This window comes from Gymnoscopelus braueri (assembly GCF_963280865.1).
Source record: "Gymnoscopelus braueri genome assembly, chromosome: 11".
Lineage (NCBI taxonomy): Eukaryota > Metazoa > Chordata > Actinopteri > Myctophiformes > Myctophidae > Gymnoscopelus > Gymnoscopelus braueri.
The window spans coordinates 9,541,814-9,685,992 of record NC_137613.1 but is presented as its reverse complement, the minus strand read 5'-3'; the positions used below and the strand labels follow the sequence as shown (position 1 = coordinate 9,685,992).

General features: G+C 41.7%; 3 protein-coding genes across 4 annotated transcripts; all 3 read right to left on the bottom strand.

Annotated features, from left to right (window-relative positions):
* Positions 1 to 1,403: 1,403 nt before the first annotated feature.
* LOC308094690 (uncharacterized protein) lies at positions 1,404 to 53,567 on the bottom strand. Of its 2 annotated transcripts, none has more exons than XM_080441462.1 (45): positions 53,355 to 53,567; positions 52,623 to 52,691; positions 51,441 to 51,465; positions 50,174 to 50,191; positions 37,231 to 37,284; positions 35,937 to 36,067; positions 35,719 to 35,844; positions 34,975 to 35,032; positions 34,189 to 34,236; positions 33,934 to 34,002; positions 33,124 to 33,263; positions 32,047 to 32,169; positions 29,885 to 29,945; positions 29,682 to 29,762; positions 27,222 to 27,395; positions 25,718 to 25,804; positions 25,441 to 25,478; positions 25,266 to 25,334; positions 24,236 to 24,263; positions 23,483 to 23,509; positions 23,246 to 23,311; positions 22,745 to 22,884; positions 21,501 to 21,620; positions 20,469 to 20,586; positions 19,676 to 19,732; positions 18,952 to 19,085; positions 18,324 to 18,431; positions 17,260 to 17,305; positions 16,238 to 16,318; positions 15,154 to 15,897; positions 14,216 to 14,373; positions 13,296 to 13,418; positions 12,434 to 13,070; positions 11,374 to 11,498; positions 10,782 to 10,880; positions 10,273 to 10,333; positions 9,639 to 9,902; positions 8,886 to 8,986; positions 7,813 to 7,932; positions 7,293 to 7,344; positions 6,471 to 6,548; positions 6,233 to 6,370; positions 5,521 to 5,583; positions 2,644 to 4,231; positions 1,404 to 2,547 (listed from the first exon to the last, which is right to left on the bottom strand). In XM_080441462.1, exons 1-44 carry the CDS (start codon positions 53,379 to 53,381, stop codon positions 2,646 to 2,648), a joined length of 6,672 nt encoding a protein of 2,223 aa, XP_080297588.1. In that variant the 5' UTR covers positions 53,382 to 53,567; the 3' UTR covers positions 1,404 to 2,547; positions 2,644 to 2,645. The 2 variants fall into 2 exon arrangements, with proteins under 2 accessions (XP_080297588.1, XP_080297589.1); XM_080441463.1 differs by having other exon boundaries at positions 23,483 to 23,506.
* A 3,006-nt stretch (positions 53,568 to 56,573) lies between these two features.
* LOC308094909 (uncharacterized protein) lies at positions 56,574 to 79,599 on the bottom strand. Its single transcript, XM_080441732.1, has 16 exons — positions 79,505 to 79,599; positions 77,402 to 77,470; positions 72,662 to 72,707; positions 72,071 to 72,091; positions 71,069 to 71,116; positions 70,106 to 70,245; positions 69,892 to 70,014; positions 68,807 to 68,864; positions 68,340 to 68,387; positions 66,483 to 66,551; positions 65,367 to 65,506; positions 62,589 to 62,771; positions 62,040 to 62,097; positions 59,935 to 60,015; positions 59,223 to 59,285; positions 56,574 to 58,944 (listed from the first exon to the last, which is right to left on the bottom strand). Exons 1-16 carry the CDS (start codon positions 79,529 to 79,531, stop codon positions 57,254 to 57,256), a joined length of 2,865 nt encoding a protein of 954 aa, XP_080297858.1. The 5' UTR covers positions 79,532 to 79,599; the 3' UTR covers positions 56,574 to 57,253.
* A 2,964-nt stretch (positions 79,600 to 82,563) lies between these two features.
* LOC308094908 (uncharacterized protein) lies at positions 82,564 to 140,918 on the bottom strand (the record flags this gene model as incomplete). The annotated part of the gene is made up of 43 exons (XM_080441731.1): positions 82,564 to 84,251; positions 84,587 to 84,649; positions 85,056 to 85,208; positions 86,165 to 86,242; positions 86,390 to 86,447; positions 87,616 to 87,750; positions 90,132 to 90,283; positions 90,437 to 93,286; positions 93,987 to 94,773; positions 96,001 to 96,132; positions 96,991 to 97,133; positions 98,093 to 98,476; positions 99,262 to 99,369; positions 100,234 to 101,415; positions 102,353 to 102,433; positions 103,345 to 103,390; positions 103,561 to 103,668; positions 104,723 to 104,856; positions 105,039 to 105,095; positions 105,244 to 105,291; positions 105,407 to 105,461; positions 105,577 to 105,696; positions 106,393 to 106,538; positions 106,714 to 106,785; positions 109,343 to 109,555; positions 111,151 to 111,234; positions 115,094 to 115,190; positions 115,335 to 115,543; positions 117,882 to 117,942; positions 118,038 to 118,120; positions 119,607 to 119,741; positions 124,858 to 124,938; positions 125,448 to 125,505; positions 125,981 to 126,109; positions 127,008 to 127,147; positions 128,769 to 128,837; positions 129,389 to 129,436; positions 129,701 to 129,758; positions 131,823 to 131,945; positions 132,037 to 132,167; positions 137,151 to 137,175; positions 139,571 to 139,639; positions 140,892 to 140,918. 43 exons carry the CDS (start codon positions 140,916 to 140,918, stop codon positions 82,564 to 82,566), a joined length of 10,620 nt encoding a protein of 3,539 aa, XP_080297857.1.
* Between the last annotated feature and the right edge of the window lie 3,261 nt (positions 140,919 to 144,179).

Sequence of the window (144,179 nt, the reverse complement as noted above, 5' to 3'; positions counted from 1 at the left end):
CTGGAGATTTCAAATTTTCAATATTTTTTTACTTCTACTCCACTACATCTCAGAGGCAAATAATGTACTTTAAAACTTTAGTGATTAGTTACTGTATAGATTTTGATTAGTATTACAAAACTTACTACTACTTACTAAGTAAAAAGTAGCCTAAATGGCCGTTTCTTGAGCTTGTAGATCTGATATTTCTGAATTTGAATCCTTAAGTATCAGGTATGGACACATGGGTTTTCCATCTGACTGACAGCAACATAATGCATTGCATTAGAAAGGTTTCAGATCTCTGTTGGTTTGTGAGATGCTGCCACCCCATGGACATAATGAGTAATAGCAGACACACATTGCCTTTCATACAGTGAATAACTATATCACTTAGGTTCAATGATCCAAAACTATTTGTGTGTGTAATGCTTATTATAACCTAATGCTTCATCACTGAGGAAGACGACATATACGTTTGAATATAGAGCTATTTAACACGTATTTTAACCAAAAGTTTCTGCCCGACAGCGACAATATATTTAGAGACAGTTCTCATTTCTGCAGCTGCAGTTACAGAAACAGTTAACTTTCCAAAAATAAAATACCCAGTCACGCGGCACGCCTTCACAATGCCACTGTGTGAGAGCCGAGTTCATTCTTAAATGTTTTAACCACAGAATGAACTGCAGCTGTCATGGTGTGTTATGGCAGGAGTGCCCATACCTGGCACTAATTAATACCTGAAAAACAACAACCACACACCCAGTTCCAATAAAGAGGTGGCCGCACCAGTTGTTAACTGGTTGGGTTGGTCTAATACAGGAGTCTTCAAAGTTTTCAGGCCAAGGACCCCCTAGCTGAGAGAGAGATGAAGCAGGGACCCCCTCTATAGGCCTATTGTATAAAATTGTGTTTCAGATAAACCTTTGCTGCTCCTTTTTTCCCTCTACACCTATAACTCTTTGCCAAAAATAGCCGATCTACAAGCTCTGCGAGGCGTTGTGAGCTTGTAGATCTGCTATTTTTGGCTAAAGTTCTCCTCAGAAAAGGGATGCTAGCGTTCTGCTATTAGATTAGCTAATAGATCTGCTATTTTTGAATAGCCCAAAGATAAAATAATGGTTATAGCTAAAAAATCTAAAATGACGCAGTAGTAGGCCATGCGTTCCCAGATTGAATGGGTTAATGCCCTACTTGATCATACTACAGTGCTTGTCGATCTGCAGTTTTTTTATGCTTTTGAATTTGAATCCTAGAAAGTAACAATTTTGGACACAATTAATAACAGGAGCAGAGAGGTTTGACCACAGTGGTTCAGGTACAGTAAAGAGTCCTATCAGTAAAATGCCCCAAAATACAGTTGCCAGGGTTGAAGTGGTTAAATAAGAGGACACCAAATATAACACATACTACTGTACATGACCCATTCTTTATTGAAAAAGTGTGAAAATACAAAGAAATTACATTTTGCTTCATATTAAACCGAACACATCCAAATATCCATTTAAGGTTGATTATTAAAAAATAAAACATACTTTTTCATCTTGACAATACTTTCTGTCTGATTGATTGATTGATTGAATACTTTATTAGCAGTTTGCACCAAAAAAAAGCACAGGAAAGTACAGTTCTATACAAGGTCTGCTAGGAGGATTTTAAACCCAAGAAAGCCTATGGCTTGTTTCCATTGGGGTCCTTTGTACTCAATTCATCGAAACATTTAATGACAGACAAATATACACTACTATGCAAAACATCATCTAAACAGTTTGATAACAAAAACACAGATATGTACAGTAACCAGTTCGAGAGGGGATACTTTTAATTAAAGGTAGGGTAAGTGATTTTCTTTGGTTAAAATAAGTGTTAAATAGCTCTATGTTCTGATAGTACTCATTGCTATAGAGTATTTGTTCAGTAACATGTCTCTCCAACTCTTTATGAAACAGAAAATACATTTTCAGGTCAGGATACCAATTGTATCCACTCAGGATGGAGAACTCAGTCAGGATACAGATTAAACAAGTGAAATTGGAAGTGATGACACAAAGACACGAGCAGACAAAATTGGACCTGGAACACTATACAAAATGAAGCTGATAAATGGCTGAAATGTTGTCACCTACCTGGGCATGTATTTTCTGTTTCCAAAAGAGCCATAGAGACATGGAGACTCCTGTTACTGAACAGACACTCTATAGCAATGATTACTATCAGAATATAGTGCAGAGAAGTACCAGTGTGAGACAAAAGGAGAGCAAAGTCGACTGTACAAGGTAACTATACAGTAGGGCATACGGCTGAATTAAACTGTTGAACTGGTGAACAGTATAAATGCCAACGCTGAAGATGACGTTACCCGGAACACAGGGCAGCAGTAGCGGAGGAGGTAGTGTCGAAGTGTCCTTGAGCAAGACACAGAACCCCCGAATGCTTCCGATGAGCAGGTCGGTGCCTTGCATGGTTTCCTTCGCCGTCGGTGTGGGAATGTATGCGTGAATGGGGCAAAACGACCGGGCCAGATGTATGGAGAATCGGGATGACTGGAGACGATGGAGGGCTCGTCTGAGGACGACGTGGAGAGAGAGAGAAAGATGGGTGAATGAAATGCACATTGTAAATCTCTTTGGATGAAAGGCGCTATATAAATGCACACTTTACCATTATTGCGGCTGCTGTTGTCTTTGCATTTCAAGCCAGGCTTCTGCAGTTAGATTTGTGGTATAGGCGCCTCCAGACATCACATCCTGTCCTGTCCCCTGCTGAGGGGGAGTCTGGATTGGGTACAATAGTCCTCCAGTAGGGCCAACACCGTAGTTTACATACTGTGAGAACACAGAGTGCTGATCTGGAGCTCGGGAAATACCCGCAGGCTCTCTTCCGTGCAGATACCCACGTGTGAAGTAAGAGTTCTGGGCCCCAGTTCCGTACGGATATCCATGTAGGAAATACGGGTTCGGGGTGAGTTGACTGTAAGGATATACTGGGGTGCCATAGCCTGCAGCTGGCAGGGAGCCACTGGGGCTTACTGATGCTGAGGTGGGCTGGTTGATTCTGTAATCACAATCGTTAAACTGCTGGCTAGTGGGGTTTGGGTTCACCACGGTGACGGGACTGCCCATGTATGGACCGAGCCCGATATTAAAAGGATAGACCATGGTGTTATACATACTAGCCTGCAGTGCTTGAGCAGTGTTTGGATCAATGACTGTGGCTGTGGTGGCGCTGGGTTCATCCACGCTGATGAACTGAGTGGCCTGGTCTCCCCGGGGCTGTAGCTCAGTGGAGCTGACGGCCCTGGCTGCAGGTGGGTTGGAGGTAACAGGACTGTCTTCACCTGCTGGGTTGGCTGCTCTGTGGTGGCTTTCCAGAGACTGGTCATCATCACCGATGACGTCGGTAGCTCTTCTTCCTGGCGTGAACTGCCGGTTCTCGTAGTTCCAGATGTCATCGTCTGCAGGCTTCGGGGCTGCAAGTTGCAACTTCAACGCGTCGACACTTTGGTTTGGTTTGATACTAAGTGTCGGGATTCGACAGTTTGAGTCCAATTGCATCCTGGGCTTCACGCGACCTACAAAGGTTTGGGTGGATGTCGATGTCATGGTCACAATATCAGCAGCACTTTCGGGGCTTGCTCGGCTGTGAGAGACATCCTTCCCTGATTGTTTGGCTCGCATCAAAGATGCTAATTGTCTAAAGTTCATGTCAAAGATGGATGTTATTGGTTCACTAGAGGGGACATCTTTGTTAGCTGGAGGAGTCAGAGGGACAGCGGTCACAGAGGTCAACTTCGGCAGTGGTGGCGAGGCTTGTTTAACCTTGGAGAGGGTGGAGTGAAGTTCAGGCTCTGGCTCGCGTTTAGCCGGTGAAGAATCTATGAACCAAGGGGTGGTTGACGGCTCAGTAGATGCAGCTGAGACCGGCTTCGTTGGAGAGCATTCAAGGTTAAAGTCAGAGGAAACTAAGGTTCTAAGTGAGTTCAAGATCTGATCTAATTTAGGCCGAGGCCGCATTTGTGAAGGTTCACCCTGCGTTGGTACTGATGTGGTTTCTACTTTCACTTTGCCCACTTCGTTTTTGGGAGAAGAACACTGGCTGGCAGGTGACGAGATGTCTGAATAAGGACCTGAAGGGCTGTCACGTGTGCTGCCGCCATCGGGAGACATTGAAATTCTTCTCCGTTTGACCGTGTCTCCATCTTCATTCGATGAGACATCATCCAAAACACGTTTCACAGTTTGTCCCATTTCTGGGGAAGTAAAAAAAGACAAATATGTTAGGATACATGGCAGACTGTCACCCACCCGGAGACAGATTCATTACACAAGCATGTCAAACATTAACATTACTTCCATACAGTTATAGTTGGTATCAGCCTAGAACGCGGGCATCTATCCCCGTTTCAATGTGCCAGACCCCTTGGAAATTGTTTGCTTAGGTGGAGCTCAACACTGCTGCACAACCTAACTCACCTACCCAAGCCGTGCCACTCATCCGCTGAGTTGGCGGTGCCCATGATCGAACCCAGAACTAACCCACATCAGTACCTACGCAGGGTGATCCTTAGCGAATGCAGCCTGGGCGAACCACAGGCGAGAGCTCTATCGACTGAGCTACCCAGACACACAGCTGTGAGTGGGGGGATTGCAGCTTTATCAGTGTGACCTTGTGTTTATCTAACTGAACACAGATGGCCTGCAGGCTCATTCATCTTTTGAGTCTGAGTCTGTGAGGTGAACAGAACATCTTCAAAGGAGTTCCAGATAAGGGGTCAATCTAATGTATGTCTTTGAGTTGACAGGGGGAAAAAGAAGGAAACAAATTGACCCACAAGGGTTAAATAAATTAAGACTGGGTTTTGGTGTGTAGCATCAGCATTGTATTCTTTCTTTCATCCTACATGTTGTATCATCTCCTCCACTCATTATTATATCCTCTGCTCTCGGGCAGAAACCAACTATATCATTTCCAAAATATTAACTTTTCAGGAAATGAAAAAAAAAGGTAGGGTGACTTTATACACTGTCAGATACTTGAACGTGTCCTTATATTATCATCACTTTACCCAAATAGGAGGTTTTTGACCAGTGATAGTTGTTATGTCCATCATTGATTAGAATGATGAAGTCAGACGGGGGAAAACAAACTGAGTTGGAGTTAGGAGGTTTGACTGACAGTTTGAGGATCCAATGGAGTTAGGAGGTTTAGTCAGAAGCACTTTTTAAATACTTTTCATTGGTTCAATATTTGTAAAAATATTTGTTCAAAAGGTGTAAAATAAAAAAGTTGAAATACAGAGATAGTTGGTTTCTGCCCGACAGCAATGATATAAACAACTGCACTGGGTCAGAGGACATTCCCTCTCTCCCACGTGTGCACGTGACACATGCACATGCAAATGTGGCCATGCTTTATCTGAGTGTTTTATTTTTTAGGATACAACCTCATGAAACACATTTGAATGACTTTATCAAATGAAATATTCAGCATAAAATATCCTCTTTAAAAAGTTGTGTTCCAGTAAGCGTCGGTATTTACCAGTATGTCCAGAGAAACAGGGGTGGGTGTGGTCTTCCTGTTTCACCTCCTGTTTAATGGTGACTGGAAACAGCAGAGAGACAATTAGACCAATTAGACATGGTTTTATATTCAACATTCTGTGTGTTGGGAGTAATGATTGATTTTGACAGCACATTTTTATTCAGTTTTAGTATAGTCTTTTGAATCAAAATTTGATTCCATTTAGTTTTAGTCATATTTTAGTCATCTGAAATGTTTTAGTGTTATTCTAGTTTTAGTCGACTAAACATCATAAGATTATAGTCGACTAAATCTGCAGTTGATTTAGTCGACTAAAATGTATTTTGGCGGTGCCTTGATGGTGTCGTAATGGCTGATTTTAAACTTGGTTGCATGCTGAAAATAGCCGATCTACAAGTTCACAACGCGACACATTGTGAGCTTGTAGATCGGCTATTTTCAGAGGGCAACATCTGTGCAACCAAGCATAAAGTGACATGTCTTTGTTCTACTGGATCTATTCTCCACCTCCTCCTTCCCTAACATTTTAGTCTAGTTTTTATTTATTGACAAAATTGTCAATATATTTAGTCTTAGTTTCAGTCATCGTAGCTTAGTTTTTGTTTAGTTTTTGTTTAGTTTTCGTCAGTGAAAAAAGGTAGCCGACGAACATTGTTCGTCATAGTTTTAGTCGACGAAATCAACACTGAGTAATGTTGACCTCACACACCTGCTATGTTTGAGTCGTGAGTGTTCAGGGTTGAGAGAGGCTCTGGGACCGGCTCAGTCTTCACTACGGCCACGATGATCGGAGTCGTCTCAGTCAGACTCTTCGTCAAGCGTACGCTTTCTTTGTCGTCCGTCGCTTCTGAATTGGGAGAAACGATAATAAGATTATGAACTTCAACAGTGGTCACTATAGCTGGGACATAACATAGAGCTTGTCTGTAGATGGGAGAGGTTCTCACCTGGTGGTTGTTGGTCAGCAGGTGGACAGGAGGAGGTCAGATTCTGTTGTCTCCCGATGTCCTCCAGTATGTAGATGCCTACAGACAACAATCACACATCCAATGACTATAGCTATGAATAGACAATGATTATGTACACTGTAATGACACACACTGATGTGTGTAATGTTCGGTAATCACAAGAGATAGATCACAGTTCTCTTGGGTTTAATGAAAGAATCGATACACAGGAGACGTTCATAAGAATGATTGACATGCAGTGGTGGAAAAAGTACTCACAGTTTTTACTTTTTACTGCAATGTAGAAATAATACATTGTGAACTTGTAGGTCGGCTATTTTCAAATGGCCAACATGTATGTATATAGGGCTGAACTGGTTAATGTATGTATTGTAATCATAATCCAAATCTACAAAGTAACTAGTAACTAAAGTTCTCAAATAATTGTAGTGGAGTAAAAGTACATTTGCCTCTGAGATGTAGTGGAGCATAAGTAAGTACTGTACTGAAAATGAGAAATACTCCAGTAAAGTAAGAAATACCTCAAAAGTGTACTTAAGTACAGTATTTAAGTACATGTACTCAGTTACTTTGTTTGTTACTGGTCTTGAGTATGTGATGTGGTGGTTCTTGAGCATGGTGCCCATGCAAGAACCCTATGTAGGCTGCACTTAGGCTGCACTGCACTGCCATCTATTGACCACAGATATATTAGCGGGTCTATTCTAATGCAGTATGTGAACTGGATTCACATCAGTAGACATTACAATGTGGTTCATAAAACATTGTTTAAGGTTAAAAAGAGAGAGAGAGAGAAGAAACCTTCATTGAATGAAACTGCTTGGACGCCATCACATGAGTTCTTGTTGTTATCCTTGAAGTTGACAAAAGAAAGAAAGAGGATAAATAAAAACATTGTTAAAGGTAGGGGATGTGATATTCCTTTCTTTTGCAAATCTTTGAATATGTTTTTTAAACAAACTTCTAAATCCTAACAGTTAAAAAAACCTATGTTGCTATAATATCAGTGGTTCTAAAACTTTTTTCATATCACAGACCACCCAAAATGATATGTATTCCCCCCCCCCCCCCCCTAAAAATATTTTGTTCCAGGGACCCCCAGAAGCAATGATTTGCGTAAAAAATGTATGTACATTCAAAGATTTGCACACATTTTCACACAATGTTTTCCTCCAAAAATAGCAGATCTACAAGGTGCCGTGCTATGAGCTAGTATATCTGCTATTTTTGAATAGCCAAAGAAATCTAAAGTGACACAGATGCGTTCCAGGTCTTAATGCGTTAAATACTTCATGATGCAGCAACAATCCAACATGGTTACCTCAAACCGTTCCCGTTCGGCGACTACGTTGACGGCGAGCTCAAAGCCGTTCATCTTCTGTTCCTCACTCATGTCCTCCAGACTCCAGATTCCAGCCATTATACTGGGGTGTTTCTCCCACTAACAAAACAAACACACAGAACACATTTCAAACCGTAGCTCAACAAAACACAGCCACTGTTCTACTGTCATATTTATCAGCGTTTAGATCAGCACAAAATGCTCTTTTTTATTTCTTTTTTTGTAGATATATATCCTATATTAAAGTTGCCTAGAGCAAGGGTTCCCAAACGTTTTAGGCCTCGACCCCCCAAAATAATCATATTTGAACTGGGGGCCCCCACCCTGACAAGCACTTGGAATTGTAGGCATTACATTTAGTTTGACTCAGTTCCACAGATAAATATCGTGAAAATAGCCAAAATACAAGCTCACAACGCACAATGTTTGCCTCTTTGTTACGTAGTATTTGACAATTTGGCCAATTTGGTACTAAAAGTAATTCAATTGTAACTTTATAAATGTGCAGATACCCTGTATACACTTACTGTATGTTGGTGTGTTTACTGTTGAGTGAGAAAACAATATTGCACATTAAGCTAATCATCTGGGGTCAAACTTTTTCATGTCAAGGACCCCCAAAATGATATGAATATGGCCGCAGACCCCCATAGCAAAATGTTTTGTTCCAGGGACCGCCCAGAAGCAAAGATTTGATTTAATCTTTGCTTAAAAAAATATATACATTCAAAGATTTGCACAAAATGTTCAAGATTTTTCAAAAATAGCAGATCTACAAGCTCATAGCGCGGCACTCTGTGCCGTGCTATGAGCTTGTATATCTGCTATTTTTGAATAGCCAAAGTATAAAATAATGGTTTAAGTGGTTCCACACAATAGATGTATTCCCTGTTTTAATGGGTTAACTGCATAATGATGTTGGCTAACCGGTTGCAAAAGGATGTAGTTGATTAAATTCACTCAGAGATTAGAGCATGACAGAATTGTAAGAGTTCCTCAGTTTAGTTAGTAAAACTAAATCTATGTGATAAGTACTAAAAGAGGCCACTGACCATATACTTGAACTGGTGTTCGAAGCTGGTTCTGAACGATGGGAAGACTGTCTCCCTCTGAGATGTCTCTACACACTGACTCTCCAGCATCGAGCTCAGACCTGGGGGGCGCACGCACACGCGCACGCACACGCGCACACACACACACACACACACACACACACACACACACACACACACACACACACACACACACACACACACACACACACACACACACACACACACACACACACACACACACACACACACACACACACACACACACACACACACACACACACTTCTTCAGTAGCCTACACAACCAAACATTGAGGTCAGGACTTGAGTCAGGTGACTAAAGCCGTTAATCCTCTGGAAATGTTTCATATTGGTATAATGTGGGAAGAGGAATCGGTGTCTCATTCGGCTTTATTTAAACTTTTATAGGATTTGACCTTGCCTTTGCCTCAATAACCTTTTTTAAATTGTAATTTATGTTTATTTGACAGGGACAATACAAAAAACAATGTGTCAAGTTATACAAAAACATGAAACCATTGCATTGTATGTGTACAAAAGCAATAACATTCCCAACTTTTCCAACTCCCAACTTGGGACTTAATTAAGACTTATGATGTAATACTTACTTTATACTTATCTAAAATACTTTTTTTTACATTTGCAAATCCTTGTTGACACCCTTGCAACCAAATCTCAACATCAAAGATTTTTCATTTGTGCATAAGGTCGGGCAAACAGTCACTCACTCACCTACGACTCGCTTTCTATCGGCTTCTGACATGGCCTTCAGGTAACAGGACAGACGGCTGTCAGTCGTTATCCCCGGGAGTGATAGACTTGACGTGACATCTTGAGGTCCATTCTGACTTGTACCGGAGTACTGGGGAGGCCAGAGTCGTGCGCCAGAACACCGAGCAGCTTCTTGCCTTGGACCAGGGTCCTGAGGAACCTGCCGCCATTCCCTGGAATCCTGGGAAATCTGCTGTCTCAGGATGGCTTGTATTTTAATTAGGACTAAAGGAGAAAAGACACAATCACATCCAATTAAATCAAAATCCACGGCTCTGTGCTAAACCTAAATGTAATGAATATTTCAAAACTATAATAACTCTGTCGTTGACAAATGCTATTCCACGCAGGGTAAAAACATAGCTGTTTCAAAAGCTTAAAGGACAACTTCACCCATTTTCAACCTATCTTCATATAATTGGTCCTCACTAATGCTCATGATAAAAAAAAATATTGTCTACTCGGTCTGTGTCTCATAGGAGGGCTGTGGACACTTCAGAAACCCTGAAGTCGCCTACCAGTGACATTTTTTTTCCCTAAGATTTCAAATGTTTTATTTTTATTAACGCGAGAACAAAAGTTCTAAGAGTTTTACCTTCTGGTACTTCTGCTTTAGTCAGCTCTTCGTACTCTCTTTCACTATTCATTGGCATAGCCTATGCAAAGAAAAGAGACAATCATATTCAAAACAAAACAAAACAAAACATGGCAATCTGATCATCAACATGTCCATCCATTCTGAATAGAGTTGTGTCCTCTGGATGCCTAGGACATAATCATGTGAAATTGGGGGGTCCAATTTGGGGGTCCAATGACCTAATGAAAATGTAGCTCTAAGCGTAGTTCAAGAAGGAAGATCTCTCACACTTTCATCTTTATTGCTGGGGATGCTTCACAAACATCCTTTCATTCACAGCTTGAAGTGTGAGCACTTCATACTTAGGGGTTCTCCCTGTTAAAAGCTAATCTTATACGTTAAATGTACGTCAAAATATGTTATATTTTTTTTATTCAATACAACTTTTCGTTTGCAACAACTTGATCTCTCCTTATATTGAAATCTATTTGGGGGACATGAAAAAGAAAACTCCTGGTGTGACTTACCTGCGTCCTGCCACCCGTGTCTTCCTTAGCCAACTCAGTGGCAATCTTCAGGAGCTCCGTGTCCGATAGATCCGAGGTCAACTCTGGGCACTTCAACCTCTAAATGCATCATTTAGAACATACAGTTAACACGTAGAAAACCAACCTGTTTCTGAAACTGTGCTGCATAATAGACGTTTTAACCCATTAAGACCTGGAACGCATCTGTGTCACTTCTTGATTTGAGCTAAAAAGCATTCTTTTACACTTTGGCTATTCAAAAATAGCAGATCTACAAGCTAGAGTGGCACAGAGTGCCGCGCTACGAGCTTGTAGATCTGAAAAATCGTGAAAATGTGTGCAAATCTTTGAATATACAGTATATTCTTTCAAAGCAAACATTAACTCAAATCTTTGCTTCTGGGGGGTCCCTGGAACAAAATATTTTGAGATGGGGGTCCGCGGCCAAATTCATATCATTGCGGGGGTCCTTGACATGAAAAAGTTTGAGAGCCACTGATATAGAAACGTACGTTTTTCAGAAAACCGTTTAGGATTTAGAAGACATTTTGCAGAATCGGAACCTCAGGCCTCAATGGATTGAATCACTCACCACGTAGTTTGATCGGTGTTGGGTGCTGAACCTGTGCAGGTAGCTCGTCGGTCTGGTCTTGCACAGTAGACAGAACAACGCACACCTTTTCTCGTCGTGAGTGACCGCTACCATGTAGTTCAAACCTGGAAGGGTTTAACAAGCAAGCGCATGCAAAAAAAAAAACATACATTAACCACTTCAGCCCTATATACATTTCGCCTATTTGAAAATAGCCGATCTGCAAGCTCACAATGCGACGCATTGTGAACTTGTAGATCTGCTATTTTCTAAAAGATTTATTTTGTATACATTTGAAAACTTGTGAAATGGGACATTCTGCATAATGAGTGCTTTCTACTTTCGGTACTGCAAGTACATTTTGATACCAATACTTTTGTACTTTTACTACAAGTACATTTTGAATTCCGGACTCAGGATCAGAGTATTTCTACATTGCAGTATTGATACTTTTACTTAAAGGAGAATTTTGGACTAAGGTTTTCTTACCTTTTCTATGACGTTATGATATCTTAGGATGAATGGTACAGTAGAAAAATGTCATAGCTCCATCCCGGGTCCGCCACAGCTTATAACGTGTGCGGATAGGCCTTGCGTTAGATCGCATATTTTAATAGCTTTTTTTTATTTTTTATCTGACGTTCATAGTGACAGAACACTGTCCCAAAAAAAAACAAAAAAAACAGAAGTCTCGCTAGACGAGATTGAAATCTCGAGATTTCAATCTCGTCTAGCGAGACTTGGGGATTTTTATTTTTTATTTTTTTGGTTGCATAGTGTTCTGTCACTATGAACGTCAGATCTAAAAAAAGAAAAAAAAAAGAAAAACGCAAGGCCCCGGGATGGAGTTATGACATTTTTCTACTGTACCATTCATCCTAAGATATCATAACATCATAGAATAGGTCAGAAAACCTTAGTCCAAAATTCTCCTTTAAGTAGAAAATGTGTGTACTTTTAGCTTGTGGAATATTTTTTAGAGAATTCCCCTATAACGACATGACCAAAATAGGGACACCAGTGTTAAAGTGGTTTAAAAAAAAGGTATTGCAATGCTGACCCACTGCAGGTCCATATATGCTGGATTCCGATCTCCTGGTTTCTGATGGGCTGCTCCCACTAGTAGATGCGGGAGGAGACACAGCCGTGAGAAGAGAGAGAAGCAACTGCGTGTCTCTCTTCTGTGTCGTATCCTCACTATTTGACCTCACATAGGTCTGCATACGGCCGGTCTTGGAGGCATCTTCAGTAGTTTGACAGGTAGTTGAGGAGGTGGTATGGGTTTTGGTTCCAGTCACAGACGTCTCTGTAACTTGTTGGTTGGTTGCCGTTTTCAAAGTGGTTTCGGACGTTTTGGAGGCGACTTTGTTTTTGGGGGCAGCAGCAGTGTCACATGTCCGTGCGACAGTTGGACTGAAGGTGGTGGCAGCACCTGAAGTGCTCGTAGCTTTAGATGCAGCTCCTGTAGATGTAGTAGGTTGGGAGACGGTTGCTACTGATCTGGATGATTTGGCGATGGCTGGAGTTGTATTTGAGAAGGTTGCAGTAGGCTTGGGCATGACTGTAGCGGAATGGCAGACTGTTGTACTTGGTTTAGAGGTGGTCGTAGATCTCATCTTGCGTGTGCCGTCTCCTTTCAAGGGGGATTTGGCAGCAGCTTTCAGGGATTGGCTTGTGGGTGGCCTCATCAACTTCACCTTTAAAATAGCACAGAATATTTATGTAATAATACTGCTTATCGTCTTTCAAATGATGTGCTGAGCCTCCTCTGCACATCAAAAGCACCTCAGTAGCTGAGGTATTGTTGAAAAATGCCAAACTTTTTAATACCAAAAAGTCCCTAATAGTACAATCTTAATTACTTCTTGACAAACAACAAATAGTGGTTAATCCAAGATTTATCAAAAGTTCAGGAGAATTACCCTAAACTTTCCATATCCCTCGTCTCTCTCCACCTGTTGGGCCAGGTCTCGCAGCTCTCTAGGACGGCCATTAGGATGCTCGCTGCTTGGCCAATCATGGACCATACGAGGACGCAACTTTTTCTGCAAAAAACAAACATGTATCATAAGTCACAGTTCTGTTTGAATCAGTCATAACCAGTGGAGAGAGTGTCTCTCTTGTTATTCATTCAAACACACGTGTGCACAAACCAGTCTCTAGCTGAACATTTTCTGTTGTGCGTTACCAGTTTAGGCAGAAAGGATAAAATGCAGTGACACAGTACAGTTAAGTACGTGGTAACATCATAAAACTTGTCGGGTGAAGTCCAGCCAAATTGTATTCTACTTACTGTTACAAGTAGAATGAAATGGGCAAATTCCACCCTGTCTCTATACGAATAACATGTGTAAAAGAGAGTACGTTATATACTGTACATACAGGTATATGAGTGTAAGTAAGATTATCAATAACTATATGATAAACCTCAACCTTCCACAGGCTGTTTTGGGGTTTCACTGCCCAATTGCAGCACAGAAATGTTTGTGGGTAGCAATTAATTGGTATCAGTGGTGGAAAGTAACTAAGTACATTTACTCAAGTACTGTACTTAAGTACGATTTTTAGGTATTTTTTTGCTCTACTCGAGTATTCCCAATTTTCAATACTTTTATTTCTACTCCACTACATCTCAGAGGCAAATATTGTACTTTCACTCCACTACAATTACTTGAAAACTTGAATTACTAGTTACTTTGCAGTAATTATTACATTATAAAACATACATTAACCACATTTTGATATCAATACTTTTGAACTTTTACTGAAGTAAAACACTTGAGTACTTTTTCCACCACTGATTGGTATAACCTTTTCCTCCACCATAGGCTCACATACTCACTATGTAGTTGTAGCGGTGATCTGCAGATATGAGGTGGTTAATGACCGGAAAACAACCGTATTGGACGGCGACCATGTCTATCGTACAGCAGTGACAACGGAAATAGTTGCGGGCGCTGTGCTCCGTAGGCCACTGGTACTCTGTCATCATGCTCACACCTGGAACCACAGTGTCACAGAACAGTCACAATAGTGAACACAACGGAACGTAGAAGATGATAGTGAATGCTCATCATCACACGTTATCTGAACCCATACAAGACAGGGTCTTATAATGTTGTGGCTTCTCTGTTTACAAAGTAGTCATGTTAACCCATTAAAGCCAGGAACGTATCTGTGTAATCACTTAGCTACGAGCTTGTAGATCTGCTATTTTTTTTAAATCTTGAACATTTTGTGCAAATCTTTGAATACATATATATTTTTGAAACAACATTTTTAACTCAAATCTTAGCTTCTGGGCGTTCCTGGATCAACATATTTTGATGGGGATCGCGGCCAAAAACATATAATTTTAGGGGTCCTCGACATGTCATGACACAATAGTTTTTCAGAAAAATTAAGACATATGTTGAGACATTTGACAGTTACAAATGTTCGCTTTGAAAATATATATATTCAAGGATGTACACAAAAATAGCAGAGCAACAAGCTCATAGTGAGGCACTCGGTGCCGCGCTATGAGTTTGTACATCTGCTATTTCTGAATAGCCCAAAGTATAAAATAACGTTTATAGCTAAAAATCTAAAATGACACAGTAGGCTATGTGTTCCCGGATTGAATGGGCTGACAAGCTGCTATAGCACTCGGTGTCACGCTATGAGCTTGTGTATATCTGCTATTTTTGAATTGCCAAAGAAATCTAAAATGACACAGATGTGTTCCTGGATTGAATGAATGGGTTAAGAAAACACAAAAAAATGAGAGAGTATGCTGACCAATGACTGGCTCTGTTCTCTCAGTGTTGTTAAGGTACTGCCACAGGGCTGTGTTTGTAACCGTGGGGTCCACGATGTCCTCTGGAGTGACCTGGGGGCGACACCGGCTGCCGAGTCGTTGTCTTTTACCCCCCGCCTCTGGCCCGGTGCGTTCTCTCCTCTGACTTTTCTTGGGCGTCCCGCTCTCCGATTCAGCGTTGAGGTCTCTACCGACCCTTGCCATTGTGTTGTTTCCACTCGGACCCCTTTTTGTTCCGGCCTCTTCTACCACGTTGTCACGCTTTCTTTTCCAAGCCGTCTCCTGACTCTCAAGACTCTGTCTTCTCCCCGTCAACTTCACAGCCGACCCCGTCGCTTGGTCTTCTTCGGTCTTTTGTTCTTCTGTACTTTGTTTCGTTTGAGTCTCTCTGTCCACACCGGTGCCTGTATCTGCTCTACGTTCCACAGAGGTGTTCTGAGTGGGACACTTCTTCTTCTCATCAGGTTTATGGACACGGGAATCTTCCACAGACGCTGCTTCCTTTTTCACTGGAATGGGCCGTGGAGTGCGATCGTTCACATCTGGACGCCGTGGCTTGCGACGGATGACACCTGGACGCTGCGGAGTGCAAACCTTCACATCTGGATGCTGTGGGATGCGATTATTCACATCTGGACGTCCTTTGTCAGCAGGCATCTTGGTTACTTCAGGACTAGTGTCACTCCCAAAGCCGTTGTCAACCTTCTTCAGAGGTTCTGTAGGGACTGAGAAACAACACGAGGTAATACAGGCATCTGACAAAAAAAGCAAAAACATCAGTAAACCAGGGTTCATCACATTAGCTTCACATCCTGTTTTTGTCTATAGGGACCAATACAAAGTTTGTGTAAAATCAGGCATTCATACAACAAGGGACAAGTGAGGAACCAAAACAGAAATTCAGATCCTGCATTCCTTGACTGTGGTGGGTCCGTTCAAACTCTAATAATGGTCAAAAACTAAAAAAGATATACTTGAAGCTGCATGGTGAATATGAGCACTAAAAGACAAGAGCATTTCAATCAATATGTGCCTGTGGATCAATTAACATTTGACTTGGCTTACCCAATTTCTCTCTCACTCGTAAAGCAGTAATAAGCCCTCCTTTACCCGCCATCTTTTTTCTCCTTTGCAGGATCTTGACAACTGGAACAGACATATGTAGCAAAGACACCAACTCTGGTTCCATCATAAATTACACACTGTACACCATGAGAGGAAGGGGGAGTTCAAAACTGCTACTCTTCTCACAAATATCTAGGGCAAAACCAATTTAACTAATGTACATTTAGTTCGAACTACTGTACCAATATTACAGTAGTAGCCCCACGTCGGAGGGCATGGCTTGTCACAGAAATGCACATAACTAATGATAACAAATGGTTTGTCATCATGGCCCCAGGAAGAACTGATTAACCCTTTAATGCCGGGAAAAGCATCTGTGTCATTTGAAGATTTCTTTGGCAAATCCAAAAATAGCAGATATACAAACTCTTAGCACGGCACCGCGCTATGAGCTTGTAGATCTGCAATTGTTTTTGAAAAATCTTGAAAATGTGTGCACATCTTTAGTTTGAATATATATATATATATTCAAACTAAAGATGTGCACACATTTTCAAGATTTTTTAATACATATATATATATATATATATATATATATATATATATATATATATATATATATATATATATGTATTTGTCCGTGGACCCCATCTCAAAATATGTAACCCCCCCAAAGCAAAGATTTGCACAAATATTCCACAATTTTAAAAAGAAAATTGGAGATCTGAAGCTCATAATGTGGCACTCTGTGCCACGTTATGAGCTTGTATATCTGCTATTTTTTAATAGTCCAAAGAAATCTAAAAATGACACAGATGCTTTCCCGGTTTGAATGGGTTAACTGCATCAGGAAGCTCTATTGGCCAAAAGGAGGCGTGTTGCTAGAAGGTCCGCAACAACACCTTATAGACAAGGTGCCACCATGGCGGAGGTCTGGGCTCTACTGAGAACAGTTTCTAGTTAACCCATGTTTTGAATGCAAACAGCAGAGGGCGATCTGGCATAACCATAGCCACACTCACCCGTTTCATATTTGTTTGGACAGCTAGGGAGGCTCAGTGTCGCAATCTGTAAGACAGAACATAGAGAGATAATGTTGAATGAAATTGAACTGATTGCTGGACCCGCTCCCCAGAGTTATTGTGTCTCCCGTTTCGCAGGTCCATGGACTGTTATTACGAACCCCCACCTGCAGATCAAGAGCCGGGCCTATCCATGGATGGAGCACGACTGTGAATTGCTACTATATTATACAATACCACTATAATGTATATCATCTTAGCATTCTTATACTATACCTTTATATACTATCTAACATTATTGTTATGCTATATTATATTATCATACTATCTTAGTAATTACGCAAGGGATAATTGATGGCATGCCGGTCGTTGTTGAGAAATAAGCCCTGACAGGATGATTAAATCACTGTTTAATCACCGTTTAACGACGACCAATTATCCCACTTATTACACAGCTATAAATTAATTAATTAACAACAAAACAAGTTATTTCCTTGTTTACGGTAATGAAAGTGTTCCATACATTTATGCCAGGTGCGGCCATCCGTCCAGCGCAACACAGTCGCCTCGGAAAACAAGGAAGTGTTGATGAAATAGAATACATTTTCAGTTACTGCATTGTCTATTTCTCGCTTCAAATGTTTTCAAAAACATTCTTGAGAGCTATGTTCAGCTGTGAATTACATTGTGCGTTTGCTTACATGGCTGCCGTGTTGGATACGGCATAAAATCAAGCAGCCCAGCAGGTGCTCTGAGTCTTTGATTAGACGGTCTGTTATTGAGCTCATCGGTCATTATCTAGAAATAACACACCGCTGAATTCAGTGATTGACCAATCAGAATCAAGCATTTAACCAAGCCGTGTAATAAACTATTATATTTATCATTATTGTTATCGCTACAACTTGTATTTGCTTGCATCTCCCTCTGTCTCTCCCTCTCTCCCCCCCCCCCCCAATTGCTTGCTCAGGGTGGAACAATGTCGGGTCTCTGCGCAAGTGTCTTGAGACAACTTTTTGTGATTTGACACTTAAATAAAATGTAACTTGATGTATAGAGTGTACCTGTATAGAACTATTGGGGCGGATTTCTGCTGCCTGCTGTGCCAAGTCCAGCAACACGTCAGGGGTTTCCTTTGCTTCACAATCCAGGGAGCCTGGGTGGGCATAGTTCTGCAACAAACACACGCGCGCATACACACACGCGCACGCATTCACACACACACACACACACTCACACTCACACTCACACACACACACACACACACACACACACACACACACACACACACACACACACACACACACACACACACACGTTGAATAAGTGTCATATTTCAAACCATGACCAATGATCAACTGCAGTTACATACTGTATATACAGTATTGTTTCGTCTCTCTCTATAGTATAGTGGTGATGCAGGATAATGTAACTGGATACCAACTGAATGGTCTCTATAACAAAGCCCGAAGAATAAATGCTTCATGACATGAAGTCAGTTCGCTATGGTCTGGTTTATTAAAGGACATACATGCATCATGTATGCATGCATGCATACATACATACATGCATACATGCATACATGCATACAGTACATGCATACATACATGCATACATGCACACATGCACACATGCATACATACATAGCACCTCTAGCACCATTTGTTACAAAAGCGATGTGTATGTACTCACCAGAAACGCTTTGACGTGTTCAAAACTGAATACGTGGCAGGAGAATTCAACTTCTTTCAGGTTCCTCTCACAGAGTAAACACAAGGATCTCCATGGTTCCATGGCAGATTTAAACCGAAATATAAACTCCAGACCTGGTATAGAAAGAGCACATGTACCACAACAATTAGACAATTAAGTCCTCCAGTCTAGACGATGCCAGGTTTTACCCTGATCGGTCCAGCGGTGTCTGATGGTGTCAAATTGTAATCACCCACTGAGGGGGCTCAAAGTCCAACACAAAGTCAAAGCCAACACAATTCCACCCATAGGCGGTCACACAAATGCAACCATTTGTTTTTGATGCACAATATGTGCTTGTGCATCAAGGGTTTAACAGGGTTTTCATACTCCATACCGTTTACATTCATACAATTGTGGGTGGAGCCTATCATATCATGAACACAGCATCCAATCATCCCCATATTTCAATTGCATGTTGAGGGGTGTCTTTGGAGGAAACCGCCTCCAAAAAAAATGTGTTTACTTCTGGCCATAAGGGGCGCAAATGTGAACAGTTGCACCTTCTGTCGTACAACCTCTACCCACACCTCTCACCACAGTTTCCTCCAGCCTGGCGGAGGAGACCTGCACACTTTTATAGTTAGAATTACTGTATAATGATGGCTATAGTGATAGTGCTCGTTGTCTACAGCCCCATTAGAGTGATTGCAGGGGTACTCACCCAGCTGAGGATATGTGAGGCTGCTTTGCAGCTCATCAAGTGTGACCATCTTTGGAACTATGCGCACACACACACACACACACACACACACACACACACACACACACACACACACACACACACACACACACACACACACACACACACACACACACACACACACACACACACACACACACACACACACACACACACACACACACACACACACAGAACATTTCACAATAGAACAAAAACCATTATTTAGATAATGAACGGGAGGCAAGCGCACAACATTGTTACAGTAAAATCACCAGTGGTGGAAGAAGTACTCAGATATTTTACTTAAGTAAAAGTAGCAATACCACAATATAAAAATACAAGTAAAAGGCCTGTGAAATGTAAAAGTACAAAATATTGGCATTAAAATATACTTAAAGTACCAAAAGTAAAAGTACTAAAATGTTTGAAAATAAGCAGATCTACAAGCTCAAAACGCGTCGCTATGCGACGCATTGTGATCTTGTAGATTGGCTATTTTCAAATAGCCTAGGTATAAAATAGGGCTAAAGTGGTTAATGTATGGTTTATAGTATAATCATTCATATCTGCAAAGTAACTAGTAACTAAAGTTTTCAAATAATTGTAGTGGAGTAAACGTACAATAATTGCCTCTGAGATGTAGTGGAGTAGAAGTAGAAGTATTGAAAATTGGAAATACTCCAGTAAAGTAAAACATAATCTCAAATTGTACGTAAGTACAGGTACTTGAGTAAATGTTCTTAGTTACTTTACACCACCGAAAATCACTAACCTTCAGACGCCCAGTCAAAGCTGAAGTGCTCATCAAGCTTCTTGCAAACTGTCAGAAAACCGTGAGAACCATTGCGTCTGAGCAGCTGCAAGATCATCCAGCTTGGGAGATCAATTATCTGAATGAACGAATGAACGAATGAATGAATGAATGAATGAATGAATGAACGAATGAACGAATGAACGAATGAACGAATGAACGAATGAACGAATGAACAAACAAACAAACTAGAGAAGTGTGCTGGTCTCTGCCCCGCCCGGGTTGCCTTCCCATGGCCCACAAACTTTGGAAGTCAGTCGCAGTGTTGAGACGCAGTGTTGACTAAAACTATGACGAAAAATATTCGTCGACTACCTTTTTTCACTGACGAAAACTAAATGAAAACTAAATGAAAACTAAGCTATGATGACTAAAACTAAGCCTAAATATATTGACAATTTCGTCAACAAATAAAAACTAGACTAAAATGTTAGGGAGTCTCTAGTGGAGAAGAGATCCAGTAGAACTAAAAGACAAGTGTTTTATGTTTGGTTGCGCTCGGGTGTTGTGCTCTGAAAATAGCTGATCTACGGGCTCACAACGCGTCGCGCTGCATTACGACGCCATCAAGGCACCGCCAAAATACATTTTAGTCGACTAAATCAACTGTAGATTTAGTCGACTATAATCTTATGATTTTTAGTCGACTAAAACTAGACTAACAGTAAAACATTTCAGATGACTAAAATATAATGAATGATTTTATTCAAAAGACTTAAAACTAAATCAAAATCAACACTAGTCGAAGCCAATCGGAATGGAATCCCAAAAATCTCACTGATACATCTTTTATTTTATTGCACAACCTACAGTTGAAAAGTTACGCGCCAAAGTGTCCCGCCGTCATAATGCCACCATGAGGCCAAGAAAGTTTCACTCCAAATCGGTCCAACGGTGCCGGAGATTAGCTTGCTCATGGAAGGACACATGAGCAAAATCACACATGTTTGAAATCTTCAAAGCATGTGGAATCCAAAAATCGATGGCATTTACCTTGAGTATCATGTGATCAGGTCCCTGAGCGTTCTCCTCTTCCCAGGCCAATGATGTTAGGTCCTCCTCACACTCTTTTGCCTTCCAGGCAAATCGTATTAGTGCAGGATTTTGGTGCAACTATAGAGCACAAATTCAATCAAAGAGAGAACATTAAAAAAGCCCCATGGTGTCATTTCCCCACTATGACAGCGTATGAAATAGCCATCCGTGCTCAGTTTGTGGTACAGAGAAAGTCCCAGTGACTTTTTTGGGGGTTATCCTTTCAGCCCAAGTGTTTTATTGTACCTCTGTACTGTTTAAATGTTTTATTAATAAAGTGTTCAATCCATCAATAGAAGAGAAACACTGGCCAGTTGAATGAGACCATCATATCGTATGACCTTGTCCCCGACTCAAGTTTCCAATTAAAAGTACTGAAAAATGGGCTGCTTAGTGTCGCGGGTTCGACTCCCAATCCCGACGACCTTTGCTGCGTTTCACTCCCCATCTCTCTCTGCCCATTTCCTGTCTACAGTCCTACCTATAATAACAGGCAAAATAAATAATAAATATGTGCTATATATGCTCAGCCTACTTATTTAGAGAAAAGCTGTTTTCATCAATATCTTATATGGAAAGGAAGGAAGTTACATTTTTAAACAAAAAATACACAAACAAGCAATACACATTTGCTTGCCAAGAACTGTCCAACCCCTTTTCTCAGACCAGGTGAGTGGTAAATTAATAAAAAGGACTATGCCAACTCCAAACAGCCCCAAAGACACAATGCCAGACTGGTATATCTTTTCCTTTGTATACTGCATTACTATGTAATTAATGTGTTTTGTATTTGATGTGTTTGTTTTTAGCGCGCAGTACACGAGAAACAGAGCGTTATACACCTTTAATAAGTGGGCTGAACATATTGCGGGGGGGGGGGGGGGGACTCATAACTCCTTATAGGATCCGCCCCCTTCCCATATAGGATCCGCCTCCTTGCTCGCTCCTGCGGCGGCCCGGACATTTCTCGGCAGTGGACAGATTTTGGCATAGCTGGCCGGCTGGATGTCTGAATGCCTAACTTGGCGCATGATAAGGAAGGGACATTTTTTACTATTTCTGTACTATTTACTCAAAGAAGTGATGTTACACATGAGGTCCCTTTGATGCTTGCTAGTATCTCAAATCACAATTGTACTCAACTCAATGGATCAAAACGTACTGTACATGAAACCAAAATTGTTCAGGACCAAATGACTCACCAGAGTCTGTTTGATGTGTAGTGGATGATTCAGATGGGCTCTGAAGCTGGAGTCAGGGAAAAGATACCGGCAGACCAGGCATATGTAAAGAGGCTTGCAATAATGTCGGGTGCTGACGCACATCACAATATGAAGAAGACCTTGCCAAAAGAAAATGTTCCATTCATTATTATTCAAGGAAAATTGTCCATTGTGTTCGCAACTGTGCCAATGTAGTCAAGTCAATTTTATTTATAAAGCACATTTAAAAACAACCAAAGGCCGACCAAAGTGCTGTACATCAAGGTTAAAAACCACACAAAAAGCATCAAATACATACACATACAACTGCAAGCAAAAATACACAAAACAAAAACAAAACAAGAAGATCAACAATATATACAAAAAAAGCAATAATACAAAACCCATAGCAAAATGTAGTGGTAATGTAGCAAAACAAAATACCATATGTAGCTCTTGAATGGCATCACATATTATTCCATATAATGCAGCCCAACTCACCGATGACTGGTTTAGCCCGCGCTCTTCTGATGTACTGGAATTCGTTCGAGATTGAACTGTTGAACACTATGATGAAAGAAAGCATTAATTAAGCTTTACAGTTTACAGTGAAGGACAAAAGAATGACATCTGATTGAGAAAGCAGCATCTTTCAGAGCTCAGTTTGAAACACTCTCCACAGCATCTCTGATAACCCAACATAAAACTAGTTTAATAATAATAATAATAAAATCATACCTGTTTTCGAGGTTAGAGGTTCATCTGCTGTGATTGTAGAACAGAAGGTTAATATATATATATACATATATACAGTACATGTGGTTAACAACAGACCATGAGATCTGTATATAAATACCTCGAAAAAGTTAGTGACACCCACAGCCACGAAACTAGAGGGAGCGTAAACAACAATCTGGTACCACCCACCCATAAAACAAACATGGGCAAATTCTCCTTCTATAGCACAGCCACCAAGGAATGGAATAGTCTAACCCCATCCCTCAAAAAATGCAGTTCGCTGGGCTCATTCAAAACAGCCCTAAAAACTCATCTTTCTGGAGGCCGAAAGAGGAGGTAGTACCAGTTTCCCTGTAGACAGACGACCCCCCCCCCCCCTCCTATTTTTTGTACATATTTTGTATTTCCTCATGCATTTTTTGTATATAATCGTTATTTTTCCATGCTTCACCCCCCCCTTTTTTTTGTACATTTTTTTTTATTTTTTTTATTTTTTTCATGCTCCTTTTTTTGGTACATAGTTGTATTTTTTCTGTATTATCTGTATTTTCATGTTGATTTTTGAACTGTTTGGTTGCTACTATATATGTCTATGAAATTAATTCAAGGACCCCAACGGAAACAAGTCCGCAAGGACTTTTTTGGCCGGACCTTTTAGTCAAAAGCATTATAAATGTAACTGTGTTGTTTTACATTCTTTTGCCTAATAAAAATTTCAATCAATCAATCAAAAAAGATAACAGGGTATAGTACCTTGTCTCACAAAGATTGTCTTCATTTTCTGTGGACAGACAGACAGACAGACAGACAGACAGACAGACAGACAGACAGACAGACAGACAGACAGACAGACAGGTTTTTATTGTTGGGACACATTTCAGAAAGTTCTTGGCTAGTCACTTAACTCATTGGTTCTCAAAGTGTGGTCCGGGGACCCCCAGGGGTCCTTGGGGGGATACCAGGGGGTCAGCAAAATGTGTTAATAAACCGTCACAATCATTTTAACCCCATTATCCATATTTCATACTTATTCAAAAATAGCAGATATACAAGCTCATAGCGTGGCACCGAGTGTCGCATATGAGCTTGTAGATCTGCGATTCTTTTTTAAAGGCGAACATTTTTAACACAAATCTTTGCTTCTGGGGGTCCCTGGCACAAAATATTTTCAGGTGGGGGTCCGCGGCCACATACATATCAATTTGGGGGTCCTTGGCACGAAAAGGTTTGAGAACCACTGACTTAATTAACATTAATATTTGTGGCGGGAGAGAGCAGCAACATACTGTTTTTGCATGAATGCTATGTCTTCACAACTGCCTTTTATGTATTTTGTAAGTGAGACTAGGTGTCCTACTACTGTACTGTATATGCTAGACCAGGGGTCTTCAACGTTTTCAGGCCAAGGACCCCTTAGCTGAGAGATATGAAGCAGGGACCCCCTCTATATTGTGTACATTGCGTTTCAAATGTATAATTTTTTTTTACCTGGTCTGCTCTTTTTTCCCCTCTATATCTACACCTTTTTGCCAAAAATAGCAGATCTACAAGCTCACAACGCCTCGCGATGCTAGGGTTCAAGTGGTTAATGTAAAAAAAAAAAAATCATATCACACAAAGATTTGGCGGACCCCCTGTAGTAACTCTGAGGACCCCCTAGGGGTCCCGGACCCCCTGTTGAAGACCCCTGAGCTAGACTGTCTGGTACCTGTCTCACAGCTCTAGGTTCAAAACAGGGACCTGTTATTGTGACTGAAACATACTGTATTAAAATGTGTCTCACCTGCACGTGTTGCCATCCTTTCACGTGAGCAAAATATTGCTTTGCGGCCTCAAATTTAACATTGCAGACCTGATCGAGAGTCACAATAAATTCATATCAGCATCATCTTCAGCCCATTGAATTATTTGTCATTGTATGTCCAGATTATGGTGGTGAGAATAGAATTCATATTCACCTGGCAGCTCAGCATGCAAAACATGACTGGATGATTTGCTGTGCAACACAAAATAAGAAAGAAATATGAGTGTGCAGATGATAAAGCGCACACACACACACACACACACACACACACACACACACACACACACACACACACACACACACACACACACACACACACACACACACACACACACACACACACACACACACACACACACACACACACACACACACACACACACACACACACACACACACACACACACACACACACACACACACACACACACCTTCTTCCAGCTTGGCGACTGTAGTTGGAGGCTCTGTATTGGTGGGATGTTGTGCTGTCATTTCACCACCAGGGGGCTCAGCAGTAGCTTTAAAATGAGAAAAGCAAAACAAATCATGTTTTTAATTTAAACCCTTTAGACCTGATGCCGATTCTAAAAACGCCTTCTAAATCTTGACCTAAGTTTTCTGAAAAACTAAATGTTTTATTGAAATAAATTTAAAAAAATAGCGTTGCTATATACTGTAGCCTACAGCAACTACACCAAAAGGGGTTCCCGGATTGAAAGGTATAATAACGTATTGGTGTTCCAGGTCTAAATGGGTTAAATAATAATAGCTTATTATTCATCTACGTTATAGAAAGCTTCCAAAGAGCAGTCAGACAAAAAAATAAGCTGTCAGTTCAAAAACACTACTTCATTTCTACAGTGATTATAGGGTCCACGCACGCCAGACACTGACAGAGAGGTTTGCTGTGTGTTCCAATGAAGATAAGTTCACTGAAAGACAGAGCTGGCCCTAATGGTTAGACAGGCGAGCCAGTCGAAGGTTTGTCAGGTCAAATCCCAGGTGAGAAAATCTAGATTGTAAGAAGTGAAGCACCAAATGCTTCCCTCCTTACTTCCACAGCTGCCATCAAAGTGCTATCTGGGGATTTTAATATGACGGTGATATAGCTTAACCACACAAACCCGAGCGTCCCTATTCTGAGGTGAACATTCGGCAAAAATAGCAGATCTACAAGCTCACAGCATGTTGCGCTGCGAGGCGTTGTGAGCTTGTAGATCAGCTACTTTTGGCTAACAGATTTGGTGTAGGGGGGAAAGCTCCGGGAGCCCAGCCCAGGGGGACCCATGACAACTAAGAACTGTAGGGTTTAAGTGAAATGATCAACAAATGCATCTCTACCAGTTTGGTCATCATATCCACATTACCAATAACCAGTTCTCTGTTTTTTTGTTTGTTTGTTTTGTTATTCTCATTTGCTTGTCTGTTTGTTTGTGGTTGTTTGTTTTGCTGTATTACCTATGATAGTTATTCAAAGGTTAAAAGGGAAGGCACAATAAGCTAAGGCTTCAGCCTACACATTTTTGGTCTATGTTTTCAATGATAACAAATGAAGGCTTTGAATTTGCTTTTAATTACCAAAATAAAACTACTACTACTATAGTCTTCGCCAAAATATACAAAATATTGCGATATTTGATTTTGTCACTATCGCCCAGCCCCAGTCACAGCATGACTTGGAAATCTATAGGGCATTAACAGGTTCATTATGGAAGCTTAAGACCATTTAGGGGTAAACGGTATTAAAATGTATCAGTAGATACCACAGAGTGTCCACACAGTATTCTCCACCACCTGATCAAAACCAGGTGTATTTTAACTTCTGAACCGTACGGAGAAACACTGACCATTATATGCAACCATTTTATTTATTTACAGGTTGCACCAATTTTGGAACATAAAGCACTTTTTGTGAGATCATTGGATGGAACTTACATGTAGGTCCTGGACCTCCACTTCCTTGGGCTGGAGGGGCCGAGGTGGGACAATTCTTTACTTCACCTCCTTGGGCTGGAGGGGTCGAGGTGGGACAATTCTTTACTTCACCTCCTTGGGCTGGAGGGGTCGAGGTGGGACAATTCTTTACTTCACCTCCTTGGGCTGGAGTGGCTGAGGATGATTCATTCATAAAATAATAATTTATATCTGCAAAGTAACTAAAGTTTTCAAATAATTGTAATGGAGTAAAAGTACAATATTTGCCTCTGAGATGTAGTGGAGTAGAAGTAAAAGGACACACATACACACACACAGGGTGCACTCGAGTGGCATTTTTTTGTAACCAGTTTTTTTTTGTGGACTCTTATAGTGTCTTCTTCTTGTTGCCAAGGTCAACTTTGCCCCCACCCTCTACAATGGAAAATGATGCACCATCACCCAATTCTACTTTTCCTCTTGAACAAGTTGTTTGTCTCTCTCCCCCTCCCTCTTGACTCTCTCTTCTCTCTCCCCCTCTCCCCCTCTCTCTCTCTGATTTAAGCATTTCAAAATGACAATGTGTTGATTATTGACAATTACATTAACAATTAGTATGTACAAGCTTATTGTTCGAGGCTACTAAATCATCACACATGAAGGTGTTTGTTTCCAACTTTTCGTACTGTAAATGACCCTATATGCCTGTCCTTGCACCATGTACCCACAACTGTATCACTTCTTCAAATCTCCTACAGTTGGTACTTCCTCTATTGCCTAAACGAAGGGGGGTACAAGAACACTTACATCCTGTGTCACAGGATGTGTCACAGGATGTAAGTGTCACAAGATGTAAGTGCTCTGATCAGAACACACTTTGCCTTTTGCCGCGGCTCTGTTCATGAACAGACCTTTTCTTTAATAAACTTGTTTTGTACTTTGAGACTGTGTGCGTATTTTTCTTGTCAGGTTGTAGAATAATTGTTGTCAATGTCGTATCTGAGAACACATACTGTACATACAACATAGTCACACAGATAAGTACACATACACTCACACAAGGCCCCTCACACACACACACACCCCCCCCCCCCCACACCCACCCACACACACACACACACACACACACACACACACACACACACACACACACACACACACACACACACACACACACACACACACACACACACACACACACACACACACACACACACACACACACACACACACACACACACACACACACAGATCATTATTGCGGCTGCTGTTGTCTTTGCAAGTCAAGCCATGCTTCTGGAGGCTGCTGTTGGGGGGCCTAGTAACTCAGTCCCACTTACACCCCCCCTGTGACGCCCCTGCACACACACACACACACACACACACACACATATGTATACATTCCCCGACAGATTTACCATCACTCCCTAAACACACACACACACACACACACACACACACACACACACACACACACACACACACACACACACACACACACACACACACACACACACACACACACACACACACACACACACACACACACACACACACACACACACACACACACACACACACAGTATCTTATATAAGTTAGGACACACACATACATACACCCATTAAGAAGACAGATGGGACCTGGCAACATATGGCTTACATTAGTATACATACATGCACGACACATGCACGCACATACAGTCTTACTTCAGTGCCTTATAAGGATAAGTATCGCTATCCTCATCCATGTACTCCTGTCTAATACACACAAACTCACTCACTCATGGACGCGCCCCTCTACCACGCACGGACATCTGACCCCACACATATGTGGACAGTGGGAGCGCCTACATACACATACATGTATACCCGGGATATAAGTAGCTCAGATGAGACAATAGCCCCAGAGCCTTACCACGAGAACCTTCCTACGATGTACTAGAGAGAGAAACAGCCCGTCAGACTGACCATGTAAACTTATCTTCAATAAACCCTATCTTTAATGTTACAGTACCTACTTTTGCCTGACTGCCCGACTCATTTTACAGACACTATTCTTCTCCAAGGCCATACTTAAAGACACCACATCAACATGGACTTCCACCACACTGCCAATTGTACTGAAACAACATGTTTTTAGAAGACATTTGTAGAATACCAAAGATTTGAGTTAAACATTTTCGCTTTAAAAAACGAATATATTCAAAGATTTGCACAAATTTTCACGATAAAAATAAAACTAGCAGATCTACAAGCTCATAGCGCGGCGCTATGTTTTTCCCGGAAATTAACGCCCTACTTGATCATACTACAGCGTCACACGAAAGCATCAAAAGTAGCAGATCCACAAGCTCGAAACTTGATACTTTTGAATTTGCATCCTGAAAAGTAACAGTTTTGGACATAATGAGGTTGGTTTTGGACATACTGATATGTCATGTTTTCCCCCGACACTTTTCATTCCTTCAGTCTAATACTTACCCAGCTTGACTCCTGGTGTGATGCTAGTTATCACGCTGCTCTCCTTGTGTATGTTCCTCAAGTATTCCAGCATCTCCAGGGCTAAAAGTTGTTGGTGGATAAAAGTAGAGACATAACGGTTTTATAATTTAAAAAAATGGTCAAAGCAGGAATAATAATGGGAATACCGTTTCTGACTCTGGAACAAAAAAATGAAAACTTACCCTTTACATAGGAAGCCCCTTCCAATGATGAGAACAGCAAAGCAGGCAGCAGGACCACTTGCTATAAAAGAAGGCCTTAAAATTATGACAAGTCAAGCCCCGGTCAGACAACAGCACCAGACACATCAGAAGTGTTGGCTTTCCCGCTCACTTCCATTCTATGAGAAGAACGGGGTGAAGCGTCGAGCTCGTTGCGTCGCGTTGTAGGGCGTGAAATGTCGGGTTCAACGTTGATGAACCTTGACCGCGCGCCAACCAATGGGACAGGCGTTGACCGCACTTGGCAGCCATTCCGCTTGTAGTTCTCTTTCAGCAAGTCAAACAAACTACGCACCACGACTATGCGTGCACCTCATGGTACCACAACACCACAAAGGCCTTAAAAACAAGGCTCCAGACATCCCAAAACAAACTGGTAAGGCTACTTCTTGGCCTTAAATCTACGACTCATCTAACCCATCAACAGGGTTGAGGACGGAGTACAGCAACTTGCAATGGGCCTGGTCTACAAGATACACTACACCACAAAGACACCCATGTACCTGTCAAAGTACAAAACGTAAATGAAGTTCACAATCACAAGGTAGCTCCACTGATCACGTTCAACCCAGATTTTAACAAGGGTTTGAATTTGTTCTCCTGCTATGCCACAAAAATGTGGAATAACCTACCAAGAGCCATGAAGGAATCTAAAACCCTACTCTCCTTCAAAACCGCTCCAAAAGAGTTCCTACAGGTGGCTGCAATTCGAAACTGGCCCCTGTAAATGTGAAAGCCTAGCCCCCCCCCTCGAACTGTTTACTGTACATTGTGGAAAGCCGGGGCCCGGACCCAGCTACTGGCATGATCCCTCGCACCTTGTCCACCTACCAAGACCCAAGCTTTGTGATGAAATATGCTGATGTTGTGCCTGCTAAAATGATATTTTATCAACTTATATCCATGTGCTGCTAAATGATATTTTATCAAAGTATATCCATGTGATGCAGAATGTAGTTTCCCTGAAAGAATATTACCATGAATGCTTGTGTTAAGCATAGTCTCGTCAAGGGTGACAGAGAGTTCACCCAGTCTGGTAAACTCTTTCACTCTGTTACAGTTCCCTAAAAACACTTAAGGAACTGATTCAGGCCCTACATGTGTCTTCCCTTTCTGTACATCCAAGTATGGTAAAGAGTACATGTTGTCTCCTAAAGGAGGGTACCATTGTTGTACACAGATATGACACGACGGACTATAGTATATATGCATTCTCCCGAGATAGTTTGGGGCTCTCTTGCAATTTTTGCTGAAGACCTGTATTGTGTTTTGACAACTTTCTGAACTTGAAGTTCTATCTGTCTCTACTCAGTATTTGACTTTATCTTTCTTTGAGACTCAGGTCTCTATCTTTGCTTGTAACCTCATTTCCTAATAAATACCTCTTTTTGTTATAACTTTTATAACTTCGTCAGTACCTGCATTTTAGCATTTTTTTTCTGTTTTCAAATTGTTTTTATGATGTTCTGCATAGTAGTGTATATCTGTCTGTCATTAAATGTCTCTATGAATTGAGTACAAAGGACCCCAATGGAAACAAACCATAGGCTTTCTTGGGTTTTAAATCCTCTTAGCTGACCTTGTATTGAACTGTACTGTCCTGTGCTTTTTTTTGGGCAAACTGCTAATAAAGTATTCAATCAATCAATAAATCAATCAATCAAAAAGCAGAAAACCAGCACCATAGCCGCGGGAAGTAGGGGTGCCTAGGGGGCTGCAGCACCTCCTGAAAATAATTATGAAAAAAATAATATTTTAAAACATAATAATATTTTTTTTTGCATAATGTACCTGTTATTGTTGGTCGTTATTTGGGGGGGATTTAGTGCAATATGTGTTCTGGAACCGAATGAACCGAATTAAAGTAACACAAAACCCCCCAAAAAAGTAACAAACCCCCCAAAAAAAAACGCAAATGTTCGCGCGCGACCCTTAACCTAAAACGTCTTCCCGTGGCCCTGACCAGCCCCGGCAAGGTTACATGGGAAACGGATACGTTTGTTGGATAGGCTTGCATTTCAGACGAGTTGACTACGACACGTCTGACACAGTTGTCTGACCGTATACTGTTGCTTCACAAGCACAAACACAGCCTCTCTCATGGATAATGATTACTTGATCACCTTCATATCGGTGATGGTCGTTCCATGGATTTCTTCCATCTGTTTGGCTAAATCCTGCATCATGTGGTGAAACGTGGAAGTGTAATAGTAGCGGCCGGGCAGAGTAGAGGGATGCCATGCATTCTGGAAAACACAAAACAACACGGAAGTGACCTTTAGTAGCCACTTAATCAACAGTCGTCCATGGCCTTAATCCATTACGACCGGGAACGCATCTGTGTAATTTTTTTTATTTCTTTGGCTATTCAAATATAGCAGATATACAAGCTCATTGCGCGGCACCGAGTGCCACGCTACGAGCTTGTAGATCTGCTATGTTTTTGAAAAATATATATATTCAAATATTTGCACAAATGTTAAAGATTTTTCAAAAATAGCAGATCTACAAGTTCATAGCGTGGCACTCGGTTAAAAACTACAGCAGAAGCAACATATCTGCAAGCTAAGCAAATTAATAGCTGCAATGTTTAACCTGAACTGAAAACCAAACTACTAAATCAGCGTTGGGTTTCATCCCCCTTTAACCACTAATATAGCCCTGTATATTTCATTGTACAATTAAGAGCCAATTAATCTACAAGCTCGCAACGCATCGATGCAGCATGAGTACCGACTCGCTTTCTTTCCATTAGTCATCATGATGACTTTGCGTACAGCCCTTAGTGACAGACTTTAGGTACAATTTCACACAATTCATTTCAGGATGCCCTATACCTATTAGCTATTCCTGGGTTATCTTAACCAACACTATTGTTTAGGTTCACCTCTCTTATTATTTATCAAGCAATCCAAAAACGTTGGCACACTACTCCTGCCACAGTTCTGGCCGCAACCACGACTTTCCTTCAAGGCAACCACACCGTTCTAGTTCCTTTATCTTACTTTACCCTAACCTTCCATAATAAAACCATGTAACTGATATACTAATTCATTGTAACATGTGAGTTGAGCAACAGTTGACACGCTTCCCCTTTTTGAGATTCTCACTTGCCCTTTTTGTGGTATTTCTCTATCTTAAGCAAGGAAGCTTAACGGAGTGTTTCCATTTTTATGCAGCAGTGTGTCATAGCAAATTACAATGTAGCAGCGGATGTGATCAAAGCCGAGGAGATGGTTGATGATCTTGTGGTCGGTTAGAGTGAGTTTGCAGACGGTGCAGAGATATAACCGTCTGCCAGTCTGCTCCTCACTGCTGCATTCCACCAGGTGCTCAAGACCTGCAGGGATGAAAAAGGTGCAACAGATATATAATAACAAGCAGCAAGTGGTTCAACTCTGGTTCTTGGGACACAATTTTAAATTCTACTAGTTAGTTACAGTAGCTGCATTCACTTAAAGGGGTAGTTCACCCCCAAAATAACTTTTTTTCTATTGATTACTCACCCCATGGAGCCTTGAATTCATGGATATTTTTTTGTTTTTGTCGCATTCCTTCCTTTATTATTTGATTATAATAAATGTGTCCCCATTGATTCCAGTAGGAGACAAAAATGCATTTGTGTCTCCTACCGGAATCAATGGGGACAAATTTATTAAAATCAAATTATTGGCTTAGGAATGTGACAAAAACTAAAAAATATCTATGAATTCAAGGCTCCAGGTGGTGAGGAATCAATAGAAAAAAAGTTATTTTGGGGGTGAACTACCCCTTTAAGTGAATGCAGCTACTAAAAGTCCCTCATAGATGGATCAACAGAGAAGAGTGTGTGTGTGTGTGTGTGTGTGTGTGTGTGTGTGTGTGTGTGTGTGTGTGTGTGTGTGTGTGTGTGTGTGTGTGTGTGTGTGTGTGTGTGTGTGTGCGCGCGCGCATTTATTCATAAAAGAACAAACTACTTATGTACACGTTTCCTGCATCATGAGGTATTATTCTGAGATGCAACCACTGACCTAGAAGAGGATGCTTCCTGTTGGCGGTTTCCAGGTATGTCTGTATAGTCATCTGTTTTGGTCTCGCAGCTGTGGGGATAGATGGATCACATACATATACTGTGTACAGTATATACTGTACATATATGTGGATAGATGGATCACAAATATTGGAACACAAGGCCGTTGTTTTGATGACACAATGTATGAAGAAGGATCTCTTACTGAAGGGTTTCAATCAAACTGCATAAATAATGAGGAAGCTCATCAACTGACCTGTGGTCTGCTTCAGAAGGTTGTCATTTTCACCCAGAGTGGCCATTGCTGTCAAAAGAGTGAGGAGAATCATGACTTCATTTGTACTGCTCAAGAGTTCAAGTGATAGTCTTTAAACCATTCAATCAGGGAACGCATACTGTGTCATTTTAGATTTCTTTGGCGATTCAAAAATAGCAGACATACAAGCTCGTAGCCCGGCACCGAGTGCCGCGCTACGAGCTTGTAGATCTGCTATTTTTGAAAAATCGTGAAAACGTGCCCAAACCTTTGAATATATATATATTTTGAAAGCGAACATTTGTAACTCAAATCTTTGCTTCTGGGGGGATTCTACAAATCCTAAATCCGTTTTCTGAAAAACGCACGTATGATGCTTTTTAATATCAGTGGTTCTCAAACTTTTTCATGTCAAGGACCACCCAAAATGATGTGTATTTGGCCGCCGACCTCAAAATATTTTTTCCAGGAACCCCCCAGAACCAAAGATTTGAGTTACAAATGTTGCTATTTTTGAATAGCCCAAAGTATAAAATATGGTTAAAGTGGTCACACAGATGTGTTCCCGGTTTAAATAGGTTAATATTGAAATATAAAAAGAAAAATCATATTTGACTATTTGTCTCGCCTGCATTGTGGTAGAAATTCATAATTATGTTCTTCTTAGCCAGTGGATAACTGGAGTGGAAATCTATGATCTGCGTTCCATAAACAACTTAAGGTGTTGTCAATCTAACAGGCGATCTTCAGGATTAACATTAACATTCTAAATAAACGTTATCGTACCTTTGACATAACTGTTGCCTCTCACTGTTTCAAACAAATCTGGAGGCAAGTCCAGAACCTGCACACAGAAAAGATGGAATAAAACAAGCTCATGTTGAAACTTGAAAGCATCAACCATCCTGTTCCTTCTTGTTACAACATATTGATTTCCCAGACAAAAATGTAAAAGTGGTCATTTATCACGATCGCAATTCTGATCAAATTCAAGCGCTCCGCGCATGCCAGCCAGTGGTGGGAAAAGTACTCAAATGTTTTACTTAAGTAAAAGTATTAGTACCGCAATGTAGAAATACTCTGTTACAAGTAAAAGGCCTGTGTTCAAAATGTTACTTGAGTAAAAGTACAAAAGTATTGGCATCAAAATATACTTAAAGTACCAAAAAGTACTAAGATGTTTGAAAATAGCAGATCTACAAGCTCACAAAGCGTCGCGATGCAACGCGTTGTGAGCTTGTAGATCGGCTATTTTCAAATAGCCTAGGTATAAAATAGGGCTGAAGTGGTTAATGTATGTTTTACAATATAATAATTTATATCTGCAAAGTAACTAGAACTAAAGTTTTAAGTTTTCAAATAATTGTAGTGGAGTAAAAGTACAATATTTTCCTCTGAGATGTAGTGGAGTAAAAGTAACATTTTTGAAAATTGGAAATACTCCAGTAAAGTAAAAGTACCTCAAAATTGTACTTAAGTAGTACTTGAGTAAATGTACTCAGTTACTTTACACCACTGATGCCAACCGACCTGCAGCTTCCCAGTGTGTTGTTCCCAGTTCTTCTTGACGTTGCTGTGGGCCACAGGATCCACCATGGTGTGGATCTTTGAGCTGGGAATCCACGAGAATCTCAGCACGTCTGGGTTGGTGTAGTTCTGGGAAAATAGGAAAGATTAAATCTCAATTACAAAGAGCATTTATGCAAGCTGATGTGTATCTCTGTGTAAACCAGGTGGTCAACACTTACGTAGTAATTGCGAAGGTGCTCAGGGGAGTCGAGATGTTCACTTATGTCCGAGACTGGTTCCTCGCAGGCGTGACACAGGTAAAACAGCGAGCCATCCTCTGAACCAAAGCACAGTGTCACCAGAGACAAGCCTAGGAGGGAAGCAAATGCAGGAACAAAAAAACACATGCATGTGTATTAAAGGGATAGGTCACCCCCCTAAATGATCGATTAGTCACCCCATGGAGACTTGAATTCATGGATATTTTTTTGTTTTTGTCGCATTCCTAAGCCAATAATTTGATGACCGGCAGCAGTTCCATTATAGAGTCTCCTTGTGTCTCCTACCGAAACGGCTGCCTACCGGTCCGCTGGTCATCAAATACGCATGCTTCAGTTGAGTGAATCCGTACAGTCTGTGGTCTGTGGCTACCACCGCCCATTCTGGTCTAGATACAGTGAACTACTGTTGCATACCACTACTTTTCGCACATTGTGAACAACAGGCAACAGTTATGGTTTGATAATCAGCTTATTTTTCCCCAAACTCCTGTGCACAACTATACTGATCAACAACAAAATAACAGGATAAGATGTTTCAAAGCTTTAGCATCTCATCAGAATATTCCAAGTTCCTTAACCCGCTTTCTATCATAGCCAGGACAAGAACCTAACAGGGATATAACAAATGAGATGTTATCTACCAGAGTATAAAACAATAAATGACTATCCCAAATATGAAGGTGCAAGTTGGATGCTATAACATGCATACAGCACACACTTTAATAACCTAATAATGGATATTATAACACACATACACACTTCAATAACATAATAATGGATATTTCTATTACACACATACACACTTAACTAACCTAACAATGAATATTTCTATAACACACATACACACTTTACTAACCTAATTATGAACATTTCTATAACACACATACACACTTTACTAACCTAATAATCAATATTTCTATAACACACATACACACTTTACTAACCTAATTATGAATATTTCTATAACACACATACACACTTTACTAACCTAATAATGAATATTTCTATAACACACATACACACTTTACTAACCTAATAATGGATATTTCTATAACACACATACACACTTTACTAACCTAATTATGAATATTTCTATAACACACATACACACTTTACTAACCTAATAATGAATATTTCTATAGCACACATACACACTTTACTAACCTAATAATGAATATTTCTATAACACACATACACACTTTACTAACCTAATTATGAATATTTCTATAACACACATACACACTTTACTAACCTAATAATGGATATTTCGGGCGGTCTCCCAGAATGTCAATGTGATCCAAATAAACTAGAAGAGAGAGTCAGACATGGAGAAACATCAGCAATACACAATACTGTCCTTTAACAAGTTTGAATTCTACCAGTGATGTGGACATTGCGGTCGAACCTGACACACGCTGATAATCTGCCCCTTAACCCTTTAAGACCGGGAACGCATCTGTGTAATCTTTTGATTTCTTTGGCTATTCAAAAATAGCAGATCTACAAGCTCATAGCGCGGAACTCTGTCAAATATTTGAATATATATATACAGTTATATGCAGAATGTCCCATTTCACAAATGTTAAAAAAAAATCACACTGGGTGTGATTTTTTTTCAAAGTGGTCATCATGGATCATCAAAGTGGTCATCATGGATTTTTGGAAGTGCATAATCCTATTTATAGGTTATTAATGTCATCATGCGTCTCGCTAGCCAATCACAGTGCTGAATAGAGTCAGCCAATAGAGTCAGCCAATCACAGTACAGCTAGGGGTCTACTAATGGGCCAATCACAGTGCAGGAAACTAATACTAACGACTAAGTGTCCCAACCCCACTTATAGGGGTGGCTACACCGCCCAAAAAATCAGTGTTGATTTTGACTGCAAATTTTGATTCAGTTTTAGTCATAGTCTTTTGAATCAAATTCCATTTAGTTTTAGTCCTATTTTAGTCATCTGAACACTTTTGAGTTTTTGTCTAGTTTTAGTCGACTAAATATCATAAGATTATAGTCGACTAAATCTACAGTTGATTTAGTCGACTATAATGTATTTTAGCTGTGCCTTGATGGCGTCGTAATGGCTGATTTTACACTTGGCTGCATGCTGAAAATAGCTGATCTACAAGCTCACAACGCGTCGCAGCGTGACGCGTTGTGAGCTTGTAGATCAGCTATTTTCAGAGCACAGCACGCGGGCACAACCAAACACTGACTGACTTATTTGTTGACAAAATAGTCAATATATTTAGTCTTAGTTTTAGTCATCATAGCTTAGTTTTTATTTTGTTTGTATCTAGTTTTTGCCAGTGAAAAAAGGTAGTCGACGATCATTTTTCGTCATCGTTTCAGTCGACGAAATCAACACTGCTGCCGTCATGGTGATGTTATATTGATGACTTGCTTGGCATGCATGGCAACCGATTGTGTTGTGAGTGAGGTCAGACCAGAGCTCTGCTCAGCATATATGAGGTGTGAAGTTACTTTAGACTTCCACTTCATTCCACTGAGACCAGAAGAGGGTCTCTCCACATGTAGTGTTGTGAGAGAAAGGGATTCAGACAAAGAATACAGGGAGATTAAGAGAGAGGACACATTTTCCAGCTTCAGCAGAGCCTATACAACCCCGTCCCCATCACAGTCCATGTACAGCAGCAGCTTCGTCCGTGAACCGCCACTCCTGGGAGGAGTGTGGTCCCAATCCTCCCAGACTAACCTCTCCTGTTCCGAGTGTACCTTCACGTCTCAGCCGAGCCACGACGACCTCAACCTCCAAACACTGAGGAACGGACATATCTGCTCAGAGGCGGCCTGTCAGCAAATAGCCAGCTCTGTAACGAGCCGTAAACGAGGAGACACAGACCCACCGAAATCTCAAAGACATCAACGGTATACAGAGATGTTAAATCAACCAGGAGATGTAAAGAAACATCAGGTGATTTACACAGGAGAGAAGAAAATTCACATCTGTAAACAGTGTGACACAAGTTTCAGTAAGTTAAGTCACCTGAAGAGACACCAGCGAATCCACACTGGAGAAAAGCCTTTCCAGTGTAAACAGTGTGACAAGAGTTTCAATGATTCAGGTAATCTGATCAAACACCAGCGTGTCCACACTGGAGAATTACCTTTCCACTGTAAACAGTGTGGCAAGAGTTTCAGTCAGTTGGGGAATTTAAAGAGTCACCTGCGTATCCACACCGGAGACAAACCTTATTTCCAGTGTAAACAGTGTGACAGGAGTTTCAGTGAGTCAGGTAGTCTGAACAAACACCAGCGTGTCCACACTGGAGAAAAACCTTTCTACTGTAAACAGTGTAACAAGAGTTTCAGTAGGTTAGACACTCTGAGCAAACACCAGCGAATCCACACTGGAGAAAAACCTTTCCACTGTAATCATTGTGAAAAGAGTTTCAGTCAGTCAGTCGATCTGAAGAGACACCACCATCGTATCCACACTGGAGAAAAACCTTTCCACTGTAATCATTCATCATTGTGAAAAGAGTTTCAGTCAGTCAGTCGATCTGAAGAGACACCACCAGCGTATCCACACTGGAGAAAAACCTTTCCACTGTAATCATTGTGAAAAGAGTTTCAGTCAGTCAGTCGATCTGAAGAGACACCACCATCGTATCCACACTGGAGAAAAACCTTTCCACTGTAATCATTGTGAAAAGAGTTTCAGTCAGTCAGTCGATCTGAAGAGACACCACCAGCGTATCCACACTGGAGAAAAACCTTTCCACTGTAATCATTGTGAAAAGAGTTTCAGTCAGTCAGTCGATCTGAAGAGACACCACCATCGTATCCACACTGGAGAAAAACCCATTCTACTGCAAACAGTGTCACAAGAGTTTCAGTAGGTTAGATTGTCTTAAGACACACTAACTAGCATTTGTGAAACATGTATGATCCATAATGATCTCGCAGAGCTTTCCAATCCAAGCTGTAGGCTACTATCACCAAATCAGGCTTGTGAGGTAACCATACTGCTTAATTTATGCTGCACGCTGAAAACAGATATACAATAGGGGTGTGCCGATATATCGTCCCGCGATATATTGCCATATCAAAACGTATGTATCGTCGTGACGTCATACTGTATCGCAATATATATATATATATATATATATATATATATATATATATATATATATATATATATTAGTATAACCACTAGTATAACCACTAGTCGACTCTGTTGTTTGTTTTTTTTGTAGTTTGTTTTAATGCCATAGTAATGGCCCATCTTACTATTATTATTATTATCCTCCTGACTTAATTTTTTATCAAAAGGGGGTCAAAAGTATGCCCAATAAAAGCCTATTATTGGGCAATGGGGATCCTTGGAGACGCTGCTGTGGTGCTGTGCTGCTGTGCCAGAAGAGCTTCCCTTAAAACGCCATAAAAATAAGGGCAGGAGGATAATAATAATAGAGTAGTAGAATGGCATTAAAACAATGCCCCCCCTAAAAAATAAATTAAAAAAAAAACATTAAAAAAAGAATAATAATAATGTAAATTTCGACTAGTCGACTACTACTACTACTACTTCAAATGAGTCGACTAGTAAAAATCATTAGTTGTGAATGCCCTAATATATATATATATATATATATATATATATATATATATATATATATATATATATATATATATATATATATATATACATCTTTTTTTTTAAACATTTTTTTGGGGGTGCTAGTGAAAGGTAGAGGAGTTCTTACTTTATGGTGTGTATAATATGAAATGTGAGTTTACCATAATCACAGTACTTAATCATATTCCATCATATTCAAGGGCTTTTGGAGAGAAATGAGACTCCAGTCACTTTCAGTTTAGAGCACTGCAGAGGGCAGGTGTGTGTCTGTGTCCAGCCGATGCTCGTTGACACTCGTTAATGTTACATGCATCAAGGCAAATATGTTTCTGCACTGTCAAATAGGCCCACATCGAATCTATTCGGTCGTTCAGACGTGACGTTGCGCCCCGTGTTAAGAATAGTTTAAAATAGTTGTATTTTTTACCCAGAATCAGAATCACTGAAACACATTAAACAGGAGTAAATACAGTCATTTAAGTTCATAGGGAAAAATGCCAAGTCACACAGGAGTACATGGGTGCTTAGTAAAGTGCTTAGTGCTTAGTGCTTAGTAAAGGATAAAGGGTCAGAGTTAATGATTAATGATATCAGAGGCAAGGAGATCAAGCACCTGTGTCCGCACCTGTCAGCAAAACAAATTATGGGTGCCCCTAAGGCAATGTATGTGCGCACTTAACGGTAATATGAGTGCATAACAATAAATTGACCTTGTATCAATGACATACGTGTCCCCAGTGGGTGAACAGAGAAAGTTGCCAAAACCCCCTAAGAAAGCATCGAGCCACGACCGAGAGTATTTTCACATAATCATGTTAGATAACAATCAGTAGATATAGCGAAATTAAGGTGTTTTTCAGCAAAAGACCAAAGGAGGACTGTCAACTCCCACGTGCATCGATCAAACACACCCACCCTGGAAGAAGTGGCGTCTGGAGATCAACTGAGGACACTGTCATGCGTCGCTAGACCTGAAAGACACCTCCCATTCATCTATGCACAAACTATTGTTCAAAAACTGTATATAAAGCTCTGTAGGTTAGCACTTCAGTATGTGAGACTTCATGCCCTCCTTGCTGTATTTGTAAAGAGGTCATAGTTTTTTCATCCAGAGCGCTCTGCTGTCGATTGCTGTTTTCATTGTACTTGCTGTACTTAAGGTTGTATCATTTGATTCTTACATTCATTCTGTATTGTATTAGCATAGATTCATCTTATACTGGACTTTACTTAAATTGAATATTAATAAATAATTGGCTATTATAATTGTTACTAAACTGCCTGGACATTGATTTCCTTTGGTTTCCTCCTTTAACAATATCTGAACTCGTTGGGTTTTTCTCTTGAACACATAGCTTAATAAAATTATTTTCGTTGGTGTAAAGGCACAGGAAAACCCTAACACCCGCTAGAATAACTTCCGGGTCCCAGTGTGTATTTTCCCAATATGCGCAGTGCTGTGTCCCTCAGATCTGAGACTAAAATAACGACTAAAGTGTCATTCTACCGCTTTCCTGGCAACGACAAAAAGAAGAGGAAATCATTTTTTTTATTTACATCTATATATAAATATATATATATAAATAAATATAAAAATATATATTATAATGTTAATAATAATAATTAATAAATACAAATATAAATATATATATTAGCCTACTTTTTACTGTCTATGATATTAGCATTAAGACCCTTATTAACCCTCAATGGTTCATTTCCGAAAAAGGAGGTTATTGTAAATAGATTTATGGGTTCCAACATGTTTGTTTACAATGAAGAGTGGACCCGGACGTGACGTCGGACTACAAAATGACGTCAGACTTAAGAACCGAATAGCATCAAAGTCATAGATCTTTTACAAGTGACCCTCTCTGGCGTCTCTCTCACATCTAGAGTCCACCTCACATCCACCTCACAGCTACGTTGCACCAGTGATCCAACTGATATGGCCCTATATGGAGATCTCTATCTGCCATTCCTTGTCCGTTTTATGGGCATATATGGAGATCTCTGTCTCTGTCAGTCGTTGTCCCATATATGCTGACTGATCTTTTAGGGCCTGATGCCACAATGACACATTGAGGTTAGAGAACACAGTCCATATTTGGCTGTAGCTGCATTGGAAAGTCGTTATATGGTTATGGCTGATCATGGTGACATGAGCTTGACGATGTGGTTCGTCTGCTTGCCCATCCTTCCCTTAAGGTTTTTTTTTTTCACCACGTCACTTCCATAGGGAATGAATTGAAATGGCTTCACCCCCCCCCCCCCCCGGGAGGCATGCGTAAAGCATGTGTCGCGTGTTTTAACTGTGTGTACGAGGCCTAAAAGAAATGGTGGGCAGTGTTGTCAGGGGTCCACTGTTCCGATTACCTAAGCCAGCCACCTATTGCAATGGTGAAATGGCAGTATAAATGATGTGTGGGGGGCGCCTGCTAAAAGATCAGCCGGCCAGGGTGACCATGGACGTGCAGAAGGATTTGGAGAGGCAGGAGCTGGAATTTCAAAAGGGCACCTATTTTTTTACAAACAGGTACCATACTTTTAGGCCCGAAAACCCGAAAAATCAAAAAAAAAAGTATCATAACTTGCTTAATGTCCTCAAAGTCACGCACCCAACAAGCTTGGAACTGAGCAGATTGGACCTTCCGTTCCAGAGATAATGGCCAAAACATCTTGAAAACGGCCACTTTTGCCGATTTTCGATCGCCGATTTTCGATTGAGTTTTGGCCATTGTCGCCCGTTTTTCTTTAATAACACAGGCTAGGAAGGTCGGACGGCGACGAACTAGATACCTGAGGAAAGTTTACTTTGAGCTGCATCCAACACATCCACTGCCATCTCTGTCAGCCTTACCGTTAGGCCGCTAGGGGCAGTTGAAATGTCTTTTTTGGTTTAAAAGAAGAAAGAAAAATCAGTCTGGAGAGGGCACTTTTTTACCAATGGGTAAAAGGGCAGGGGCTCAAGCCCCCTTTCATGTCTATGTGTGCACGTGCATGAGGGTGACGGCTTGTGTTGGTAACGCACGCACGCACGCACGCACGCACGCACGCACACACACACACACACACACACACACACACACACACACACACACACACACACACACACACACACACACACACACACACACACACGCACACGCACACGCACACGCACACACACACACAGAGCAAGACTCTTAACCCCAATTGCTCACAGGTTCTCATTGGAAACAAGACCGCAAGGACTTTCATGAACGACCTGTTAAAAGGAATTATCCTTATCCTTATCCTTATACACACACACACACACACACACACACCCTCCCCCAACAGCCAAGCAGGTGCCAGGGCTATCTGCAGTGGGGGAGTAGCCAGATAAATGGCCCTGGGAATGGGAGTTAAGGTATGATGACCTTCATCTACTGTAAGCAATCAATGGAGCCTTTCACTGCCAAGACCAGGCAGGACTACACAGGATGTCTGACTCATTAATAATAACCCTTGTGAACCAGAAGAATATCCTATTGTATCTCTCTGGCTAATCATTCCTCACCACAACACTTTCTATCCTTGAAGTGGCCCGCACCTTCGACTCTAGCCTAGAGGAAGCTTTTATAACAGAAGTCATTAAATAACACCCGCTCCTTCATACCATCACAGAGCGAGGTTATAGCTGAAACCTACTTGTGTTTACCATTTAGCAGATGCTCTTATCCAGAGTGACTTCCAATAAGCAATGTAAACACATGCATTTGGTGTATGGGGAAAAAGGAGCGGACCAAGTATAGAGCCCTGGGAGACACTGGTTGGTGAAGGATATAGGATAACAGAATGCACGCTGTTTGTTTTTGTCAGGGTATTTGTCCAGGATTTGCTGACTACTAGACTAAAGTAAAATAACCTGTTTTGCAATGCAAGTAGCACATTGAAAAATAAAAACACATAAATATGAAGATACAAGTTTCCTGCCTGACAGCAAAGCTATCTTCTGCATGTGTCTCTAACCACACAACATCCGCAGACTGGTGAGGTTTATCTCGCTTAGCATCTTTGAGCGGAAGTGAGAGTTGATATCACTCCTACGCCTATAATGGAACATTCTACACCCGTACAAAGGTCAAAACATCTGTCTTGTGTGTGTCACCAGATGACAAACAGTAGAAAGCCATTTGCTCTTTCATGGAAACACAACACCTCGACTGCAGAGAAATGCAAAAATATTGACCGCACGTAGTGCATATTTGCTCTTTCTATAGTAATGTATCTGTATACACAGAAAAATAAAGGTGCCACCACATGGCAACCAAAAGTGGCTATTCAGAGTGATGCCTGAATAACCAGTTTCGGCGAATGTTCACCGAAACTGGGAGACCGTCTTTTGTTTTTTCGGCGAACGTTCGCCTATAAAAACACACCCCAAAGTGGAATCCTAGCGTTTAAATAGTGAAAGGTGCCTCAAAGAACCATTATGGTTTAACCATGAGGAAGAATTGTGTTAGAAGTATATACCTTATATTGTTATTATGTTGTTCACCTTTTGCCTTTTGATTTTGTTCTGACCATTTGAATAATAGAGTCAAGAGGAAATGGCAAAGTTTTGTTTTGGCACAGCTTGGTCCGGGGACACAAGCAAGTGACACAAGCAAGTTCCCCTCTTATCTTTGTGTACAACTAGGCTCTCTCCCTACTTTCCCCTGAGAACTATCGTACCACCACCCTGAATATTTAACCCATTGAGACTGGGAAAGCATCTGTGTAATTTTAGATTTCTTTGGCTATTAAAAAAATAGCAGATCAACAAGCTCATAGCACGGCTATGAACTTGTAGTTCTACTATTTTTTTTTAATCGTGAAAATCTTTGAATATATATATAATTTTTTTTAAAGCGAACATTTGTAACTCAAATCTTTGCTTCTGGGGATTCTACAAATGTCTTCTAAATCAGTTTATTTTGAAAAAAAACGTATGTTGCCATAATATCAGTGGTTCTCAAACTTTTTCATGTCAAGGACCACCCAAAATGACCCCCCCCCCCCCCCCCCCAGAAGTAAAGATTTGAGTTAAAGATGTTAGCTTGAAAAAATATGTATATTCGAAGATTTGCAAAACAATGCAAGATTTTTCAAAAAGTAGCAGATCTACAAGCTCATAGTGCGGCACAGAGTGAAACGCTATGAGCTTGTAGATCTGCTATTTTTGAATAGCCAAAACTATAAAATAATGGTTATAGCTAAAATCTAACATGACACAGATGCGTTCCCGGATTGAATGGGTTAATGTACTTCTCCCATGAGCTCATGTACTAAAACCATATAATGTGAAGTGTCTCCGAGTCTGCTTGCATCATTCAACAATTACTAATTGATACAGAATTCCACAAAAGTCATCTCTCTTGGCCTGGGCCGTAGCGTGACGGTCCAGGCACCCTAGGCTGCAATGCCAGCGTGTCGCGGGTTCGACTCCCGTTCCCGACGACCTTTGCTGCGTGTCAACCCCCCCATCTCTCTCCCCATTTCCTGTCAGTCTACTTTCCCTATCCCTCTCTAAACAAAGGCATAAAAAAACCCCAAAAGAATAATAATAAAACTAGAGAAAGTGCTCCTCGGAGCACAGGTCTCCGCCAGGTCAAGTACGTTATTGTGGCCTCCTGGTGGCGCTATAATAGGCCAATGTGAAAAGGGTGCCATTTATTCTTAGGTCGTTCACGGCAATCGGACACTGCATTCATGATTTGAGGCATTTTGTTCCAAAAATGTGTTAAATTAGACCTGCTGGTGGCGCTATAACAGGCCAATGTGAAAAAGGGTGGCATTTCTTCCTTGGCCTAGTGGGAATGTGTTTGTGAAATTTCAAGGAAATCGCAAGCTGCGTTCATGATTTGAGGCATTTTGTTCAAAACGGACCAATCCTGCAAATTTTGGAAGCGAACCTTAGCCAATGAGGATGGAATATGGGATATCGGACAGGTCTGTGTTGATCACATGACTATAGAGATACTGTGTACCGATTTGCATGACGTTTGCATAAAATCTGTAGGAGTAATGTAAAACCGCGCGACAGGACGTGCAATAACCCCAACTTTGCAACTACTTTCGCCTGCGCCCTTCACCGGGTATGGTCTAGTGACTTTAATCACAAGATCTCCTCTGCTTGAAACAACTAAACAAACACATGACTGTTTAATGACTAATGCAGGCCTTAGGCTACCTGTGTGTGTGTGTGTGTGTGTGTGTGTGTGTGTGTGTGTGTGTGTGTGTGTGTGTGTGTGTGTGTGTGTGTGTGTGTGTGTGTGTGTGTGTGTGTGTGTGTGTGTGTGCGTGCGTGCGTGCGTGCGTGCGTGCGTGCGTGCGTGCGTGTGTCATTGCTTCAGTAAAGCAGACAGTCAGCCCCTCCCCCTGGATGTATGTGAGGAGTCATGTTTCATTCATGCTTTGTTGTAAAACAGTGCCGCTCCCAAAAAATAACAGATCTACAAGATAACCACGTGTCACAATGTTACATGCTGATAGCTTGTAGATTTGTTCCCTTTCCTCAGATACACATACATTGTTCCATAGCTCCTCCCCCCTTTTGGCAGCGTAAGGTTTGAACGTTGGATGACAAACAAGCAATATGTTTAACTATCTCAGAACAAACAACACAGAGGTGTAAATGGAACCAAATGGACCCTTACAGGTCTGTAACTCTGAGAGTGTACAAATGGAACCAAATGGACCCTTACAGGTCTGTAACTCTGAGAGTGTACAAATGGAACCAAATGGACCCTTACAGATCTGTAACTCTGAGAGTGTACACATGTAACCAAATGGACCCTTACAGGTCTGTAACTCTGAGAGTGTACAAATGGAACCAAATGGACCCTTACAGGTCTGTAACTCTGAGAGTGTACATATGGAACCAAATGGACCCTTACAGGTCTGTAACTCTGAGAGTGTACACATGGAACCAAATGGACCCTTACAGGTCTGTAACTCTGAGAGTGTACAAATGGAACCAAATGGACCCTTACAGGTCTGTAACTCTGAGAGTGTACATATGGAACCAAATGGACCCTTACAGGTCTGTAACTCTGAGAGTGTACAAATGGAACCAAATGGACCCTTACAGGTCTGTAACTCTGAGAGTTTACAAATAGAACCAAATGGACCCTTACAGGTCTGTAACTCTGAGAGTGTACAAATGGAACCAAATGGACCCTTACAGGTCTGTAACTCTGAGAGTTTACAAATAGAACCAAATGGACCCTTACAGGTCTCTAACTCTGAGAGTGTACAAATGGAACCAAATGGACCCTTACAGGTCTGTAACTCTGAGAGTGTACACATGGAACCAAATGGACCCTTACAGGTCTGTAACTCTGAGAGTGTACACATGGAACCAAATGGACCCTTACAGGTCTGTAACTCTGAGAGTTTACAAATAGAACCAAATGGACCCTTACAGGTCTCTAACTCTGAGAGTGTACAAATGGAACCAAATGGACCCTTACAGGTCTGTAACTCTGAGAGTGTACACATGGAACCAAATGGACCCTTACAGGTCTGTAACTCTGAGAGTGTACACATGGAACCAAATGGACCGGATTGGACCCCTTCAGGGCCCATACTCGGCCTCAGGTCCACCCGTTCGATACCCTATCCACAAGTTCCCTAGGGCAGTGTTTCCCAACCTTTTTGGTGCCAAGGCACACCTGGCGTGTGGCAGGCTATAATTTTATTGCTGCTACAAAATATTTACTCTCATGTACACAAAATGTAATGAAGAAACCTTGAACATTACAAAATGTCTTTGGCCTACAATAAACTTGGGTCAGCTGAGGAGTCTGATTTCACCTTACCAGAGTAAAACGTCTTTGTACTAAACCCAATATACTTCTAAAAACATCCAAACATTTATGACAGCACTCACTCAACAAATAACTTTAAAAATAAAAAAAAGATTTTTTAGAAAAATATTTGTAAAAAGAAGAAAAACACAGATCTCCGCCAGGTCAAGTAAGTTATTGTGGCCTCCTGGTGGCGCTATAATAGGCCAATGTGAAAAGGGTGGCATTTCTTCCTCGGCCTAGTGGGAATGTGCGTGCAAATTTTCACGGAAATCGCACGCCGCGTTCATGATTTCAGACATTTTGTTCAAAACGGACCAATCCTGCAAACTTTGGAAGTCAACCTTAGCCAATCAGGATGGAATATGAAATATCGGACAGAATCGTCTTGATCACATGACTATAGAGATACTGTGTACCGATTTGCGTGATGTTTGGATAAAATCTGAAGGATTAATATCCAAAAATGTATTTGACATAAGTATCTTGACATTTGACATTTGACATTTTCACATCTGCTTTTTACAGCGCCACCAGGAGGCCCCTGGTGGCGCTGTAAAAAGCAGATGTGAAAAATGCAGTGCAGATGTTTTTCCTTGGCCTCTAGGGAGTAGGCGTGCAAAGTTTCACGCAGATCGGTGCAGTTATAGTTAAAAATGCAAATCGGCCTGTTATAGCGCCACCATGAGGCTGATGTGAAAAGTTTTAAGTGCCATTTCTTCCTCGGCCTAGTGGGAATGTGCGTGTGCAATTTTATGGAAACAGCAAGCTGCGTTCATGATTTGAGGCAGTTTGTTCAAAACGGACCAATCCTGCAAACTTTGGATGGTAACCTTAGCCAATGAGGATGGAATATGGGAAATCGGACAGATCAGGGTTGATCACAAGACTATAGAGATACTGTGTACCGATTTGCATGAATGGGAAAAAATGGGTTTTGCACAAATCGGCCTCCTGGTGGCGCAATAACAGGCCCATGTGAAAAATTTGAGGCAGAGGTTCTGAATTGGCATCCAGGGAGTGTGTGTGCACAGTTTCGCAGCGACCGGGCCAACGGTGCCGGAGATTTGGTGCTAACACACAGACAGGACACACGGACGTACACACACACGGACGGACGGACGGACGGACGGACAGGGGCGAAAACATACTCTCTCGCCATGCCTTTCGGCCTGGCGGAGACAAAAAAGTAATCTCTCTCATCTCCCTCTATGTCAATGGTTATCAAAATGTGGGTCAGGATCCCTAGGGGGGTCTTCTCACTCAGCAGTAAACAAACCAACATACAGTTTAAGTGTATACAAGGTATCTGCCCACTGCTAAAGTGACTTTTTAATACCTCTAAAATGAAAGAAATAATGAAATAAAATAAGAACATTACTGCGTCATAAGTAATCAACAAAAAAAATTGTCAAACATTGGCCACATTGTGAAATATTACATTACCGATCTGCATGCTCACTACATGCTTTGAGCGAAACAAAAATGTAGTGCCTCAACTCCTACAATTCCAAGTGCTTGTCATGCTGGGGTGGGGGGTCCCCAGTTCAAATATGATTATTTTGGGGGGTCGCTAGCCTGGTAAAGCCCCTCCCTCCAGCAAATCTCATTTCCATTTGATTTCAGGAAGGAGTCTGGCATGAGAACCTGTGTGTGTTTTTGACTGTGGGCTGGAGTTGGGCGGGAGTAATACCGTTGACTGACAACCTATCTATATACTCCCTCTTCCACATGTCACTGTCAAAAGAAAAGGAAAACCGCAGAAAACATGGAAGCTTACCTTGTCCTTGGAACACCTCTGAAAACCAGGAGGAAAAGAGCATCCAGAAAGAAAGCAAAACAGAACAGAGGTCAATTCAACTACATCTTGTGGTCAGTACAGTAGAGCTTAATGTAAACATGAACTATTTTGTGCTGAAAATGCATGCAAGGCAGATACTGACATGTAGCTGTAGAGGAAGTCGTGTAATGCAATGTCATTTAGTCCCTTTGGTGTCACAGATTTAAATAAAAGTAATGCACTTTTTAAAATAATCAGATTCAAGTGAAAAGTGATTATCCATCTAGCTGTATTTAACATTTATCACGTACCCATGCTTTATTTGCTCTGGGTGAGGGGAGTGATAAAAGCACAGAGAGTGTGATCAGCCCTAGGGCTGATATGACAGTAGCTGACCAATCAGCACATTGAACTGACACCATGAGTGACCTCTGACCTGCACAAGGAACTGTCAGACATGGTCACTGAGTTCGTCAAAAGTTATGTTCTCTTCTTTATGACTGAATAGAGCTATGGATAGATAAACATAATGTTATGTTCTCTTCTTTATGACTGAATGGAACTATGGATAGATAAACATAATGTTGTATTCTCTTCTTTATGACTGAATGGAACTATGGATAGATAAACATAATGTTGTGTTCTCTTCTTTATGACTGAATAGAACCATGGATCTTCTTTATACAAGAAAGGTAGCATAAAGGTAGCTTAAAGTGGCCTACAATGACACCCTGAGGATACTACTTAAGGTCCTTAGATGGCATAGTGCTAGTCACTTGTTTGTAACATGTGGAATCCACACATGTGAGGCTCTATTAAGGCACTCTATGGATTCATGCCTCGCCTGGATGAGTCCCGGAACAGTATTATTGAGGATATAGTAAATCCTGGGAAGAGCTGTCTCTGGTACTCGTCCAGGCTACGTAAACACTGGAGAGTCAGACTCTATTTTATTTTATGTTTTTTTTATTTTTCATTTATTGTTCAATTGTGTGATGTTGATGATTTTTCTGTACTCTATGGACCCCCTGTGTGTCTGGAATAAAGTTTGAATTGAATTGGATTTATGACATAATGTTATGTTCTCTTCTTTATGACTGAATAGAACTATGGATAGATAAACATCATCTCCTATATGGCTAGGACTGAAACGCCATCCCCGGGCTGGATAACCTTGGGCAATGATGAACGCCTTGTCTAAATGCACTATTATTTAAACATTAAAATTACTGCATCTTGGAAGGACAGTAAACAAGAGATGACCTACCTTTCTGAAACAGTTCTGCCTTTTCCTGTGGGTAAAGAACAAGAGACGGGTTTAGATTTAGAAATGGTTAATTCATACGCCGTTGTACGGCAAAGTATAAATCAGGCTTGTGCCGTTTCACAACATTACTTTCTGGGTATTTCTGAATCTCAAAAATACCAAAACAAGAGAAGGGAGTAAAGGAGAGCTCAAACGCCCCTTCTCTGGGGCCCAAGGTTGACAGCATGAACTACAAAGCAGGCTTAATAGTAAATCTAAAACACATTACCCCCACAGGAAACCACAGGTCAGTTTGACAGTAGTCATCATTATTTTTGAGCCGACTTTATTTTAGTGCCCTGTACACATGCAGGCTAATCCCACTGAAGGACTACAAAGTACCAACACAAGCAGATGATAATTAATGGACAGATAGTCGGAGGTTGATGTAAATCATACATGGCCAAAGTCTGGCCCGGGGGCCAATCGTGGCACGAGGTCAGATTTTATATGGCCTGCAACATCCTTCAACATCCACTACAGCCCTATATACATTTAGTTCATTTGAAAATAGCCGATTTACAAGCTCACAATGCGTCGCGATGAGACGCCTTGTGAGCTTGTAGATCGGCTATTTTCAAAGGATTTTTATACAATTGGAAACTTGTGAAATGGGACATTCTGCATGAAAAATGTGAGTACTTTTTCCACCACCGTCTGAAAGTTGGTGAAAGTTAAATACAGAGTTTCGAGAGGATGCATTTTGTCTATCAGTCTCTCCTTCCCCTGGTATAAACACCATGCAGTTGCACCTTGTTTACATTCTCTGCTAGGACTCTCCATTCAGACGCAGTCATAACAATGTGTAGCCTATTTATAAGCTAATGAACTGATTCAGAATAGCCTACAGTGCTATACCTAGATACAAGTAATATACAAAGTCTACCTCAACATAGTACAGTAGGCCTACTTGAGTAATGTACTTAGTTACTTTACACCACTGCTTTCAGATCACTGTCACACTTCCTGACATTTTCATTTCATTTCAACATTCGTTGCCCGGCTAAAGTGTCAAAAAGTTTGGGTCTCCCAGAATAATAATAATAATAATAATAATAATAATAATAATAATAATAATAATAATAATAATAATAATAATAATGATAATAAACAAATATGATATTAATATTATCCTATACATACCTGTCGATGTTCCTGGGATCTCAGATGTTTCTTGTAATTACCGATAGAGGGACAGTCCACAAGACACACCTGACAATGCATTATAAAATAATAAATTATAAAGTAATAAATGACCATTTTCAATTTATTAGGCATTGATTTAGCAGACGCTCTTAATCCAGAGCGATTTACAGTAAGCAGGTAATTACGAGGTAATAAAACATCAAATGCATAGAAATAGTCATCTAGGATCAGTGGTGGAAAAAGTACTCAAATGTTTTACTTAAGTAAAAGTATCAAAACTGCAATGTGGAAATACTCTGTTAATTGCAATCTGTTAGTTACAAGCTCACAACCACGTCTTGATGCAATGCTTTGTGAGCTTGTAGATCTGCCATTTTCAAAATATTTATTTATACATTTTATACATAACTTGTGAAATAGGACCTTCTGCATAATGAGTACTTTTACTTTTGGTACTTTAAGAATATTTTGAATACTTTTTTACTTTCACTCAAGTACATTTTGTTTTAGACTTTTACTTCTGCATTGCTAATGAGTACTTTTACTTTTGGTACTTTAAGTATATTTTGAATACTTTTTTACTTTCACTCAAGTACATTTTGTTTTAGACTTTTACTTCTGCATTGCAGTATTGATACTTTTACTTAGAAGTAAAAAGTTTGAGTACTTTTAGTTTTTCCACCACTGCAGAAAAAAAATCGACAAGCCTAAAAATGTAGTGCAGCCTACCTGACAGAACAGTCCTGGAGGAGCCATGCTGAATACAACCAAACTGACCCGAAAAAAATCACTTTCTAAACGGATCCGACATGGAAGCTGGTCGGAGGAAACTCCCTAGATAGAAAAGCCATCAGTGATCAACATAAATTCCTGGTCGCTCCCTTTGCTTTGCAGCTCTCTCTCTCTCTCTCTCTCTCTCACACACTGGCCTTGAGGACCAGACCAGACAGTTAAACGGAGAACAACAGCCTCCTGTGGCGGTTCATTCGTTTAATGATGGGAAATACAAGGGGGAGTGTCAGTGTATATGAGGCGGTGCCAGCTAGCTGCTGGTCTAGCCCTGAAACATGACTGTCGTATCATTACAGTCATGGCGCTACTTGTTGCTGGTTTTTGACATAATTACAACCCGTACATCTACATAAACGTTCACATTTCATATATAAAGTGCTGACCCCACGGCCACGGAGGTAACGTGTTAAAACGCCTGGGTCTAAGTACCCGTATCTTCCGTATTGTTCAATAAAAAGCATTTTACTCCTATCGGCGGCCACCAATCGGATTAAAATGCTTTTTATTGAACAATACGGAAGATACGGGTACTTAAACCCAAGCGTTTAAACTGGTTACATCCATGGCCGTGGGGTCAGCACTTTATATTGTAAATGTAGAAATTTCAAAAACCAGGAACAAGTAGCGCCATGACACTGGTGACAGACGAGCGTCATGTGAACCATGTCTACAGCTGGACCAGAGCGTTTTAGTCAGCCAGGCGCGCTGCTCTGCTCATAGACAAGAACATTACACTGCCTTGCGAGGTCTCCAACTTTAGTAAAAAAAACTATTTCGCTACTTACCGAAACAAAGGCAGTTTTGTGTTGTTGAAAGTCTATTCTCCAGGGTGGGAAGCATAGGTGGGAAGCCTCTCAGGACCCCACCTTCTCTGTATAATACACTTTTTGGGCAGAAAATAAAATATGTCCGCCAGACGGAAATTATTTTATTTACTCCACTGCGCCCTCTACAGATCTGGTGAATATAAATGACCATTGACCAGATCTGTGGAGGGCACAGTGGAGTAAATACGTAAATAAAATAAAGTGGAGTAAAGGGGGAAAGTTGGTCAGTCAAATTTGTACTTGAGGCCTACTGGAGTATTTGCTTTAAAAGTACTTATATGCAAAAGTAGGCCCTACATTTAAAAATACTTCAAAAAGTAGGCTGCAAATCACATTTTCTTTTTAATATCAATGCATTGCTGTATTAAAATGTAGCCATTTATTGACATTTATTCCTATATTTACCACCACATAAATGTCCAAATAAATCAATATTAGTGAAAGCTTAGCAGATCTAAGCTGTGAGCATCATTGATGCTGCTGAGCAAGAGCAGAGTGCAGGACTCATGTTCATGAATATATTTCTTCCATGATTGGTTCATTGGCATCAATTTAAAAGCAAACAGTGCACCTTAAAAGCCTCAACATGGATCAAGTTACAAAAACGCCACGGAAATGCAATTTATATTCCTTTAAGGCTATTGATTTATCGATTATTGATTATACATTTAGTATTCATCTTACTTCAGTTATAATATATGACTATGCTGATGTGTCTGAATGTAATGTCCCAATGGAAGTAAATTAGTCTGATAATGTCTTATGAGTTTAGTACACCCTCAGTGTACTTAAGCAGCAGGCTCATACAGCAAGGTCAAGGACAGCAAGACGACGAGTTATAAGGTTTTATGAACGCAAGGAGAATGTTTCTCGTAATCAGGCGTCGGTATTCTGGCTAGGGCAGTGACTATGGCCTCGGCATTGTTAAGAATAGTTTAAAATAGTTGTATTTTTTTACCCAAAATCAGAATCACATTAAACAGGAGTATACAGTCATTTAAGTTCATGGAAAAATGCCAAGTCACACAGGAGTACATGGAAAGCACCCAGACATGCTTAAGTAAAGGATAAAGGGTCAGAGTTAATGATTAATGACATCAGAGGCAAGGAGATCAAGCACCTGTGTCCGCACGCACCTGTCAGCAAAACAAATTATGGGTGCCCCGAAGGCAACATATGTGCGCGCTTAACGGTAATATGAGTGCATAACAATAAATTAACCTTGTATCAATGACATAGCCTACGTGTCCCCAGTGGGTGAACAGAGAAAGTTGCCAAAACCCCCTAAGCCCTGTAAGAAAGCATCGAGCCACGACCGAGAGTATTTTCACATAATCATGTTAGATAACAATCAGTAGACATAGAGAAATTAAGGTGTTTTTCAGCAAAAGACCAAAGGAGGACTGACAGCTCCCACGTGCATCGATCAAACACACCCACCCTGGAAGAAGTGGCGTCTGGAGATCAACTGAGGACACTGTCATGCGTCGCTAGACCTGAAAGACACCTCCCATTCATCTATGCACAAACTATTGTTCAAAAACTGTATATAAAGCTCTGTAGGTTAGCACTTCAGCATGTGAGACTTCATGCCCTCCTTGCTGTATTTGTAAAGAGGTCATAGTTTTTTCATCCAGAGCGCTCTGCTGTCGATTGCTGTTTTCATTGTACTTGCTGTACTTCAGGTTGTACCATTTGATTCTTACATTCATTCTGTATTGTATTAGCATAGATTCATCTTATACTGGACTTTACTTAAATTGAATATTAATAAATAATTGGCTATTATAATTGTTACTAAACTGCCTGGACATTGATTTCCTTTGGTTTCCTCCTTTAACAATATCTGAACTCGTTGGGTTTTTCACTTGAACACATAGCTTAATAAAAATATTTTCGTAGGTGTAAAGGCACAGGAAAACCCTAACATCCCCCCCACACACACACACTTTCAGAAATTAAAAACATTTTTCATAAAGACACTAAAAGAAATTCCCTTAAAAAAATTAAAACATTAAGAAGTAGTGAAATAGTCGATCTCCAAGCTACAAGATCTACAAGCTCGTTTTGAGCTTGTAGATCGGCTATTTTCCTCTAGATTGGGTCACAGGGAGACATCATGTTTCTCTTTTGGGTCTGGCGATAAATGGTTTGAGAACCACTATGATCCCAGCTGTGAAAGGCTCAGGGTTTCACAAGGTGTAAGAAACAATTAAAAACATTTCATCAAGATTCAAGATTTTATATTGTTACATCTAAGGGGGCTACATGCTACAAAGATATATTACAATATGTTTATTGTAATGTAATCTATTTTTGCACACAATAGGGAAGCCTGGGTTAAGCAATGTGTAAAGAACTCAATAATCTGCACAACATAAGAGACATCTAACATTCAGTAGTCTGTATGTCCCATTTATATCAAGAAAAAAAAGGTATGAAAGTACCAACAATTTCACTTTGGTTCATATTAAACACAATTCAAATATCCATTTAATCGATTGATAATAAAACATATAAAAAATAACATTATTTTGAAAACGTTTCGACAATACCTTCTGGATCAGTAACATAAAACAAAGTATATATGGCTCATTTTAAAACCTGCCTAGAAAACCAAACAAAATATTCATTCAGGGCACCTGTATTTGCTTAAAGGGTCATACTGTACATAAATCATACATTGGAAAAGTAATTCATTTTATAAATCCATCAACCTCTCAGGCATAAACAAAATCTTTCTTAAACAAAATAAAGCTTATTTTTTTCTTTATGGCTGACCTTCATTAACCTGAGTGGACTTCCCTAACCCTTCCCAAAGTCCAGCAGCTCTTCTTTCATCAACACCTGTGATGCTTCAGTCCCTCCATACCATTTTAAATGCATCCAAATCCATTTGCAATTTGGATGCAGTGCGCCACACACACACAGACACAGACACAGACACAGACACAGACACACACACACACACACACACACACACACACACACACAAAGTTACCCGGATCATTATTGCGGCTGCTGTTGTCTTTGCAAGTCAAGCCATGCTTCTGGAGTGTGCATCGGGTACAATCCTCCAGCAGAGCCATCACTGTAGTTTACATACTGAGAGAACACAGGGTGCTGCTCTGGAGCTCGGGACTCGCCGGCATGCCCAGTTCCGTACGGATATCCATGTGGGAAATAAAAATTCTGGGTGACTTGACCGTAAGGATAAACCGGGGTGCCATAGCCTGCAGCTGGCAGGGAGCCACTGGAGCTTACCGTTGTTAAGGTGGGCTGGTTGATGCTGTAATCAGAACCGGTAAATTGCTGTCTAGTGGGGTTTGGGTTCACCGCGGTGACAGGACTGCCCATGTATGGACCGACCCCGATGTTAAAAGGCGGATATGCACTGGCCTGCATCACTTGAGCAGTGTTGTTTGGATTAACGACTGTGGCTGGGGTCGTGCCCAGATTGCAGCTGAACTGAATAGCCTGGTCTCCCCAGGGCTGTAGCTCAGTCGAGCTGACGGCCCTGGCTGCAGGTGGGTTGGAGGAAACACGACCGTCTTCACCTGCTGGGTTGGCTGCTCTGTAGTAGTTTTCCATAGACTGGTCATCAACATCGTTGACGTTGGTAGCTCTGCTTTCTGGGGTGAACTGCCGGTTCTCGTAGTCCCAGATGTCATCGTCTGCAGGCTTTGGCTGCGCAAGTTTCCTCTTCAACACATTGGCACTTTGGTTTGGTTTGGTGATCTGGATTCGACACTTTGAGTCCAATTGCATCCTGGGCTTCACGCGACCTACAGAGGTTTGGGTGGATGTCGATGTCATGGTCACAATCTCAATGGCATTTTCGGGGCTTGCTCGGCTGGGAGAGACGTCCTTCCCTGATTGCTCGGCTCGCACCAAAGATGTAAAATGTCTTAAGTCGTTCATGTCGACGATGGATGTTATCGGTTCACTAGAGGGCAGATCTTTGTTGGCTGCAGGGGACAGGGGGACAGCGGCCACAGCGGTCAACTTCGGCAGTGGTGGCGAGGCTTGTTTAACCTTGGAGAGGGTGGAGTGAAGTTCAAGCTCTGGCTCGCGATTAGCCAGTGAAGAATCTATGAACCAAGGGGTGGTTGACGGCTCAGTAGATGCACCTGAGACTGGCTTTGTTGGAGAGCATTCAAGGTTAAAGTTAGAGGAAGCCAATATTTTAAGTGAGTTCAAGATCTGCTCTAATTTAGGTCGAGGCCGCATTTGTGAAGGTTCACAGAGCGGCACTTGAGACACTAGAGCTGTAGGTGCTGATGTGCTTTCTACTTTCACTCCGACATCTTGGTGTTGGGGAGAGGGACACCCGGACTGTGGCTCACGTTTAATCAGTGAGGAATCTATGAACCAAGGTGTGGTTGATGGCTGTGTAGATGCTGGATTTGTTGGCGGGCATTCAAGGTTCAGCTCTAAAACGTTCTCACGCTGCATTTGTGAAGACTCACAGTGCGGCACTTGAGAAAGCAAAGTTGTAGGTACTGATGTGGTTTCTACTTTCACTCTGGCCACTTGGCGTTGGGGAGAGGGACACTGGCTGGCAGGCGACGAGACGTTTGAAGGGCCGTCACACGTGCCGCCACCATCGGGTGAATGTGAAATTCTTCTCTGTTTGACCGTCTCTCCATCTTCATTCAGTGACACGTAATCCAAACCATGTTTCAATGCTTTCCTCATTTCTGGGGGGGGGGGAGAAAAAAATGACAAATATGTTGGGATACATACCAGACTTTCACACACCCAGAGACATATTCATTACACAAGCCTGTTAAACATTACTTCCATACAGTTAATAGTGTGAGGATTGCATTCCTCTGTTTGACTCTGTGAGGTGAACAGAACATCTCCAAAGGAGTTCCCACAACGCCTGGCAATAACTATAATAGTACAGTTGATCAAAACAGCAGCGTTTCAGGACAACAAAACAAGTTGTGTTCCAGTCAGCGTCAGTATTTACCAGTATGTCCAGAGAAACAGCTGTGGGTGTGGTCTTCCTGTATAACCTCCTGTTTAATGGTGACTGGAAACAGCAGAGAAACAAGACCAATTAGACATGGTTTTATATTCAACATTATTTTTCCCCCCCTACATTTTTCATCCCACGATTATTGTAACCCATTTTTTCACCCAGTGCCAATTGGCTAAGCTGTAATCATGGGCGCTACTCTCCCTCTGCCAGCCTGGGGAGAGCGCCGAACTGAGCTCATGCTTCCTTCAATGCATGAGGAGTGAGCAAATCACTTGACAGGGGAGAGTTTCCCCGGTTGGACGTAGCGCGTGGAAGGAACACGTTATTCCAACCAGTTCCTTTCCCCTCCATCAGGCGCCCCGGCTGACCAGGGGGAGGCAGTATATAGACTGCAGGATTACTGCATGTTTTTTGTGAGGGTACCTAGCCTAGGAGACACGGGGAGAACATGCAAACTCCACACAAAAAGGCCAACCCCACCTAGGGGTATGGGCATCAAACCCAGGACCTTCTAGCTGTGAGGCGACAGCGCTACCTACTGCGCCACCTGTCTAACATCACAAACCAATATCAGATCTACAACCTCCCATCAGTAAAGTGGGATGTGTCTTAATCAGAACCTGAGAGAGATCCTAGACAGTTTTTAAGAGACAAACCCTTACAGAAGCATTATGTCATATTCCTTCAGTCTAATACTTACCCAGCTTGTCCCCTGGTGTGATGCTAGTTATCAAGCTGCTCTCCTTGCGTAATTTCCTCCAGTGCTCCAGCTTTGCCAAGGCTAAAAAATAAAAATGGTCAGTGAATCAACAAATATAAAACGAAACATTTATCTCTGATCTGGACATCTAGATACTTACTGTATTGTAGGCTTTGTAATAGTAATCACTTTATGTAATTTTGCCTGCACTGTAATTCTAGTCCCTTACCCGTTTTATTTTAATATCACTTATTTGTAACTGCATTTAAATGTCCATTTATAATGAGTTTCAGCGATTTAATGTGCTGTACTGCTTAATATTTTGCACTTGTTTTGTGAATGTCCTTGTTGTTGAAATGTTCTATGCAAATAAACCTGCCTTGCTGTACATCTGGTGTTAAAAGGATCCCTGGCTAATAAACCTTATACGCCGTCATACATTATCATTTATAATATACAAAAAATACTAAAATTAAAAACACCCTAAATTTTGTTTTTATTTTAGAAATAGTTAATATTTTACTCAAGCGGGTTGATGATGTCATTTGTCCGTGTGTGGTCCAGCCCTATGGAATTTATGGAATGCATGTGCAAATAAAAAACGACTTAATACAGTACTTCCTATGGTTAATATGTATTAATAATAGCAGTGTGGACTGACATGGAAACAGCTGGAAAAGAAGGCCCAGGATAGAGGACTCTGGCGGACTGTAGTCAACGGCCTATGCTCCATGAAAAGGAGCGATAGGCAAAATTAATGGTTGATATGAGCATCAAATCAATATTTTAAATTTGTTTTATCTTTTATTGTTTTATGTCCGTGCAACAAGCAGATTGTTTGGACTTGTCACTTGTTTGCATTATGATATTTACTTCCTTTAGAAAGATGGCCACTCTTACGCTCTTGCATCCTGTGGCTATCCAAAAAACGTACTATTTTTTAGCATCACCCACTGGTTTTGGGTCCAGGCGGCAGTCGCATGTGTGCAGTTCCAAGTTGAATCCGTGATCAAATATGTATTTACTCATGAATGCATTTGAGGCACATTATATTTACCGTATATTTACTTTATTAAAGACTCACTCACCCCCTCAAAAATCATGATTCTTTTGCTACCACCTACAGAGGTTACCAGATCTTCAGAGCATTTTTATGCTTTTAAGCTGTATTACAAACATTTTTTTTTTTTTTTTTTTTTTTTATCCCACGATTTTGTAACCCATATTTTTTCACCCAGTGCCAATTGCCTATGTAATCCTGGGCGCTACTCTCCCTCTGCCAGCCTAGGGAGAGCCCAAGCTGAAGCTCATGCCTCCTTCAATGCATGAGGAGCAAGCAGGCCGCTTCTTATCACCCGACAGGGGGGAGGTTCCCTGGTTAGACGTAGCGCGTGGAAGGAACACGTTATTCCAACCAGTTCCTTTCCCCTCCATCAGGCGCCCTGGCTGACCAGGGGGAGGCAGTATAGTGACCAGGATTACTGCATGTTTTTGTGAGGGTATTAACTACCCTAGGAGACACAGGGAGAACATGCAAACTCCACACAGAGTAGGCCCTTTTGCCAATCCCACCTAGGGTATGGGCACTGATGACGCGGAGGAGAGAACACGCCCCCAGCGCCCACAGCGTCCCCGGCGGGAATCGAACCCAGGACCTTCTAGCTGTGAGGCGACAGCGCTACCGACTGCGCCACCGTGACCCTATTACAAACATTGTTGACAAAAATATATTTTGGCAGGCCTTAATGGCATCGTCATGACAGATTTTACACTTGGTTGCATGCTGAAAATAGCCAATCTACAAGCTCACAACACGTCACAGCGCGTCATGCGTTGTGAGCTTGTAGATCTGCCATTTTAAGAGCACAACACCCGAGCGCAACCAGACATAAAATGACTTGTCTTTTAGTTCTACTGGATCTCTTCTCCACTCGTCCCTCACTAACATTTCCGTCTAGTTTTAATTTTTTGACGAAATTGTCAATATATTTAGTCTTAGTTTTAGTCATCATAGCTTAGCTTTTATTTCGTTTTCGTCTGTGAAAAAAGGTAGTCGACAAACATTTTTCGTCATAGTTTTAGTCAAAGAAATGAACACTGCTTACCATCTACGTAGGAGGTCCCTTCCACTGCTGAGAACAAAACAGGCCGCAGGAGCACTTGCTACAACAGAAGGTCTTACACTTATTAAAACTATAACACCAGAGCATTTCTAATGGCCATTTACTTCTTTTTTCTTTTATAATTTTTGTAACCCATTTTCTTATCACCTGACAGGGGGGAGTTTCCCCGGTTGGACGTAGCGTGTGGAAGGAACACGTTATTCCAACCAGTTCCTTTCCCCTCCATCAGGCGTCCCGGCTGCCCAGGGGGAGGCAGTATAGAGACCAGGATTACTGCATGTTTTTTCGTGAGGGTACCTACCGTAGGGGACGCGGTGAGAACATGCAAACTCCACACAGAAAGGCCCTTTCGCCAACCCCACCTAGGGTATCGGCACTGATAACGCGGAGGAGAGAACACGCCCCCAGCGCCCACAGCGTCCCCGGCGGCAATCGAACCCAGGACCTTCTAGCTCTGAGGCGACAGCGCTACCGACTGCGCCACCTTGCCCCTCTGGCCATTTACTTCTATTGTGTACTGTACTTGATTACCTTCATATCAGTGATGGTGGTTCCATGGATTTCTTCCATCTGTTTAGCAAAATCCTGCATCATGTCCTGAAACATGTTGTCGTATCGACTGTACATCATCATGTCGTATCCATAGCGACTGTACATCATCATGTCGTATCCATAGCAGCTGTACATCATCAGAGTAGAGGGATGCCATGCATTCTAGAAACACAAACAAAAGTGAGGTTAATTTAGTAGCAAACAGTCATCCAAAGGCCTTAATATCCCCCAGTTTGCTCATTTGAAAGTCTGGCCTGTGATGACACAAGAGGAAAAGGCTAATCAAAATCATTAGCCTTATTACTCTTGGGACCATGAATGTGCGCATCAAATTCCAGGGCAATCAGGCATTCATTTTCATGGTTGAATCCCCAGGGTGGGTTTGTAGTCCATTTTCTAGTTCAGCAGAAGGGGCGATGAGGCCTTGTCTGTTTTGAGGTCACATGTTAAACATGTTGCACAAAATCATAACTTGCATCTATACACATACAGATGCAAGCTTTTGCAGCTTTTGTCGGACGTAATAAGGGCAGGCTTCAAGGGAAAAGGGTTAAGAAGGAACCACTGTACTGTATTAGGTCAGTCGTATGTAGCCTGCCATGTTTTTACCCAGCTATAATTTTTAACCTGAGCCAGCGTTGACTCAACACACAGCAACTAAATGAGCACATTTGCACTAGTACCCGAGTCCCCCACATACTTCCCCTTTCTGTAGTATTTCTCAATCTTTGACTTCCCAATTATTGGCCCTTTGTTTTTGAGTTCCACAGTAAACAACATCTACCAGTTATTTTTAGGTCACACAAGGTTTTAGTACATACATGTAATAAAATCACACCCTGTGTGAAGTGGGCGGTGTCTTGCTAGCTAATCACAATACTGAATGGAGTCGATCAATCATGTACAAAGGATAAATACATTTATTGAAACACTCTTTATGATGGACAAAACCATAACTTGAAAAAAACAAATATTTGTTTTTTTTCAAGTTATGGTTGCTTATATAGGGCTATGCACATGTGTCATGTGACACTGGCCAATCACAGTCCTGAATAGGCTGTGATTGGCCAATCACAGCGCAGGATAATTCTACAAATTTCCTGGGCCCAGATCACAGCGCAGGAAAATGTACATTTTTCCAAATCTCACTTATAGGGGCGGTTTCACCGCCCAATAATCACAACCTCAAAACGCTTATATAACACCCTGGTCACGCCGGTTCTAGTATATACGGCTGAGTGCTGGCTAGGGGTGTGCCGATAGACTAATTTCACGATACAGTACGATACACGATATTGGGCTCACGATATCGATACAATACGATATGGCACTTTTTTATTATGAAAATATATGGGGGGTGGGGGGGGGGAGCAAATGAAAACAAATACTAGTATATATTTAAAGGAAAAAAAAAAGTATTATTATTTTATTTTTCAAAAACGCTATATCGGCACACCCCTAGTACTGGCAAATAACCAAGTGCAACATGAGCAAAGTAAGCTCTTTCCACAATGGCTGCCTGAGGAAGATCAGCCGCATATTCTGGCCCAATAAAATATCAAACAAGGAACTCTATATGAAGACTGGCTGCCGAGACGTGATCACAGAAATGAAACATTGTCGTCTAAGATGGCTTGGACACGCACTACGAATGCCCCCAGAGCGAATCCTGAGAATCCTGAATGCGCCCCACCATAAGTCTCGCTTTAGTGAGACTTGCAGGGTCCCACCGGAAGTCTCCCTAAAGCGAGACTTCCGGTGGGACGCGTTCAAGACAATAACGTTGCATAGTGTTCTGTCACTATGAACATCAGATCTCACCAAAAATAAACCCCCAAAAAGCTATCAAAATATGCGATTTAGAGCAAGTCCCATAGGCCTGGGTTTTTAGCTTCGGCAGACCCGGGATGGAAAATGTTTCTGCTGTACCACTCGTCCTAGGATATCAAAACAGGTAAGAAAAGCATCGGGCGAAATTCTCCTTTACCTTAAGACCTGGAGGTGTGGCCAATGCTGTTCGGCCACTCAAAATAGGCAAACAGCATTGGCCACGCCTCCAGGTCTTAAGTTAAGTCATAAGACGTGATACTTAACACATACAGTGCCAAGATCGCGTCAACACGTTCTTTCAAATCCATCGCTTGAGTGCCAGGATTCCAAAGAACGGGTTGACGCGTTGTTTTGAATTTTCATTGTTTAATCTGTGATCGAACGGCTGTGTTTATTTCTCATCAACACTTTCGTTTTCCACTTACGTCACACTCACCCGGAGCCGGATGTAAAAAAAAAATTTCATTTCCGGGTCACGTTGTTTTTCTCCGGTGATTTTCGGCCAGAATAAGGAAAAACACGTTTTTTCACACGGTATAAAAGACAAACGGACAGCTCAACTTCTATTTTCTTTGGTCCGGGTGACTAACAGTCATCGTCGTAGTGTATCACATCGTTTTCAGGCCGATCAGCGGGCCGGGAATTGTCGAAAACGTCACATCCTTTGAATGACCGGATATGACGTGGGCCTGTTTGGGAGGGGGTGAGCGAGGTGATCAATGTTTGGATGTGCTGCTCTCTACTGGTGGAACAATCGTAGGTGCTTGACAACACAATCAGAGAATGTATTTGAATGAAAAATTACAAAACAAAAAAATTAAAAAACACGCAAATTGCTGGCACAGGGGTGAGTACATTATGAATAAACTCTGGCAGTCAATGTGTTAAGACACGGAAAATAGGGCCCACATTGTTGTAGCAAATTACAATGTAGCCGTGGATGTGCCGAAAGCAGAGGAGATGACTGATGATCCTGTGGTCGGTTACAGTGATTTTGCAGATGGTACAGAGATATAAGCGTCTGTCAGTCTGCTCATCACAGCTGCATTCCACCAGGTGCTCCAGACCTGCAGGGATGAGAACATAGACATATAAAGGTAGACGCCTCCTCTGGCTCTGAAGCGTCTATATCGTGGGCGCGCTTCCGCTTCCGGGGGGCAAGCTGGAAACTTCCGCATGCGTCACAGAAGGGGACGTTCGGTAAGCCAATCAGAGGCAGGTGGGGGCGGGACAACTATATTCTGACAAGTCCTGGAAAAGACGTGCTGTGATTGGCCAGTAGTCAACGCGCTGTGATTGACCAGTTCAATTGTGCCCCCTCTAATATGGCGGCCACCATACATACGTTACAGGTCGCTTCAACGAACTGCAGAGGCCAATGAGGTATCTAGGTTTCTCAGAATCAGAATCAGAATCAGAATCAGTTTTATTGTCACATCACAGGTTTACAAGGTAAAAAAGTGGGTGAAATTCTTTTTTGTACATCGTTCCCATCGCAACGTTAGTTTCCATAGAAAGAAGAGGGGGGGGGGAGAAGAAGAAGAGGAAGAGGGTGGGGGGTAAGTGGGAAGGAGATCAAAACAAGAGAGCAACAGAAGGCCAGACAAGTTATCTACATATTTACAAATTACCTGAGATAATAAAAACTAAAAATATATATCTATATCTATATCTATGGATGAGAAGGTGCAGCAGCATAATAATAAGCAGCACATGGTTCAACTCTGGTAGAATTTAAAATTGGGTCCCAAGAACCAGTTAGTTACAGTAGCTGCATTCACCTGATGAGCTAGGTCTTTAAAAGTCCCTCATTAGATGCTCTAATGAAAAATAGTAACGTTAAAGTAATCTACTGCAGTGGATTAGTTTACAGAGCACCATGACATTTGAGAGAAACAGAGTCAAAGTCAGACATCGTTCTCACTTGATGAAGACATTTTTCTCTCAAAGAAAAAAAGAAAGTTCGTTAAAAAAACAAAAACATTTTGGACCAACATTCCTCCAGTAGGCTATGGCTTATTATTCTCAGATGCAAACACTGACCTAGAAGAGGATGCTTCCTGTTCGGGGTTCCCAGGTATGTCTGTATCGTCGTCTTTTTTGGTCTTAAAGCTGTGGATAGATGGATCACACATATTAGAACACAAAGTCATCGTTTTGATGACACAATGGGGAAGGGATTTTTTTTTCTTTCTTTTTTACAGAAGGGTTTAATCAAACTTCATAAATAATGAGGCATAACTTGGGCAACCAGAGGGAGCTGATATCCCCTGTCCAGTGGTGGAAAGTAACAAAGTACATTTACTCAAGTACTGTACTTAAGTACAATTTTGAGGTACTTGTACTTTCCAATTTCCAATACTTTTACTCCACTAAAATATTGTACTTTTACTCCACTACAATTATTTGAAAACTTTAGTTACTAGTTAATTTTCAGATATAAATCATGATATTATGAAAAATACATTAACCACTTTAGCCCTATTTTATACATAGGCTATTTGAAAATAGCAGATCTAAAATAGATCTGCTATTTTCAAACATTTGAGTACTTTTACTTTTGGTACTTTAAGTACATTTTGATGCCAACACTTTTGTACTTTTACTCAGGTAAATGTTGAATTCTGGACTATTACTTGTATTAGTATTTTTTTATTAGTATTTCTATATTGCAGTATTGGTACTTTTACTTAAATTAAGAATTTGAGTACTTTTTCCACCACTGCTGTCCACTGCCTAGCGGCTCAGCACTCACCATCTCTACTCTTGCAAATAGCACCTGGTACCAGGTACTTAGAGGTACAGTACAGTACATCGGTGCCAGGTTCCAAGCAGGCTGAGCGAGACTGAGGCGATGCCAAAGGGTGACTTATAAGAATTCTCAATAGCAAAACACAGACAGACAGAGGACAGCTCACGAGTTCAGTGAGGATGTCTCCTAAAGGCAGCTCTTCACCAAACAGACTACTACAGATTACTACAGACTGGCAGTCGAAATGAAGTTGGGAGTTCAGTCGGTTGGAAGGTGTGAAAAAAAAGTAGCTGAATGCACCTGAGAGCCGACACCGACAGACGGCTACTATGGTGATAAAAAATAGCCTATGGCTTGATGTCTTTTTCAACAACAAGCCTGCTGATATCCGGCGGTCGAAAGCCTTTCGGCGCTTCCCTACAACTTCGCCCATTCAACAGCAGATGTCTGGCAACAGACGCTTTCCGTCGCCGACTGTTCCGCTGTGGTGGAGAGCTACCTTAAAGGTTCTATGACATTCATTTTCACTTTTTTTATTTTTTTATGTTTTTTGGGGGGTTTTATGACCTCAATTACACCCAAAAAAATTGAACTTTGAACATTCAGTGGATTTTCTGTGGTCTGGGGTTTTCTGAATAATTAGGCTGAAAAGTAATCTGAGCTTGGCTCTTGGGCAGTGAAGTCACAGGCCATTAATCCCGTCCACTCTCCTCCTCGCCCCTCCCCTCCCCTATCCTTTCCTTTGGGGGGTGGGGGGCGGAGCAGAGGCGATGATTGACAGGCAAAATCCCTCAACAGCGACACCCGCAGGCAAAGATTTATTTTTTCATTGCAGTTGAAAAGGCTTTAGAAATGTGAGAGAAAAACACCTGCCATGGATCACTGGAGTGGATTTTTTTGTTAAAACTTTTTATACACGTTTGAAGGACGATGACAAAGACTTTTAATGTGTGGTAAAACTGAATGTCATGAAACCTTTAAGTGTAATTGCTAGTGTAGAAATGGGTGAGTTTAAACTGCACTGTACTAAAGAGGATGACCCAGTACAGTCAAGAGTACAGTGGAAACATAGATGAAAAGTGGGTAGAGCAGAGCTGGGTAAAAACGGGCGATGCAAGCTGATACTATTGAAAGTCGTTATAACTGACCTGTGATCTGCTTCAGTAGGTTGTCATTTTGACCCAGAGTGTGCATTACTGTCAAACAGAGAGAAGAATCATGAGTTCATTTGCACCGCTCCAGAATACAAGTGTTAAGGTCCTTACACACCGGCGAATATGCGAATATACGCAAAATTCGGACTTGTTCCGAATAATTAAAAGACGCTTTTTCGCTTCGTTTAAAAAAAAAACATATTTATTCGCATGAAGAATTCGCCCCGGTGTGTAAGGACCTTTAGTCCTTAAAGTGGTGGGTTAATGTTTCTGCACTCAGATAGAGTTTATACACTATAAATAGAGGCAGAAACTGGAGTGGAAATCTGTGATCATGTGTCCTGAACGACTTGACGTGACCACCATTCACCACATGGTGTTGTCAATCTAACAGACAGACGATCTGCAGGATTAACATTTTAAATAAACTATTATAAAACAGAGGGGCAGCAGCACTGTACCTTTGACATAACTGGTATCTTTCACTCTTTCAAACAAATCTGGAGGCAAGTCCAGAGCCTGCACACAGAAAAGATGGAATAAAACAGCTAACTGAAAGAATCAACCATCCTGTTCCTTCTGGTTACAACATCTAAGATATTTTATGAAATAAAGGCTGTATGTTGCCCATGTTGGATGAGCAAAACTGAATACATTACACATTATTATATAGTATATACCATATATTATATTATTTTTGGATTATAATTAAATATAATATAAATATAAAGTATTTATTATTATTACTGCAGTACTGTAATTTCATTTTAGATTTCTTTGGCTATTCAAAAATAGCAGATATTATACAAGCTCATAGCGCAGCACCGAGTGCCGCGCTATGAGCTTGTAGATCTGCTATTTTTGAAAAATTGTGAAAATTCACGCAAATCTTTGAATAAGTATAATAAAGCAAACATTTGTAACTCAAATCTTTGCTTATGGGGGTCCCTGGAACAAAACATTTATATATATATATATATATATATATATATATATATATATATATATACACACATATGTATATGTGTATGTATATATTAGGGGTGGGACGATATATATATATATATATATATAATTATTTTTTCAAAACACTTTTTAGAATTGGCCTCAGGTCTTAATGGGTTAATGTATACTACGTTAGTAACATTGAGGATTTTGAAGTGGGCTCTGATCCAACAAAGGTTGAGAGCCACTGCTGTAAGTGAATACAGTGTGTGGGGTTATTTGATGTCTTCTTATGTGTTGGCCGTCCACTCCCGTCCACTTCTAGGCACCGTCCTATCAAGTAGGTGTCTTTTACTATGTCACTAATGCTCACATAGTGAGGCAATTTAGGCAAAGTGATGAGCTTTCTGACTGGCAAGCTGACCTTTCTCTCTCTTGACTGATTAAGGTCCAGCTACCAAAATATTCTAACTTTACAGTCCTCGTCAGTCTGCTCTGGAATTTGGCGATGGATTTAATTTAATTCCCAGGAAGAAAAAAAAGATCATGGTCATTATAACAATCACACTCTGCACAAAGTGTTCTGCACATGCCAACCAACCTGCAACTTCCCACTGAGTTCACAGTTCTTCTTGACGTTGCTGTGGGCCAGAGTATCCACAGTAGTGTGAATGTTTGGGCTGGGAATCCAGGAGAATCTCAGCACGTCTGGGTCGGTGTAGTTCTGGGAAATATGAAAGATTAAATCTCAAGTGCAAAGTACATTTATCCAAGCTGATGTGTATCTCTGTGTAAACGAGGTGGTCAACACTTACGTAGTAATTGCTACAGTGCACAGTAGAGTTGAGATGGACACGCATCTCCAAGTGATGCCTAAGTGATGCCTCACACACGTGACACAGGTAGAACAGGGAGCCATTCTCTGAATCCAAGCACAGTGTCACCAGAGACAAGCCTAGGAGGGAAGCAAATGCAGAAAACAAACCACATGCACGTGTGTTAAATGAGGAATAAGAGGATATTGCTATGGGTAATTAAATTAACATTTTACAACCAGGAATAACTGACACACACACACACACACACACACACACACACACACACACACACACACACACACACACACACACACACACACACACACACACACACACACACACACACACACACACACACACACACACCATTTCCCTTTTTATTGTTCAATGTCAATTTACACACAAGATATCTCATATTTGGTGGCTCCATTGCCTTTCCAGTAGTGCCACCTTTTGAGAATATCTAACGTAATTTACTTTCTGTTCAATAAACATGGAATAAGCATGCTCCAAGTGATTGAATCTATTGTACATTCAATCTGTGGTCATTGCTACTGTGCATTCTGGTCAACTCTAGATACAGTGAAATACTGTCCTGTATACAAACCTTTTTGCACATTGTGAACAGGCAATAGTTAGAAAGAATCTATGGTTAGAAGTTTGATAACCTACAGTACTTATTTTTCACCAAACTCCTGTCCACAACTGTACGGATTAACCGTAAATAACAGGATAAGATGTTTACAAGCTTCAGCGTCCCAGACAGTACAAGAATATTCCAAGTTCCTTAACCGGTTTTCTCATAGCCAGGACAAACACTGGGGGATATTACAAATGAGATGCCATTTACCTGGACCAGAGTATAAAACACAATACATTATTAATTATACCAAATATGAAGGTGTGAGCTGAATGCTATAACACACACAAATACACAGTTACACACTTGACTTTACTAACCTAATATGGCGTCTGTCTTATTATAAATGTTGGGAAAATAAGCTGGAACTGGAAGAGAGAGTCAGACATGGAGAAACATCAGCAATGCACATTCAAAACAATTGTCCAGTAATGACAAGTTTGACATTAATTTAAGCCCTATTTAAAAAAAAATAATTAACAAACACAAGGAAACTTGAGTAAAAGTACAAAAGTATTGGCATCAAAATGTACTTTAAGTACCAAAAGTAAAAGTACTAAAATGTTTGAAAATAGCAGATCTACAAGCTCACGCGTTGTAGGTAGATTGGCTATTTTCAAATGGCCTAGGTATAAAATAGGGCTAAAGTGGTTAATGTATGTTTCATAACATCATAATTTATATCTGAAAGGTAAAAAGTAACTAAAGTTTTCAAACAATTGTAGTGGAGTAAAAGTATAATATTTGTTAAAAATATATCATCAAAATATGATGTTGATATCTTCTCATTTCTGGGAACTTACGGTACAAACCCTGACTTGTACAGCTTCTAGAACTTTCCACTGCCTTCCCAGACGCTCTGAGTGCTGCTGACTTAAGTAGAAACATCTGTATAACAGTGGTGTAAAGTAACTAATGCCATTACTATTATTATTATCCTCCTGCCTTTATTTTTATCAAGAGGGGGTCAAAAGTATGCAATAACCCCCTTTTGAGGATCCTTGGAGACGCTGCTGTGCTGCTGTGCTGCTGTGCTGCTGTGCCAGAAGCGCTTCCCTTAAAACGGCATAAAAATAAAGGCAGGAGGATAATAATAATGGCATTTCTTTCCTTTTTTTTTTTAATAGGTAATTTCGACTATGGTCGACTACCACTGGGGCAAATTAGTCGACCAGAAAAAAACTCTACTCGTGAAATCCCTAGTGTGCCAGGCTGCTGGGTGCATTTATTATTAAAACCACAGGTTGCTGACCCTCTACTTACTCACTGTCACTGTCAAAATAAGGCAGGAACAAAAAGATCTTAAAGAGGAGGAAGCTCACCTCGCGGGCTCCTGGGTATCTCTGAAGTCCAACACCAAGAAAGAAAGAAAACAAACAGAATAGAAGTGATGTAACACAATGCCTTTTTGTGACTCATCTCATCAAAAGTAATTAAATGTTTTAAATAATCAAATTCAAGTGAAACATGACGATTCGTTTAGCTACAAGCTTGTAGATCTGCTATTTTCAAATGGGCGAAATATATGGTTAATGTATGTATATTGTATATTCAAAATCTACAAAGTAAACTAAGGTTTACAAATAATTGTAGTGGTAAAAGTACAATATTTCCCTCTGAGATCTAGTGGAGTAGAAGTAAAAGTACTGAAAACTGGAAATACTCCAGTAAAGTAAAAAATACCTCATGTACAGTACTTAAGTTAATCTACTTAGTTACTTTCCACCACTGGTCACTGGGTGGATCAAATGTTATGTTCTCTTCTTTATGACTGAATAGAACTATGGATAGAAAAAATAATCATTCATCTCCTATATGTCTAGGGCTGATACGCTACGTATACGTTGGTTGGAAAACCTTGGGAATGCCCTCAATTAAACATGTTGAAAGGAAATAATTATCTTGGAACCTACTTTGCTGAATCAGTTCTGCCTTTTTCTGAAACAGTTCTGCCTTTTTCTGTGTGCAGAGAACAAGAGACAGGTTTAGTAATGGTTCATTTATACACTGTTGTACAACAGTAAAACTCAGGATTGTGCCATTTCACAACATTACTATCTGGGTCAACAAACGACTCCCCCAACACCACACACAACAATCCTCTTTAGGACCCCCAAAATGATATGTATTTGGCCGCGGACCCCCATCTCAAAATATTTTGTTCCCGGAACTCCCAGAAGCAAACATTTGAGTTACTAATGTTTTATTTAAAAATATACGTATTCAAAGATTTGCACACATTTTCAAAAATAACAGATCTACAAGCTCATAGCGCGGCAATGAGCTTGTATATCTGCGATTTTTGAATAGCCAAAGTATAAAATATGGATAAAGGGGTTCAAATTATTGCGATGCTATATTAACTAATTTAGCTGGGGACCCCCTGGTACCCCCCCCCCCCATGAACAGTGATTCCTGGAACTTAAGACCTAACCTCAAGATGCATCAAACCGAGGCTCTGAGATTATACCAAAGGTCAAAGGTCACACACTAAGACCCAGGTTCTCATACAACCCAAAACACTGGACCCCCTCTGAACATCTGTAACACATCAAAATATGAGCCACAACAACTTTCAAAACACATTCCACTGAAACAGTGTAGATGTTTTAGCTGGGTACTCCCTAGACCTGTGACTATAGGCCACCAACATAGGTTTTACATGGAGATGGACATTGGAGAGGAGTTTAAGTTCTATTCCTCCGAAGTGAGTAGAAGAGGCAAACTTAAAAGAGTCCAAGTGGACCCTGGCTCTGGAAGCCACAACGGGTTTGGCAGCCGTTCTTTTTTCCAACTGAACAGTGCGCCTTGGACTGTTTTTAAGTTGGCCTCTTCTACTATCCTACCTGCTCATAGGCGATTTTTGCCTCTGCCAGCAGGGGGGGCAAAGAAAATATATGAACATAATGTTTTTATTTATGCAACATATGTTTATCATATACAGTCATATACTGTATGTGATATATACGAAATTGATCCATATATGTGGCATATATGTGGACATAGAAGAGACATATATTTCCTGTATATATCCACATATATGCGCATATATGAACCTGAATATGGCCTATATGCAGCATATGATATATTCTGCATATACTTGGCATATATTGGCAAAAAAAATATATATATATATAAATAAATAAAAAGTTAAACAAATTATAATAATCGGCCGGCCACCAGGGGGAGCAATTGCCCCCCCAGGGCCCCCATAAAATTGCTTATGTACATGCCTTCCACACTAAGGAGGAAAAGTGTGTGTGCGCGTGTGCGTAGGCCTAATAGCTATTGTTTTGGTACAGCCTATCTTGTTATAGTGAGGATGGGTAAGACCCGATTTTTGAAAAATGTGGACACGGCTCACAAAAGCGCCAATTTTTTTCTACATGCTCTCCATCACCATAGGTTTCATTTTGGAAGGGTAGCCACGTCATCAAGATGGCAGAAGGCGGCCATCTTGGATTGCAAAGATGGCCACCATGTAATATCTATAAGTGCCAATATCTCGGCTTCCAAGCCACTTAGAATGTCAATCTTGGTGTCTAAATATACATTTTATGGGACAAGGAATGCAATAAAACTATAGGGAATATCAATACGTGACTAATTCTGCCATTATTAGATCATTTGGTTGATTCTGGCCATATAGATGGGTTTCCGCGCGACGTCATCACAGAGCAGAGTGTGCAATCTGCGCATGCGGGAGGTAGAACGACCCGGAAGTGCCATTCACTCTATTGTTATTTTCGGGATTTAGATAGGCATAATGCTGCTATTATAGGCATAATAGGCATAATGCTGCTATTATATACAGACAGATCCAACTTCCGACAAATCATTTTTATTGGGTAAAGAAGATATTACAAACTGCATCATTTAATCTACTTTCATTAAACCCGGTGAAGACCATTTATTTTATCAATGTACAATGGCCAGAGCTGCTGCGGGTAATAGCGCCCTCTACAGGCTCTTCCCTCCACTGCGCGCGCATCATCCTCTCATGTTTACAAACGGGAAACCCATCTATATGTACACAATTGTATTAAAATGTATGTGTCGGCTAGATTATGCACAACATATTGGTATGAATTTTTATCAAACTTTGACAGATCTGACTCTTGAGCAGGAGTATGTTTTTAGAAAAAGGAAATAAACAACACCACCATGAAGAAGGAATGGCTACACAAAGGACGTTCAAAGAGCAAACACTAGCACTTGTGCACACCATCAGTGGGATGGGCAATCCGTTCCTAGATGATAGCCACGAGCTTCTAATGTTGGACACACGAAATGTGATTGACGAGTCAGTGGTTAACACAGTCCGCACTGTGGAATCAGTGGGCAGAGAACAGTACGACAAGTACCATAAGACAGTGATCATGGACCGCACACACTCCATTCATGAGCCCATCAAAAAGAACTCACTGCCTCTCTTCAGATGCCCAACACTCAAGATCAAGACCAAGCAGGCAGGGCAGATCTCAATGTTGAAGGATGATGTGGCACTCTTCTCCCGGTTATATATAGCCACGCAACACAGAGAGGGGAACATGAGCACCTTCTTTAAACATGAAAACCATCCATACCCTCCCTCTCTATCTGACAGAGGGAAACTACGGCTGGGAAAGAAGTCAGATCTGCTTAATATTCTGACACAGAAGACACAAGAAGAACCTCCAGCTACGTTTGATGTCAAAGTACTCGATGGAGCTGCTGTGGTGCACTTCCTGTCCACTACCAACATTACCACATTTGACGAATATGCCAGTTGTGTCTTTGTTCCCCACATCATGAAACACCTGGAGATCTCCAAAAGAGTTGATGTGGTCTGGGATACGTACATCACCAGCAGCATAAAAGAGTCAACAAGGGAGAAGCGAGGCAAAGGGATACGACGGAAGGTGGCTGGTCAGAACAAGCTGCCGGGGAATTGGTCAGATTTCCTGCGTGATCCTACAAACAAGCAGGAACTCTTTGCCTTTCTCTCTGGGAAGATTGCATCCACTGCCTGGCCAGAGGGCAAGCTGGTCTTCATCACATATGGCATCACAGTGGTCGGCACAGACACCAGCCACTCGATGCTGCCATGTAACCATGAAGAGGCCGACACCAGGATAGTGATTCACCTGCTTGATGCCCTGGAACATGGCTGTTCTACCTGCTTGATACGCACTGTGGATACGGATGTTGTCGTTATCCTCATCGGCAAGTTCCATGCCCTGCTCGCCAAGTATCCAGCTGCAGACATCTGGGTTGCTTTTGGCACTGGCAAGAACTACACCTATGTTCATATAAACACGATCTGCCATGCTCTGGGCAAAGACAAGTCCACAGCACTTCCCGTCTTCCACTGTTACACAGGCTGTGACACAACATCAGCATTCAGCGGGAAAGGGAAGAAGTCAGCATGGGTGGCGTGGAAGTCCTACCCTGAGGTCACCCAGGCCTTCAACTACATGGCAGAAAATCCATACACTTCTGTGACCATAGATGCCCAACACTTTCAGCTTCTTGAGCGTTTCACAGTCATCATGTATGATAAGACAAGTGATATGGAATCTGTCAATGAAGCACGACGAGAGTTGTTCTGCCAGAAGAACAAAACGATGGAACACATTCCACCAACGCAAGATTCACTGCTGCAGCACGTGAAGCGAGTTGCCTACCAGTCTGGGATCTGGGCCACATCTGAACTGGCCCAGCAGCCGACACCCAGTCCAGAAGGATGGGGATGGACATTGGATGACAACAACCAGGTCTGGCTTCCTGTGTGGAGCATTCTACCGATGGCGTCAAAAGCTTGCAATGAACTGGTCAAGTGCGGTTGTAAAAGACCTTGTGGTGCAAGGTGCTCATGCAAGAAGGCACACTGGAATTGCACAGATCTTTGCAGTTGTCAATGTGACAAATAATTTGAATGTTGTTATCCTGGAAAGTGAAGCTAATAATCTTCAATTCTCTTCATGCTCCATTTTTCAATGTGTCTGAAAATTATGTACATACATTGGCAGAATCAACCAAATTATCTAATCTTGGCAGAATTAGTCACTTATTGATATTCCCTATAGTTTTATTGCATTCCTTGTCCCAGAAAATGTATATTTTGACACCAAGATTGACCTTCTAAGTGGCTTGGAAGCCGAGATATTGGCAATTATAGATATTACATGGTGGCCATCTTTGCAATCCAAGATGGCCGCCTTCTGCCATCTTGATGACGTGGCTACCCTTCCAAAATGAAACCTATGGTGATGGAGAGCATGTAGAAAAAATTTGGCGCTTTTGTGAGCCGTGTCCACATTTTTTTGTTAACAGCCCTCACTATTATGGTTCAGTTTGTCCTTGAAGCAGCTGCAGTATAACTATGCTCTCTGGCTCTCTGTGCTCTTGGCAGAACTACTATAGAACTATAGAACTGCCCTGAGCCTTGAGATTGAGGCTAGGTGGACGGTGGACGTCACAAACGTAACATGTGGACCTGAGGGGCGCACCGTTACTCCGATCCATTTGTACACTCTCAGAGTTACAACCACATAAGGGTCCATTTGGTTCCTAACTATCCATCATTTATCTGGGGACCCCCTGGAACCCCCTCAAGAACCCCTGGGGGTCCCTGGACCCCACTTTGAGAACCAATGTATTAGAGTACATACCCGTTGATGGACGTCAGCTCTCAGATGTTCCTTGAAACAAAAGATAGAGGGACAGTCCTCAAGGCAGACCTAAAACATGGAAAACACAATCAATGCTCTTTCAGCTACAGGAATGTAATAAACTAGAAGTTCAGGCCGCTACGCGGCCCTCACGTCTAGACGTGGCACCGCCAATCTGGCTGATATGCCCATATATGGAGATCTCTGCGTCTGTCATGTGCCTTTTATGGCCATATATGGAGAACCCTGATGTCATCAGTATATGCCCAATTGCCCATATATGGGCATGCTGATATAACTATTACTACAACTATTCATAGGGGTGGGCAATATGGAAAAATCACACCCAGTGTGAAGTGGGCGGTGTGGTCATCACAGTGGTCATCATAGTGATGGAAGTGCATAATCCTATTTATAGGTTATTAATGTCATCATGTGTCTCGCTAGCCAATCACAGTGCTGAATAGAGTCAGCCAATAGAGTCAGCCAATCACAGTACAGCTAGGGGTCTACTAATGGGCCAATCACAGTGCAGGAAACTAATACTAATGAGGTGTCCCAACCCCACTTATAGGGGCGGCTACACCGCCCAAAAATGATGACTATTAGCCATTTTGGCGAACTCTCGCTAACGGCGTTCCCTACCGGGGCAACAATATGCGTGATGTCAGCGGAGTCAAAATATGGCCCAAAGAGCGAATTCAAATGTATAATAAATAATTAAAAGTAGACGATACAAAGGCTACAGGCATGATCGCATTTTAGGCAAAATGTGTGGCCGGCACTCTTTTTACGACAAACGCAGATTTTTTTCTTTTTTGCCAATAAAGTATAGTTTTGGACCGCGACGGAGGCGCGCCGTTGAGACCTTGAGCCACGAGAGGCACCGCCGAGCGAGCTAAAGCGAGCGAGTCGCCGTGCCGAACGTTGCGAAGTTCACTTGAGCCGACTCGAGTTATGTACGATAGGCACAGAATCATAAATCATGTTTTGGGGCGAGCGTTTGCCTGTGACTACTGGCCAATCGCATAGTGTCTTTTCCAGGACTTGTCAGAATCTAGTTGTATAAAACTATCACGCAGACAGGATAACAGTAACCCAGAAGTCTTACAACTACGGGAATGTATAGATAGATAGCCTATGTGTGACTTTGAACAGATTTGAAAGAGATTGAGCAGTGGTGGAAAATGTACTTTTTTTTTTTACTTAAAGGTAGAGTAAGTGATATTTGTTGGTATTAAATGTTCTTTTTTTTTTGTTAAAAAAGGTTAAAGCACTATATTCTGATAGTAATCATCATTGCTACAGAGCGTTTGTTTGGTCACAGGGGTCTCTCCAGCTCTTTAGTAAACAGAATATAGTACATTTTCAGGTAGGTGACAACATTTAAGCCAATCAGGAGAGAGCACTGAAAATGCATTTTCTGTTTAATAAAGAGCTGGAGAGACATGGAGACTCCTTTTACTGAACAAACACTCTATAACAATGAGTACTATCAGAATATAAAGCTATTTAACACAGTAAATCACTTACCCTACCTGTAAGTACCATTAACAATACTGCAGGGTAGAAACACCCTGTTGCAAGTAAAAGTCCGGTAATTCAAATTTACTTGAGTAAAAGTACAAAAGTATTGGCATCAAAATATACTTTAAGTCCCAAAAGTACTCATTATGCAGAATGTCCCATTTCACAAGGTATCATAATGTATTAAAAATATTAGATTTTGTTTTAAAATAGCACATCTACAGCCTCACAATGGGTGGCATTGAGAGCTTGTTGATCTGCTATTTTCAAATAGCCAAAGTTTAAATAGGGTCACTGAAGTGGTTACGTTTTGTAATAATAATTGAAATCTACAAAGTAACTAAAGTTTTCATATAATTGTAGTGGAGTAAAAAGTAGGCTACAATATGTGCATATATAGTGGCGGACAAAGTGTAGACAATTGGAAATACTCCAGTAAAGTAAAAAATACCTCAAAATTGTACTTAAAGTACAGACTGTACAGTAAATGTACTTAGTTACTTTCCACCACAGAGAGAGAGCGAGAGAGAGAGAGAGAGGGAAAAGGGCGGCGACAACACTATTTTGTGTACAAACCTGACAGAACAGTCCTTGAAGAGACATGCTCAATAAATCCAACAGAACTGACCAGGAGAAATTACTTAATAAAAGGATCCGACATGGAAGCTGATAAACTCTTTATTCCTGGAGAGAGAAACGTGCGCGTTTGACTGACCTCTCCCTTTGCTTTGCGCAGCTGTCGCTCAAACCGACCATAACGGACTAAATACAGCGAGCGGAGGGATAAGCTCATAGAGTTAAAAATAATAGAGAGGGGGCTTGGATAAGCTCCGACGGAACCTCTCCCTCCGCTGTATAGCTCCGAGATGAGGTCCCCACAACTTTAGTAAAAAAAAATAAACAAAACTATTTCGCTACTTACCGAAACAAAGGCAGTTTTGTGTTGTTGAAAGTCTATTCTCCAGGGTGGGAAGCATAGGTGGGAAGCCTCTCAGGACCCCACCTTCTCTGTATAATACACTTTTTTTGGCAGAAAATAAAATATGTGCTCCAGACGGAAATTATATAATTTACTCCACTGCGCCCTCTACAGATCTGGTGAATATAAATGACCATTGACCAGATCTGTGGAGGGCACAGTGGAGTAAATACGTAAATAAAATAAAGTGGAGTAAAGGGGGAAAGTTGGTCAGTCAAATTTGTACTTGAGGCCTACTGGAGTATTTGCTTTAAAAGTACTTATATGCTAAAGTAGGCCCTATATTTAAAAAAAATGAGTCGTTTATTGACATTTATTCCTATATTTTCCCCCACATAAATGTTCAAATAAATCAATGTTAGTGAAAGTAGCAGATCTAAGCTCTGAGCATCATTGACGCTGCTGAGCAAGAGCAGAGTGCAGGACTCATGTTCATGAATATATTTCTTCCATGATTGGTTCATTGGTATCAATTTAAAAGCAAACAGTGCACCTTAAAAACATCAAGTCACAAAAACGCCACGGAAATGCAATTTATATTCCTTTTAGACTATTGATTTATTGATTATTGATTACACATTTAGTATTCATCTTACTTCAGTTATATTAATATATGACTGTATGCTGATGTGTCTGAATGTAATGTCCCAAGGGAAGTAAATTAGTCTGATAATGTCTTATAAGTTTAGTACACCCTCAGTGTACTTATTAAGCAGCAGGCTCATACAGCAAGGTCAAGGCAGCAAGACGACGAGTTATAAGGTTTTATGAACGCAAGGAGAATGTTTCTCATAATCAGGCGTCAGTATTCTGGCTAGGGCAGTGACTATATGGCCTCGGCATATAGCAGTGGGTCTTCCATTCTCAGTCGATGAGAATGGAATACATGTTTATAGTTGGTCAGGGTAGTGTCGCCGCTCTTGGACGCTGAGCGTGGAGCAGCACATTTCATAGTCAGGTGGAATTGACCTTCCATACTTAAAGGCTGAGAACACATCTTTGCAGAGGAATGTCAGTCCTCAGAATTATCCTAACAATGTGTATGTATCCTTGTAGAATCTGTATTTAAGCTGCCCCAACATCCACATCGATGTCAGACTCCCGTTGCCTTCCGAGACAACCGGACCCTCTCCACCTTTCCTTCTTCCATCTCCTTCCATCCCTTTTCCTCTCTGTTCTTTACTCTTATTGTTCATTATATTACATAGGAATTATTGTCATCTTTTGTATTGAATAAATCTTCTAAAATGCATATTAGTATCAACTCTTCATTCTCTCACCGAGGAAATGTTCAATTTCCACAACAAAAACAATTAACACCCAACCAACAGACAAAACAACAAAGTAAACAAAAGAAAAAACTAAATTATTATAACAAAAGCAACAAGCCCTATGGACCAGAGGGTATGTGCGTATGTAATCTAGGGGTGTAAATTCTGTGTATCTAGGGGTGTAAATTCTAACTTGGCATGCGTTTCGTCGGGACCTTGTGTTTCTCCCACACACACACACACACACACACAGTCAGAAATTAAAAACATTTTTCATAAATAAAATAAAAGAAATTCCCTTAAAAAAATAAAAACATGAAGAAGTAGTGAAATAGTAGATCTCCAAGCTACAAGATCTCCAAGCTCGTTTTGAGCTTGTAGATCGGCTATTTTCCTCTAGATTGGGTCACAGGGAGACCATATTTCTTTTTTGGGTCTGGCGATAAAAGGTTTGAGAACCACTATGATCCCAGCTGTGAAAGGCTCAGGGTTTCACAAGGTGTAAGAAACAAGTAAAAACATTTAATCAAGATTAAAGATTTTATATTGTTACATCTACAAGCTACAAAAATATATTACAATATGTTTATTGTAATGTAATTTATTTTGTATTTTTTGCACACAATAGTGTAAAGAACTCAATAATCTGCACAACATAAGAGACATCTAACATTCAGCAGTCTGTATGTCCCATTTATATCAAGAAAAAAAGGTATGAAAGTACCAACAATTTCACTTTGGTTCATATTAAACACAATTCAAATATCCATTTAATGGATTGATAATACAAAATATAAAAAAATAACATTATTTTGAAAACATTTCGACAATACTTTCTGGTTCAGTAACGTAAAACAAAGTATATATGGCTCATTTTAAAACCTGCCTAGAAAACCAACCAAAATATTCATTCAGGGAACCTGTATTTGCTTAAAGGGTCATACTGTACATAAATCATACATTGGAAAAGTAATTCATTTTATAAATCCATCAACCTCTCAGGCATAAACAAAATCTTTCTTAAACAAAATAAAGCTTATTTTTTTCCCAGCTTTGGCTTACCTCCTTGGCTTTCCCAGCTATGGCTGACCTCCATTAACCTGAGTGGACTTCCCTAAGTCCAGCAGCTCTTCTTTCATCAACACCTGATGCTTCAGTCCCTCCATAACATTTGAAATGCATCCAAATTACAATTTGGATGCAGTGCCCCACACACACACACACACACACACACACACACACACACACACACACACACACACACACACACACACACACACACACACACACACACACACACACACACACACACACACACACACACACACACACACACACACACACACACACACACACACACACACACGAGAACGTTACCCGGATCATTATTGCGGCTGCTGTTGTCTTTGCAAGTCAAGCCATGCTTCTGGAGTGTGCATCGGGTACAATCCTCCAGCAGAGCCATCACTGTAGTTTACATGAGAGAACACAGGGTGCTGCTCTGGATCTCGGGACTCGCCGGCATGCCCAGTTCCGTACGGATATCCATGTGGGAAATACAAATTCTGGGTGACTTGACCGTAAGGATAAACCGGGGTGCCATAGCCTGCAGCTGGCAGGGAGCCACTGGAGCTTACCGTTGTTAAGGTGGGCTGGTTGATGCTGTAATCAGAACCAGTAAACTGCTGTCTAGTGGGGTTTGGGTTCAACGCGGTGACGGGACTGCCCATGTATGGACCGACCCCGATGTTAAAAGGCGGATATGCACTGGCCTGCATCACTTGAGCAGTGTTGTTTGGATTAACGACTGTGGCTGGGGTCGTGCCCAGATTGCAGCTGAACTGAATAGCCTGGTCTCCCCAGGGCTGTAGCTCAGTCGAGCTGACGGCCCTGGCTGCAGGTGAGTTGGAGGAAACACGACCGTCTTCACCTGCTGGGTTGGCTGCTCTGTAGTAGTTTTCCATAGACTGGTCATCAACATCGTTGACGTCGGTAGCTCTGCTTTCTGGGGTGAACTGCCGGTTCTCGTAGTCCCAGATGTCATCGTCTGCAGGCTTTGGCTGCGCAAGTTTCCTCTTCAACACATTGGCACTTTGGTTTGGTTTGGTGATCTGGATTCGACACTTTGAGTCCAATTGCATCCTGGGCTTCACGCGACCTACAGAGGTTTGGGTGGATGTCGATGTCATGGTCACAATCTCAATGGCATTTTCGGGGCTTGCTCGGCTGGGAGAGACGTCCTTCCCTGATTGCTCGGCTCGCACCAAAGATGTAAAATGTCTTAAGTCGTTCATGTCGACGATGGATGTTATCGGTTCACTAGAGGGCAGATCTTTGTTGGCTGCAGGGGACAGGGGGACAGCGGCCACAGCGGTCAACTTTGGCAGTGGTGGCGAGGCTTGTTTAACCTTGGAGAGGGTGGAGTGAAGTTCAGGCTCTGGCTCGCGATTAGCCAGTGAAGAATCTATGAACCAAGGGGTGGTTGACGGCTCAGTAGATGCAGCTGAGACTGGCTTTGTTGGAGAGCATTCAAGGTTAAAGTTAGAGGAAGCCAATATTTTAAGTGAGTTCAAGATCTGCTCTAATTTAGGTCGAGGCCTCATTTGTGAAGGTTCACAGAGCGGCACTTGAGACACTAGAGCTGTAGGTGCTGATGTGCTTTCTACTTTCACTCCGACATCTTGGTGTTGGGGAGAGGGACACCCGGACTGTGGCTCACGTTTAATCAGTGAGGAATCTATGAACCAAGGTGTGGTTGATGGCTGTGTAGATGCTGGATTTGTTGGCGGGCATTCAAGGTTCAGCTCTAAAACGTTCTCACGCTGCATTTGTGAAGACTCACAGTGCGGCACTTGAGAAAGCAGAGTTGTAGGTACTGATGTGGTTTCTACTTTCACTCTGGCCACTTGGCGTTGGGGAGAGGGAGACTGGCTGGCAGGCGACGAGACGTTTGAAGGGCCGTCACACGTGCCGCCACCATCGGGTGAATGTGAAATTCTTCTCTGTTTGACCGTCTCTCCATCTTCATTCAGTGACACGTAATCCAAACCATGTTTCAATGCTTTCCTCATTTCTGGGGGGGGGGGGGGGGGGAGAAAAAAAAGACAAATATGTTGGGATACATACCAGACTTTCACACACCCAGAGACATATTCATTACACAAGCCTGTTAAACATTACTTCCATACAGTTAATAGTGTGAGGATTGCATTCCTCTGTTTGACTCTGTGAGGTGAACAGAACATCTCCAAAGGAGTTCCCTGGCAATAACTATAATAGTACATTTGAAATGCATCCAAATTTGGATGCAGCGCACACACACACACACACACACACACACACACACACAGTACAGCAGCGTTTCAGGACAACAAAACAAGTTGTGTTCCAGTCAGCGTCAGTATTTACCAGTATGTCCAGAGAAACAGGGGTGGGTGTGTTCTTCCTGTTTAACCTCCTGTTTAATGGTGACTGGAAACAGCAGAGAGACAATTAGACATCGTTTTATACATAGACAAATAAAGGTATGCGCCTCCTCCGACTCTGGGGCGTCTGTATCTGCGGGCGCCATTTTTGGGAAGGCAAACTGCCTTTCAAAGTGACTACTAGTAGTCTATTGAGTGGCAGTGTACCTTACCGAATATGGCGGCCGCGGATAGGTCGCTCCAATGAACTGCAGCGGCCAATGAGGTAGCTAGGTTTCTACGATCTACTGTATGGTTTTATATTCAACACAATTGTGCCTTACCGAATATGGCGGCCGTGGATAGGTCGCTCCAATGAACTGCAGCGGCCAATGAGGTAGCTAGGTTTCTACGATCTACTGTATGGTTTTATATTCAACATTCGTGTTGGTAGTAATGTTGATCTCACACACCTGTTATGTTGGGGTGGTGAGCGTTCAGGGTTGTGAGACGCTCTGGGTGTGGTCCGTCTGGCATCTGCTCTGCGACCGGCTCAGTCTTCACTATGGCCACGCTGATCGGAGTCGTCCTTTTCAAACGTAAGTTTTCTTTGTTGTCCGTCGCTTCTGAATTGGAGACACGATAATAAGATTATAAACTTCAACAGTGGCTTGTCCTATGTGAGGAGGGTCTTGTGAGCTCTGCTGGTCTGTTCAACAGAAGGCAGAACAACAACATGTCCATCAGGTCGAACTGGACTTGCTTGCTAATGCCCCCCCCCACCCACACACACACACGCTTATGCTGTCCATCGATTTCGATGATGACGTTGCTCCAAGAATGGGTTATTGAGGGGGATGGCGGTTGTGCCATTGCATGTGACTATGCAGGCCAATGCGTGACCCGCACGGTTTGCCACATGTGGGGCAGATGAAGTCCACACATGAGAGGGGGGCCCCTGCAGCACGCTGGTGTCGCTGCACACGTTGCTGCTTTCTCCTCTCGGTGGTCTGCTCCTGGAGGTGTGCAATGCCCTTGTGAGTGGTGGTGCGCCAGGTATGGCGAGCAGCAGCCAGGTCTTCTAGTGCCGAGGGTTGGATAGCACAGCGCTACACACACACACACCTCTGTGCTAATCGCTCCATGGCCTTACATACATGCACACACACATGAAATCATATACAAACACATGCTGGGTGCTCCACAAGTGTGGAGAGGACATTGCTTTCTTTTAAAGTCCCTTTTAAATTTAGAATGTGATCTTTTTATAGAATTGAAGTACTTTGCTAGGTGTTTTAATTGTGGTGTATATTTACAGTATGTATTGTCTTGTCTTGATTGTATGCATTGACCCTGAGCTCACAATGTGTCTCGATGTGACACAAAAAAAGACTTTTATGCATTTTATACAATTGAAAACTTTGGGAAATGAGACATTACTTGTAACAGAGTATTTCTGCATCACAGTATTGATACTTTTACTTACTGTAAGTAAAACAAGTTGTAGTACTTTTTCCACCACTGATTCTAACATTGTTTCAGTGGAACATAAAACTTGTCTGTAGATGGGAGAGGTTCTCACCTGGTGGTTGTTGGGCGGCAGGTGGACAGGAGAAGGTCATATTCTGTTGTCTCAAGATTTCCTCCAGTATGTGGATGCCTACAGACAACAATCAAACCACTACAGTTACAACACCACACGTTAGAGGACCATAGCTGTGAATAGACATGGATATGTACTGTAATGACACCGATGTGGTTCATTAAAACGTAGGTAAAAAAAAAAGAAGAGAAAAAGATGAAGTACCTTCTCTGAATGGAGCCACTCGGACACGATGATAGGAGCTCTTGTCAAGCGGTATAACCTTTACAAGACAAAACATTACAATAGTTAAAACATAAATTTAACATTATAGTCAACCCATTAACACATTGCATGCCAGTCGCGTAGATCTACGCGAACCTATTTAAAGCCGCAGCGTGCCAGTCGCGTAGATCTACGCGAACCGCCGATTCCCATGTTAAGTGCCCCAGGTGCACTTTCCGAATTTTTTTGATCCGTTTCCGGTTTCCGGTTTCCGGTCGGAAACGGAATTATTCGGGTTCCGGTTTTTTCGATCGTATCCGCTTCCTGTCTGGGATCCTGTTTAAAACTCGATTTTCTCTGGTTGTTGTTTTTCTCCTCGCTGATCACTGTTTACCGTGTATCGGCTGTAGCTTCAAGATGGCGGCACGGATTTGGAAACTGTTTTCGCTGACCGTTTCTCACGGATCCGCTGTGTGTTTAGAACCAAATGAACGCGCACTTTTAACTTATTTAGCGAGGTCTGTGGCGACATGAAAAAAACTAAAAAACAACAATAAAACGCTGGCACTGGTGAGTACATTATGAGATTAAACTCTGGCATGGAATGTGTTAAGACCGGGAACGCATCTGTGTCATTTTTAGATTTCTTTGGCTATGCAAAAAACAGCAGATCTATAAGCTCGTAGCGCAGCACCGAGTGCCGCGCTACGAGCTTGTAGATCTGCGATTTTTTTGAAAAATCGTGAAAATGTGTGCAAATCTTTACAAAATGTCTTCTAAATTCTAACAGTTTTCTGAAAAACATATGTTGCTATAATATTAGTGGTTCTCAAACTTTTTTATGTCAAGGACCCCCAAAATGATATGTGTTTGGCCGCCGATTCCCATCAAAATATGTTGTTCCAGGGACCCCCAGAAGCAAAGATTTGAGTTAGAAATGTTGTTCCAAAAATAACATGTATTCAAAGATGTGCACTTAACGTTCAAGATTTTTCTAAAATAGCAGATCTACAAGCCGCACTATGAGCTTATATATCTGCTATTTTTGAATAGCCAAAGTATAAGATAATGGTTATAGCTAAACATCTAAAATGACACACAGATGTGTTCCTGGTCTTAATGGATTAAGGCCAGACTCAGATATACAAGTTTTAAAGTGTTATCTTTGCGCTTTCAAACTAGTTCCTGTAGTGAACCTTGACTTCATGAACGATCAAAACGGTTACCTCAGCATCCATTTGGTAAAACTGCTCCCGTTCGGCGACTTTGTTGATGGCAAGCTCAAAGCCTTCCGTCTTCTGTTTCTCGTTCCACTCCTCCATGTTCCTGATTCCAGTCATTAAATGAGGGAACTCCTTCCACTGACACAAACATACAGAAGGCAATTTAAAACCGTAGCTCAACACAGCCACTGCTCCATATTTTGTGCATTTTTAGACAATTTGTGACATTAACACAATGTAATACCATCAGAGAAAAGACACAGAATATATTCTTTTGAAAATTAAAACTAAATACATTTTTAAAACACGGCCCCTCACGCATTAGAAGGACAAGGGATGTGTGTTTTCACTGAGTCTAGCATGGTTAAAATGGAGTTTGAAGTTACAATGGGTTTATATACAGTAGTAAGAGGGGACTGCCTGATAAATATATATAATATATATATTTCTTTTGTCAACCCTCAGGCCCTCAGGACCCTCTCTGGGGCCCTGATTCAACCACTTTTTGACTATGCTTGCACCTCCTGGTACTCCAACACCTCAGTGTCACTGAAGACTAAGCTTCAAACCTCCCAAAACAAACTGATTCGGCTACTCCTCAGATTGGGGCCCATGACCCACCTTTCTCCCACCCATTTTGCCAGCCTAGGCTGGCTCAGGGTGGAAGACAGGGTTAAACAACAAAAAATGGGACTGGCCTTCAAAATTGTAAATGAAAATTTGCCCGATATGCCCCCTATTCCCGCATATCTGAGTAAATACCTCCAAAAGGTTAGCGACACCCACAGTCACAATACCAGAGGGAGCGTTAACAACAATTTGGTACCACCCACCCATAAAACAAACATGGGCAAATTCTCCTGCTATAGCACTGCCACCCAGGATTGGAATATCCTCCATCCCTCAAAAAATGCAGTTCGCTGGGCTCATTTAAAAGAGCCTTAAAAAAAATCACCTTTCAGGAGGCCAAAAGAGGAGGTAGTACCATTTTCCCGTTAGACAGCAGACCCCCCCCCCTGTTCTTGTACATATTTTTTCCCCCTTTTTTAAAAAAAATTATTTTTGTTGTACATAGTGTTATTTTTTTTGCTGTTTTTTTTGTAATGATATTTGAACTGTGGTGCCACTATAGATGGGTTTCCTGTTTGTAAACATGAGAGGATGATGCGCGCGCAGTGGCGGGATGAGCCTGTAGAGGGCGCTATTACCCGCAGCAGCTCTGGCCATTGTACATTCATTAAAATAAATGGTCTTCACCAGGTTTAATGAAAGTAGATTAAATGATGCAGTTTGTAATATCTTCTTTACTCAATAAAAATGATTTGTCGGAAGTTGGATCTGTTTGTATATAATAGCAGCATTATGCCTATTATGCCTATAATAGCAGCATTATGCCTATCTAAATCCCGAAAATAACAATAGAGTGAATGGCGCTTCCGGTTCGTTCTCCCCCGCGCATGCGCAGATTGCGCACTCTGCTCTGTGATGACGTCGCGCGGAAACCCATCTATATATGCCTATGAATTGAATACCAAGGCCCTCATTGGAAACAAGTCCGCAAGGACTTTTATGAACGGACCTGTTAGACAAAGTATTTTTAAATGTAACTGTGCTGTTTTACATTTTTTTGCCTAATAAAATATTCAATCAATCAATCAATAGGCTATGAAATATCGAAATATTGAATCAAGCAACTTGAAAACTGTCATAAGAAAACTGGGCATAATGTATACCATTCTGATAAACGTTCATTCTGTTCATTTCAGGCTATGTGCGTCATCCTATCTGCTTTAGGCTACACAGTAAAAATGTTGTATTACATAAGTAAATAAATAAATAACTTGAACATTTAACGAATAAGGATGTTGCCTAACCGGTTGCAAAAAGTATACGTAGCCTACGAGTTAGTTCAGGCAGCATACACTCATTCTATGTGGTTGTTTACAGCGTCATGCAGACCCATACAGTACGTCATACACTGACGTGGCAATCAGCTGTCCAATGGGGCGGGTTATTTAAGCTCACCTACAGCTGTGTTCTGTCCGCTTGTGTGTTATGGTTGTTGTCATGCAGCGTTTGCTCCCACCACCACCACCAGTAGGCTCTGCTATTGGTTCTGTTCCCCATGGGGGGGGTTGTTATTACATATCTATCTCCCTGCTCTTAAAGGTTAACGATGGTTGTCTTAATTGTGCTGAGCAGGGAGGAAAATGTAGCAGAGCCTGAACGCCAAGATAAAATATTACATCCACACATAATATTGGTTCAATACATTAGGTCTATAACATCGGTTCAATCTATTCGTGAGTTATCTGACCGACTTTGATTTTGAAGGCATTTGTAGAACCGGGCCTCAGGCCTAAATGGGCTAAAAGGCAGAAGACAAAATTACAATTAAATGATTTGGTCACGGGGAGACGGTTAATGTTAGACTAGAGCATGTCACAATTATAAGAGTCACTTGGTTAGGTTAGTAAAAAATGATAATTATGTGAGAAGTACCGGAGAGGCCCACTGACCATATACTTGCGCTGGTGATCGACGCTGATGATGTGTTTACAAATGTTTCTGAGTTCAACATGCTCTTCGCAGCAATCGCAAATGTAAAAAGGGACCAGTCGCTCAGTCTTAGATATCTCTCCACACTGGATCTCCAACACCGATCTCAGACCTAGGGAAAACGCACAAACACACACACACACACACAATGATGTAACACTTGATACTTGTAAATCCTTGCTGACACCACTGCAACCAAATCTCAACACCACCAAGATTTTTCATTTGAGCAAATTGTGCATAAGGGCAAAAAAAAATAACTCACCTGCGACTCGCTTTCTATCAGCCTCTGACATGGCTTTCAGGTAACAGGACAGACGGCTGTCAATCGTTATCCCTGTGAGTGACAGACGTGAAGTGACATCTTGAGGTGCATTCTGACTTGTACCGGAGTACTGGGGAGGCCAGGGTCGTGTGCCAGAACATCGAGGAGCTTCTTGCCTTGAACCAGGGTTCTGAGGAACCTGCTGACATTCCCTGGAATCCTCAGAAATCCCTTGTTGCTTAACTGGCTGTGTCTTGGTGTCACGAGGGGCCCCTGGCTGTGTACTGGTGTCATGAGGGGCCCCTGGCTGTGTACTGGAGTCATGAGGGGCCACTTGTTGTGTCTTTGTGTCACGAGGGGCCCCTGGCTGTGTCTTGGTGTCATGAGGAGCCACTTGTTGTGTCTTGGTGTCACGAGGGGCCCCTGGCTGTGTACTGGAGTCATGAGGGGCCACTTGTTGTGTCTTGGTGTCAAGAGGGGCCCCTGGTTGTGTACTGGAGTCATGAGGGGCCACTTGTTGTGTCTTGGTGTCACGAGGGGCCACTTGTTGTGTCTTGGTGTCACGAGGGGCCACTTGTTGTGTCTTGGTGTCACGAGGTGCCACTTGTTGTTTCTTGGTGTCACGAGGGGCCACTTGCTGTGTCCTGGTGTCACGAGGGGCCACTTGTTGTGTCTTGGTGTCACGAGGGGCCACTTGTTGTGTCTTGGTGTCAAGAGGGGCCCCTGGCTGTGTACTGGAGTGATGAGGGGACACTTGTTGTGTCTTGGTGTCACGAGGGGCCCCTGGCTGTGTACTGGAGTCACGAGGGGCCACTTGTTGTGTCTTGGTGTCACGAGGGGCCACTTGTTGTGTCTTGGTGTCAAGAGGGGCCCCTGGTTGTGTCTTGGTGTCACGAAGGGCCACTTGTTGTGTCTTGGAGTCACGAGGGGCCACTTGTTGTGTCTTGGAGTCAAGAGGGGCCACTTGTTGTGTCTTGGTGTCACGAAGGGCCACTTGTTGTGTCTTGGAGTCACGAGGGGCCACTTGTTGTGTCTTGGTGTCATGAGGGGCCACTTGTTGTGTCTTGGAGTCACGAGGGGCCACTTGTTGTGTCTTGGTGTCATGAGGGGCCACTTGTTGTGTCTTGGAGTCACGAGGGGCCACTTGTTGTGTCTTGGTGTCACGTGGGGCCACTTGTTGTGTCTTGGTGTCATGAGGGGCCCCTGGCTGTGTACTGGAGTCATGAGGGGCCACTTGTTGTGTCTTGGTGTCAAGAGGGGCCCCTGGTTGTGTACTGGTGTCACGAAGGGCCACTTGTTGTGTCTTGGTGTCACGAGGGGCCACTTGTTGTGTCTTGGTGTCACGAGGGGCCACTTGTTGTGTCTTGGTGTCATGAGGGGCCACTTGTTGTGTCCTGGTGTCACGAAGGGCCACTTGTTGTGTCTTGGTGTCACGAGGGGCCCCTGACTGTGTACTGGAGTCACGAGGGGCCACTTGTTGTGTCTTGGTGTCACGAGGGGCCACTTGTTGTGTCTTGGTGTCATGAGGGGCCCCTGGCTGTGTACTGGAGTCATGAGGGGCCACTTGTCGTGTCTTGGTGTCACGAGGGGCCACTTGTTGTGTCTTGGTGTCATGAGGGGCCCCTGGCTGTGTACTGGAGTCACGAGGGGCCACTTGTTGTGTCTTGGTGTCACGAGGGGCCACTTGTTGTGTCTTGGTGTCACGAGGGGCCACTTGCTGTGTCTTGGTGTCACGAGGGGCCACTTGCTGTGTCTTGGTGTCACGAGGGGCCACTTGTTGTGTCTTGGTGTCATGAGGGGCCCCTGGCTGTGTACTGGAGTCACAAGGGGCCACTTGTTGTGTCTTGGTGTCACGAGGGGCCACTTGTTGTGTCTTGGTGTCACGAGGGGCCACTTGTTGTGTCTTGGTGTTATGAGGGGCCCCTGGCTGTGTACTGGAGTCGCGAGGGGCCACTTTTTGTGTACTGGTGTCACGAGGGGCCACTTGCTGTGTCTTGGTGTCACGAGGGGCCACTTGCTGTGTCTTGGTGTCACGAGGGGCCACTTGCTGTGTCTTGGTGTCACGAGGGGCCACTTGTTGTGTCTTGGTGTCATGAGGGGCCACTTGTTGTGTCTTGGTGTCATGAGGGGCCACTTGTTGTGTCTTGGTGTCACGAGGGGCCACTTGTTGTGTCTTGGTGTCACGAGGGGCCACTTGTTGTGTCTTGGTGTTATGAGGGGCCCCTGGCTGTGTACTGGAGTCGCGAGGGGCCACTTTTTGTGTACTGGTGTCGCGAGGGGCCACTTGCTGTGTCTTGGTGTCACGAGGGGCCACTTGCTGTGTCTTGGTGTCACGAGGGGCCACTTGCTGTGTCTTGGTGTCACGAGGGGCCACTTGTTGTGTCTTGGTGTCACGAGGGGCCACTTGTTGTGTCTTGGTGTTATGAGGGGCCCCTGGCTGTGTACTGGAGTCGCGAGGGGCCACTTTTTGTGTACTGGTGTCGCGAGGGGCCACTTGTTGTGTCTTGCTGTCATGAGGGGCCACTTGTTGGGTCTTGGTGTCATGAGGGGCCCCTGGCTGTGGTTTCGAGACCAGAGGGGCCACTGGCTGCATCCTGGGGTCCTGGGAACTCTCTACCTGAACATCACAGCTCTGTGGACTTTCTGGGTGAACATCACAGCTCTGTGGACTCTCTGTCTGAACATCACAGCTCTGTGGACTTTCTGTCTGAACATCACAGCTCTGTGGACTTTCTGGCTGAACATCACAGCTCTGTGGACTCTCTGTCTGGGTGTCAGAGGGTAAGGCGTGCATTGGTGAGGATTCTGAGCCAGTGGCCAAACGATCTGGGCTTTGATTTGTTTCATTACCTACGGATGGAAAGAAGGGATGGAAGTGATAGTTGGTGGTTGAGTGCAAATAAATGATGATTCTGGATCAGAAATAGCTAGAGATGAGAAACTGAGAACAGGATAATATGGGCTGACAACTTAAGACATCCTACAGTATCCTCTTTATTAGCTTTGCATCCATAACCTATTCCTTAAAGGGATAGTTCACCCCAAAAATAACCTTTTTTCTATCTATAAGTCACCCATTTAGCCAACCGTTTAGACTTGAATTCATGTATATTTTTTTGTTTTTGTCGCATTCCTACAGTATAAGCCAATAATTTGATGGCCAGCGGGCCGGTAGGCAGCGGTTCCGGTAGGCGACACAAAGGAGACTCTTTGTGTCTCCTACCGGAACCGCTGCCGGTCATCAAATTATTGGCTTAGGAATTTGACAAAAAAAAACAATATCCATGAATTCAAGTCTCCATGGGGTGACTAATCCATAGAAAAAGTCATTTTGGGGGTGAACTATCCCTTTAAAGACATAGTGCCACAATCTATGCCTTTTTTCTCCCCTTATATTATCTAGAGATGATACAATCATATTCAAAATTAAAAGAAAGTGCTGAAAATGCTACAAAAATTTAAAAATAAAGAGCTAACAACAAGAAGAACAATTACATGCGCAAAATAGGGAGGCCAGGGTTGAAGTGATTTAAAAAATAACAATACTGACCCACTACAGGTCCATTTGTTGTGGATTGTGAAGATTCTACAGGGCTGCTCTCACAGGTAGATGTGGGAGACACGGCTGTGGCCAGTGAGGGAAGCAGCTGTGTGTCATCACCACTTGACATCCTGGAGGTCTGCATATGGCCGGTCTTGGAGACATCTTCAGTAGTTTGACAGGTAGTCAAGGCCGTGTCGGTTTTGGTGGCAGTCACAGACGTCTCTGTAACGTTGCGTTTGGTCGAAATGTTCCAAGCGGTTTCGGAAGTGTTGGAGGCGACTTTGTTTTCGGGGGAACCTACAGCATCAGAGGCCCCTGCCACAGTCGGACTGGTGGTGACAGCTTTACCCGACGTGCTCGTAGCTTCAACGGCAGCCTCAAAATCTTGCCAGAGAGCTTCCCAGTGAGCTTCAGAGAAGGCTGGATTTGCACTTGGTTTAGAGGCGCTCGTGGATGTAGAGGGTTTGGAGATGGTGGATTTGGACACATCTACCTGTGTGTGTGTATTGGCAAGTTTTGAGTTGGTTACAAGTGCATCAGAGGTCGACGTAGTTTTACCATCAGTGTGTGAGGTGACTGTGACAACATTGCCTTTGGAAACAATTTTGGCTGCATCTTTTGTTAGGCAGCTCCTGGACGGTTCAGTTAATTCAGCCACAGTCTTGGATATTTTGAGGTCTTCATTCATTTCAAGAGAAACAGCCTTTGTTTTGCTTGTGCCGTCTGCTTTCAAAGGGGCTTTGGCAGTAACATTCAGGGACTGGCTTGTGGAGGACTTCATCACCACCACCACCTTTAAAATAGCACACAATATTATGCAAGTGACTTCTTATTTAACACCTTTCAAATGGCTACAGTACATACCATTTTAGACCATGATAACTATTCCCCACATTTCCAATACTGCTGCAGCTTTTCACAATCCTGCTTACAAACGGTAAATCGTGGGGAAATGGCCGTGAGAGTTCTTAATCTTTAAGTTTTCAGTTTCTGAATCCTAACTTCAAAATATGGAATACCTTAATGGCATACAATATATCAGACAATGCATTGGTAATATCTAATATGCATCCTTCCATGCTCACCATCAATAATGGACACTATACTGTCTCCAGCAACCAAGCAGCCAGCAAATGTTCTTATTTTCTTTATGATAGCATATAAAGAAACAATAAAAATTAAAAAAAGGGTTCCACAATAAAGTAGTGTTACATTATGTGGCCATTTGGAAGTGCAATAAACTTGCTATATAGCTTACATAACACAAATACAACTGTAAACCATGTTAGACAAAGTCACAATTTTTAACAACTTTCCACCTGGCGTCCCTATATTGGGCACGACCTTGTTGGCAAAACCTTTAGAACATTTTTTAAAGTATAAAATAGAAATAGGGCTTAAGTGGTCCCACCCATTAAGACCGGAAATGATGACCACATGTGTCATTTTAGATTTCTTTGGCTATTCAAAAATAGCAGATATACAAGCTCATGATATACAAGCTCACGAGTGCCACGCTACGAGCTTGTAGATTTGAAAAATCATGAAAATGTTTGCAAATCTTTGAATATATATATTTTTTAAAGCAAATATTTGTAACTCAAATCTTTGCTTCGATCTGGGGTCCCTGGAACAAATTATTTTGAGACGGGGGGTCCGTGGCCTTAGCCTGGTAACCCCCCCCCCCCCCCCCTTCCGGAAATCTAATTTGCATTTGATTTCAGGAATTGGTCTGGTCTGCAGACCTATATGGGCAATTTGGCGGTGGGCTGGAGCTGGGCGGGAGTGACAACCCCTTCAGCCAATCAGCAGTTTGTTTCCCCGACCACCAGACAATGTGACGCTGATTGAGAGTTCATGTTATGAACACTGCAGAAACGCCCAGACATATATATGTCTGGGCTCACTCCTGATATCAGACTCACTCCTGATATCAAATGGAAATGAGATATCCGGAGGGAGGGGTTTACCAGGCTACCGCGGCCTCAGGTTAAAAGAAGGTAGTAAAACTTTTTTTTACCTTCAATCTTCCCCATCCCTCATCTCTCTCCACCCGTTGGGCAAGGTCTCGCAGAGAGCTGGCCTTGCCTGGCCAATCATGGCCACGACCCAGCAATGGCCAATCATGGACCATTCGAGGATGCAACTTTTTCTGCAAAAAACAAACAAACACGTAGCGTAAGTTACTGTTCAGTTTCAATGAGTGATAATCACATAAGGTAGAATGTCTTGTTATACATTCAAACACACAAGTGGACACAAATTAACCCCTGACATTACAATGTAGTGACACCGTACACTTAAGTACGTGGTAATATCATAAATCGTGTCTGTCATTAATAAAGAGGTCTAGGCCAGGTCAAGTCCAGCTAAACAGCAGCACTTGCCATTACAAGCAGAATAAAATGAATTAAGGTCAAACTAAGCCTGCAGTACATACGCATTGATTACTTTATTAACATGATTATTAACCGGACATGATTATTATTGATCGGACGGATCCGTCTTGATCACTTGACTAAAGAGATAATATGTACCGATTTGCGTGATGTTTGGGACATTTGTAATATAAATGTTTATTTGTTGCAAAATCGGCCTCCTGGTGGCAATGTTGAAAGGGTGGCGGACGGACGGACGGACGGACAGACAGACAGGGAGCAAAACATACTCTCTCGCCATGCCTTTCGGCCTGGTGGAGACAATAAGTTGAACATGTCAGACCACTGGTAAGACTGCTGGGGCGCAGGTTGTTTTTATATATATATAACCCCACACCTCCTTATTCTTTGATCTCAGCTGAACTTTGCATTCAATGCTTTTGCTCCCTTCCATAATGCTCAGATAACATACTGTATCCTGAATACCTCATAATTTGCCATTCCTCGAACACAAACAGTAAACACTGGTATGGTTAAGCCCATTTCATACTCTGTCAGCAATGCATTACCATTGTATGAAAAGTATATACATTAGAAAGAGTTTCCTTGCCACCACAGGCTCAGATACTCACTATATAGTTGTAGCGGTGATCTGCAGATATGATGTGAGACATGTGTTGGGAACCGACGATGTCTCTGGAACAGCAGTGACAACGGAAATAGTTGCGGGCGTTGTCCTCCGTAGGCCACTGGAACTCTGTCATCATGCTCAAACCTGGACCACAGTGTCACAGAACATGTCACATACTGAACAACACTATGGCAAGTAGAAGATGATAGTGACTGCCTAAGTTATCTGAACCCAAACAAGCTTCTATGTCTAATTAGCTACTGTAAGTTGTTGGTGTGCAGTTTGTGATCAAAACAGCAATGATGCCCTCGCCCGTAGCACTTGCCCTAGCCTTGACGACCTTGCAGGCTTATGCAAAGGCTAAAATGTCATTTAGATAGCGTGTGATGTAGACAGATGCCAGGTCATTTGTTGAGCTGGCATCCTATAAGTGTGTATAGTTTCAATGTACAGATTATTGATTTGATTTTATACTGTTTAGACTGATAGTTATCCTATGATCCTAGATGACTATTTCGACACATTTGATGTATTACCTTGTGTTTTCCTTGCTTAGGCCTACAGTAAATCGCTCTGGATTAAGAGTGTCCACTAAATGCCTAAATAGTAAAGAGTAAATTGATGTACTAATGTGCCAACATGATCTTTAGAAAAGCAAAAGCGGGTTTACGTTAAGTTAATTCAATCAATTTAAATGATCATTTCACCTCTACAACGGTATGTTCTAACCAAAGTGTCGATACACTTGAGATGTCATGAAATAGTAACACAGATATATTTATGCATAACTGCCAGGAAATCTAGACCATCTGAGTAAGGATTGTTTGCTACACTGTACGATGGTGTCGTCGTACCAGCTTAGAGCTTGTAGATCTGCTATTCTCATATTTGCACGTGAGCGAGACAAACTGAACACATCCGTTCAACGATGCATGTCATGACATACAGTATGACCTCAAATCAGTGATTGTTGTGCATATCTTGCACAACATCGCAAAATAGTATACTTTGCTGACTAGAGGAACATTCCACAATGATATAAACCAGATATTTCAAGACAAAAGAACATTTGAGCAAACACAAGAATGAGAGAGTATGCTGACCAATGACTGGCTCTGTTCTTTCAGTGCTGTTGAGGTACTGCCACAGAGCTGTGTTTGTAGCTGTGGGGTCCATGATGTCCTCTGGAGTGACCTGGGGGTGACACCTGTCGGTTGGTGGCTGAGCTTGGTGCTGCTGGACAGCACCAAGTCCAGGAGCTTGTCCAGGCGGCTTGTCCTGGACGTCAGAGATGAGTGCACTTGGCCGGGGTTGACAGTCAGATGTGGACGGAGGGGTTTGAAGGCCCTGGGGATGCGTGGTGGGGCTGACCTGGATGTCGTGGGTCACCTGAGAAGCAGCTGGGGCATCTGGAGGTTGAGGAGCTTTTGATTCGAGTCCACGCAAAGTTTCTTGTTCAGCAACGAGCCCTTTCTCTTTCCTTAAGGCTGTCAACACACACAGAGCATGATGGAGAAGTTTAAACACCTGAACTGACTGCTTGCATCAGTTAGTGGAAAATAAAATGGGCTTAGGACAGGAGAGATGTTTTGAACACTGTGGGGTTGCATCTTATTATTCTCTCTTACCAAATTGGAGCTGCAAGGTAAAATACGTTGTCCCTTCCCGGCTCAGACCCCAAATCCTTGAGCTCAGCCCCTCGGTCTTCCCCAATAACTCCCATCCACATCCAGCTTTCCTTCCATCCATCCATCCACCGCCCTATTTCTATTCTTAGTTCTATCTCGAAAGTTATGGAAAAAAATTGCTTATGAACAGGTTGAAAAGTATCCAACTAATGTACGAATTCCAATCTGGCTTCAGAACATCTCATCTTACTTTCCTTAAAAGTGCTCTAAAAGAGCACTTACAGGTGGCTGCAATTCGGAACTGGCCCCTGTAAAAAGTCCACCAAAAATAATGATGTGCAAGTCTGTAAATTACATTTAGTAACAGGCTTATGCAGCTCAACCCCAGCATGTGTCCGTCTCCAGTGAATCTTTATAAATCGGTTTTGAATCACATTTCAAACCACCTACAGTAGGGATGTGGTTCAAATCTGATTAGGAAACATCTGTTTCCGTGTGTGCGTGTGTGTGTGTGTGTGTGTGTGTGTCGTTGCCGTTCAGACTTGATAAAAGCCAATCTGATTCCAATCAGGATAGGCCCCAAAAAAAAAGGTCTTTGATCTGCCAGTTTGAATGTAGCCTAAAATAACGGGAGTCTATTGTACCTATCCCATGCAGCATAGAGGGGTCCTGTAGCTCCAGCATGTCCTCGATGTCACGGTCCAGCTGGGGAATGTCGGGAGGAAGGAGGTCATCTGCCCCGTTCCTCTTCCCTATGGCGCAAGGAAACGCACAACAACCAGGAGAGGCAAGGTGAGGAGGATGGGTGTGATACGTACATTAACCTATAACCTATACAGTAGTTTTGTTTCATCTGACTCATAAAGTAACTCATTTGGAAACTCCCATGAATTGCCCAGAAGACCATGCGACCTGCCAGGTCCTGAACTCCCTATAGAAAGGAAAAAACTCCCCCAAGAGAGGTGTATAATATTGTAATAGTATAATATAGTTCACACTGGTGCAAAAAAAAGAGACACACAACAAGCAATATAACTCATTTGTCCCCTCGTCTATGGGAGAATGAAATCTGAAGCGTTTCACAGTAGGGTTTTCACTTATCAGCACTCACAACATTTACTTTCCCATTAACCTTGATATTGGGCGCCTCTGTTGAGAGTATCGTCTTGTTTAGCATTTCACTGCCTTATCTGGGATGTACAACAGGGCCAAATGTTTGACCCGCGGCCTTTGTGATACAGAATGAACTGAGCTGAATAAGAACAGTATGACAGGACACTGATCTCATCCTGTTGAGATACTTCTGTACACAGGAGTCAGTTGCAACACCTCACACTAAGTTCAAACTTAGCTTAGTTATAGTTTAAATGGCCTTTTGTTGCACCACCTCACAACTAAGTTCAAACTTAGCTTAGTTATAGCTTAAATGGCCTTTTGTTGCACCACCTCACACTAAGTTCAAGTTAGTTATAGCTTAAATGGCCCTTTAAAAGGCCCTGGAGCCAGTTGCACCACCTCACACTAAGTTCAAACAGATGCTTAAATGGGAAAAAAGAAACACCACCACCAGAGGAGACCAAATGATGAAGAAAACAAATAACTCAGCAGATACACACCTTTATGATTTACACATTGATCACGTGTTTTTGTCTCCACTGCAACATCACTCAAAGCCTCCGCTGTTTGTCTAATAATGCTCATGTCTCCTGCTTTGTCTTGTTCTTCTATAGAGGATTTCTGGGTCTTCTTACAGGCTGAACTTTCCTCCTCATCACAGAGTCGTTGTCTTTTACCCGCCACCTCGGGCCTGGCATGTTCGCTCCTTCGCCTTTTCTCAAGTGTCCTGCTCTCCGTTTCGACATCACCGTCTTTCCTGACCCTTGGCGTGGTGTCCTTGCCAGTCGCACCGCTTCTTGTTCCGGCCTCTTCCCCCACATCACCCTCTCGGGTTTCTTTCCCTTTTTCAATCAACTCCTCTGTACTTTGTTTCAGAGTCTCTTCGTCAGCTCTTCGTTCCACAGAGGTGTTCTGAGTGGGACACTTCTTCTCACCAGGTTTATGTACACGGGAATCTTTCTCTGACGCGGCTTCCTTTTCCACTGGAATGGGCCTGCACTCCGTTTCGGTGTCTGTCCCGACCATTGAGGAGGCATTCTGGCAAGTCTCACCCCTTTCTGTTCCGGCCTCTTCTTCTGCGTCACCCTCTCTTTTCCGGGCCGTCTTCTGACTCTTAGAGCTCACCTTTTTTAGCCACGCAAACTTCCACGTAAAAGGCTGGCCCGTCGCATCGACTTTTTCAGTCTTTTGTTCTTCTGTACTTTGTTTTTGAGTCTCTTCGTCTGCTCGACGTTCCACAGAGCTGTTCTGAGTGGGACACTTCTTCTCATCAGGTTTATGGACACAGGAATCTTTCTCAGGCACTGCTTTCTTTTCCACTGGAATGGGCTGTGGAGTGTGGACCTTTTCAGTGTTTTCTTCTTCTGCACTTTGTTTTTGAGTCTCTTCGTCTGCTCGACGTTCCACAGAGATGTTCTGAGTGGGACACTTCTTCTCATCTGGTTTATGGACACAGGAATCTTTCTCAGGCACTGCTTTCTTTTCCACTGGAATGGGCTGCGGAGTGTGATCCTTCACATCTGAAGGCTGTGGAGTGTGATCCTTCACATCTGAAGGCTGTGGAGTGGGATCCTTCACATCTGGACGTTCTTTGTCAGCATCTCTCTCAGGCATCTTGGTCATTTCAGGACTCGTGTTGCTCCCAATGACATTATCAATCTCCTTCAGAGTTTCTGTAGGGACTGAGAAACAACATGAGGCAATATAGGCAACTGACAAAAAGGCTAAAGAGTTAAAAGGAAACAACAAAAATAAGTTATTTTAATACAGTCACGTCGAACAAAAAACAAATTAGACTTGCGGCTGCATGGCGAATATTATCATTTATCATTGGAGCGTAAAAAAAAATCTGGCCGTAAGCCAACGTCCAAGTGGCATTTATCACAGGATCCTATACGCCCCGATTTTATAACATGAAGAACCGGAATACGACCAAAAAATAGCATGGAGAAGAGTTTCCCCGGCCCGCCTCACCGCCTGTCAAGTCACACACATGCACACACATGCACACACAGGCAGGTTTGGATCGTCGGGTTTATATCCTCAACCCAGGTTCCATAGGACACGCTGGGAGACCTCACTGTCCGTGAAAAGATTACAGCGGCACGGCCGCGCCAACCCCGACTCCCGAAAATGCTCTCGCGCTCGTATATTATGAAAATAGCAGATCTACAAGCTTACAACGTGTTGCGTTGCGATGCGACGCGTTGTGAGCTTGTAGATCTGCCATTTTCAAATAGACAATGCAGCCAGATCTGCAATCTTATCTGAATGACTGTTAAAGCAGTTTGTTTAAATTAGTTAAATTAGTTAAAATGTTATATTTTCACAGGGATTATTTTTTAGTGTGTTAAATATACATTGTGGAGTGGATACATATGTTCAGATGCCTGTCAGACGGTCAGACAATGCTGCTCCGCATGTCTACAATGGAACAAACGGGTGTAGCCAAAGTCAACAACTGCCTCCGACCTGTCGTGAGATCTGAACGGGCCGTACGCTGAAGCCAAAGTCAGGATATATTGATGAATATAAATCGCCGTACGTCCCATTATTTAGTCTACACCGCGTTGATAAATGAGGGCTACATGTGGACCAAAACATTTGACTTTGTCTTACCCAATTTCTCTCCCACTTTTAAAACAGGAATAAGCTGTCCTTTACCCTCAGACCTCTTTTTCCTTTGCAGGGCGGTGACAGCTGGAACAGACATGTGGAGCTAAATTATGTAATTATTGTACACCATGAGAGACCCTCCAGGGCAGTGGTTCTCAAACGTTTTCGTGCCAAGGACCCCCAAATTGATATATATTTGGCCCCATCTGAAAATATGTTGTGCCAGGACCTCCAGAAGCAACGATTTGTGTTAAAAATGTCAAACAACTGTTAAGGAATTCTGAATACCTAAAGTATACATTTCATTTAGAAAACTCTAAATGATGTATGCTTATGTCCTTGTAACCACAGTTAGTGTGTAGTTATGTTAGAAAATGTCTTTCTTTTAAATGACCTGAACCTTTGACCTGTAACCTAGGGACCTGTACTACCATGTGTTGTTGTCAATACAAGAAGGAAGCTAAAATGGGTGATGAGCTTATACTGTAGATCTGCTATTTTTGAAAAGTCAACACTCAATTCTAAAATGACAAAGATGCTTTCCCGGTCTTAATGGATTAAACACAGTTGGTCCACATTTTATGACCACGTAGGAATGACATTTACGTCAAGGCTTGTGGAGTGTCTAGTATATAACCTGCTCCAGAAAGCAGGCCTGGCAGACGGACACGGGATATTACCTTGCTACATTGAAACTGTAAGTCTATCTCCTGTTTTAGTACTACAATAATAATCACTCATTCTTTCAAACCTGAGCTGCTGTCATTGCCTTATTCTTGTCTTATCTGTTTCTGACTGAGTGCCCAGACAGACAGACACCCAGGAAGAACGATTGGCCAAAAGGAGACCTGGTGCTAGATAAGGTCAGCAACTCCTAATAGACAAGGTGCCACCTAGTTGGAGGTCTGTGCTCTATTGAGCATATTGTTTGGTTAAACCATGTTTTGAATACAAAACGCAGCACTTTCTCTCCCTATGCCCATAACCACACTCACCGTTTCTATATGTATATGGAAAGATGGGGATGCTCAGTGTCACTTTCTGTAAGATAGAACATAGAGAGATGGAGTGTTGAAATAGAACAGATTGCTGCATGTACTTTGTGATATCTACAAGAGTGTACCTGATGTGTAGAGTGTACTTAATGGGTAGAGTATACTTGGTGTGTAGAGTGTACAGCATAGAGTGTATACTTGAGGTGTAGAATGTACCTGTATACAACCAGTGGAGTGGATTTCCGCTGCCTGCGTTGCCAAGTCCAGCAACTTGTCAGGATTTGCCGTTGCTTCACACTCTAGTGAGCCTGGGTGGGCTTTTGTCTGCGCGCACACACACACACACACACACACACACACACACACACACACAAATTTCATTACAAAGTAGTCCCTGTGACAGCCAGCCACAAACCAGGATGTTGTTGTGCAAATGAACAGTGGTGAAAAAAGTACTGAAATGTTTTACTTAAGTAAAAGTATCGCGACACATTGTGAGCTTGTAGATCGGCTATTTTCAAATGGCCGAAATGTCTGAAGTGGTTATTAATGTATGTTTTGTAATAATCAAAATCTACAAAGTAACTAGTAACTAAAGTTTGTAAATAATTGTAGTGGAGTAAAAGTACAATATTTGCCTCTGAGATGTAGTGGAGTAGAAGTAAAAGTACTGAAAATTGGAAATACTCCAGTAAAGTAAAACTACCTCAAAATTGTACTTAAGTACAGTACTTGAGTAATGTACTTAGTTACTTTACACCACTGCAAATTAATAGAAGCTACTGGGGGCGTAGCGAGCGGTTACGCGTCGCAGTGTCTCCCTTGTTTTAAAGTGATTTGTAAAACCTTGCACATACACAGGACGAAAAGGAACTCTCCACCATAGGAAAAACTAAATCCCGAACGGCAATACATCCATGGAGGTGCATGGTTAGATTATAATACATTAAATATAAGCGCATGGTGAATATTGTAAACAAGACGTAGGCACAGTGACACTGAAACAAGCGGTCCTCTTTGTATGTTATCGAGTGGTTTAGCACGGGACTCAGCTAATCAGAATCAAGGATCACGTGTTTTATCGACCACAACCACGCTTCATTTCACTGTATTTGTTCATATTCGTTAGTACAGCTGATCACAGGGGCCAAGTCAAAGCCTTTGACCACTGATTTCAGCACGTTAACATTGTGTAATTTGGGCACTGTTAATTGGCATAACTCCAAATTGGGAGGAAACAAGGGTAATTTTTGTTTTTGCCTTCTCTAAATCAATCAATCAAGCAAGCAATCAATAAAAGCATTGAGGAAATACCTCTTGCACCATTTGTTACAAAAGGAGAAATGTGGCCCTTTGAGGATGTTTTGTATGTTCTCACCAGAAAGTTTGAGACGTGTTCAAAACTGTATGCGTGGGAGGAGAATTCGAATTCTTCTAGGTCCTTCTCACAGAGTAAACATAAGGATCTCCACGGTCCAAAGTCAGATTTGTGTCGAACTAGAAACTGCACACCTGAAGAAGACAGACATGTACAGAGACAATTAGACAACAATAATCAAGAGTTCCTTAAAGTGTCCAGGGACCACACCCTCTCGGACGCAGAGATCTGCACACTTTTCTAGTTCTAGTTATAATTATATTTATGTTTATAGTGCTTCCTGTCTACAGCCCTTTAGAGTGTTTGCAGTACTCACCTAGCTGAGGATATTTGAGGCTGCTCTGCAGCTCATCAAGTGTGATGATCTTTGGAACTATATGCACACACAAAAACAAAACATGTCATTTTAAAACAATACAAACATTATTTAGATCAGGGATGTCAAACTTGTGATCCGCGGGTTTGATTAGATAATGAACGTGAGGCAAGCGCACAACCTCTGTTTAATTCAAATCACTAACCTTCATACGTCCAGTCAAAGCTGAAGTGCTCATCTAGAATCTTGCAGACTGTCAAAGAATAATTAGAAACCTTTAGACAGTTTAAGACAGTGGTGGAGGTTGTTCCTCAGACAGACCCTCCCTGACAAGCTCCAATATGTTTGAGGACATGGCCAGTACTCACCTTGCTGATAGTCATCACTGAACATGCTAAAAACCCTGCATGGGAGATCAATGATCTGGAAAAGGTCAAAATGAAGACGTGTGTCAAGTTTTACAGATTTACTGCAGTACATCACAGTCCTTAAAGCACATTGATCCTCATGTAAGGCTGCACTACATTTGCCATTTTACCTTGAGCATCATGTGTTCAGGACCTTGGGCATTCTCCTCCTCCCAGGCCAATGATTTTAGGTCCTTCGTATCCTCTTTTCCCTTCCAGGCAAATGGTAATCGAGCAGGATTCTGGTGCATCTACAGCACAAATTCAATCAAAAGAGAACAAACAAAAGCCCCGTGGTGGTGTTATTGTCCAACTATAATGACAACGAATGAAATATAAATTCCATGCTCAGTTTGTGGTGTAGTATGTCAGTGGTTCTCAACCTCTTCATGCCGTGACCCCCCATAATAATAATACTTGAACTTGGGACCCCCACTCCCCCTGACAACCCTGACAAGCACTTAAATTAATTTAGTTGACTAAATCAACTGTATACTTAGTAGACTACAATCTTATGATATTTAGTTTAAAACATTTCAGATAACTAAAACGAATTATTAACTAAGCATTATTCAAAAGACTGACTTGTTGTCAAAATCGACACTGGTACCACGTAACGCAGCCAGGCATTTGATCCGAGGTCCAGGGAATTTCTGATCAAATCAAGTAAGGGTCATGGACTATTTCAGGCCGGCCCCAGGGTCTGGCAAAATGTTAAACCATGAAAAGTGATGATACTGTGCACATGGGGTCTCTTTGATGCTTTTGATTGATTAATTAGTATATATATATATATATATATATATATATATATATATATATATATATATATATATATATATATATATATATATATACACACACTTCAAATCGCAATTTTACTCAGCTCACCAAATCAAAACCGACATGCAACCTGAACACACACGGAGCAGAATCAACGGACTCACCAGAGTCTTTTTGATGTGTCCTGGATGAGTCAGATGGTCTCTGAATCTGGAGGGAGGGAACAACCTCTGGCAAACCAGGCATATGCATAAACCTATGTTCTTGCATTGAGATCGGCTCCTGACACACGTCACAATATGAAGAAGACCTTGCCAAAACAAAATGCGCCATTCATTATTATTTAAAGGACAACAGTCATTTGTGTTTGTAACTGTGGAACAAAGTCACTTTTCATTAAAATAGGTAAAAATAAATGTCAATGCAGCTCTTGAATGGCATCACATAGTGATTATATAGATAACACATAATGCAGCCCAACTCACCGATGACCGGTTCAGTCCGCTCTTCATTCTTGATGTAGTGGCATTCATTCAGGATTTTACAGTAGACGAACACTGAGATAAAAGCAAGCATCGACTTAAGCTTTACAATTTACAGTCAATGACAAAATAATGACATACAGTATGATTGTCTACTAGTTTAAGCAGCACTCCTCCACTACTACAGGATCTCATTTAATAATAATAAATCATACCTTGTCCATACTCTTGTATTGTAGATTGTAGAACCGAGGGTTAAGGATAAACAAGATGCATCAATGTCACATACAGTACATGTGGTTAACAACAGACCATGAGATAACAGGGTATACTGCAGTGTTTCAAAATTGGCCTAAAAAAACATCAGGAGACCACAAGGGGAGGTAAATGTAATTTTCCCATCTCTTTTGTACATATAGTGTTTGTATTTGTTGATGGCATGTATTATTGTGTTAATTTGTTTATGCCATGTTGATAAATTGATAACATAGGACCACAATGGAAACAAGTTCCCAGGACTTTTCTGGTGTTATCCTTTCAGCCTTAATGTCTTACTGTACCACACGCTGTTTACATTTCTGACTAATAAAGTATTCAATCAATAAAATAAGTACCTTCGGTCACAAAGATTGTCTTCATGTTCTGTGGATAGACAGACGGGCGGACGTTTTATTGGGACACAATTCCTCAAGTTCTGGTCAGGTCAATTAATCATTAATATTCTAACTTGTGAACATATGAAAATATGGCTCACCTGCTGGTGTTCGCCTCCTTTCACGTGAGCAAAATATTGCCAGGGCACCGTGGTCTCAAATCTACAGACCTGATCGAGAGTCAAAATAAGTTTAAAGGAAGAGGCAAGCAAGTACAATGTAGCAATGGTGTCAAGATTATTTTTATATTCATATTCACCTGGCAGCGCAGTACGCAAAACGATACTGGATGCTTTGCTGTGCAAAAAAATATAAACAAAAAATGAAAGCAATATGAGTATGCAGATATTAAAGAACCAGATGGTAACAATACATGAAAATTAATAAGAGAGGTTTGACAGTGACACAGAGAGCACGTGCACACGCACACACGCACAAACACACGCACACACGCGCAGATATTACTATATTTATGTTTTAGGATGGCTATTTTTTAGAGCATTCTTATTATGATGCATGTGTTGTTTTTATCAGCCTCCTCTCCGCCTCCTGGTGGCTCTGACACTTGCTTTGTGGGCATCGATGAATCAGTCAGGAGGCCGTCCCACATTAACATACGTGGATGTATTCAAGAAAGACGCAGGAGCGCAAAGCACCAACGAGCTGGCCAGATGTATGGAGAACCGGGATGACTGGAAGCGACGATGGAGGGCTCGTTTAAGGACGACCCAGAGAGATGTGCTTTTTGACCTCCCAATTGAGGTCCCACCGCTTTATTTCTTCCTCAGCGTTGCTCTGAATGCTACAGTGGAAATATATTTACTGCTTCTTTGATATGCCACTACTACACTGTTTATCAGTTTCTGTTCATTTATGCTTCTTTTCCACTGTTGTCTCACCATTTTTGAGACAAGGGAGGGAGGAGAGGGGGCGGGATTAAGTGACTATCTATGACATCAAAGTCAAGGGGCCAATCCCAGATTACCTTTCAGCCTAATTATTTAAAAAAAAACAGACCACAGAAAATCCACTGAATGTTCAAAGTTCAGGTTTTTGGGGTGTAATTGAGGTCATAAAACTCCCCAAAAAAAATAATAAACTAGAAAATGTGCTCCTCGGAGCACAAGTCTCCGCCAGCAGACCCGTGCTATTTTAATCAAATGAAATCACTTACCCTATCTTTAACCATAGTTCTCTAGGAATGTTCTGATTCTTACTTTGCTGTGTCATGTAGTCAGCATTTGTGGCTCGTCTTCGTTTTTTGTCATTCTTTGTGGGATTCTTTGTCTCTGTTTAGTGTTCTTTCTCTCTGTTTCTTAGCTTTGGCCTTCTGCGCCTTTGCTTCATCAGGTTTCAGATGATGATTTGCTGCTTTGCTGCTTCTTCAGTTTGCGTGATGGGAGTTAGTTGCATTGTGTGATCTCAGCCTCTCCTGTCTAAGCTATCTATATATTTATATTACATATTGTGATGTCACGTGAAACTGACCAATGTTAGGTGTTCTCAGAGGGACACACACACGCATGGACAGGTGATTTGTACTTGAAGGTACTGTTCCAATCAAGACTGATTGATCCTGTCTTACCTCACTTCAAAAACAAATGGCCAGGCTTTTTGAAGTGACACACCTATTTATAGGATTTTATTTCGTCATGCGTCCCTCTAGCCAATCAAAAGCATTGGTGTCAACATATTGTCACGTGTCACGTGGAGCTTGACCAATGTTAGCTTGGCTAGGGGGGGGGGGAGACACACAGCGGGACGAAGCGAAAACATACTCTCCGCCTCCGGCGGAGACAAAAAAGTGAAAATGAATGTCATAGAACCTTTAACTTCTCTATGGACAAACACAGAACAATGTATATGTAAATGTATGTGTATTGTGTACAGTATGCAACCATTTTGTTTACAGTCTGCGCAAAGCTTGATACATACAGTATATAGGCCTTTTTTGTGAGACCATTGGATGGGAAACTTACATGTAGGTCCTGGACCTTCACCTCCTTGGGTTGGAGGGGCTGAGGTGGGACAATTCTTTACTTCACCTCCTTGGGCTGGAGGGGCTGAGGTGGGACAATTCTTTACTTCACCTCCTTGGGCTGGAGGGGCTGAGGTGGGACAATTCCTGAACCAATGTCCTGTCTGTCCACATCCGAAACAGATGTTCTTTCCTTTGAATATCATTTTCATTCCTGTTTTGGAGGTGATGTGGTCAGACAGAGTGAGCAGTATGAAGCAAGGCAGCACTGGATGGTGCTCTGTAGGATGACACAACATTCTTCCCTTTTCATCTTTCACCATTTTGATCCTTGTAGATCAAAATGGTGAAAGATGAAAAGGGAAGAATGTCGTGTGAAGTTCAGAGAGGAGTTAAGACAGGCAGTGAAGAGTTGCTGGATAACTGGACAAATACTGCAGACGTGGTAAGGGAGAGTGTTAAGAAATACCTTGGGGTGCCCTCGGGACAGAGTAAGGAAGACAAAAAGACCTTGTGGTGGAATGAGGGAGTACACTGTTGGGCCCGGAATGATGCAACTTGGGAACGATGCAAGTTGGGAATGCCCGTTCTACCTGATGTACCCATTGTCAGGGAACCCATTGTACCCGTCTGTCTTTGTCCCATCTATGCCCATATATGGAGATCTCTTTATCTATCTGTCCTTGTCCCATTGTAGATGTCCATATACGGGCATATCGGGTGGATGGGCAGTTCTGGACTACTGCAGACCGACTTCATGCCGGGCAATGCACTCCCTCGGATGAACAAAATAATTAACATCTTGTACATATTGTATCAAGATGGGGGAAAAAAATCACACCCATGTGTGAAGTGGGCGGTGTGGTCATCACAGTGGTCATCATAGTGATGGAAGCTCACTTCCAAAAAAAAATGGATTTTTGGAACTGCATAATCCTATTTATAGGTTATTAATGTCATCATGTGTCTCACTAGCCAATCACAGTGCTGAATAGAGTCAGCCAATAGAGTCAGCCAATCACAGTACAGCTAGGGGTCTACTAATGGGCCAATCACAGTGCAGGAAACTAATACTAATGAGGTGTCCCAACCCCACTTATAGGGGCGGCTACACCGCCCAACAATCACATAATCTCTATTTCTACATACAGGTACTGTATACAGATATTGCTTAAATCTAGTTTACGTTGTCACAGGTTTTGTCTGGCTTTTCACAAGGGTCCATATATGATAGAATCGACTTTTCTGATCTGTGGGCCTCTCCAACCATGTTGTTCCTCTGGTAGAAGTCTACAGATTTTACATTAGTATGTCCCAATCCTGTAATTATATTTACTACCACTTTTTCATGGGAGTGGTGTTTTTATGGCCAAGTGCAGACAGCCTGGTCAGTCTTTAGTTCTTTAAATATTTTTTTTTATTGGTTATAGAACGTACACAATACGTATGCCTGTATTTCTACCAGTTGATGGCATATACATCATACAAACCTCACCAGTCCAGGCGCAGAGGGCCAGGTCGGATGTTACTACTTATTCTGTACTTCATCTGCATTTTCTTCATCCTTACTGTGGTGCTGCTATGACAACTGAATTTCCATCAGCATCAATAAAGGCCCGTCTGCCTGTCTACAGTATGTATCTTAGCTGTATATCATCCAACATACGTATGATATGATAGATACTGTACTCATGATTCCCTTTAGAGACAACATCTCATCATTGTTGTCTTGATTTCTCACTACACTGCTTTACTTTGGTTTTAGGGTTTCCCAACTTTCAAGGGCTGTGGGTTGACATCCACTCTCACCTGTTGAGTTGGGACATTTCCTTGCCCAATGTCCTTTCTGACCACATTTCCAACAGGTGTCTGCAGCATCCCAATCTGTCCATCCTGTGTAGGAAAAACACATATTAGGTGATCTATGATCGTTTATCATCGTCTTCATCAGGCCGAAGGCTGGATACTTTTGTTTTCGCGCTGTGTGTGTGTGTGTATGCGTGTGCAGCTACTGTAATCTGGCACAGCTGGACCAATAAATAAAACTAAAACAATACAACTTTGCACGCACTCTCCCAGTAGGCCAAGGAAGAACCTCCACCCAAAATGTTTCAGACAAAAATAAATAGAAACATAAATCAAACGCAGGAAATGGGGCTAGATAGGGCAAACCATCCTCCAGCACAACCAGGCAGGCCTTAACCTGGAACCTAAAAGGCGAAAAGAAAGTAAGGAAGACCTGGAAACGGCTAGAAAATAAGAAAATCGGCCAACACTGAAGCAGCTGGAGGAAGTTCAAGAATGACCTATGCTCCCCAAAGAGCAAAAGGGCTTCAGTCAAGTTGGTTTGGCACACCAAATCTCTTACATCACTTCCCTTAACCTAAACATACGAAGATTATAAGGCACTTGTCATTGGATAGATTATTTGCACACAGCGCACACACACATTGAGAGAGACTCCAAGCTCAGCAACCTGTACCTCTTAAACCCATGTTCTCTGGCTGTAAGCGCACATGTCTTCTGTACCTACCACATCCATGTCCCCTGGCTCTACGTTGCCCAGACATCCTCTGTCTGCACAACAGTCTGAGTCCAACCAAAGGCCTTGCACCTGATTGATACTTTGTGTCATGCCCTGAACATGGCAGCATAAAGGAAATTCATGTTTAATCCATGTAGCAGCAGGAGGGTGTAGTGACTGTGGTGTCTTGCTGGGCCCAGCCCGACCTAATTACCCCATGTGCTGCAGGTGTGCCTGTGAGTTGGCAGAGCCACTCCTGTCTCCCCCAACTGCAGACAACACCTAGACCATGCCCCCCTGCCACCTTCCAGTATTATCTCATATTAACCGATTGTTTACCAGAAATGGAAAAAACATGTTTTTCACACTTTTAGAGCATAGAGTCAACATTATTATAGGGCAAGACCACTTTGGTAGAGGTTTGGGTTGTGTATTTACCTTGCCATGATGTAACTCCAAAGGTGGACAAGAAATTAAAAATAATTACTCCATTGATTAGAAATTGATAATTCAAAATATGCTCCTCATTGACTTACATCGTACGGTAAAACAGCTCTCAAAGTCACTCTTTTAGCACCTAAACAAACACAAACAAAGTTGATTCAGACAATATAGAACATCACCAAACCCAGTACTGTTTTTTTTATATAAAAATGTTAACTTCCTGTTGATTTTGCAATTTTTATTAAGAAGAAAACCCGGACTGGATTCGCGGATCCGGATCTCCGGATCCGGATCTTCAAATAGTAAAATCAGCAGGAAGTTAACATTTTTATTAAAAAAACAAACAGTGCTGGGTTTGGTGATGTTCTATATTGTCTGAATCAGCTTTGTTCGTGTTCGTTTACGTGCTAAAAGAGTGACTTTGAGAGCTGTTTTACAGTACAATGTAAGTCAATGAGGAGCAAATTTAGAATGATCAATTTCTAAACAATGGAGCAATTATTTTTTATTTCTTGTCCACCTTTGGAGTTACATCATGGCAAGGTAAATACACAACCCAAACCTCTACCAAAGTGGTCTTGCCCTTTAAAAGATGACCAAAAAAAGAAAGAAATCCATGTTTGTGTATTTTTATGTGAAAAGTCCCTAAAAGTCAAAAGCAACATACTGCGTGATGATGACATATGCAAGCCCTTATGAATATATATGAATCGTGATTTAATTCACCCGTGCGATTCCCATAGCTCATGTTCCTCCACTCGCACAGGATTTTCATTTGGGAGACACTCTTGGGCTGGGCTGCTATACATGTTCTTTATTCAACTCAAGATGACGGCTAGACGGTGCATTACTAGTTTTAAACTTAAACAGTAGTTGAGAAATAAGCGATGCTGTACATAAACGTGCCTCAGCATTGCCCATCTCTCTCTCTCTCCGTCTCACTGCATGAGACACAAACAGCTCTGGCCTTTGTGTATGTGTGTGTAGAGCCCTCAATCCCATAGCCAGAGGGATGGGACCGTCGGCTGAGACTGTGATTGGTTAAGGCAAAACACGCCTCCATTTCAGAATCAAGTATAGAAAAAAGGTTAGAAAAAACTTCATTTCATTTTTAAAGTGAGTCTGCCGCGTACAGAAGACTATAAATAGTTTCCTGACATTTTGTTTTACTCTGACATTCCAGAGTGGTCCTTGGGGAGTATGCCAGAGTGGTCTTTGCATATACCCTTTAACCTCTTAGATTAGATTTATCTCCTATAGGCAGAAAAAAAGGTTGTTGTGGGAAAGGAGCCAGTAGAAGGTGGTGTGACTATTGTCATGGCAGACTGAGCCTTGAACAGTGTTTGGTGCAACAGTGTCCTAATGGCCCTATAAGACAATCTATTAGAGGAAGGGAGCAAGAACTCGGCTTCACTATTACTCCCAGAAGGTCTACGAGACACCCTGCAGAAACCCTGACAGACCCGGAAATCTGCCTGCTATCTAATTAAGTAAAACAGGCACTTAACCCTTAACCAGAGTGGAGTTATAGTGTGCCAAGTTTGGCCACACAAAGCCAAGGTCATAACCAATAGCACCCCCCAAGGATATCTGCCAGCTCTTAATGGCGTGACCAGTGTATAGAAATATAAAATATTGTTAAAATATTTATTTTTTAATTTCCATTTTTGCTAAGCAGCTAGCTAGTCTTCCAAAAATGTGGATTCCAGTAGGACTAGTAGTAGGCAAAATAGAGGGGTATGTTAAAAGATAGCACCCAACATAAACAGATGGATAATGGCTTGTCAGCTTATGGTTTACAGAGCATCATAGTTGGGTACGAGCCCAGTGTGCATAATATCTATGATTTGCTAGTTCTAGTCCATAGCCTGGCAGGATGCTTATCCAATAGCCCAGAGTCATGATTGTTCTGCAATTAATAATTGCGAACGCGGAAGGAGCCCAAGTGGAGCTTACTATGAAACCGTGCTCGGGTTGTGTGTGTCTCCGTCTGTCTGTGGCGCTGCCTGTGCGCAGCCGCGCCCCCATGTCACTCACGCTCTAATAGACCATATTCACACGGCGGCCATATTGGAATTTAACATTGAAAGTGCCGCCACCCGGGGTGGCTACTTTCATTGACTTCATAGAAACATGGCCGCCGTGTGAATATGGTCTATTGGCTGCTGACAGATCTCAGAGTGGAGCTTACTATGAAACCAACCCGATCGCCCCCCAAACACAGTGAAATAGCACGGATTGACAAACGGCAATTCCGTGCATAGATGACTAGGAACTCCGAAACTCTGTGCATATAGAACCATATCCCCCCCATTAACTTCAATACGAGGCGGGGGCAGTCACGTGACTTTCTCTCTACGCTCTCCCCATCACGGTGAAATAACACGGACTACAAGTCTGTAAATACACAACATAACAATTTAAAAAAGACACAAAAAAAATAGGGCTGCGTTCGCTTCCCGCGTTCGCGCGTCTTACTTGTAATAAAAAAGGCATAGTTGTTTTTGACTGAAAATTAAGGTCTGCTGTCAGCAAAATAACTGACACTGCCAAGTAGTATGTAGCGGTCACACACACACACACACACACACACACACACACACACACACACACACACACACACACACACACACACACACACACACACACACACACACACACACACACACACACACACACACACACACACACACACACACACCAGATACTGAGAGATACTGAACACACATCATAGCACGTGTTCTAGAAAGGAATATAGCTTCCCATGTGACCCATATATTATACCAGAGGTGCTTGGGTAGTCCTGCTGGTCTTCTGGTGGGCCGTAGGTGCTTGGGTAGACCTGCTGCTCTCCTGGTGGGCCGTAGGTGCTTGGGTAGACCTGCTGCTCACCTGGTGGGCAGTAGGTGCTTGGGTAGACTTGCTGGTCTATTGGTGGACCGTAGGTGCTTGGGTAGACTTGCTGGTCTCCCGGTGGACAGTAGCTGCTTGAGTAGTGGGAGCCCAGCCAGGTGTTTGGGTAGACTTGCTGGTCTCCCGGTGGACAGTAGCTGCTTGAGTATTGGGAGCCCAGCCAGGTGTTTGGGTAGACTTGCCGGTATCCCGACGGACAATAGATGCTTGGGAAGACTTGCTGTACTCCCGGTGGAGGGTAGATGTTGTTTGTGTAGACTTGTCCCATCATGTCTGCCAAAGATACTTGGCTAGACAACATTGGGTAGACTTGCAGGTCACCTGGTGAACAGAAGGCTGTTAAAATGGTGACTCATTAGTTTGACTGGACAATGGAAAAGCAAGCAGTGAAGGAGGGATTTCCTTGAAACACATTCATCAGCTCACCCTCCCAGCTCTTACAGAATGTAAGAGCTGGGGGGGGGGGGGGGGAGCCACGCTCGCTGAAGCCTCTCAACACACACATTGTGCCAGTGTACTAATGAATATAACTACATACAACGTCTGACTACTGTAACGTCAGCTAAGGCGTACCAAGGAAAATCTAATTGTACAAAACCTCCTCCCCCACAGTGGTCACTGGTCAGCCTGGTGTGGGGCGCGAGCCGGGTAACTTCCATTTACAAAACACATACTGTAACAAGTAAGCTGCTGTATGGCTCATTATATCCCCTGTCATTCTGGTAACAGTGGTTTTGGGTGAGAGAAGCATTTCTCAACCCAACTCAAAGCCCCACCAGTAATTCCTGGCATTAACTTCATTGACTTTTTAAATCTCCCTCCCTGCTGAGTTGCCAACAGATCGGTGTGATAAACGAGCTACATCAGAATTTTTCCCCATAAGTGCAGGTTGTGGATAAAATTTACATCTGCTGTACTGTAATTGCCTCCACTTCCATCCCTAACCAAGCATAAGACACAAACATCATTGTTCTCAGTAGATGTGCTGACATTTGCCAGGTGTGTATACTCCCGGAACTGATTTATAAGTTATATCCGTGCGGTTGTGGGCAAGTGGCAAATCTATAACTCGAAAAAATAATTCATTTGGGTGGATGGTGGGCATAATTATGATTTAGTTGTAGAAGTGGATTTGGGTGACGTCAGAGCCCATCCTGGCATCTCTACTGCACAGTCAAATCCTCAGTGTTAATTTAACGCTGTCAGACTTACAAAAGTATGAACTCATGCATCAGGGGCCACACTCCAAGAGGGGAGTGTGCCCTTTGTTCAGTTATCCTTTTGTCCAGAGGGTATATGCACAACATTAAACAGGGATCAACTCAGCTCAAGATCAGCATATTTATGCAGCAATACACAGGAACAACACAACACATGTGAACCAATAATGCAAGATAGGTAAAAACAAATACTCAACGTATCAAAGGTTTTGCTTCGTAAAGGCTCAAGAGCGATTAGTCCACACAGGGAAAGGATCGGGAGGCGCCTCGCATGCACGAACAACAGAGTCAGTAAAACCAAAGTCTGTAGGGTCGCGGAGAATTCTAATGTAACAGGATGTGTAATGTTACTATATACTAAGGAAACCAGTGAGGGGCTATCCCCAAAAAGGGAGTTTGGATTGGATAACTTTGACATGCACGTCAAAGTTATGGGACGTGCCAAGTGGTTGCTATAGTATTCTCAAGTCTCCTCAACTGCTAAAGGAAACAGGTGTAGATAAGATCGCCGCGGTCAACGGGAGTATGTCGGTGTTTCTAGTGCAATAGTCACCAGACAGGATACGTAGGCAGGTGTCAAACTTTCAGACAGTTATGATCAAAGTTTCAGACAGTTTGATATTTAATATGCAGCCGACGCCTGCATCCTGTTTTTATCAATTTGAGTAAGTAGGTATCAAATAGGTAGTTTCAGTCAATGTTATGTTCATAAGGTGAAGTGGAAATTTCCACTTGTCGTGACACTTAAAAATGTAGAGGCCCAGAAAATGTAAAGTGATGTTCAGTCTTTAAAATGGATGCTGATAAAATATGTGCCATATTTTCCCATCAGAACACCAAACATTTTACTCTGTGTGTGATAACAGATTGAAGCCAGGCCTTAACTGTACCCTTAACTGGTGCTCGGGCACGGGCAAACGCACCCATCTGGCAATATAGGCGACCGCCTGGGGCTCCAGCAGACAGGGGCCTCGTGAGAGTTCCTCGAATTATTTTAACATTATTTTTTTTATTAATAAACCGTTTTTAATTCCAATTTAGGCCCTCAAAAATCATATGCAAAAATGCCCCAAAAGGGCTTATTTTACATAAGCATCAATGTGCCCCAATCACCCCCCAGTGCACAGGCAGTAGACTGTATGACTAGTAATCACATGCCATGCTATTATTTCATGTCTGTAGATAGCAATGTTACTGCATGCATTGCTATTATTATTAGGGCAAGCTTCCTGGTGGACTGCACTCAGTAGAGCGTACTGAGTGCACTTTTCTAATGAACGTTAAAATTATGAAACACTTATTTCATTTGTGGTCATAAAAACCCAGCTAAGGAGACCCCTCCCTGAAATAGACAACCTAAAAGGTTTATGGCGAAAACCTAGATCCCAATTCCGGTTTTCCACATTTGTCTTGGCATAATGCTGAGCCTGCAAGCTTACCACATGTGTCTGTGCTGGACTGGCTGTTGGATGGGCATGTGCCCTTAACAATCAGGGGCTCCTGAAAAAGAAAAATACATCAAAAACTATAAAGCGGTTGTTTGTTTGACAGTGATGGCTGCCACCAGTGTATTGTTGAAGAGGTATTCAACTTACGAAGAACAAGAACTCTGGATTCCTCTGGGCTGCAGGACAATCTCTAAACTCAAGCAAAAATTCCCTTGTGTAGGAAATTCTTCCTAAAACAAAAAAAAAAGTATAAAGTGTTCCCATCAACCAGTCATCAATTCAACATCAGGGTCAATTCCCTAAGACCTGATGAATCTAACTTTTATACATAGATTTGTTGTGTGTGTGTGTGTGTGTGTGTGTGTGTGTGTGTGTGTGTGTGTGTGTGTGTGTGTGTGTGTGTGTGTGTGTGTGTGTGTGTGTGTGTCTGACCACAGTAAACTTTTGCATTCAACTTGATGATCAGTGTCATGATTCTTGTGCACACTGACAGCAGGCAAAGGACCTCAAATATAATATATTTTTCAAATCGATCAACAACTATGTAACTGTTTTCACTAATAATGTCAGAGCAATCGTTACTCTACGGCCAAGGCTATGGCATTAGCCATAGACATAAATATGTAGAGGGCAGCGATTCAGGAGTCCCGAGTTGGTGTTGGCTAGTCCGCACTCTCGCATCGCATAGACATGGGCTTCATAGGAAGTGTTACGGAAATCCCTGTGTCCTAAATGGCTGAGAGGACACCATGGATCTAAATGTATTAAAAAAACATGCTGGACTCCGTACTGATCATTTGTATTTATTAAAAGTAATAGATGCGGTATACTTTGCACATGCTAACTCACACATGCAACCTCTCGGAATACCAAGAGCTGCTCAGCCACATAAGCTCTATTTTACACTTTATTGTACAATTGATTGATGCCTTAAAAAAAAGAAAGAAAAAAAAGAAAAGCTAACATGTTTATATGGGAAATGGTCTGTAGAACTCTGTACAATGTATATTATGATTTCATGTGTAATGCTGTGTAACCGTAGGTCCTTTTTGTTCTGTAATGTTATGGCCACGCCCCACCATTGCCATGGTGATGTCCTTGAGTAGTGATCCTCAGCAACTGAGCTGATCTAGAGCTGTATACGAGCAACTGGTTTGTCTGTGATCCACTCATATACAGTAGCACTGAAAAAGGTCCTAGGACTGAAACGTTTGCAACTTTTTTGCACCCCTCACTTTGAGCGCAGAGCACTTTATGACCATGTCTAAGGAGTCTTCTTTAATAGTTTATGCAGAGAGCGAGTCTTTTTCTGCCAGTTTTCCTTTACGTTTTTGAGACTGCACCTGCAGTCAACTCTGAACAAAGGACAAAGAAGGGCGCAACAGTTTACCCTGTACTTTAGTGCCATTCAACTTAAAAATGCAGGAGGAGATTTTTTTTTGAAGGAGGCATGAGCTCGGCCCTGGCCTCCCTAGGCTGGTGGGGGGAGTGTAGTGCCCAGGATCACTTAGCAAATTGGCACCGGGTGAAAAAAAGGGTTCCAAAAATCGAGGGATAAAAAATTTAACAAAAATGCTTTAAGAACCAGACTATATATCTCAATCAAATTTACAGCAGGGAAAAGAAGAGAATATCAGAGGATTTGTTACTCACAGGGAAGTGATTCTTTCTGTGCCACAAACCAAAACATTTACAAACAAACCAAAAAACACTCACTTCTTTTTGTTTCGCTCGTCTCAGTGTCAGAGCGATGTACTGCCACTTCCTTCTCTGTTGAAACAACACTTTCTTTCATGGACACTGGGTCATGATGAGAGGTGCTGCTGGCTTTGACACCGTCAGGGACATGAACTGAAAAGAACACAGTAACTTACAATATTACAATACAATTCTTAGACGGTTAGGATCTGAGACGGAAGGTGATATGTATGTAAAGGTTTCTCTCGGAGGAACAAGGGACGGGTGTGTGAAGGTTCTCTACATTCCATCCTATATTAAAATTGGCTAATCATTCTGACTCAGCCATAAACAAACCACGGCCACGTGACAACATAAACAGACCACAGCCACGTCACTATGAGAACATAACCATAAACGAACCACGAGTCAGCTCCATGTATGGGCGTATGACAATGTACAAATCCCACATCACATTCTTAACACCAGACCACAAAGTAATCGAAAATCGTGATATTCAATGTACTGTAATTGTGAAACTTTGCAATTCATTTCAACATAATTATTTGGTCAGTTGTTTCACCTTGTCCACGTCTACTGACAATTACACAAGGGTCGATAACCGCAACATCGCATACAACCCAACATCTCGTCACTGTTGTAAAACTTATACAATGCATGTTAATGCTGTCTCTTCCACTGTGTCCACTGATTGCAACTGTCTTAAATGCAACACGTATACTCTGTCTTTCTCTGAATAAACCAGAACATATTGAACTCATACACTTGTTTGGACTTGGTACGGTGTCACCACCCAGGTTCTCAAGAAACTACAATAATGTACAAAACTCCGCTGCCCGCCTGCTCACCAGAACCCGATCCAGGGACCACATCACACCAGTCCCTCCACGACCTTCCCTGGCTCCCAGTCCAACGAAAAGAATAGATTTCAAGACACTGATCACCACCTATACTCTCTGACCTCCTCAAACGCCACGCCCCTCCCGCTCCCTCATGTCCGGTGATGGCAACCCCCTGGACGTCCCCAGGACAAATAAACAAACCTGGGGTGGCAGGGCTCACTCAGTGGGCCTGATTTGAACCACACAAAGAACAGATTTAGAGACACACATCCCCCGCAGGATGTTACACACTGGATGCTCCTATATGGTCAATGATTAACAGTGATCTAAAACAGCACATAGTCTTTGTACTTATTTACATGTATCTACACATAATACCATATACCATTATACATTAATATACCAGCACCCATATTGTAATGCTCTCGCATTACAATACAGCCATGCACATTTCTCCTACTGTGGTCAACCTTAAAGTTTGGATACTGAGTGGCACAGCTCACATTCCAGAGTGGTTGCCCTAACACCAGATGTCCAGTTCCCAGGGGTCATCTGACCTTAGCTGACCACTATATTCTAACTCTTCTATTCTATTCTTCTATAGTCTTACTCTTACCTAACTCATGTACAATGGACTCTCACACACACACACACACACACACAAACTTAATTTAGCACACACACATTTACACACACACAGTCTCAGTACTTGTAACGCACACACATACGTGCACACTGAAGCACATCCTTGCATGCCCACACACACACACATAGGATACACACTGTTTGGACATCTGGATCTCAACACACACCTCGTGCACAAGCCTATAGGAAAAAAACAGCATGCATGTGCACACACACTGGGTATATGTATTCTGAGTTGAGATCTGTCTCTTGTCCAGCTGAAGCTGCCATGTGATGTTAACTCTTTACTCTCCTTAAATAAAGTAACAAAGAAGTAATGCCTGGACTCTCTCATTCATCTCAATAGAGGCGAATAGTCCCACAGATTAATGCACTTTACCACACCGCGATATGAGCTTGTCGATCAGCTATTTTTGAAAAAATATATATTTTTAAAGCGAACATTTGTAACTCAAATCTTTGCTTCTGGGGGGTCCCTGGAACAAAATATTTTGCGATGGGGGTCCGCAGCCAAATACATAATTTTTTTCAAAGAACTGTTAGGATTTAGAAGACATTTGTAGAATCGGAAAATCAGGTCTTAATGGGTTAAATAAACCTGCAACATCACTGTTTTTCATGGACACTGGCTCATGAGAGGCGCTGCTGGTTTTCAACTTGCGCCTTTTCTTTTCAACTGAAAAGAACAAGCAACATTGAAGAACAAAAAAATACAAATAACTCTCAGAAGGAGATGATCCGAGAGGAACGGGTGTATGTGCAAGTTTTCCATATTATCTTTGGTCTTGTGTTATAGGGATGCACAGTACATTAAATGCATTAATTCAAACATCTTATTTGGTCATCTGTTGCTTTTTGCCCTCATCTCCTTATTAAATATTGGTTAGTCAGAAAATTGTCATCTCCACATCCAACACTCACAGAAAAAAATCACAGAGGCCATTACATACAGTAACTTTGGTCCAAGGAACAGAGCTACAGTATGTGTATTGGCAATAAACCGGTGATACAATGTTATCACAATACAGATTCAAGATTCACATTTTCAATAGTTACATCTTGTGTTCAAGTACAGAAGACTAACAGTCTTTTGTTCAGTTTGTTCAGACATTGTAGCAGCAATAATGAACATAAAAACAATATTTAAAAAATGTTATCAAGTAATAACAGCAATATTCAACCAGGATAATGAAGTTTGTACATTGGTCCTAGAGCACTTGAGATGCGCAAAGTGGTGTGTGCAAGGTTCCTACTTCTAAAGTTATATCTATTTAAATGCATGTATGTGTGAATGTAAAGGTTTCTAAGTGTGTGTGTGTGTGTGTGTGTGTGTGTGTGTGTGTGTGTGTGTGTGTGTGTGTGTGTGTGTGTGTGTGTGTGTGTGTGCGTGTGTTGGGGGGGGCTAGATGTGGGTGCGCTTTCCTGTAGTCCACACTCAGCTCCATCGATCGATCAGCTAAACTAAAATTGTTCCGTCTGACCCAACCTTGCTGTTCGGGGGACTACACTAAATGTCAATGATGTAGAGAGTCAACCCGCACCATTGTGTCAGGGTCAGGGGGGCAGAAGTGTTGGAGCCCATTCTCATTGCAAAGTTCCTCTTCTCCAGGCGTGAGAAGGCAATGAGCAGTGTTGTGTCTATGACCGTGACCACTTAGAGTGTTGTGTCTATGGCCGCTAAGAGTGTTGTGTCTATGGCCGGTAAGAGAATTGGTGGGGGTCTAGGGTGGGTGTCAAGCAGCTGCTTCTCAAAGCATTTGCTCACATGGGGATGAAGGCTACAAGACGCCAGTCATCTAAACCAGTTACCAGTTGTAGACCATTTGAAACAGGAGGGGAAGGAGTGATCGTAATAGTACGATATATTATGGTATCGTAATATATAGCGATAACTGTTACCAAGGCAATATACGTTTTGCCTCTATATATATCAGTATACATGGGTATAAATATTCTCACACCTCTACCAATTAAGATACAGCACAAACACTATGAACAAGGGCGTAAAAAAAAAAAAAAAATTAAAAACATAATTATTTCCCTTTCATAATGATTTTCCATCATTATGAATAATCATGATTTACAATGATGATTACAATGTTAGAGCTGCAATCTGTAACGTGTCCTGCCAAAAATCTTTAACATTACAGAAGTCGACAATCCCACGCTTCGCCACTAATACAAAAAACAAAACCATTTGGTGAGCTCAAGTGCTGTTAACGCTCTCGTTCTCTGGTCTCTGGTCTCCTAAAGCAGCGGTTCTCAAGCATGGGGTCACGGGAAGGTGCTGTTGGGGTCGCATATTGGCAACCAAAAAAAGAAGAATTCTTTTAAATAAAGAAACGGTAAAAAAACAACAACATGGGAGTGAGTCGCAACAGAGTCTTTTTGTGACAATATTATTCATTCATTTCATTGATAAGATAGGCCCACATACAGTATCAGCAGGAACTACTACTTTCACTTCATTTTCTAATGAATATTCATATATAAGGCCAGCAATGTATGCTTTTATTTTAGGATATTCTTTATTTCCACTTTGGAACCCACATCACAGGAAATCTATCTCAATTTGGGAGTCTTCGTTTCCTATCGTTTTCCATCGAATCCTGGTCTCCCGCGTGAGAGACCAAACATCTACCGCTGATCCAAGAGGCAATCCCTGCTTGGCCAGGGGAGATATATATTGCACATAATGAGCTTCAGACAGTACTACTTGTCAGCCAGTAGGTGTCCTACCACTACCAGACACCAGGGTCTACATTTTCTATGACGAATAGGGAGACCAAATGGAGACCACCTCCAACCACTGCAAATGTGGTATCTATATTGCATTAACAAACTACACTGCAAATTGATAAAAAATATATAATTGTATTCCATTTAAATTAGTTCCAGATTGCAGCTTTAATCACAAAAGAATATAATTGTAAACATACAGTAACAGTGCAGTCCTATCTGTCTTCTTTGGTTGGTGAGGTCTTTACTTGTGTTCTTGGTGGCAGCCTGTCACTCTTCATGTTGTCGTCACATCTGCTTCCCTCAAATGTCCGGGTTGTATCAGTGAGCTGTATGGAAGGACTGCCACTCCACATCTAATCACTGAGGATCAATAACTCACTGTCCACAGCCAGTCAAAAGGCAACATAATTAGTTCAATTCAATTCAATTTTATTAAAGTGTCAAATCACAACAAGTTGTCTCAAGACACTTTACAGTCCCACCCTGAGCAAGCAATTTTGCGACAGTGGCAACACAATTAGTGACGCACTGTAGCTAGACACTACAGAGGTTATGCTGTATACCGTCATGGCCTTATGCTCCATTTTGATTTGTCTTCTTTTGTTTTCTCTGGTCCCCTTTATGTAGCATTGTTTTTCACAATCTACTTATTTCTCAGGACACGTTCAGGTCCTCAGGTCCCACATCAGGCTCCCCGGCTGACCAGGGGGAGGCAGTATATAGACCGGGATTACTGCATGTTTTTTGTGAGGGTACCTAGCCTTGGAGACACGGGGAGAACATGCAAACTCCACACAGAAAGGCCAACCCCACCTAGGGGTATGGGCATCGAACCCAGGACCTTCTAGCTGTGAGACGACAGCGCTACCTACTGCGCCACCTGTCTAACATCACAAACCAATATCAGATCCACAACCTCCCATCAGTAAAGTCACAAGTGGGATGTGTCTGGATCAGAACCTGAGAGAGATCCTAGACAGTTTTAAAGTTACAAACCCTTACAGAAGCATTACGTCATATTCCTTCAGTCTAATACTTACCCAGCTTGTCCCCTGGTGTGATGCTAGTTATCAAGCTGCTCTCCTTGCGTAATTTCCTCCAGTACTCCAGCATTGCCAAGGCTAAAAAATAAAAATAGTCAGTGAATCAACAAATATAAAACGAAACATTTATCTCTGATCTGGACATCTAGATACTTACTGTACTGTAGGCTTTGTAATAGTAATAGATTTACTTTATGTAATTTTGCCTGCACTGTAATTCTAGTCCCTTACCCGTTTTATTTTAATATCACTTATTTGTAACTGCATTTAAATGTCCTTTTATAATGAGTTTCAGCGATTTAATGTGCTGTACTGCTTAAAGGGGTAGTTCACCCCCCAAATAACTTTTTTTCTATTGATTACTCACCCCATGGAGCCTTGAATTCATGGATATTTATTTGTTTTTGTCGCATTCCTTCCTTTATTATTTGATTATAATAAATTTAGCCCCATTGATTCCGGTAGGAGACATAAGTCTTAGTTTTAGTCATCATAGCATAGTTTTTATTTAGTTTTCGTCTGTGAAAAAAGGTAGTCGACAAACATTTTTCGTCATAGTTTAAGTCAACGAAATGAACACTGCTTACCATCTACGTAGGAGGTCCCTTCCACTTGTGAGAACAAAACAGGCCGCAGGAGCACTTGCTACAACAGAAGGTCTTACACTCATTAAAACTATAACACCAGAGCATCTTCTATTTCTAATGGCCATTTACTTTTTTCTTTTATAATTTTTTTTATCCCACTATTTTTGTAACCCATTTTCTTATCACCTGACAGGGGGGAGTTTCCCCGGTTGGACGTAGCGTGTGGAAGGAACACGTTATTCCAACCAGTTCCTTTCCCCTCCATCAGGCGCCCCGGATGCCCAGGGGGAGGCAGTATAGAGACCAGGATTTTTTTTCGTGAGGGTACCTGCCGTAGGGGACACGGGAGAACATGCAAACTCCACAAAGAAAGGCCCTTTCGCCAACCCCACCTAGGGTATCGGCACTGATAACGCGGAGGAGAGAACACGCCCCCCAGAGCCCACAGCGTCCCCGGAGGCAATCGAACCCGGGACCTTCTAGCTCTGAGGCGACAGAAGCATTTACTTCTATTGTGTACTGTACTTGATTACCTTCATATCAGTGATGGTGGTTCCATGGATTTCTTCCATCTGTTTAGCAAAATCCTGCATCATGTCCCGAAACATGCTGTCGTATCCATAGCAGCTGTACATCATCAGAGTAGAGGGATGCCATGCATTCTAGAAACACAAACAAAAGTGAGGTTAATTTAGTAGCAAACAGTCATCCAAAGGCCTTAATATCCCCCAGTTTGCTCATTTGAAAGTCTGGCCTGTGATGACACAAGAGGAAAAAGCTTTTGCAGCTTTTGTTGGACGTAATAAGGGCAGGCTTCAAGGGAAAAGGGTTAAGAAGGAACCACTGTACTGTATAAGGTCAGCCTGCCATGTTTTTACCCTGCTATAATTTTTAACCTGAACCAGCGTTGACTCAACACACAGCAACTAAATGAGCACATTTGCACTAGTACCCGAGTCCCCCACACACCCCTTTCTGTGGTATTTCTCAATCTTTGACTTCCCAATGATTGGCCCTTTGTTTTTGAGTTCCACAGTAAACAACATCTACCAGTTATTTTTAGGTCGCACAAGGTTTTAGTACATACATGTAATATAATCACAGCCTCAAAACGCTTATATAACACCCTGGTCACGCCGGTTCTAGTATATACGGCTGAGTGCTGGCTAGGGGTGTGCCGATACACTAATTTCACGATACACGATATTGGGCTCACGATAACGATACGATACAATATATGGGGGGGAGCAAATGCAAACAAATACTTATGTTTTTGCATTATTATTATTGCAAAGAGTATATATAATATTTAAAATAAATAATAATAATTATTTTATTACAAAGCCTCATGTAAGCCCGACCCCTTGGGTCTGGCAAAAAAGGTAAGAAAAGCGTCGGGCGAAATTCTCCTTTAACTTAACACCTGGAGGTGTGGCCAATGCTGTTCGGCCACTCAAAATAGGCAAACAGCATTGGCCACGCCTCCAGGTCTTAAGTTAAGTCATAAGACGTGATACTTAAGACACGGAAAATAGGGCCCACATTGTCGTAGCAAATTACAATGTAGCCGTAGATGTGCCGAAAGCAGAGGAGATGACTGATGATCCTGTGGTCGGTTACAGTGATTTTGCAGATGGTACAGAGATATAAGCGTCTGTCAGTCTGCTCATCACAGCTGCATTCCACCAGGTGCTCCAGACCTGCAGGGATGAGAACATAGACAGACTAGAAAAAGTGCTCCTCGGAGCACAGGTCTCCGCCAGGTCAGGTAGGTTGTTGTGGGCCAGCAATGTTCGGAATTCACCAATCAGGATGGAATAGGAAAAATCGGACGGAACCATCTTGATCACTTGACTACAGAGATAATATGTACCGATTTGCATGATGTTTGGACAAAATGTGTTGGAGTATTATAAAAAAGAAAAGTGTTGCAAAAATCTGCCTCTATAGTGGTGTTATAATAGGGCAATGTTAAAAGGGTGGCATTTGTTCCTCAACGAAGTGCGAATGTGTGTGTAAAGTTTCATCACAATCGGACGCTGGGTTCATGATTTGCGGCATTTTGTTCAAAACGGGCCACTCCTGCAAAGTTTAGATGTCAATCTTAGCCAATCAGGATGGAATATGAGAAATCAAAGAGATCCGTCTTGATCACATGACTATAGAGATCATGTGTACCGATTTGCGTGAAATTTGGATAAAATCCGAAGGCTTAATATCAAAAAAATGTATTTTACTTTAGATGGCCTCCTGGTGGCGCTATAAAAGGCAAATGTGAAAAATGCAGGGCAAAGGTTTTTTCTTTGGCCTCTAGAGAGTGTGCAAACAAAGTTTTACACAGATCGGTGCAGTTATTGGTAAAAACACGAATCGGCCTGTTCTAGCGCCACCATGAGGCAGATTTGAAAATTTTTAAGTGACATTTCTTCCTCGGCCTAATGGGAATGTGCGTGTGAAATTTCAAAGAAATTGCAAGCTGCGTTCATGATTTGAGGCATTTTGTTCAAAACGGACCAATCCTGCAAACTTTGGAGGCCAACCTTAGCCAATGAGGATGGAATCTGGGAAATCGGACAGATCTGTGTTGATCACATGACTATAGAGATACTGTGTACCGATTTGTATGACGTTTGGATACAATCTGTCGGAGTAATGTAAAAAAAATGGGTTTTTCACAAATCGGCCTCCTGGTGGCGCTATAACAGGCCCATGTGAAAATTTTGGGGCAGAGGTTCTGAATTGGCATCCAGGGAGTGTCCACATGCACGCACCGTAAGCGGCGGTCTTTAACACCTTAAAGTTTAAACAATAGCCTCTCAAGGTTCGCGCCGTCAGTGGCGAGCCGTTCTCAATAGCCTCTACCTGGCTGCTTTGCATAACATTAGGCTACTCGAGAAAAGCCATGGACTTGAATTGAATATGTTATATTCCTCTCACAATGAGAGACAACAGTCTCTGCACTGCAGAGTGTGAAGGGGATCGCTTAGCAGAGGACCCAGTTCTCTGAGACAAGACAAAGACAAGTTGTCTGATTATTTTAACTACTTATGTGTGGGTGAGTCTATGTAAAGGGCTTTTATATAAAACTAAAAGGAAAATAAAATAATTAATTAATTGAAACAAATTAAAACAACAAATTAACAATGCAACAAAATAATAAGAAATATAATTACATTAATCACACAATACAGCATTTCAACTAGCACTGAGCTGAGTGGCTATGTGCACGCGCCGTGACGTCATAAAATAGAGCCCCCATAGCTCAAAAATCCACAGCTCACCACTGAGTATGGCTTATTATTCTGAGATGCAAACACTGACCTAGAAGAGGATGCTTCCTGTTGGGGGTTCCCAGGTATGCCTGTATCGTCATCTTTTTTGGTCTTAAAGCTGTGGATAGATGGATCACACATATTAGAACACAAAGTCATCGTTTTGATGACACAATGAGGAAGGTTTTTTTTTTTCTTTCTTTTTTTACAGAAGGGTTTAATCAAACTTCATAAATAATGAGGCATAACTTGGGCAACCAGAGGGAGCTCATTGATATCCCCTGTCCAGTGGTGGAAAGTTAAAAAAGTACAGGCGATGATTGACAGGCAAAATCCCTCAACCGCAGGCAAAGATTTCTTTTTTCATTGCAGTTGAAAAGGCTTTAGAAATGTGAGAGAAAAACACCTGCCATGGATCATGTTAAAACTTTTTATACACGTTTGAAAGACTATGACAAAGACTTTTAATGTGTGGTAAAACTGAATGTCATGAAACCTTTAAGTGTAATTGCTAGTGTAGAAGTGGGTGAGTTTAGACTGCACTGTACTAAAGAGGATGACCCAGTACAGTCAAGAGTACAGTGGAAACATAGATGAAAAGTGGGTAGAGCAGAGCTGGGTAAAAACGGGCGATGCAAGCTGATACTATTGAAAGTCGGCATAACTGACCTGTGATCTGCTTCAGTAGGTCGTCATTTTGACCCAGAGTGTGCATTACTGTCAAACAGAGAGAAGAATCATGAGTTCATTTGCACCGCTCCAGAATACAAGTGCTAGTCCTTTTAGCTCTGTTATTAATTATTAATATTATTATTTGATTCTGTGCATCACGAGTGGAGTGGAAATCTGTGATCATGTGTCCTGAACGACTTGACGTGACCACCATTCACCACATGGTGTTGTCAATCTAACAGACAGGCGATCTGCAGGATAAACATTTTAAATAAACTATTATAAAACAGAGGGGCAGCAGCACTGTACCTTTGACATAACTGGTATCTTTCACTCTTTCAAACAAATCTGGAGGCAAGTCCAGAGCCTGCACACAGAAAAGATGGAATAAAACAGCTAACTGAAAGAATCAACCATCCTGTTCCTTCTGGTTACAACATCAAAGATATTTTATGAAATAAAGGCTGTATGTTGCCCATGTTGGATGAGCAAAACTGAATACATTACACATTATTATATAGTATATACCATATATTATATTATTTTTGGATTATAATTAAATATAATATAAATATAAAGTATTTATTAGTGTGGTTGCCCTAACAGGGCAACCAGACTATAGTTATCTTCGCACTTTATTATTAATATTCAAGATAAACAATAGTTTAGATCGTCTCTCCTCCCACAGTTTATTTTTCCCAATTTAGTGCTATATGTCAAAATGACCGGCTTCATCGGGAATCGTGCGCTTGTATTTTGCTAAGAGATTGGTTGCATAGTTTTATTGATATTGATTTATTAGTGCATTAAATTTCCCCATCCACTTTAATGAAAAAGTGAAAAAACTCAAATTCAAGTATTTTTTTCTCAGAAACCGTAAGAGCTAGAGTTACCAGATTTGGAGGGGAGGTTCATAATTTAATCCAAAATTATTGAAAAAAATATTACACTAATCGGCCACATGGTGGCGCTATAACAGCCCCCTTTACGTTTTGGCCTATAACTCTTGAACCGTAGGTCGTAAAATAAAAATTTCCCCTAGATTCCTTGGGTCATGACGCAACTCCCCATATAGGCCACGCCCATTTGCGTCAGGATAGATTTTCCGCCATTTTGAATTTTCTTCAAAACACACTTTTAGCTCCTCCTCCCATATATTTTTGACAAAAATCGGTACACATGATCTCTGGACCCATGCGATAATCTGGACCGAAACAGAATTTTGATAGTCCATACCGTTCGTCCGTAAATGGCTTCCAAAGTTAGCGGGAGGGGCCCGTTTTACAAAAAAGCCCACAAATCACGAACAAAACGTCCAGTCAATCCCAAATTTGAATCACATGTCAAGTGTGGTTTACTCAACAAATCCCCAAAAGAATTTCCACTTTGATCCATAGGGGGCGCCACAAATGCTCAAAATGTAACCTTTTGATGCAAAAACCTTATTTTGGGGGGATCAATCCTCTCAAAATGAAACGCAAGTGATCTCAGGAGTTACGTGACAATGTAATTGGCACAGCTTCCGACGGTATTCCTCCCAGCGTATTCCTCGAGTCCCGGCGGCAGCGACCCGCGACTAGCGTCGGTGCAACCACACTCTGCAATTGCCCTGAATTGCGACGCGTCTAGTTATTATTATTACTGCAGTACTGTAATTTCATTTTAGATTTCTTTGGCTATTCAAAAATAGCAGATATTATACAAGCTCATAGCGCAGCACCGAGTGCCGAGCTATGAGCTTGTAGATCTGCTATTTTTGAAAAATCGTGAAAATGTGCGCAAATCTTTGAATATGTATAATATTTTTAAAGCAAACATTTGTAACTCAAATCTTTGCTTCTGGGGGTCGCTGGAACAAAACACATATATATTTATAATCTCATATATATATATATATATATATATATATATATATATATATATATATATATATATATATATATATATATATATATGTATGGTACATGTATATATATATATATCATTATCTTTTTCAAAACACTTTTTAGAATCGGCCTCAGGTTTTAATGGGTTAATGTATACTACGTAACATTGAGGATTTTGACAAAGGTTGAGAGCCACTGCTGTAAGAGAATACAGTGTGTGGGATTATTTGATGTCTTCTTATGTGTTGGCCGTCCACTCCCGTCCACTTCTATGCACCTGTCCTATCAAGTAGGTGTCTTTTACTATGTCACTAATGCTCACACAGTGAGGCAAAGTGATGAGCTTTCTGACTGGCAAGCTGACCTTTCTCTCTCTTGACGGATTGAGGTCCAGCTACCAAAATATTCGAACTTTACAGTCCTCGTCAGTCTGCTCTGGAATTTGGCAGTGGTGGATTTAATTTAATTCCCAGGAAGAAAAAAAAAGATCATGGTCATTATAACAATCACACTCTGCACAAAGTGTTCTGCACATGCCAACCAACCTGCAACTTTCCACTGAGTTCACAGTTCTTCTTGACGTTGCTGTGGGCCAGAGTATCCACAATAGTGTGAATGTTTGGGATGGGAATCCAGGAGAATCTCAGTACGTCTGGGTCGGTGTAGTTCTGGGAAATAGGAAAGATTAAATCTCAAGTGCAAAGTACATGTATCCAAGCTGATGTGTATCTCTGTGTAAACGAGGTGATCAACACTTACGTAGTAATTGCTACAGTGCACAGTAGAGTGGAGATGGACATTTATGTCCGAGAGTGATGCCTCACACACGTGACACAGGTAGAACAGGGAGCCATCCTCTGAACCAAAGCACAGTGTCACCAGAGACGAGCCTAGGAGGGAAGCAAATGCAGAAAACAAACCACATGCACGTGTGTTAAATGAGGAATACGAGGATAATGCAATGGGTAATTAAATTAACATTTTACAACCAGGAATAACTCACACGCACGCACGCTCACACACACACGCGCTCACACACACACACACACACACACACACACACACACACACACACACACACACACACACACACACACACACACACACACACACACACACACACACACACACACACACACACACACACACACACACACACACACACACACACACACACACACACACACACAATGGTTAGAAGTTTGATAACCTACTTATTTTTCACCAAACTCCTGTTCACAACTGTACGGGTTAACCGTAAATAACAGGATAAGATGTTTACAAGCTTCAGCGTCCCAGACAGTACAAGAATATTCCAAGTTCCTTAACCAGTTTTCTCATAGCCAGGACAAACACTTATCTGGGATATTACAAATGAGATGCCACTTACCTGCACCAGAGTATAAAACACAATACATTATTATACCAAAAATATATAGCTGAATGCTATAACACACACATACTGTACAGTACACACTTTACTAACCTAGGTATCGTTTATCCAGAATATCAATGGTGGACAAATAAACTGGAAGAGAGAGTGGAGAAACATCATCAGCAATGCACAATATAAAAAACAATTGTCCAGTAATGACAAGTTTGACATTAATTTAAGCCCTATTCAAAAACAAAACAAAGCTGAACAAACACAAGGAAAACCAACTGCATTTACCCTTACAGCAGGGGTTCTCAACGTTTTCAGGCCGCGACCCCCCAAAATAATGATATTATTTCTCTTTGTTATAAGGTTGAGAACCACTGCCTTACAGAGCATAGAACATTGCGGTTCCACCAATAGAAAGCCCATTCATTTTTCCCATAGAGATTCTGAAAATACATTATATATATTAATTATGTTAAAGGGCAAGACCACTTTGGTAGAGGTTTGGGTTGTGTATTTACCTTGCCATGATGTAACTCCAAAGGTGGACAATAAATAAAAAATAACTGCTCCATTGATTAGAAATTGATCATTCAAAATATGCTCCCCATTGACTTACATTGTACGGTGAAACAGATCTTAAAGTCACTCTTTTAGCACATAAACAAGCGGAAACAAAGTTGATTCAGACAATTTAGAACATCACCACACCCAGTACTGTTTTTTTTTAAATATAAAAAATGTTAACTTCCTGTTGATTTTGCTATTTTTATTAAGAAGAAAACCCGGACTGGATTCGCGGATCCGGATCTTCAAATAGTCAAATCAGCAGGAAGTTAACATTTTTATTAAAAAAACAAACAGTACTGGGTTTGGTGATGTTCTATATTGTCTGAATCAGCTTTGTTCGTGTTCGTTTACGTGCTAAAATAGTGACTTTGAGAGCTGTTTTACCGTACAATGTAAGACAATGAGGAGCAAATTTAGAATTACCCATTTCTAATCAATGGAGCAATTATTTTTGATTTCTTGTCCACAGTTACATCATGGCAAGGTAAATACACAACCCAAACCTCTACGAAAGTGGTCTTACCCTTTAAGCCTGGAACCAAGCCATCCAGGCTCCTGGTGAATCATGACCATAAAACATTTGATTCTGTGTCAAAAAATAAAAAATATATATAATATTTTTTTTTTTTACACAGAATCAAATGTTTTATGGTCATGATTCACCAGGATGGATGCCTGGATGGCTTGGTTCCAGGCTTAAAATAATTAATATAAATATTTTTGTTAATCTAATGGGGGAAAAAAATATTGGGCTTTCTATCTGTGGAACCACAAAATGGCCGCCACTGCTATGCTAGTCTATTGTATGCGTGCACATTTTGTAGTATTTTCTTTAGGTTTGATCTTTGAATTAAATGTGAAAAGGGTAGGCACAATAAGCCATTGGCTTCAGCTGAAGTGGATATCTGTAGACTAGGACAGTGGTTCTCAAACTTTTTCATGTCAAGGACCCCCAACCCCGACACTTATTAGCCCGCGAACCCCCATTTGAAAAGATATGCCACGGACCCCCCATAAGAGATGAATTTTACAGCTCTAGCAGTCAATTCTCAACCATTTTAATTGAAGGACCCCCAGTTTGGCATGCATAAGGCTACGGGCCCCTATTTTATGGCATTTCTATCTCTGGGACCCCAAGTCATATTGTAAAATCAATGTTCATTTAACTCATGACCCGTTAGGGTCCATTTTGTCCATTTGTAGTACACTCTCAGAGTTACAGACCCATAAGGGTCCATTTGGGGGTCCCTGGACCCCACTTTGAGAACCAATGGACTAGGATATTCTATCACCAGGTGTATGGATGGATGGCTGGAAAGACACTTAGTCCAGCCAGATCTTCAATCATCATCTGTTTATTTGCGTGCAGGCGGTTTTACAGCATAGCAGTTAGCAGGCAGTCCGCTCCGTAGCCCTCAGTTCAACTACTACTAAATATAACCCTCTCCTCACATTTATAGGACCCGATGTTGCAATTCTTCTTTTGAGTCGCCCCCTCCTTTTTGATGGGGTCCTGCTCTTGCGCAACAACACAATAACATGTTGATATCATCTAATTTCTGGGGACTTACAGTACAAACCCTGACTTGTACAGCTTCTAGAACTTTCCTCTGCCTTCCCAGACGCTCTGAGTGCTGCTGACTTAAGTAGAAACATCTGTATAACAGTGGTGTAAAGTAACTAAGTACATTTACTCGAGTACTGAAACATCTGGAGGCCTCCTTACTGTATCATAGGATTTCAGCCTGTCTATATTTCTACTTGCACTAGTGTGTGTGTGTGTGTGTGTGTGTGTGTGTGTGTGTGTGTGTGTGTGTGTGTGTGTGTGTGTGTGTGTGTGTGTGTGTGTGTGTGAGACACATCAGACACATCAGAGACACATACTTCCCACAGATTACAACCACACACGGAGATTTTGAAAACATGACCAATGACAAAAAACTCCCATATCTGCTGGGCGAAGTACAACAATGTGCAAACACAGCAGCAAGATTCGTGAGTTGCAGTGATAGAAGGATATCAAACGGAACACCTACCCTACACCTACCCTACACATACCCTAAAGACTAATCATTGTGTATATTCCGGCACTATACCTGCACCCAGTGATCTTGGTACATAGAAAATGATAACGTATGTTTTCTCATGCCAATAAAGCCCTTTGAATTGTGTGTGTGTGTGTGTGTGTGTGTGTGTGTGTGTGTGTGTGTGTGTGTGTGTGTGTGTGTGTGTGTGTGTGTGTGTGTGTGTGTGTGTGTGTGTGTGAGATTGTCTCACTGTCACTGTCAAAATAAGGCAGGAAAAAAAAGATCTTAAAGAGGTGGAAGCTCACCTCGTGGGCTCTTGGACACCTCTGAAGTCCATCACCAGGAAAGACAGAAAACAAACAGAACAGAAGTGATTTTTGTGACTCATCTCATCACAAGTAATAAACATTTTTAAATAATCAGATTCAAGTGAAACGTGACGATTCGTTTGGCTTTATTTAACATGTATCTCGTGCCCAGCCTTTATTTGCCCTGGGTGAGGGCAGGGCTGTATTAGCCATTGGCAGTAGTGGAAAGTAACTAAGTACATGTACTCAAGTACTGTACTTAAAGGGATACTTCACTCTCGGGCCGGGGACACATTTAAAAAAAATATTAAAAATAAATGAAAAAAGTTATGGAAAATTCATGGCCCCCTCACGCATTAGAGTGTCCTACTAATGCGTGAGGGGGCCATGAATTTTCCATAACTTTTTTCATTTATTTTTAATATTTTTTTTAAATGTGTCCCCGGCCCTAAAGTGAAGTATCCCTTTAAGTACAATTTTGAGGTATTTGTACTTTACTTGAGTATTTCCAATTTCCAATACTTTTACTTCTACTCCACTACATCTCAGAGGCAAATATTGTACTTTTTACTCCACTACAATTATTTGAAAACTTTAGTTACTAGTTACTTTGCAGATATACATTATTACATTATAAAACATACATTAACCACTTTAGCCCTATTTTATACCTAGGCTATTTGAAAATAGACGATCTACAAGCTCACAACGCGTCACATCGCGACGCGTTGTGAGCTTGTAGATCGGCTATTTTCAAACATTTTAGTACTTTTACTTTTGCTACTTTAAGTACATTTTGATACCGATACTTTTGTACTTTTACTCAAGTACATTTTTAATTCCGGACTTTTAATTGTAACAGAGTACTTCTACATTGCAGTATTGATACTTTTACGTAAAACATTTGAGTACTTTTTCCACCACTGGCCATTGGGCCGCCGTGGCCGCGGCCCAGGGGCCCTTCAGGGGAACTGGGCCGCGCGGCCATCGACAATTTACTAAAATGAAATGTATAGGTTAATCAAATATCAAATGTGTGGGCCCCTCCTCTGTATTTACAGCAGTGATTCTCGCTGGGTTTGAGGCCCTGACATGGGCTCCTGGGGCCCTTGCATATATGATGGAATATGATCAAGGATTTCATATCATACACACCATACCTGTAAATTTCACTAGATTTTGATAATAATCATAATCTACAAAGTAAACTAAAGTTTACAAATAACTGTAGTGGAGTAAAAGTACAATATTTGCCTCTGAGATGTGGTGGAGTAGAAGTAAAAGAACTGAAAACTGGAAATACTCCAGTAAAGTAAAAAATACCTCACGTACAGTACTTCTACTTAGTTACTTTCCACCAGTGGTCACTGGGTTGATCAAATGTTATGTTCTCTTCTTTAAATGTCAATGGATAGATAAACTAATCATCTCATATGTCGAGGACTGATACGCCGGCTGTTGGTTGGATAACCTTGGGCAATGATGATGAATGCCCTCAATTAAACATTTGTTGAAAGGAAATAATTATCTTGGAGCCACAATGTTTTTTTTCTTGTTTTTGTTTTGTTTCAACCACAGATGACCTACCTTTCTGAAACAGTTCTGCCTTTTTCTGTGGGTAGAGAACAAGAGACAGGTTTAGTAATGGTTCATTTATATATACAACTCAGGATTCATGCCATTTCACAACATTACTATCTGGGTCAACAAACGACTCCCCCAACACCACAGACGACAATCCTCTTTATATCAGTGGTTCTCAAACTTTTTCAAGTCAAGGACCCCCAAAATTATATGTATTTGGCCGCGGACCCCCATCTCAAAATATTTTGTTCCTGGAACTCCCAGAAGCAAAGATTTGAGTTACTAATGTTTGCTTTAAAAATATATATATATTCAAAGATTTGCACAAATGTTCACGATCTTTCAAAAATAGCAGATCTACAAGCTCATAACGCGGCAATGAGCTTGTATATCTGCTATTTTTTAATAGCCAAAGTATAAAATATGGATAAAGGGGTTAAAATGAATGCGAACTAATTTTGCCCCCCTGGTACCCCCCCAAGGAATAGTGATTCCTGGAACTTAAGACCTAAACACAAGATGCATCAAACTGAGGCTCTGATTATACCAAAAGGGCAAAGGTCACACGCAAGACCCAGACCCACATATTTTTTTTTTCAAAGAACTGTTTAGGATTTAGAAGACATTTTGTAGAATCGGCCTCAGGTCTTAATGGGTTATGGATCTGGGAGCCGCAACATGTTTGGAAGCCGTTATTTTTTCCAACTGAAATGTGCGCCTTGGACTGTTTTTAAGTTTGCCTCTTCTGCTATCCTACCTGCGTACATGCCAACAGGGGATTTTTGCCTCTGCCAGCAGGGGGGCAAGGAAAATATATGAACGTATGTTTTTTATATATGAAACATATATGTTTATCATATATGTGACATATACGAAATTGTCCGCCTGCATATACGTCTCTATATATGTACATATATATCCATGTGGCATATGTGGACATAGAAGAGATATATTTCCTATATATCCACATATATGAACCTGAATATGGCATATATGCAGCATATATTCTGCATAATATTATATATTATACTTGCCATAATGGCAAAAATAAAAAAGGCCGGCCACCAGGGGGGGCAATTGCCCCCCCAATAAAATCGCCTATGTACATGCCTTCCACACTACGGAGGAAAATAACTACTACTACATAATGTACTTGCACTATAGTGTGTGTGTGTGTGTGTGTGTGTGTGTGTGTGTGTGTGTGTGTGTGTGTGTGTGTGTGTGTGTGTGTGTGGGCCTAACAGCTATTATTTTGGTACAGCCTATCTTGTTATGGTTCAGTTTGTCCTTCAAGCAGCTAAAGTATATAACTATGATCTCTGCCCTGTGCTCTTGGCAGAACTACCGTACCACAGACATGAGTGTTATTGTATTTCTCCCCATGATATATGTACATTAAAGCATAATCATCACCACCTAGAATATTGTCTCAACTCCTATGGGCCTCATCGATTGCTGATTGATCCAGAATTCCACGACAGTTATTTCATTAGTTTTAGTTAACTATAATAACCCTGCTGTGCTGGAGACTAAATGTCTCTGATTAAAATAAAGATGTAGATGACAACATGGATGCTGATAACATGATTAAAACATTGACACGGTGACGTTATGGCTGACTCAGCCATAACGTCACCGTGTCAATGTTTTAATCATGTGATCAGCGTTTTGTAGTAAACCAGGTGTATGGATGGATGGAAAGACACTTAGTCCAGGCAGATCTTCAATCATCATCTGTTTATTTGCGTGCAGGCGGTTTTACAGCATAGCAGTTAGCAGGCAGTCCGCTCCGTAGCCCTCAGTTCAACTACTACTAAATATAACCCTCTCCTCACATTTATAGGACCCGATGTTGCAATTCTTCTTTTGAGTCGCCCCCTCCTTTTTGATGGGGTCCTGCTCTTGCGCAACAACACAATAACATGTTGATACTGTATCATCTAATTTCTGGGGACTTACTTACTTACGTACAAACCCTGACTTGTACAGCTTCTAGAACTTTCCTCTGCCTTCCCAGACGCTCTGAGTGCTGCTGACTTAAGTAGAAACATCTGTATAACAGTGGTGTAAAGTAACTAAGTACATTTACTCGAGTACTGAAACATCTGGAGGCCTCCTTACTGTATCAAAGGATTTCAGCCTGTCTATATTTCTACTTGCACTAGTGTGTGTGTGTGTGTGTGTGTGTGTGTGTGTGTGTGTGTGTGTGTGTGTCCACATGTTACGTTTGTGACGTCCACCGTCCGTCACAAACGTAACATGTGGACCTGCGGGGCGCACCGTTGCTCCGATCCATTTCCACATAAGGGTCCATTTGGTTCCTAACTGTCCATCATTTATCTGGGGACCCCCTGGAACCCCCTCAAGAACCCCCGGGGGATCCCCGGACCCCACTTTGAGAACCAATGTATTAGAGTACATACCTGTTGATGGGCATCAGCTCTCAGATGTTTCTTGAAACTAGAGATAGAGCAACAGTCCTCAAGGCAGACCTAAAACATGGAAAACACAATCAATGCTCTTTCAGCTACAGGAATGTAATAAACTAGAAGTTCAGGCCGCCGATCTGGCTGATATGCCCATATATGGAGATCTCTGCATCTGTCAGGCCTTGTCCCTTTTATGGCCATATATGGAGACCCCTGATGTCATCAGTATATACCCAATTGCCCATATATGGGCATGCTGATATAACTATTACTACAACTATTCATAGGGGTGGGCAATATGGCAAAATTATTACAATATTAGCCATTTTGGCGAACTCTCGCTAACGGCGTTCCCTACCGGGGCAACAATATGCACATCATGATGATTGAAAGGAGACTTTAAACTAGCGACTGGAAGCATATAGTATTTATGAAAATGTTTATTAAGGTAAGAAAATCTAGTCTAAAGTTCGTCAAAAACCCATCCGCTTACAATGAGAGAATATTCTTTCTGACACCTGCAGGGGTAAAACAGCGCCATACAGGCCATTCATATGAACTGTAAACGGTAGGATAAGTGATTTTTTTTGGTAATGTTCTTTTTTTTTGTTAAAAAGGTTAAAGCACTATATTCTGATAGTAATCATTGCTACAGAGCGTTTGTTCGGTCACAGGGGTCTCTCCAGCTCTTTAGTAAACAGAATATTGTACATTTTCAGGTAGGTGACAACATTTAAGCCAAGAGATTGTTGAAAATGCATTTTCTGTTTAATAAAGAGCTGGAGAGACATGGAGACTCCTTTTACTGAACAAACACTCTAGTACTATCAGAATATAGAGCTATTTAACACTTATTTTAACCAAAGTAAATCACTTACCCTATACCTGTAAGTAAAAATATCAATACTGCAATGTAGAAACACCCTGTTGCAAGTAAAAGTCTGGTAATCAAAATGTACTTAAAATTAGCTTAAAATTGCAAATTACAAGTATTGGCATCAAAATATACTTTAAGTCCCAAAAGTAAAAGTACTCATTATGCAGAATGTCCAATTTCACAAGGTATCATAATGTATTAAAAATATTAGATTTTTAATAGCAGATCTACAGCCTCACAATGGGTGGCATTGAGAGCTTGTAGATCTGCTATTTTCAAATAGCCAAAGTTTAAATAGTGCTTAAGTGGTTATAATAATTGAAGTCTACAAAGTAACTCATGTTTTCATACAGAGAGAGAGAGAGAGAGAGAGAGAGAGAGAGAGAGCGAGCGAGCGAGCGAGAGGAAAAAGTCGACAACACTATTTTGTGTACAAACCTGACAGAACAGTCCTTGATGAGACATGCTGAATAAATCCAACAGTTACAGAACTGACCAGGAGAAATTACTTAATAAAAGGATCCGACATGGAAGCTGATAAACACTTTATTCCTGGAGAGAGAAACGTGCGCGTTTGACTGACCTCTCCCTTTGCTTTGCGCAGCTGTCGCTCAAACCGACCATAACGGACGAAATACAGGGGAGGGATTTAACCTCTCCCTCCGCAGTATAGCTCCGAGATGAGGTCCCACAGCGTTGGCTGCCGGCAGATGACGACGCCGGCGAACGGCGGCCAATATTGTTGATTCTTACCTTTGTCCGCACATCGTATACAAAAAGTAAAGGTCGTCCTCCCTGCTCTCAGATGTTTGACATTTTAGCGGTCAAGACATTTTTACCGACGGGTTGAAACAAGCGTTTAAATTGATTTTTTTAGTCAGCCGGTGGCATGTTTTCCCGATGCAATCTTAACGGGAGCAGTACAGCGCATGCGGACGGGGGTTGACTGGCCACAGGCTGACTAAAATAAGCAATTTAAACACTTGTTTTTTCAACCCGTCGCTAAAAAGTACTTGACCGCTAAAATGTAAAACATCTGAGAGCGGGGCGGAATACCTTTATTCTTTGGCTACGATGTGTGAAAAAAGGTAAGAATCAACAATATTGGCCAATATCCAACGGTGTCGCACTCTGCAGGCACCAAAATCGATAAAATACATCTACGATAGTCTTGATAAGGCTAATACAGGGTATAAAGCTTTTTGAAACAAATAACAGTAATGTTTTGCAGTCACTTTGGGACAAATAGCAGATTGTTTTCCTTGTTAAATAGTATACAAAAAAGCCTCAGATTTAAAATGTGTTTAAATTCCCATGTTGTTTTAAGTTCCGCCAACAGAGGGCGCCAGATAACAGACAGAGACAGACAGTGGTGTAAAGTAACTAAGGACATTTACTACTCTAGTACTGTACTTAAGTACAATTATGAGTATTTCCAAATTTCAGTACTTTTACTTCTATTCCACTACATCTCAGAGGCAAATATGTACGTTTAATCCTATAATAATTTTTTAGTTAGAATATACATTCTTAAAAAAATAGTTTCCTGGCATACAAAACTAATAATAGCATTCTCCAAAAATACATCATTCAGTCACCAAGACCGACAAAATTGCAACTACCTCAAAGCAACCTTGGCATAAAGACGACTTTGTTCCAATGTGTATTGTGCCAATGTCCATATAAAAGGCACCTAGGGTTACCTAAAATATGATGTTTCTCCCTCAAAAATGTGTCCAGTACATATATAGCAATCCTTCTGTTAATACAGGGGTCTTCAACGTTTTCAGGCCAAGGACCCCCTAGCTGAGAGAGAGATGAAGCAGGGACCCCCTCTATATCGTATAAAATTGTTTTTCAGATTCAATTTTTTTTGTGTACGTGGTCTGCTCTTTTTTCCCCTCTACACCTATGACTCTTTGCCAAAAATAGCCGATCTACAAGCTCACAACGCGTTGTGAGCTTGTAGATCTGCTATTTTTGGCCAAAGTTCTCTTCAGAAAAGGGATGCTAGTGTGGGGAAGTGGTTAAGGTAAAAAAAAAAAAATCACACAAAGATTTGGCGGACCCACTGTAGTAACTCTGAGGACCCCCTAGGGGTCCCGGACCCCCTGTTGAAGACCCCTATGTTAATATGATGTGATTTGTCTCGTAGTAAACCTTGTAATCACTCCTGGCAGGATGGACCTAACTATCTTCAGGGTTGGGAAATACGGGACGCTGAGGCTTTAACAAAGTTCTGGGTATAACATAGTTTATTACAGAAAGTGGAGAATGGAGGTATAAAGGGAAGGAGATGTCTGGGGAAGGGGCAATTCGCACACATGCACTCGTATACATGCACTGTACACATACAGTACATGCACTGTCATATACACATACATACAATGTCATAATTTTACAATCTACACAATAACAAGTTAATCTGTTTGTGTAATGACATTAACTGTCAACAAGTGTCTGTGTGGTATATACACAAGTAAGACGCGCGAACGCTGGAGGCGAACGCAGATTCGCCTCGATCTCCAGGCTTTTATTGCTTAGTTTTGCTAAAAAATAAAAGCCTGGCCCAGCGGGTCGGTGTACTCGGTATGAGGAAGTGTTTCATTTCGCAACCAACCAGAGTGCAGTGGGCGTCGCTCGTAATGTTGTGTTAACGGGGCGGGGGTTGACGGACAGATCGGTGAACCAATGGGATCAGGCACAATCTCTCGCCGGCGAGCCAATGAGAGAATGAGAGCGTGAACACAGACGGAAAGAGACCATAAATATGGGACACACACTAAGATGCTCCTTTTAACGCAGTTTTTTTTTATTGGTTACTTTTTTTAAAATATTTTTTTTCATTCTTTTTTTTCTTTTTTTGCGTTCGCTTACCGCGTTCGCGCGTCTTACTTGTATAGTAAGCTCCACTTGGTCGGAGGGGCTTCGCCGCGCCTCCTCCCGCGTTCGCAATCAACACATGAGAAAGCACCTTAATATTGCATTGTACATTATAAAGCATTGTAGATGCTTTTATGTAGATGTGTATGACCATTTGGACATGTTACAACCTAAAGCATAAACAGTATGTACAGTGTGCCCACACATAGACCACTATGCTAACGACACACATGGTTAACAATCTGTGATGCAGGACATTAAGTAGGCCTATACCGCATATGCCTGCATCTGGCATATCTCATTTCTTGTAGAAACCATGGGCCCCCCAAATGGAATCACGGTTGGATTGGTTAACAACTGGTCTTGGCATAAACACCCCTATAGGCATCATAAATTATCTGTCAATATCAGGGAAACCGCACAGCTGCATGGGTCTTAGATTTACGAGAAGAAGGCCGGTTGGCATATGGCTTTATCAAACCTGGATAAACGATGACTTTTTGCAATTTCAGTCAACCATGGGAGCATAAAGGCCTGTTTGAGCCTAATGGCTCAAACAGGCTAGCCGATAAAACACACAGTGAAGCCAAAGTTCACCATGACCCCGATACTCCCTGGTCGGGGAAGCATGCCAAGACACATGACTGATAAGGAGTGCGGTTTACTCAGTGGTGTGAAGTAACTAAGTACATTTACTCAGTACTGTACTTAAGTAAAATTTTGAGGTACTTTTACTTTACTGGAGTATTTCCAATTTTCAATACTTTTACTTCTACTCCACTACATCTCAGAGGCAAATATTGTACTTTTACTCCACTACAATTATTTGAAAACTTTAGTTAC

Excerpts from the sequence above, each read along its gene's own strand:
- LOC308094909 (XM_080441732.1), bottom strand. The coding sequence starts at position 79,531 with ATGTCTCTTCAAGGACTGTTCTGTCAG. Across the intron at positions 77,471-79,504 it reads TTCAAGGACTGTTCTGTCAG|GTCTGCCTTGAGGACTGTCC; the intron begins GTTTGTACACAA and ends TCCATGTTTTAG. Across the intron at positions 70,015-70,105 it reads TGCACTGTAGCAATTACTAC|AACTACACCGACCCAGACGT; the intron begins GTAAGTGTTGAC and ends CATATTTCCCAG.
- LOC308094690 (XM_080441462.1), bottom strand. The coding sequence starts at position 53,381 with ATGGCTCCTCCAGGACTGTTCTGTCAG. Across the intron at positions 27,396-29,681 it reads CACACCAGGAGTCAAGCTGG|CCACTCCAGCCCAAGGAGGT; the intron begins GTAAGTATTAGA and ends AATCATCCTCAG. Across the intron at positions 10,334-10,781 it reads ACACGGGTGGCAGGACGCAG|GCTATGCCAATGAATAGTGA; the intron begins GTAAGTCACACC and ends TTCTTTGCATAG.